At 48.5% G+C, this 128,944-nt stretch overlaps 1 long non-coding RNA gene and 1 other non-coding gene across 2 annotated transcripts; one reads left to right on the top strand and one right to left on the bottom strand.

The window, feature by feature from the left end:
- Positions 1 to 16,858: 16,858 nt before the first annotated feature.
- Positions 16,859 to 120,385, bottom strand: LOC133759953 (uncharacterized). The gene is made up of 5 exons (XR_009865941.1): positions 120,126 to 120,385; positions 119,680 to 119,956; positions 90,728 to 90,834; positions 33,710 to 33,912; positions 16,859 to 18,512 (listed from the first exon to the last, which is right to left on the bottom strand). It is a non-coding gene; the product is annotated as an uncharacterized LOC133759953 (long non-coding RNA).
- A 1,183-nt stretch (positions 120,386 to 121,568) lies between these two features.
- Positions 121,569 to 121,653, top strand: TRNAR-UCU (transfer RNA arginine (anticodon UCU)). The gene is given in 2 exon segments: positions 121,569 to 121,605; positions 121,618 to 121,653. It is a non-coding gene; the product is annotated as a tRNA-Arg (tRNA).
- Positions 121,654 to 128,944: the final 7,291 nt, after the last annotated feature.

Consider the following 128,944-nt stretch of genomic DNA (forward strand, 5'->3'; position numbering starts at 1 on the left):
CTCTTTCTCTTGCCTTCCTTATCTCTGTAACTCAGCCTCCCAAATAAACAAAATAAATCCCTAAAACAAGAAAGAAAAAAAAAAAAAAAGACGAAGGAAGTGAAAGTGCTGTTTATGGCTGTGACCTGCGCCTGTAAAGTGGGCAGGCCTATTTTAAAAGTGAGGAAGAGTAGGTGCAGGAGAGATGAACTAAGTTGCCCAAGATCTCTCAGGTGGTTGAGGGTGGGAGAGGGATTCTCAGGAGATGTGCCTGGTTCTCAAGTGGCCAAATCCGCCACTTCCCCAGCCTGCCGCCTTACAGAGCCGTGGCTCTCACTACCTTGAAGACTTCAGGCCGGCCCCGTGGCTTAACAGGCTAATCCTCCGCCTTGTGGCGCCGGCACACTGGGTTCTAGTCCCGGTTGGGGCGCCGGATTCTATCCCGGTTGCCCCTCTTCCAGGTCAGCTCTCTGCTATGACCCGAGAAGGCAGTGGAGGATGGCCCAAGTCCTTGGGCCCTGCACCCCATGGGAGACCAGGAGAAGCACCTGGCTCCTGCCTTCGGATCAGCGAGATGCAGCGGCCATTGGAGGGTGAACCAACGGCAAAAAGGAAGACTGGCGGCTCTTGAGTATTACGAATCATTATCTCCTCCTCTCCCAGGCTGCATGAGACAAAAGCTGCAGACTTGGCCTTGACTATGCACTTTTCGATTTCTATCAGAACAAGTCACATACCCTACTGCACCTGGGTGGCGATCAGTCAACTTACAACTATTTGTGGTGACAGGGAGAAGGATGGCATCTGTCAATCTTGCCAAGTTTTCTTTGGGCCAAGAGTATCAGTGTCTTCTCCAGCAGGATGACAACTGTCACCTCGGGGGAGAGCCTGCAGCTGTGGGGTGCTGAGAGCCCAGGCAGGCCAGCAGCAGCGTGAGGGCCAGGAGGTAAGGCCACTATGGTTTCACATGGAGTCAAGAGCCAGCTCTCTCATGTTCTGAAACACTGTAAAAAACACTGGCTATTTAAATGCTCCTTTGGTGGTGACAATGATTCTAAAAATAAATATTTTCTAATTTTGCACTACGAGTATTTATTACCTATTCAAAAATAAGTGAATTTCTTAAAATCTGCATATTCTTACCCCCAAAGTCTGTTCAGCATACAGTTGATTGTGATAACAATGGCCTGAAGTCAGTGGAACTGTGGGTATTAGCATCTACTGTGCCTCCTCTTTTGTTCTTAAGACAAATTTATCCTGCTCAAAACCTCCAGAAGCTCAACTATCTACAGAATAGATTCAAACTCATTAGCTTGGCCTTCAAGATCAGGGGTCATATAACTCTGGTCCACCCTATTATAGGGTTCCCCAAAAGCAGATAAGAATTTTGGTGCAACCAGCACAAGATCACTTGAGAGGGGTGATCCCCAGAACATGGTCAGGGAGTGGGAAGCATGAGACAGGAAGAAGAGGAATACCAACAAAGGGTGCCTGGTGAACTTGATCCCTCTGAGAGGCTATGTAGAACATGCCTTAGAATTATCTAAGGGCAAGGAAGCTGAGGGATTTACCATCAGCTCCCTTCCTCTTCGGTTGCAGGCTGATCTTAGTGCATTAACTCCTCTGCCTTTACAGACGTCTCATGTAAGGGCTGAGCATGCTCTGAAGACAAGAGACAAGAGAGCACACTCAAGCCAGAGGATATAGGTGTCTGAGCTGGAAATCTGTCGATGGGCTGGAGAGATCCCCAAATAGCCACAATACTTCACAGATCTTTCCATCAAGCTCTTCCCATCTTTCTCTACTCCATGAACATGGCTGGACTTTTGATGAGTAGACTGCAAGGTGGAGGAGCTCTTGGCTGGAGCTCAAGAGGCCTTGCAGTACCTGCTCCTGTACTCTTAGAGCTATGCTGCCACCATGTGAATAAGCCCAGGCAAGGCTTCTGAGGGATGAGACACTATGTGGAGCAGAGATGGGTCATCCCAGCTGAGCACCCTTAGATCCGTGGGCCTCCAACCAACTTGCCAACTGACCACAGACACATGAATGAGAATATAGCCCAGATCAGAAGGACAACTGAGCTGAGCCTGTGGTCATAAACTCAATAAGTTGTTGTGATGTTTTGCTGTGTAGCAAAAGCTAACTGATACGGCCTTCAAGGGAACTGTGCACCAAAGCCGCAGGTAAGCTCTGCAGTAGGCCAAGGGGTAACAGCAGCATTTACTGCACCAGCGGCATTGATTGCTGCATATCAAACACTGAAAATTTAGTGGATTTAAACCACAAACACTTGTTACATCATAGCATTCCCGACAGCCAGAATTTGGAGGGTCTAGAGGGGTAGTTCAGAATCAGAGTCTGTTATAAGGTTATAGTCAAGACATTGGCTGATAGGGCTGGTGTTATGGTGTTATTGGCTGCTGCCTGTGCCAATGGCCTCCCCATATCCGAGTGCTGTCTCGAGTCCCCGCTGCTCCACCTCTGGTCAGCTCCCTGCTAATGTGCCTGTGAAGCAGAGAATGCTGGCTCAAGTACTTGAGTCCCTGCCACCCATGTGGGAGATCTGGGTGGAGCTCCTGGCTCCTGGTTTCAGCCTGGCCCAACCCTAGCTGTTACAATCTTTCAAATAAATACTGGAAAAAAAAAAAGAAACTACAATTGGGTATGGAACTCAGGTATTCTGATGTGAAACATGGGCATCCAGACCAACATCAACTGCTAGGCCACATGCCCACCCCAGGAATATGTTTACATTTGGGATTTGTCTCTTTTTAAAACCTAGAAAGTGGGAAAGGTTAAGTGGAAGTCTTTAGATACTTGGAAAAATCAGAGAAATGAGAAAATAAGTTACAAATTAAGACCAAACCCTACATAGATGCCCCATCTCCCTAAAAGTTCTTCCAAATGGAACTCCCCTCCCACCTTGCCCCTCAATCTGTTTAAGACATGAGGAGCAGAGGTCCTTCTGCAAGGAGGATGGAGCTCACGGAAGGGTGGAGCAGATGGTGTGGGCAGAATGGGGGACACGGGAGAGTGGCAGGTGGCATCCAAGGGACGCCCAGTGACCTCCTCCTCCTGGTGTCCCCCCTTGCGTAGCTTCCCCCGGCATGTTTCAGTGGTTAGTCAGTGCCTCCTGTTGTGAGCAATCTGGTGGAACAGTCCATGTGATAAAGAACCAAAGCCTCTGGGGGCGGTGCTTAGCACAGTGGCCGTAGTAACCACTCAGGACACCCACATGCCATCTGGGAGGGCCTGGCTGGCTTCCAAGCCACTCTGCTTCTCTGCTTCCTCTCTACCTTCCTGTTAGTGCAAACGCTGGGGAGCAGCAGATGGTGGTTCAAATACTTCAGCCTCTGGCATCCACATGAGAGAATAGATAGAGTTCCGGGCTCCTGGCTTTGGCTTGACCCAGCCCTGGCTATTTTGGACATCTGGGGAGCAAACCAGCAGATGGAAAATCTTCCTGTCTCTCTACCTTTCAAATAAGATGAAAATAAATACATTAATTTAAAAAAAAAAAAAAAAAAGAACTGAGGCCTCAAGCCCACAACCAGTGAGGAACTGAAGACTTGCTAAGAGCTGTGTGAGTTGAATCGTCACATGACTGCCGCCTCAGCCAACATCTTTTTTTTTTTTTTTAAGATTTATTTCATTTATCTGAAAGAGTATATATAGAGGGATATAGAGGGAGAGACACAGAGAGAGGTTTTTCTATCCATTGGTTTATTCTCTGAATGGCTGCAATAGCTGGAGCTGGGCCAGGCTGAAGCCAGGAGCCTAGAACTCCATCTGGGTCTCCCACATGGATGGCAGGGGCCCAAGCACTTGGGTCACCCACTGCTGCCTTTCCAGGTGCATCAGCAGGGAGCTGGATCGGAAGTGGAACAGCCGGCACTCTGTTATAAGACGCGGGCATCCCAAGTTTTGGCTTAACCCCCTGGGCCTCACCTGCCCCTCCCTTCCTGTCCTCCCTCCCCCTTAGCTCCTGACTCCAGCTTCCTGCTAATATCCACCCTGGGAGGCAGCAGTGATGGCTCAAGTAGTTGGGTCTCTGCTTCCCACATGGGAGACTTGGATTGTGTTCCAGGTTCCTGGCTGTTGTAAACATTCGGGGAGTGAATCAGTGGGCGGGAGCTCTCTATTAGTCCCTATATATCTGTCTTGTAAGTAAAGAAGTATAAACATATTCCTGTATACTTATAGCAGATGGCGAATTTCACCTGGAGGATAAGATGTTTCACAAGGGACACGTTTGTCATCTGAGTCTGGTAAAATCACTTGGATTTGAGCAGGGAGCAAGTGGGAAGATGGAAACAGTTTTCGGGCCTTGTTACCTAGGACCAGATACTCCCGAGGGAGAACAGAGCTTGTGTGTGCCCAAGATGAGAGGAGAACCTGTCCAGTGCACCGAACTGAGAGAGTCAGTGCACTGCGTGTGCAGAGGCCACGGGGTGAGGCGTGGTGCTGGGAAGGAACATAACAGCACGACAGAGCAAGGGCACGGATTCCAGGGTCAGGGTCAAATCCGGACCCTGCTACACCCTGGCTGGGGCCTCAGGCAAGCTCCTTCGCGCCTCTGGATCTCACTTCTGTAAAATGGAGAGGAGAGCTACCTGAGGGGTGTCTGTCACGAACCCGAAGTGAAATGACGCAGGCAAAATCCTGGCAGACGCTTGATCACAGGTAAACGCTCAGAAGACGGTGCTTCTGGTCTGATAATAAACACCCTCCCATCCGAATGGCGTCAGCCAAGGAGATGCCGACAGCTCCCTGGCTTCCCTCACTCCTTTCTCACCTTGTAACACTGCTGAGGGGTGAGAGGGAAGCCTCCAAATAAACATCACCTTCCTGCTCTCCAGTTCTCAGGGTACCCCGAGTTCCCCCAGCGCTAGAAGGTGCAGCGGGGACGCCCCGGGCAGCAAGCAGCCGGTGTTCCATGCTGTGTGAAGCTCCTCTCCCCACCACTGTTTGCTTTGCCCAGGAAATGCAGTTGCTTTCAACTTGGAGGTGCAGGCGTGTGCTTAGCTGGGTCAGCTGAGCACTGGCGACAAATGCTGGACTGCAGTGGGAAGCACTGGGACTTTCAGGTGGGTGGCCAGCACCCACGATGTTCACATCTGACGGCTAGTCCTGAGGGGCAGAGGCTCTCAGAGAACTGTGTCCCCAATGCTTGCACAGGGTGAGCGTTTGATGATGATGTGCTTAAAGTTGACTTGTTTTTTAGAAAGCTTTTATTTAATAAATATAAATTTCATAGGTACAACATTTGGAATATAGCAGTTCTTCCCCCCACACCTGCCCTCCCACCCCTAAACTATCCCACCTCCTCCTCCCTCTCCCATCCCATTCTTCATTAAGATTCATTTTTAATTATCTTTATATACAGAAGATCAACTCTGTACTAAGTAAAGATTTCAACAATTTGTACCCACACACCCACACAGACACATAAGGTATAAAGTACTGTTTGAAGACAAGTTTTTTTTTTTTTTTTTTTTAATTTGACAGGCAGAGTTAGACAGTGAGAGAGACAGAAAGGTGTTCCTTCCATTGGCCACTACGGCCGGCACTGCACCGATCCGAAGCCAGGAGCCAGGTGCTTCTTCCTGGTCTCCCACATGGGTACAAGGGCCCAAGGACTTGGGCCATCCTCCACTGTCCTCCCAGGCCACAGCAGAGCGCTGGACTGGAAGAGGAACAGCCGGGACTAGAACCACGTGCCCATATGGGATGCCGGCACTGCAGGCAGAGGATTAACCAAGTGAGCCACAGTGCCGGACCCTGAAGACAAGTTTTACCATTAATTCTCACAGTACAACTCATTAAGGACAGAGATCCTACATGGGGAGTAAGTGCACAGTGACTCCTGTTGTTGATTTAACAACTGACACTCTTATTTATGATGTTAGTGATCACCCGAGGCTCTTGTCATGAGCTGCCAAGGCTATGGAAGCTTTCAGAGTCCACAAACTCCGTCAGTATTTAGACAAGGCCATATGCAAAGTGGGAGTTCTCTCCTCCCTTCAGAGAAAAGTACGTCTCGAAGTTGACTTTTATGATTTTCCTGGTTGTCGTTAGTGTTGTGGAGGAAACCCTTGGATCTTCCTTATAAGCATCCTATCAAGGAAGGCGCAGTGAGTAGTGATGCTCTCAAAGAAACGAGGTGGCGGCTGCAGCTGTCCTAGCCTCCACCCCCCGGCAAGGCCTCTCCTTCTCCCACCTGATTCTCCTCTGAGCTCCCCCAAGGTTCCAGGCTGCTCAGGGCTGCCTGGGCCAGAACTCTGAGGATGTGCAACTCCCCCCGGTCCACCCCCGCCGTCGACACTGAGGCTCTGATGGAGGCTTCCTTTGGAGACTTTGAATAGTGTGTTGGACACAGTGAAGGTGAGCTGAGGTTGTGAGCTGTGTAGAGACAAAGAACACAGCCTCTGGAGACCCAGTGTCATCTTCCCCTTGCTGTGTGTACCTGGGCACTAATCCCAGGGCTGGAGTCTGGACAGGGAGATTTCTGCTCTTGCAGGGCTCCTGGTGCAGTGGCCTGCAGTGGGGGCTCAGCAGACGTGGGCCCTGTCTACCCTGGATGGTGGTGCCTTCACACAGCCAGTCACCTCCCGGACCCCAGTCAGGGCATATGCTGGGGGAGCCGCACCTGCCTTCCGCCACCTCCACAAGCCCAGACCGTCACACTCCTACTTGCCTTTGGTTTGTTTTTCTTGCTGAAAGAACTCAGAATCACTTTTGTGAGCAAATGGACAGGCACAACAGAAAGGTGGACAAGCTGACGGACATTCTGAGAGCCAAAGGAGCTCCCCCGCCTCCCCACCTCTGCCACACACACTCGCACTGGTTCCAGAGGCCTGGTCTTGGCCTTCCTTTCATCTTTTTTTGCTTAGGATGAGAAGAAGAGAATGAAGAAATGAACTGGAACCCTCAGGGCTCAGTGCCGCTCCCTGTGCTCCGTGGTGTCCACCTGTCGTGCCATTCACCTGTTGTGGGTGACTAGAGGGGGCCCCTGGGGACAGGGTCCTGGTGAGCTGGACGGAGTCCGAGCCAGCCCCGCGAGAGCTGCTGGCTGAGGCGATGCTGGCCCCTGGGAGCAGTACTCGGACAGCTGCCACTGGCAGTGGCTGGCTTGGCTGCGCTGGGCACCTTGGGAGTTCAGGGCTGCCTGAGACTGGAAAAGCTGAATTGGCATTTAGGTGGGGCAGGAAGGAAGGGTAGGGAAGGCTCACTGAAGTCAGCAGTACGAGATATGGAGACAGTTACTCAGTTCCTGCCGTGCCCTGCAGACTGGAGCCTGGAACCAGGGGCTCAGAACCCTCTGGAACAAACAGCTCAAGCAGGGAGGGATCAACTATACTGTTCAACCACAGTAGTGGTTCAGCCATTTGGCTGCCTTTGCCTAGAAAATCCAAGTCCACTTACCCAGCATCCTTTAAGACTTAACTCAAGTGTCCCTCCCCTAGTGAGATGGTTAGCTTCCAGTGTCCACAGGCTTCAGGAAAACCTAGAAACCTGGCAAAGCATTATTTTGGGTGTGTCCCTAAGACAGTTTCCAGAGATCAGCACGGGAGTGTGAGTGGGCCAGGTGGGGAAGATCCACCTCCGTGTGGCAGGTACCATCCAACCCCCGGGGGCCAGAGAGAAGAGAAACAGAGGAAGGCGGATGTGTCCGACTCTGGGAGCTGGGATGTGCTCTTGCTCCCCTGCTTGCACACCAGACATCCAGGCCTGCTGCTCTTCAGACTCAGGACTTACCCTGGGTTCCCAGGCTCGGGACTAAGAATTGCCACTGGCTTGGATGACTCTCAGGCCTTCCAACTTGGACTAATCCATGGTACCAGCACTCCGGGGCCTCTAGCTTGCCCGTGTCTTGTTGTGGGACTTCTCAGACTCCATAATTGCATGAGCCAATTCCCCGAAAAAATCCCCTTTCATATTCTACTATCTGTTATCCTGTTGGTTCTCTCTTTCTGGACTCCTGACTGATATACCAAGGAAGCCCTCCCTACCGCATGCAGGAATCTCTCCTCTATTAGAGCGCCCAGGACCTTGCATTGTTGTTCTCCTGTTAATGTCTTTGAGCTTTTCTCAGGGCCCAGGGGCCCAGAGACCTTGGGAACACAGTAAATGTTTGCTGACCTGGGTAGGGTGGAGAATGCTAAGGCAAGGAGGAGACCCTCACTCAGCAGGCCCATTCTTCCAGCAGCCCCCGCTTGGGAACCGAGTGCATCTCTCACAGGTTCCCAGGGGAGGTGCTGTGAGCCTTGGAGTACTGCTACCCCAGATCCCGAGGGGCTGTGTGGTTAAGTAGGTGGGAGGGAGCCTCCAGAGCAAGGACTCCTAGGGTTCAGATCCTGTCTCCACCACCTGCTCTGTGCAGGTCCGAAGACAACAAAGGCCTGCCCGAGGCCCAGAGGAGTCGCCCCTGCCTGAGCACTAGGCTGGCCATCTGTCCTGCAGCAAGCACTCTGTAGTGTCAGTTGTTAGCACAATTTGCCTGGTCCCGTCCCCAAATCACAGAAGTAAGACCCCACACTGTCTCAGGGACTGTCCTGAAGGCTGTGCTGGGGATCAGCTACCCCTCCAGTGCCCCATGGCTCAGCCTAGTTCTGGGGGCAAGGGGCAGCCACGGACAGAGGCTAAGGAAAGACCAGTGGACCGGGGTGGTGTGGCGGTGACCTGGGCCCCATGTGCTTGATGCACTCACTCCTCCCCCAAGCTGCAAGCACCAGCCTGCCTGGGTCCCAGGCTTGCCTTTCTGTTTTTGGCTTCCTGGCCTTAACTGCTGCCCCCTGGGATGGGCTATTTTAGGTAGCAGTCAAAATAAAACTGAGATTAACCCAGGATTCTTGGCAGTCAAACAATACCATAATTATGTGCTTTTTAACTTCAGAAATTAGGCAGCCTGCCGTGGGGTGCTCTGAGGATAAAAAGGCCTCCCTTGAGCGCTGTGTCACCTTGGCACACCCTTAGCCACGGGCAGTGGCTCTGACACCACTCCTTCTCCTCTAGGGAGTCCTATAATCGGAACAACAATGCAACCTGTTCCCACGCCAGATGCCAGCAGCTGGCAAGGGTGACTTATCACTCTCCATGGCATCAATCTCCCGCAGAAGTCCTGGGGCCGGGCGCTGGGGGGCCGTGAAGGAACAGAGGGGGCTTGTGTTCCAGGCTGGACTTTCAGGGCAGGAAGTCACCCGGAGGAATACTTTCGAGCTTTGATGGCCGCCAAGGGGCACAGACCATAGAGTGGAGCAAACAGGCCCCTTCCTCTTTACTGGGAGCCTGAGGGGGAGGGGAGGGAATTAGTCACACACAAGAGCAACAGGATTAGGCTCTGGAGAGTAATCCCCTCCCCCATTCCTTAGAGAAGGGGGGAAGAATGAGAGATTCAAATAGATGGGGGGTTGTGATGATGTCAAGAAGGGTCACCGCCTGGAGAACAAAGCAGCAGCCGTTATTGGAGGCCCTGGGCTGATCTCTGAGCTCCCGGGGCAAGGCCTCACAATGCCTGGAAGAGAGAAAGGACCCACGAGAGCCCAGCTCTAGGGAGGATGCAAGGGTGTAGCTGGGAAAACACAGCTTTTCCCCAACACCCACTGTGCCCTGGGAACAAGGTGCTTCTGGAAATCTGCGGTCCTGGCAGGAGTGTGGAGCCTAGCCAGGCAGGTGTCCTTGCCGGGAGATTTGAAATTTAAAAGAAAAAACCCACCCCCAGTGCCCTTTGGCGGAGCCGCCCTGTTGGCACGGAGGCGAGCAGATATCTTGGGCAGCAATGGCCTTCTGCATTCCTGAGACAGGCCGGCTGCGCGTAGGCCTCGGGGGAGTGATGGGCAGGGATGGTCCCACGGCTGCGCTCCCCGCCAGGATGGTGTTGGCTGTGTGCCCCTCACTCACTCCTGTCTGCCCTTCACCCTTTACCCCTGAGCGAGGCCCAGCCTTTGCCCAGCCCCCCAGGGAGGGTCTCCTGGAAAGACTGCCTATCTCTAAGGATGAATTCCAACTTCCTCTTGGTTTCAAGTCGATTTTTTTTTTCTCAAAAGCCTGACATGTCTTTCTCCACCACAGGAACTTCAAGAACAAGTCGTGGGAGGGAGTTCTTGGGCACTGGAGGCCCTCAGAGACACGACCCTCATATCAGAAATAGGTCCTCGAGTTTGGTTTCGGAGGCAGGCAGAGGAACAAGAGGCTGTGATGACCGCTGAAGGGGGCCTGGGGTTTTAGCCAGGTGGTACTGCAAGGCAGGGCCCCTGGCTGCTCTGCTGGGTAAAGGCTGCTGGGCTTTTGTGCCAGACTGGCTGCCCTGATCCTATTTTTCCATCCTGGGTGGTCTCTAATTGGAAGGCGACTTTGCATTCCGGTGTGAAAAAGAAGCCACTTAGCCCCCTCTCTCTGGGGACTTCATGGCAGGGCCTTTGTGCCTCTAGACCTGGAAGAAATGAAGGCCTCTCTGCCCAGGGCAGGAGCTTTGGATGAGAACAGAGTGGCAATAAAGCGATCAGTGAGAGCTGGCAACTACTGCAGCTGGGCCTGGGCTGGTGCTTGGAGAGCTCAGCCTGAGCAAAAACAGGGGAGGCCTACGGAGTGAAGCAGAGGTCCCAGGAGTTACGACACTGGCTGCTGGGGCCGGGGCTCCATACCCAGCCTCCAGGGCCTGGGACATTTGTGGAGAGGGCGACCATCATAATGGTCCCCAGGGCTGTGTCCAGTGCCTTCCAGGACTGCTCCTTCTTGCATGGCTCTATCTTCAGGCCAATCTAGAGCTGAGAACCCTTGCTTGTTGGACTGTCCCATAACTACCAAGAGACAGAGACAGAGCCCATCCCCAGCCCTGCCTCCATCCCACTTGAACACATCAGCAGTGCCTGCAGAGTTCAGAAACCTTTTTTCTAGTACACATTTTCTAGTTCACATTTTTATAGTACAAGGGACTGCATCAAATGATGATGTTGCAGAAAACATCTGCTTCCGGCTAGCACAGCCAGGTGGTGTGTGCAGCAACCTTGGCTCCCCTCCTGCCACCCGGCCTGGGTGTCAGAGGACTCTCTCCTCTGAAAGGTACTTGCTAGTGAGTCTTCTTCTTTTATTTATTTATTTATTTTTTTGGACAGGCAGAGTTAGACAGTGAGAGAGAGAGAGAGAGAGACAGAGAGAAAGGTCTTCCTTCCACTGGTTCACCCCCCAAATGGCCACTATGGCAGGCGCGCTGCACCGATCCGAAACCAAGAGCCAGGTGCTTCCGGATCCTGGTCTTCCATGCGGGTGCAGGGCCCAAGCACTTGGGCCATCCTCTACTGCCCTCCCGGGCCACAGCAGAGAGCTGGCCTGGAAGAGGGGCAACCGGGATAGAATCTACGCCCTGACTGGGACTAGGACCCGGGGTGCCGGTGCCGCAGGCGGAGGATTAGCCAAGTGAGCAGCGGCGCGGGCAGTGAGTCTTCTGAAAGGTGGGCCCCTTCTCTGGAGTGGGCCATGGAGAGGGAGGTGGTAGGGAGCATGGCAGAGGGTGATGGAATGGCCCCTCCCGTCCTGCACCTTGCAGTCTTCTCCTGCCCCTGGCCTGGCACCTGTACCTTAATAGGAGGGGCTGGGTGGCATCCTCCAGGGTTTCTCCTCTATTTTACCCACCTGCAGTGAAATCAGCTCTCAGAGATACTGGCTGATGTTAGCCCAGTGTCATTAGCTGATACTCCCGAGAAACAACCGACCGAAGGGGACAGTGAAAGCAACAAGTGAGGGCGAGGCTCTGAGCGTACTGTTTCCGCGCCACCGCTCAGAGACCCAGTCCTCCTTAACCGGCTCTGCCTTTCCCATTCCATCCCGGAGCACTCACTGCCTGCGATCACACTGCTCCCTCCTTCACCACTGTTTGTTGTTTGCATCCCACTCAGTCATGCTCCACTGGGACAGGGACCTTTGCTTTTCTGTTCAGTGACATGTGTCAAGCACACAGACTATTTCCTGGCATTGAAAGGCACCTAAGAGATGCATTCAGGAGCAGGTGTTTGGCCTATTGGTTAAGATGCGAGTTAGGATAACCTCATTCCACATCAGAGTACCTGGGTTTGATCCCCAGCTCTGGCTCCCAATTGCGCAGACTCTGGGAAGCAGGAGTGATGGCTCAAGGGCTTGGGTCCCTGCCTCACACGTCGGAGACCCAGACTGAGTTCCAGGCTCCCGGCTTTGTCCTCCAACCCATCCATTGCAGGTATTTGGGAGTGAACCAGAAGATGGTAGCGTTCTCTCGCTCGCTCTGTTTCTCTGCCTGTCAGATATATAACATTTTAAAAACTTGGAAAAAAATGTGTATTGAATGGATGGATTTAGAATGGGACGAGGAGGCACTGTGGTATGTGAAATATTACAAGAGGAGCCGTCCACAAGCAAGCCTGGGTCGGGCCTGGGATGATGTTAAAACGCCCCAGCCTGCCTTGTATTTCCTTTGCCGTGAGGCTGAGCACTGGCCACATATTTACCCGACTCTTGCGTTTCTTTCTGTGCAGAATGCCTGTTTATATTTCCTCTCCAGTTTTTCTCTTGAGTTGTTTGCATTTTTCTTTGTGGTGCATAGGAGTCCTTTATGCGTTCTGGAAGCCAGTCCTTATTGATCTACGCGTGGCTCCCAGTGTGGACTTGTCTTTACATTTTCTTCATGGCATATCAGTAGTTCAACTTATTAATTTTTCACATTTAAACCATTCATCCATTAAGAATGGATATTTGGGAACGGGCTAAGTAGGGATCCACTTTTTTTCCTTATTAATCACCACCACTTATTTACTAGTTCTGCCTTTTTTTTTTTTTTTTTTGACAGGCAGAGTTAGACAGTGAGAGAGAGAGAGACAGAGAGAGAAAGGTCTTCTTTCCGTTGGTTCACCCCTCAAATGGCCACCACAGCCAGCGCTCTGCGCCGGTCCAAAGCCAGGAGCCGGGTGCTTTCTCCTGGTCTCCCATGCAGGTGCAGGGCCCAAGCACTTGGGCCATCCTCCACTGCACTCCCGAGCCACAGCAGAGAGCTGGACTGGAAGAGGATCAACCAGGACAGAACCAGGGCCTTGGGTGCTGCGGCTCAATAGGCTAATCCTCCACCTTGTGGCGCTGGCACACCGGGTTCTAGAACCGGCGCCCCAACTGGGACTAGAACCTGGAGTGCCGGTGCCGCAGGCGGAGGATTAGCATAGTGAGCTGCGGCGCTGGCCTTTTTTTTTTTTTTTTTTTTTATACTCTGCCTTTTCTTAAAGACCTGCAGCTTTATCTGTCATTCATCTCTGTCTTATATCAACATTCCATACATTGCAGGCTTGTTTCTGGGAACCCCGTTCTGTCCCATTCACTAATTTTTTCCATCCCTGCATCAATATATTTTCTCTTTATTATCACTTTACAATAAGTTGATGATATCTGGCAGGGAAATCTCTTTGTTCAGAGGTTCCTGGCTGCTCTTAATACTTTGTATTCTATTTAAGCTCTAGAATTATCTTGCCAAGTACCTCAAAAAACGTCTGTTGGGATTGTGATTGGAATTGCATGGACTCAATTGTGCTGATCAACAAGTTTAAGAATTGTTATCTTTTTGGTATTGAATTTTCCTGTCTGTGAACACAGATTGCTTCTTGGCTTTTTCCGTCTTCTCTAAGCATCTTTCAATAAAGTCAGACTTTTTTCCACATGGGTTCCGTCGTCTGGATTATGTCTTCTGACTGATGACATCCTGCAGTTATGACTGACAGTCTTTTCTCTTTCACAGGGTGCATAGGGTATTGGTGCATCAAATCAGTGATGGCATCTTAGAGTCCATGAAATACATTACTTCTGCTGCTTTGCAAATTGTATCAATTAAAAAAACCACTAAATTTCTGTCTAGATGGTGACTAGAAACATAATTGATTTTAAAATAATTTATTTATTTGAGAAGGAGGAAGAGAGAGTGCTTCCATTTACTGGTTCACTCCCCAAATGCTTACAATGCCTCCCAGCCCCACGCACTGCCAGGGCTGATGCCAGGAGCTAGGAACCCAATCTAGGCCTCCCACGTGGGTGGCAGGAGCTCAGTTCCTTTCCTTGAACCATCACTGTGACTCCCAGAGTCTGGATTAGCAGCAAGCTGGAGTCAGGAGCTGGACCTGGGACTTGAACCCAGGTACTCCAATGGAGGATGCTGGCACCTTCGTCGCTAGACTACAGTGCCCACTCCCTTCATTTGATTTTATATCCAACAACCTTGCACAACTCCTATTTTTCTGATAAATTTTAAGGTTTGTTCTTTTTAATGTCTCTTCAACATGGTGACATTGTTTGACCTTTAGTCATGAGCCTATATTGGCTTGTTCTTGATCCCTGGAAATCCTATGGCCCGAAAGTGGGGATGCTTTCCTTCAGAGATGGCTTGCACCTGCTTCTGTATAGACCTAGGAAGATGCCACCAATCTGGGACCACTTGAGCCTGTTCAAAGGTCTCTGGGTTCAATGTGGCAGCCTCGCCTTGCTATCAGCCCAAGGTTTATTCGCCTAGCCTGGCTCTTACCCTCAGGCTAACTTTTGCTCTTTGTTATTTACCAGTTCTTGTTTCAGCTTCTGGATTTGGGGAAGAAAAGGCCGAGAGAGAACTTAGGAGATTCACCATACCTCTCGTAAGCCCAGCAATATGTTGAAAATTCATGCTTTACTCAAGAATTTGAGATCCAGTGGTTTGCTGAGTCCCTCCTCAAATCTCACCCTTCACTCATAGGGCAAGAACACTGTAATCCAGCTACCTACCCATAACTCAAAAAATTATTACCACAAAACTAATAAACCAGTTTTCTGTTCAAAATATGTAATAAACAAAAAAGTGCTAACAAGAAAATTCAAATCACCTATAGGTCCCATCCCTTCCCTGAGATATAATCCCTTTAATTTTCTGGTGTATATTGTGGGTTGAAGAGAGCCCCGCCCCCTCCGGCCCAAGAAACATCCACATGGAACCTTTATGACTTCATTTGGAAAAAGGGTTTTTGCAATGCAATTAAGTGGCGGATCTCAAGATGAGATCTTCCCGGATTGGGACGGGCCCTAAATCTGCTGAGAAATCCTGACAAGAGAAGGGAAGGGGCAACAGGCAGACACATGGGAGAAAGTCCCGTGAAGACCAAGGCAGAGGTTGGAATGCCGTTCACCACAAACCAAGGGATGCCTGGAGCCGCAGGGTGCTGGCGTGCCAGGAAGGATTCTCCTCGGGAGCCCTCAGGGGGAGCGAGACCCTGCTGACCTTTTAATTTGGAGCTTCTGTTCTCCAGAATTGTGAGAGAATAAAATTCCATTGCTTCAGCCACTCCGGGATCATCTGTCACAGCAGCCTAGGAAACCACCATGAGCGTGTATCGGGGATGGGTCAAGTTCTCCAGGAAGGTTCAGAGGTTTTCCTGCAGGTGGTGTCTGGGGCTGTTCTCGGGCACAGCACTTGGAAAGCTGAGAGAGAGGTGGCCCTGGGCAGGGGGAGGTGAACTGTGATGTGCCCCTCCTGCCCAGGGGACCTGTAGCTGGAACGGCCTTCAGAGTGGACAAGGAGCCAGGCACTGACACCGGTGTGCCAGCCAGTCCCAGCAGGGGTGGGGCAGCTGCTGCCAGTGGGCGGCAACTCCTGGGGTGGTCTGGGCTGTGAGCCTCAGCAGGCACCCTCCCAGCATCTGGGGGAATGCGGGCCTACATCCTGAAAGGGGAACTGGGCTGCACCAGCGCGCCCTCACAATCCCTTTCAGCCACCCCTAAGCTCCTCTCCAACACACATCTTCTGGTTCGGTCCTTCGTTTCTGACACACTCAAACTTTATGTTTATATGTTAACATAGTAGAGCCTGTAAAGCACACATCTGTTGTCAAACGATCACTGAATGGTATGCATTAAACTCTGTAGAAGCAGCTCAATTTAAGAAAGTAGAACTATTCCATATGACTAAATTATCATGTGATTTTTTTTTTTTCCAGGAAACAGAGAGCTCTTTCAAAAATACCTCTCTCAGTTCCTCCAGATGTCTCTTCTGACACTGGTTTGTTTTGAACACTTGCTGGTCTCTGCCTGCCTGGGGAGCTTTTCTCCTTGGTGCTCCTGGCCCCGCCTGCCAGACAGCAGCTCACTCCTGCTCCTCCCTCACTCCCACAGAGAGGCCCATGCTGACTGCTTGGCTCCCCTGCCAGCACCTTGAACTTTCTGAATTTTGCTCACTGCACTTGTAATTGCTGCTCCACTGTCTCGGCACCGGGCCGGCTGTGGGTGTTGAACTGCATGTATTCCTGCCCGGTGGGCTGAGTCTTGTTTGCTGCTCTACGCCTTCAGCAGCCAGCAGAGTCTTGTGCATTTTAAACACTTGCTAAACATTGCTGAATGACTCAAATTTTACACAGTGGCTACAGTTTTACATACAACTGTCCTGCAGTCTGCATGTCCATATTGCTCCTCCTAACACCAGGGAACTGAAAACCCCCAGGGTGAGCGCCGAGAGATATTCTACTTAGAGTCTGTGACACCAGCCCCACCCCACCCCCCAAATCCCCATGTCCAGCAACAGTGGGCTACTAATAAATACTGGAGGAAATTCCTACATTGCTTTGAAAACATCTCTGGGGGACCAGTGCTGTGGTGCTGGGGTTGGGCCACTGCCTGCATTGCCAGCATCCCATATGGCTGTTCCACTTCCAATCCTACTCCCTGCTAATGCGCCTGGGTCAGCAGCAGCAGATGGCCCAAGAGTAGGGCCCAGCCCTGGCTGTCACTGAGTGAACCAGTGGATGAAAGATCTCTCTCCCTCTTTCTCTATCTTTCTCTCTCTCTCCCCCAATTGCCCACCCTCTGTAAATCTTTCTTTCAAATAAAATGTAAAAGTCTTTTTTAAGGCAGTGTTTATTTTATTTTATTTTTTAATTTATTTGACAGGCAGAGTTAGACAGTGAGAGAGAGAGAGAGAGAGACAGAGAGAGAGAGAGACAGAGACAGAGAGAAATGTCATCTTTCTGTTGGTTCACCCCCCAAATAACTGCCATGTCCAGAACTGCGCCGATCCGAAGCCAGGAGCCAGGTGCTTCTCCTGGTCTCCCATGTGGGTGCAGGGGCCCAAGCACTTGGGCCATACTCCACTGTCTTCCCGGGCCACAGCAGAGAGCTGGACTGGAAGAGGAGCAGCCGGGACTAGAACTGGCGCCCATATGGGAGGCTGGTGCCACAGGTGGAGGATTAACCAAGTGAGCAACGGTGCCGGCCCCAAAAGTCTTAAAACATCTCTGGGATCTCCTCTGACAGAAGATTCCAAATAGTACACACAGACACTCCCTCCTCCAGGAGGTGGAGGTTAACTGCTCTCCCCACTTCCCTTGGGTGAGGCCTGCTTCCAAAGAGTGCAGGATGGAAAGGGAAACAGTAAGGCAGTGGTGGAGGACCCTGGCAAACATGACTTGGCCAGGTGACCCAGGTGATGTAATGTCAGGGATGTCACACTGATGGCTGTGACTAGAGAGATACTGTGCCTCTGTAACTTCCCTCCCCCAATCTCACAACCTTCATCCAACTACCAGGAAAGCAACGTACCTGGCCACTACTGATGATGTGGCACAGCAGGTTCAGCTGCCACCTGCAACATCAGCAGCCCTTATCGCAGCACCAAGTCAAATCCTGGCTGCTCTGCTTCCCATCCAGCTGCCTCCTAATGCACCTGGGAAAGCAGCAGGAGATGGCCATGTGGACCCCTGCCACCCATGTGGGAGACCCAGATGGAGTTCCTGGCCTGGCTCAGCCCCGATCATTGTGGCCATCTGGAGAGTAAACCAGCAAATGGAAGATCTCTCTCTCTGTCTCACCCTCTCTATATGTTGTTCTGCCTTTCAAATAAATAAATCTTTTTTTTTTTTTAAAAGACAAAACTATCTGGCAAGGTCATCAAGACAAGGAGAGTCAGGAACTGTCGGGAACAGGCCGGAGGGGGCTGAGCACACAGGGTCACATGGTCTCCTGGGTTCTTAGTCGTGATGTTGACCATAGGGAAACTGGGTGAGAGGTATATGGGAGTTCAGCGCTATCCTCACCACTTTCCTGTTAACCTACAACCTGTTCAGTTTTTAGAAATCTAGAGGAAGCACAACACAGGTCTCTACCAGGGGAAAGTACGGGGCCAGTGCAGTCTGCTGATCGCCTATCTGATGGCAGAGATGTGGAGGGAAGGGGGTTGGAAAGGAAGGAGGTGTGGGCCCAGGGCCTCGGCTATAAAAACCCGTTCCAAATGGGATGAAATGCCAAGGGGAAGGCTTTGCCCTACACACAGAGATAGTAGATGTGAAAACCAAATGAACCGCGTCAGGTGCCATGGGAATCCGAGCAGCTTCTCTCCCTTCGGCACAGTGCACAGCCGACAGAGTCCAGAAGGAGGCTCGAGCACCGCACTGCACACCTTCTCTGGCTCGGGCCCAGCATCCGCTGTCCACCGCCTCCTCTCAGACGTCCTGGCAGGGGTGGAGTGCCGGTCCTCCCAGGCCTTGCGAGGCCTGTTCCTTGCCCATCCCCACCTGCAGAGAAGGAAGGCAGTGAGGCTGTGACACCGGATCTTGTGCAAACAGAGGCCCCTGGGGCGAAGCTTAGAAGTGGGCCTGGCAGGCAAAGCCGGGAACCGAGACTCAGAGACGTTGATTTCCTGCCAGCGTCTGCGGAGAGAGAGGCTCACAGGACCAGTGTCACCATGGGGAGCCAAAGTCAATGGGACCCGCATACAGGACGGTGTCCCCAGGGAAAGCCCACTCCTAGGCAACCCTCTCAGTGCCAGAGGACGCTCTGAAAGCCAACAGTCACCTGGATGGGAAAAGTGGCACCAAGAGGCAGAGACTGAAAGCGATTTGAAAAGGAAACTCTAGTTTGGAAGAGCTGAGCTTTTATGACTTCAGTAGTTGCTGTGGTCGCCCTGGGAGCCCTTAGTGTCCTGAGGGGACCACGCCCACTCCCAAGCTCCTCAGAGTCCAGGTGACAGTGGGGAAGACAGAGGTCTCCTCCACTCCCTACCCTTGTCTGACTCCTGGGCAGCAAACCCCTGAGAGAGACTGGGCCCTGCGACACGGTGCCCCTCCACTGTCCTCCCTCGCTTGCAGTGGGGACCGGATCCAGACAGCACCAGCTGAATGTGAACTAGAACCACAGAGGGAGAAGTGCCTGTGCTGCGGCCAAAACCCTCTGCTAGTGGAGTTAGCATGAGAGGTCCCGGCAAAGCAGCAACAGAAAACACAAAACTGGTACCCAGGTGGCGCTTCACCAGGTCGGGATCAGAAAGGTGTGTGAGACTGTGGATCCTAACCCAACACTCGTTCCAGGCCGATTTTCAAAGTCCTCGAGGAATAAGCACACTGAAAACTCCAAATACTCATTCTCTAACCCATCCCCTGCCTTGAGCAGTGGTGGCCTCTCCCCAGGTCCTAGCCTGGTCTGCAGATTTGTCTCCTATTCAGTCCCCCTGAGAACAAGTTCCCTGGACAGACAGACACACCAAACCAAGAAATACCCTGGTTCTTGGAGGTTTTATGGAGCCCCCTGCCCCCAACATCCCTGACAGCAGACAGCACAGAGGAGATGGGTTAGGAACAAAATGCCAGGTCGGCGCCACGGCTCACTAGGCTAATCTTCCACCTGCAGCGCCGGCACCCAGGTTCTAGTCCCGGTCGGGGCGCCGGATTCTGTCCCGGTTGCCCCTCTTCCAGGCCAGCTCTCTGCTGTGGTCCGGGAAGGCAGTGGAGGATGGCCCAAGTGCTTGGGCCCTGCACCCGCATGGGAGACCAGGAGAAGCACCTGGCTCCTGGCTTCGGATCAGCGCAGTGTGCCGGCTGCAGCGGCTATTGCGGGGGAAGGGTGAACCAATGGCAAAAGGAAGACCTTTCTCTCTATCTCTCTCACTGTCCACTCTGCCTGTTTAAAAAAAAAAAAAAAAAAAAAAGAACAAAATGCCAGATGGTAGCAAGAACAGGAGGTCAGTTTTCGGAGGTGAGCTGGTCTGGGGACTGAGCACAGATTAGGGAGATTCGACTCACTGGGCCCCACTGGGACCTTCCTAGGGCTCAACTGGGGCAGCAGCCTTACAGTGGGGATGAGGATTGATAAACCTGACAGTGGGGCTGGTGCTGTGCTGCAGTAGATTAAGCTACCACCTGTGGCACCAGCGCCCCATACGGGCAATGGTTCGTGTCTCAGCTGCTCCTCTTCTGATCCAGCTTCCTACTAGTAAAGCATCAGAAGATGGCTTAAGTCCTTGGGTCCCTGCACCTGTGTAGGAGACCCAGAAGAAGCTCCTGGCTCCTGGCTTCAGCCTGGCCCATCCCTGGCTGTTGTGGCCATCTGGGGAGTGAGTGAACCGGCAGATGGGAGATTTCTCACTGTTTCTCCCTCTCTCTGTCTGTAACTCTGCCTTTCAAATAAATAAATAAATAAATCTTTAAAAAAAAACCTCACCATTTAAAAAAATGTTCATTTATTTTTATTTGAAAGGCAAAGAATGGAAAGAGTGACAGAGACAGACAGAGATCTTACATCTGTTGGTTTCTTCCCTAAATGCCCACAATAGCTGGGGTTGTGCCAGGCTGAAGCCAGGAGCCCACAACTCAATCTAGGTCTTCCACGTGGGTGGCAGGGACTCAAGTACTCGAACCATCACCTACTGCCTCCCAGGATGGGCATTATCTGGAAGCTGGAATTGGGAGTGGCATTGGGACTAGAATCCACCCCAATATGACATGTGGGCATCCCGAGCAGGGTCTTGTGATCCCAAGCAGGGTGTCCCAAGTGTAGGCCCTGCCCCTATACCTCACCTTTCTTGCAAGGAGCTCTGAGTACCTTGGATGACAGGTTCAGGGTAAACACAAGCTAGTACCCTTTTCTCCATCCACAGATATCAGAGCAGCTTGGTGGTATGTGCGGGCAGGGCCCATGCCTGTGTGTACATATGCATGTGTGTGTAAGTGTGTGTGTACTCTCATGGGCATGACCGTGTGTGTATGCACACATGTATATATTTACCTTTTCCAGATCTTCCCATTTGCTCAGAGTCCTTATAGTTTAAATATTACTCAAACACCTTTTTGATATTTAAGTACTAAGCCACTTGAGCACAGTGACAAGCTCATTTGAAAAGCAGAACCTAAAACTAAAATCTAACCCCTAAAGTGTAGAAACTTGCAGTTTTGCTCCTGAAAATTTGGTCTTATCTCTTTTCTGCAGGAGATTTGCAACTGGGTCTGTATTGGAGGAGACAGTGCCAAGATGCTGAGGCGAAAGGGCGGGCTGTTTCTCAGCAGGCAGACAGGATGCAGATAGTAAAAATAATACACATTTGGGGTGGGCATCTGGTAGAGTGGGTTAAGCCATGTCTTGGGGTGCCTGCATCTCACATCCCGATCTGAGTCATGGTATCTCCGCTTCTGATCCAACTTCCTGCTGCAGCATCCTGAGAAGTGACAGACAGCCCAAGAAGTGGCAGGCAATCCCTGCCATCCATGTGGAAGACTCGGATGGAATGTGGGTTCCTGGCTTCAGCCCAGCCCAGCCCGGCTTTGGCTGTTGCAGGCATTTGGGAAGTGAACTGGAAGATGGATAATCTGTCTGTCTTTGTCACTTTGCCTTCCAAGTATATGAAAATGAACAAACTTAACTATATTATATATAATAATATGTAATTATTATATATGTACAAATAATATATTATATTATATTATATTATATTATATTATATTATATTATAACTGCATGTCACCATCAGGGAGAATTCACAATGACTTACATACCTCACCTAATTGTTATTTCTAACACTTCAGAGGTAGGGAAGAGGTGGGTAAAGGGCACCCATTTCTGAGAAGAGAAAGCTTGAGGCTCAGAAGGTGCTCTTTATATTCTTAGCGTGTGTGCTTTAGAATGGAGTCCAAGAAAGGATTAATCATGTGCATTTGTGTTAAGAATGATTAATTTTTAAATCTTCTTTGACACTAATCTAAAAGAATAAATGTTTTGTATTTTCTTTTCTTTTTTTTTTTTTTTTGACAGGCAGAGTGGACAGTAGAGGGAGACAGAGAGAAAGGTCTTCCTTTTTGCTGTTGGTTCACCCTCCAATGGCCGCCGCGGTAGGCGCGCTGCGGCTGGCGCACCGCGCTGTTCTGATGGCAGGAGCCAGGTGCTTCTCCTGGTCTCCCATGGGGTGCAGGGCCCAAGCACTTGGGCCATCCTCCACTGCACTCCCTGGCCACAGCAGAGAGCTGGCCTGGAAGAGGGCCAACCGGGACAGGATCGGTGCCCCGACCGGGACTAGAACCCCGTGTGCCGGCGCCGCAAGGCGGAGGATTAGCCTACTGAGCCACGGCGCTGGCCTGTATTTTCTTTTTTTTAAAAAAGATTTTATTTATTTATTTGAGAGGTAGAGTTACAGACAGAGAAAGGGAAAGACATAAAGGTCTTCCATCCACTGGTTCACTCCTCAAACGGCCACAACTGTCAGAGCTGGGCCAATCCAAAGCCAGGAGCCAGGAGCTTCTTCTGGATTTCCTATGTGGGTGCACAGACCAAAGCACTTGGGCCATCTTCTGCTGCTTTCTCAGGCCATAAGCAGAGAGCTGGATAGGAAGAGGAACAGTTAGGACATGAACCAATGTCCGTGTGGGATGCCAGTGCTGCAGGCAGAAGCTTAGCTTACTATGCCACAGTGCTGGCCCAAGAATAAAAATTTTATAACATGGGCCTGACCACATGCAACTAAGTACTGCCATGAAGTTCAAGGCACAGGCTTGTGTTTATGTTTATAATCATGTCAACCAAGAGGGGGCTACATTTATGTAACGTGCAATGTTTCCCAAATTGTATTGCATGGAATATATTTTTAGGATACAATGGGTTCTCCAGTTTGGGAAACATTGTTTGATAGCTCACATCATTCCTGTAGGCCCTGTCTCATGATGTGCTTGAACTTTAGGAACAAGCCAGAGAGAAATGGAGGGACTACAACAGGGGGGCTCCTGGAGTCAGGGAGGCCAGGAGAGGGGAGCCTATGGGAGTGTGATCTGCCATGAAGAGGTCAGACTGAGGGGTGGTGCATCAGGGCAGTGGCCATGCTTGTGGACAGGCAGTGGTAGCATCACAGCTTTGCATGCACTACTCAGGGACAAGACATCAAATGCCCACACTGTGACGTCCCAGGTTGGGTAGGGTCCCACAAAATAGGCGATGCTAGCTATAGTTTCAGCAGAAGTTGGAGCAAATCAGGAAACCAAGGCTGGGATCCAGAGCTAATACTGGGCCAATCAGGAGGGGCTGCAGCATAGAGGGCACACAGGGGATGCCCATTCCAGCATCCCAACACCAGGCTAACGGTAGCACAGGGGCAGTCTGCAGGGAACACTTTCCCCATGGCTCACCCAGTCACCCTTCAGTTATCACACATTGCAAAGGTCAGTCCCTCTGGGAAGGGCTCCCTGACCCCAGACTAGCATAACTTCTCACGCCACCTGCACTGCCCTTTGTGATCCTTCTCCCACTGGTGATGAGCTGCTCAAGGTTTGTTTCCCCAATTGCACTGTAAGCTCCCTGAGGGCAGGGATGGTGCCTGTCTTGTTCACTGATGAGATCCCTACCACTCGCTGTGCTAGGCACCTAGTAGGGCTCAGTAAGTATTTGCTGATGCGGGCTGGTGCTGTTGTGCAAGGGGTTAAGGCCCCAATCCCATATGGGTGCTGGTTTGAGTCCTAGCTGCTCCCTGCTAATGTGCCTGGGAAAGCAGCAGAGGATAGCCCAAGTCCTCGGGCCCCTGCACCCACATGGGAGACCCGGAAGAAGCTCCTGGCTCCTGGCCTCGGATCAGCTCATGTCTGGCCGTTGTGGCCACCTGGGGAGTGAATCAGTGGATGGAAGACTCTCTCTCTCTCTCTTGCTGCCTTTGCTTCTCTGTAAATTTGCCTTTCAAATAAATAAATAAATATTAAAAAAAAAAAAAAAGCAAAGTTCCATGGTCTGAGCCACCAAACAAATCCCCAGTATTTGCTTCTAGGAGCCAACTCCCTTATCAGAGTCAAGCCAGACACATCCATTCAAAGCACAGCGTTTGGCAGCCTTCCTATGGATTCTGTAGGCAGAACGGAGGAAGAACATTCTTTGCACCAGAATTATGGGCTGCGTCTATGAGTGGGTGGTGAGCTCTAGTTCCTAAATAAAGCATGTGGAATGCAAAACAAGCCAGCCAGGATACTGGCTGCACACTGACCACAGCAATGAAACTTGGAGAAAGAGGGAAGAAAGAAGTGCTAACTTAATAGTATCATTATTGAATTAAATCAGAAAAAATTTGCTAAGTTGAATTAAAAAATAATAGATCGAACACTGCATTTTCAACATGAAGAGTGGTGATAAGAAGTTCAATTATATAACAATGGCAGTATTATTCTAAGCCACACAGAAAGGTAGATGCCCTGAGGCAGTTAATGTTTGTAGACAGAAATATGTGTGATTGCCCTGCATCACCTGATAGAGTGAGCAAAGACCACAAAGCAATGGCACTGGACGAGGAGTAACTAATGGGGCCTCACAGAGGCCAGAAAGATTTCACAGTGATGATGGCTTCTCCACTGGATCTTGAAGGACGAAAAAAATTTTTCCAGCATAAAAGGAGGAAACAAAATTCCGGGAAGAGGAGGCAAAATGAACAAAGCTATAAAAAGAAAAAAATAATGAGGGCTAACTTTTGTTGAGTGCTTCCTATGTGCCAGGTTCTGTCCCAAGCACTTCACAGTTAGTAATTCTCCGATAACAGTCTTATGGAAAGAATGTAGTCTACTTTATGGTGGAAAAACCTGAGGCACTGGAAGATGAAGTAATTGTCCAGTCAGCCTCCAGAGCCCCAATCCTTAACCACCTTACCACGACCCATGGCAGGTGCAGGAGGGGAGGGGCGGAAAGAGAAAGGAGGAGTCCAGTTGGTTGGATACAGGCTTCTTGGTGGGGGTTGGAGAATGATGAGACTGAAAATAGAATTGGGCCAGATGGTGAGGTTCTACTATGCCATGTCAGGACTTTGGATCTCAATCTGTAGTTCTTTCTCACAGGATGGCCTACGGACTATCTTCAGTAGAACCATCTTGAGCTTGTTAAAATGCAGATTCCTGGACTTCACCCCTGGCCTCCTGAACCAGAAGCTCTTGAGTGGTGCTCTGTCATCTGAATTTTAGTGAGTTCTCCAGGAGATCTTTCTGCACACTCAAGCTTGAGAACCACCAGCGTAGGGCATATAGACATTAGATTGCTGGTTCCAGTTCTGGCTGCTCCACCACCAATTCAGTTCCCTGCTGATATACCTACAGAGGCATCGGATAATGGCCCAAGTGTTTGGGTACCTGCCACCCATGTGGGACACCAGGACGAAGTTCTTGGCTCTTGGCTTCAGTCTGGTCTAACCCTGGCTGTTGCACTCATTTGGAGAGTGACTCAGGAAATGGAAGATTCTCTCTCTCTCTCTCTCTCTGTCTGATGCTCTACTTTTCAAATAAATAAATAAATAATTTTTTAAACAAAAAATAAATTTTTGAGCAACAAATGAGCTGGAGAAGTGAAAGTCTGTAAACAGTCGTTCAAGAGCTTCTTTTTCTATCCAGTAACAGTGAGAGCTGGAGTAGAGAAACAACATTCATACTGGACTGAATTCAAGTCTCCCCGGAACCTCACAATGAGGTCTTATTTGGAAACAGGGTTTTTACAGATGTAATTAGTTAAGATGAGGTCATGTTGGATCCAAGGGGGCCCAAAGTCCAACAACTGATGTCTTTGTAAGAGACAGGAAAGGGAATATTCAAGGAGAGACATCCAGGGAAGAAGCTGTATGATGATGGAGGCAGAGACTGGAGTGACACAGCCACAAGCCAAGGAGTGCCAAAGACTGCCCACACCCACCAGAGGCCAGGGGAGAGCTGGGGAGTTTTCCCCTCAGAGCCTTCAGAAGGAAACAACCAACCAACCCTGCTGACATCTTCATGTGAGACTTTGGGCCTCCTGGACTGTGAGAATCAAGTTCTGTTTTAGCCATGCAGTTTGTGGTCACTTGCTATGGCAGCCCTAGGAAATTAATAACAAGGTATTGAAAGGAATTTCAATAGCAAAATTATAAGGACTTAGGGATCAGTTTGGAAAAAGGAGCAATTAATTATTCAAGAGTTTTGGCTTGGGTGGCCAATGATAAAGTTCTGCAGTACCAGGACGTGGATTTGGTTTGAGAAGACCGGAGTGTAATCCGAGCTTTGGTGCCTACCAGTAATAAGAGTGGCCCACAGTTTTCTCATCTGGAGAGTAATGACAATATTATCTACCTCATAGTATTTTATTAGGATTCAATTATATGCTCACAGAAATGTGTACATTTGTGACACTTAACATGTTTCACAGTCATTTCCAAAGAGGGAAATTAAATACGAAATTAAATGGCAGAGGAGAACTTGCCTTATAAGCATCCCCAAGCCACAGCCTTAACCTACCCTGCTGGCAGTGCTCAGCCCTCCGCCTGCCGCTGCTCTCAGTGCAAGGGATGAGCTGAGCTGGGAAGGAATGCACTGAGCTGGCCTCAGGTCAGGGATGAGTCTCCACCTGGCACCGGCATCTTCCACGGCGGTTACCAGCATCTCCAACAGCGTGTCTGTGAAGTTCGTCACCAGAGGGCTGGGCAGGGCAGGGAGCCTCAGCAGCCAAGTCCAGGACAGCCTGCTGCCAAGACGGTGGTGGAAAAAGCACTGTCTGGGAGCATTTGCAGTTATGGAGAAGCCAGCCCTAAGTCACATGAGCCAGAGGGGTGGGAGGCACCAAGGTAGGACAAGGAATACCAGAGGAAGCACAGAATGTCCAGTTACAAGGGCTGGCATTGTGGCATAGCGGGTTAAGCCACCACCTGCAGCACTGGCATCCCACATGAGTGTTTGTTAGAGTCCTGGCTGTGCCACTTCCCATCCAGCTCCCTGCTAATGGCCTGGGAAAGCAGCAGAAGATGGCTCAAGTGCTTGGGCCCCTGCCACTCACATGGGAAACCTGGATGAACCTCTTAGTTCTTGGCTGTGGCCTGGCTTAGCCCTGGCCATTGTGGTCATCTGTGGAATGAACCAGCAGATGGAAGAGCTCTCCATCTCTCCATCTCTCCCTCTGTCTCTGTAATTCTGACTTTCAAATAAACAAATAAATCTTAAGAAAAAAAGAATGTCCACTTACATTTGGATTTCAGATAAATAAGAAGTCATATTTTAGTGTAAGTGAGGCCCATGCAATGTTTAGACAAAAAAAATTATCCCCCATTTATCTGAAATTCAGATTGAACTGGTGTCCTGTGTTTTGGTTTGCTAAATCTGGCAGCCTTAATTAAGACCCTTCAGGTCAATAGAGGTTAACCGTGGATCTGGGGCCAGAGAACGGAAGGCCATGGATGGCCACAGGAGCAGCAAGAGGGTCAAGTCTTTGCCCCAGCGCGGAAGCCGTTTCCCCGACCCCATTAGGCACTAGGGGGGCCCGGAGCTGGAGCTGCCTCTAACCTCCCAGAATTCCAACCTCGTCTTATCTGACAAATGCCAAATGTCTTTCTTCCTCTGTGCTGCACATGCTAATTTCCCAGATTCTGGTCCCCAGGGTTTCCTGCTATCCGACTGGGAGATGAGCTTCCTGGCCCCTGGGAACTGATCTGGTCTGATGAACATGGTCACGTGGCAGCTGTCACATCCCTGTGTGACCCCTGCTTGAGAAAGGACATTTCAGAACCACAAAATGAGCCCAGGAGAAGGGAAACCCAACTATGCCACCCACGAAGGGAGAAAATCAGACTGAACAAGTGTTTAGAAACAGTTGAGTGCCAATCAATGAAATGCCTAGATGTTTATATTTCCTGAATTTAAGGTCCTCTATGTTTTTGTAAATCCAGTAATGACTGATTAGAATCTCACTGCTTTAATTTTTTTTTTTTTTTTGACAGGCAGAGTGGACAGTGAGAGAGAGAGACAGAGAGAAGGGTCTTCCTTTGCCGTTGGTTCACCCTCCAATGGCCGCTGTGGCCGGCGCACCGCGCTGATCCAAAGCCAGGAGCCAGGTGCTTCTCCTGGTCTCCCATGCGGGTGCTGGGCCCAAGGACTTGGGCCATCCTCCACTGCACTCCCGGGCCACAGCAGAGAGCTGGACTGGAAGAGGGGCAACCGGGACAGAATCCGGCGCCCCGACTAGGACTAGAACCTGGTGTGCCGGTGCCGCAGGCGGAGGATTAGCCTATTGAGCTGTGGCGCCGGCCTCAATGCTTTAATTTTTTAATGCAGTACTATAATGTATTATAATAAAAAGTGACTAAAAATATATACTATGTAATCCTGTCCCAATTAACCTTGCCTTTAGAAAGTTAACATCTTAGAACCCAAAGTAGGGCCAGCTTCATGAGTGTGTGACCTTTGCAGGGCTCTGAGCTCAAGAAGGGACCTGTTGGGGCTGGCGCTATGGCGCAGTGGGTTAATCCTCGGCCTGCAGCACTGGCATCCCATATGGGCACCAGTTCTAGTCCCAGCTGCTTCTCTTCCAATCCAGCTCTCTGCTGTGGCCTAGGAAAGCAGCAGAGGATGGCCCAAGTTGTTTGGGCCCCTGTACCCGCATCATAGACCCAGAAGAAGCTCCTGGCTCCTGGCTTCGGATTGGCGCAGCTCTGGCCATTGCAGCCATTTGGGGAATGAACCAGTGGAAGGAAGACCTTTCTCTCTGTCTCTCCCTCTCACTGTCTATAACTCTACATCTCAAATAAATAATAAATAAAATATTGAAAAAAAAAAGAAAAGAAGGGGCCTGTGCTTCATTTCATGCTCTGTCTCTGCCACCTTGCAAATCTTAGTAACTTTCAAACAAGGGGTCCAAGCATCCATTGTATACTGGACCCTGTAAATTATGTACTAAATTCCACCCAAGGAGAATGAAATATTTCTGAAAAGTGAGGATAGCACACAGAAGAAGAAAAGAGCTTCTGAAATGCTAGCCTTGAAAATCTTTAATTTAGGGGGCAGTGCTATGGCATAGCAAGTTAAGAGGCAGTCTGCAGTGTTGGCATCCCTTATGGGCACCAGTTCGAGTCCCAGCCGCACCACTTCCAATCCAATCTCTGTTATGGCCTGGGAAAAGCAGTAGAAAATCGCCCAAGTCCTTGGGCCCCTGTACCCACATGGGAGATGTGGAAGAGGCTCCTGCCTCCTGATTTTGGTTTGGTCCAGCCCTGGCCTTTGTGGCCATTTGGGCAGTGAACCAGTGGATGGAAGATCTCTCTGTGTGTGTGTGTGTCTCTCTCTCTCTGTAACTCTTCCTTTAAAGTAAATAAATAAATCCTTAAAAAATAAAATCCTCAGTTTATGATATAGTGGCACAAAATCACAAATGGAAGGCATTTTCACCTGGGGAAGAGTGTCAAGTCAAATTGGACAGGTACGTCTCCCCTGGAAGGCTGCCCATCATGACAGCGAAAGCTGACAGCAACCACCTGCTGTGGCATGTCAGGCAAGGCCAGTCAGTCAGCATGTCCACAGAATGTTCTTTCCCACAGTCACAGCGTCAACATCACAAATCCGAGGGGTATGCTGCAGGGACGCTGCCTTCCGGCCTCGGCGAGGAGCTGGGCCACCGTGTGAATCTCATGGAGAGTGGCCTCGAGTCCTGAGCCAGCATATTCCCACCCCCACTTCCCTCCAGCCTGCCAGAGCTGGCCCTTGCCCAGAGATGTCCTGGGCCAGTGAGCCACAGGGGTCTGGGGCTGCCAACAAGGTGTAGGGGGCCACAAAAGCGAAGGGGTCCTTGGGCTTGTCTGCTCACTCAGGGTTCTTTTCCTTCTTTCACCTTCCTGCCTCAGCCCGCACTCCCACCCCTGAAACTCTGATGCATCTGGATTCCCACAGGATCAGTCACTCAGTGGAGCAGGGGTCAGAGAGGGGACGGCCTTTCCCATCCTTTTTGTTCTAGTCCAGTGGCCCGGGCCTAATATCTTTGCTATCTTAGGTGATAGGCATTAGGGACCGGCTGCCAAGCCAGACGCCAAGTAGGAAATTCAGTAGGGCGAGCTTTTTGTTTATTTCTAATAGGAAGTCAGGAATTACCCGAGAGCGCTGGCTGTGTTTCCAGCTGACAGCCTTGCGTCCGGCCCTTGGATGAAAGTGCTCCCGCTGGCTTCCACGTCCTCCGCCACTGGCTTTATTGATAACAGCTGCAGATGAGCAGCGTCAGCGCTCGGCCTGCCGCCTGCTGTCTCTGCCCTAGAGTCCTTGCCTGGTTGACGCCAAGCGACCAGTTCCCCAGTCTGCCAGGTAGCTGCAGGGAATATGCTCACTGGAGGCAGAGATGTAATTCAAGAGGAAGTCCTTGGAGGAAGTTCTAACCACTGTCAGCCAGTAGTGGGGTTAGTAGTTGGGCCCCCCAAATCCCAGTGACAGCAGTGGCAGCAGGGCCCAGATGAGTTCTTGGGGAGAAGACGCTGAGCAATAGTAGCCAAGACTATTGCTAATGCTTGCTGCCTGCCCAAAAACGTGGCAGTGTGGCACGAAGATCGTGGACTCAGATCAGACTGCCTGGAGGTGAGGGCTCGCTCTGACACTTGTTGACCCTGTGAACGTGGGCAAGTTAGATAACCTCTCTGTTCCTGGGTTGTCCCAACAGTACAGTGGGGATACGGGAAGTGCCCACTGCACAAGATGGTTGTGGGTATTCATACTGCACTTAACAGTAATGCCTGACACACAGCAAGTGTTCAATAACTGGCTGCCATCATTTTATTTCTTTATTTAATCCTCATGATGACACGATCCCTAAGGAATACATACTGACAGTTAAAAAGCTGCCTTGAAAGAGATTAAATGACTTGTCCAAGTAATCCATATGAAAAGTGACAAAGACCCGATTTAAATCTGAGTCTGCCCACCTACTCCACACCACGAACTCAAACAGGTGCTCATGGGATGCCGACATCACAGGCTGCAGTTTAACCTGCCACACCACAGCACCAGCCCCTGTGTCTAGCATCTCTAACCAGCGTTCCCAACACCGACCCAGGATGACCTTTTGAGTTTCCTCCGTGCCCTGGAGCAGAAGGGAAGCTTGCTGGTGCAGGGAGACAGAGCAAAGTCAACTCCTTGAAAGAACGATTTGCTACCCAGAAGACTCAGGAGGGGAAATAAATAATTAAGGTGAGGGGTATTGTGTTTGCTGGATTATGCCTTCTGCTACAATCCAATAAGCTCTGAAAACTGAAACTTTAGCAAGCATAGTTGCACCAGGAAGCTACCGAAACCTCGTCACTCCTAGGGTTAGGAAGAGGGCAGAAGGCTATGCTGCAGGGGTGGGCAAGCTTTTGTCTGCTGAGGCCATGTGGATATTTATAACCTCATCCTCAGGCCACACAACATTATCACCTTCAAAATGAGCCTGCTATATATTTATTGAATTTTGAGTCCCACCTGCCGTTGCCTTCACAGGGCCAAACCACAAACATGATTTTGTGGGCCTCCTACAGCCGGTGGTCAGCGGGCTGGATGGTCCCCATGCTGCATGGTTTAAAGCAAGAGGCACTCTGGATGGCTGTGGCTGACAAGGTGCTAATGGTTTCTAATGATCCCCCAAATCCCAGTTAAGTGTTCCTCACACAGCTGGGATTAAAACCGCCACTCCCAGGAGACCCTGATAAGTGTCTCTTCATCTGCCTGGTTCCATCTCTCTAATTGGCTTGGGCACCTGGGTCAGCTAAAAATGGAATTTACTCCTATTAGAAGTAGTTTTCTACCTACACAGATTCCATATTTGTCGTCTACTTATGGTGAAAGAAGCACGTCCCCAAGCTGAATTAGTGTGAGAATAACATCCCCGGTACTCAAAGCCTCGTGTGTTTAAAAACAGACAAGACCGTCCCCACTTCCTGTGGAGGTACACTGCTTTACAGATGGAACCAGGGAGCTTTTTTGGTAAACCTACCATTTAGAAAACAAACAACAAAATCCACACACAACTATTTCAGCAATGCTACCACATAGAAAAGAAATCCTCTCGCAAAAATGCCACCATATAAGAAGGCGACTGAAAATAAAAGCACTTGTTGAAATGCCACCTCCCCCACAGCCAGTAGGATTGGGAAGAAAATGCACATTCCACTCAGCTCCACAAACCTTTTGTCAGATGAGACTTCAGCATTAAAAAATACAACATATTATATGAAATCATATGTATTGAGTCACTGTCAGATTCCTTTAGCTAAGATTAATAAAAAATTATTTGATCAGAGTAGTGATTAAGATTCCCACCTCTCACTTCCGAGTACCTGGGCTTGTTTCTCGGCTCCGGCTCCTGACTCCAGCTTCCTGCTAATGCAGACCTCAGGAGGCAATAGTGACAGTCTGAGTAACTGGGTCCCTGCCACCCATGTGGGAGACCTGGATTGTGTTCGTTTCTCTGGCTTTGGCCTTAGCTCACCCCAATCATTGTGGGTATTTGGTGGGTGAACTACTAAATGGGAGATCCGTGTGTGTGTGTATGTGTGTGTGAGACTCTGCCTCCCAAATTTTCAAAAATTATTTGATCAGTTTTTGGTATCAGAAAAAAAAACTAAATATGGTGCTAAATTAAAAATTATTGGGGCTGGCGCCAGCACCACCAACACCCCATTTGAGTGCCAGTTCTAGTCCCAGCTGCCCCTCTTCCTATTGCTCCACTTACTCCACTTCTCATCCAGCTCTCTGCTCTGGCCTGGGAAAGCATGGACCAAGTTCTTTGGCCCCTGCATCTGCATGGAAGACTCAGAGAAGCTCCTGGCTCCCGGCTTCTGATCGGCCCAGCTCTGGCCATTGGGGCCATTTGGTGAATGAACCAGGAGATAGAAGGTTTCTCTGTCTCTCCCTCATGCTCTCTCTCTGTAACCCTATCTTTCAAAAAATAAATAAATCTTTTTTAAAAATTTATTTATTTTATCCCATGACTTCACTGGGTCAGGAGTTTGGTTCTGACTTATGAGGCCTGGGCTGTGGTCGTTCGAGGCTTAGCTGGGACCTCAGGGTCTGCTTCCAAGGTGGCCTGCTCACCGGGCTGAAGAGTTTGTGCTGGCTGTTGGTTGCAGGCTCCACAGGGGCCTCTTCACGGACTGCATGAGTATCCTTAAGGTTTGGGGCTGTCTTCTTCCAGAGTGACTCAAGACACTGAGGTGAAACCCACAATGCCATTTGTCTCTAGTCTCTAGCCTCTAGCCTCTCCTCCGGTATTCTATCTTGGTCACACAAGCCAGCTGCAATTCAGGGTGGGAGGAGACTACACAAGGGCATGGATAACAGGTGGCAAGAATCACTAGGGGCCACCCTGGAGATGGGGGTGCCACAGGTGACTCTAACACAAATCTGTTCTGGGAAGCCTTTTGCGATATCCCAGTCTGTGCAAAATATCCCTTTCTTATTTTCTTAGAAGACCCAGCTCCATTCATCACCCCACCGAAGGCTGCAGCTCCCAGTTGTACACTCATAGAGACTTAAACTCAAATAGCACCAGCTTAAACTCAAATAGCAATGCCCTATTCCCATTCCAAATACCTCTTGAAACACTTTACTAACATGACTTGTTTGTGAATCTCCGCTGTGAGCTCTTTGAGGACAGGGACCATTTTCTACTTTTCAAATACCCCTAGTGCCCGACATGAAGTTTGTAGTGTAGACATGCTCGAGTATGCTGGTTGAAGTGTTTGACTTACCTTGGGTGAATCATTTTCAGTCTCTGGACTTCAGTCTTCTTGGTTGCATTGCACTGGGTGAGCGTTTAAGCCACTTGCTACCTTAGCATGTGAAGAGCCTTTCTTCCTAGTGAAACATGATCATGTGTCCTGTCAGCCCATCACCACTTCCCAGCAGCATCTCCGTTTGGGTTTGGGATGCATGGAGTCCACCAGCTATTGCACTGTGGAAGCAGAGACAGCTTAGGTAGACCCTCAAAAGGCAATGGGGAAATAAATTCACAGGTTCAGTTTTTGTGCTGAGCCCAGTTCAAGAACACCAACCATCTATGTTATGGGAAGGGCAAAGAGGGATGATAATTAAATTTAAGGAGCCCTCTTTGCTCTGTGAGTTGATTTAGTTATTACTTGCCCATTCCCAAACCTTTCTGGCTCCCCACTACCCACAGCACAAAACTCAACTTCCCTAGTCTGCATCAGGGGCTACAAAACACATTGCCCTTCATGCAGTTCTTGCTCCAGGCAATGTGCACGCTAGCTGGGTGCTGTACACGAGTGCGTTTTCCTTAGCCGTGGTAATTCTCTACCCTGGTGTGGTCCCTATCAGGCAAAGGCTAGACCAGGACTCTCCAAAGCTCCCTCAAAAATGAGTGTACGTTCAGTTTGGAAGTTGTGTTCCCAAGAGACATTTGAGGTTAAAATGACCGACATGCATCAAAAGTTGCACTAGATAACTTTCCTTCGAATATTTCATCCTGTAGAGAATGGGCAATAGACTTTCTCAGAGTTTTATCTGATGTACCACAACCTGTGTGAGAGAAAATTGAGCATCGGGGAAAAAGGATCTGACAGTGACCCTTCCAGATCAGTGGGCCAGTAATCCATGCAGAGGCTGGCAGTCTTATAAATAGCCCCAGCTTCTACTACGTCTCACACATCACAGCTTTCAGCCTCTGCACGGTACCTTCGTAAACATGAATTCATTTAAACCTACTCAATAAGCCCTTTTCACCATTAGAACACAACCCTTATGGGGGAGAGGGCTGGTGTGACTTTTCCGTGCTGTACACTTGTCTAATGCAGCTCCAAACAGGTGGTGTTTGCCCAGGTTAACTCCTTTGTTTGGAAAATGTTCTGGGGACTCTGATGAGAGCACTCAATCAGCCAGGAAGGACAGACAAGTCCATTCTCATCAAGTTACTCTTAAGTACACTGACCTCATTGTTTGCCTGTAATGTGAATAGATATTTATTTAATGTGTCTCTTTGTGCAAGGATCATAAATTTGGTCTGTGTGCCTGTCATCCCTCTGTCAATATTACCGTTGTCTGTTTCTGTCAAAGGCGAGTTAAGGCTTAATGATGCCAACAGTACAAGATCATGTAAAAGGGAGCTGGAAAGGGCTTGCGAATGTGGAGTGGGAAGTGGCAGCAAGTGCAGGAAAGATCCACGGGGCCAACCGAGCCATGCTCCAGTAGCCTGGCGCCAGCGGCAGCAGGCTGGGCACACCAACAGTCCCACACTGTACACTAGGACTACCCAGGGCCTTCGCATCTCTGATCTCACTTCACCCTCACAAGGACCCTGGAAGGTAGGCATTATTGTCCCCACTTTACAGATTAGAAAAGCCAAGTCTCCAAGACTAAGGGTCTACATCATGCTGGAACGTGGGGGCAAAATCACTTATTCCCAATGGAGATGGACTGCTGGGTCTGCCCCAGGTAAAGATGAGGTTGGCCAACTGTCCTAAGCAGGCCAGTGTCCTCCTGAGGACAATATTCTACCAGGACAAACATCTAGACAGCAGCCAGCCTTGGGGTGGGGGTGGGGGGCGTGTTGGGAAGACCACAGTGCCTCTCCAGTAGAAACACTCCGTGTTAGCAGCAAATGAGTGCAAGAGGAACCTGGGACCTCCCTTGGCTCTCTCAAATCATAGCTCCCCTGCGAACCACGGTGAAGTGGCCGGTCCTTCTGCACACTCAGGAGCCAGTGTTCTGCTCTGAGGCAGAGGTAAGCTGGGTTTGAAAAGAAAGTGAGAAGTGCGAGCCCTGTGGCTTCTCTCTGAGTGCTCACTCTCTCCTCTTTGTCTCAGGCACAACCTGCAAAGCCTGCATCTCCCCCCACCACCCCCACCCCATACAGTACTGTTGATCATAAAGGAAACAGAACCTGAGGCCAGCAGAAATCCCTGTCCTGACTTCCCCGGCTTGGCGATCTCAGGCCTCCCTCCCTCACTGACTTGATTTACTGCCACCATTAAAGGGGCTGCTCAGGCAAACGCATGCCTTCCCCACAAGGAAATCCCCTTAGGAAAGCAAGCTGCCGTGCTGTCTGAAAGAAGAAAGCACCCGATGACTGGAAGAGATTGGCGCAAACTGCAGTTTCTCTTTCCCCTTCCAGGCCTTCTCTAATTGTACCTTGAGCTGGGCCTACACCCGGTGGCATGCCTTTTTAACTTGACTACCTCCAGGGAACCATGGCTAGAAATCAGGTGTGCACCTGCCTGCCTTCCCCAGGGGGCACACCCTTGTCGGATGGCTGCGGTCTCAGGGGTGGGTCAGAGGCCCTGACTGACAGCAACTCTGTTTCCCACAAACAGAGAGAACTTTTCCAAAAGGCTGCCAGGAGAAGTCCCGCAGGTGGAGCCCACCATCGGGGGCAGAGCAGATTCTCCCAGTAACCTGCTTTTCAGATGGAGATTGAGGAGGAAGAACAGAGGAGGTGGTGCTGCCTGCTGGGCTTTGCAGAAAGGCGCTGGCAGTGAGACCCAGCTCTGCCTGCCTCCGAGGAGTTAGGTGAATTGACGACAGATGATTTCATCCTTCAGCAAATGAGCAGAACCGTCGCCAACGGCGTCTGAGGGGCGGCGCGGGGTGGCCCACTGCTCAGCTGCTGTCAATTGCTTTGTCACAGGCTCTTCTGGTCACTCAGATATTACCAAGTGCCTGCTTCTTGGACTAAAACACTTTATGCAAATTACAAGAGGGTGATCAGCGTACATTTGCCTCTCACCCACGCACCAGTGCTTTCCTCCTAAATCAGCCCCTTCCAGGGCTGCTGCTGTGGCCTAAGGGGTAAAGGCGCAGCCTGCAGGGGCGGCATCCCATATGGGCAACAGTTCAAGTCTCAACTGCTCCCCTTCCAATCCAGCTCCCTGCTAATGCTTCTGGGAAAGGAGTAGAGGATGATCCAAGTCCTTGGGCCTCTGTACCCGAGTGGGAGACCCGGAAGAAGCTCCTGGCTCCTGGCTTTGGATCGGCCTGGCTCTGGCCATTGCAGCCATTTGGGGAGTGAACCCACAAATAGAAGACCTCTCTCTCTCTCTGCCTCTCCTTCTCTCTTTGTGTAACTCTCTCAAATAAATAAATCTTAAAAAGAAAAATCAGCCCCTTCCATCCCCAGCACAATGAAACATTTCCTGGTTTCTTCTCTCTTGCTACTTCATGGGCAGGAAAAAGTGTCCTGGATTCACCTCTCATCTCTTCCAGCTGTTTGGAAGTGTGTGTGTGTGTGTGTATGTTGGTTTCTCCACCTGAAAAGTGAGCCTCTTAAATTTTACTCCTAGGCATGTTTCTAAGGAATTATGGTCAACTGGGAACTGCTCAGAAGACAGAAGCATTTGTCACTCCCGCACGGTGTTTGTGTGACTAAAGGTTGGCTGGAGGTCTTGGGAATGGTAGAAGGCTGGACCAAAAATGCAACAGACGTCTTATGCTTTCCTTGTGCTCTATCTGGGCAAAGGCAGCTGGCTTGAGGTCACTCGCAGGTTTGTAATCACTTAGGGTGAGAGGATACGGAGAGCATCCACAGGAACCTGGGCTGGTTCCCTTCCTGTCTGGGATGCACCAGGCTGAGATGCTCCAAGGTTGTGCTCAAGTCTCCAACTCCCAACCCACACACTCCCCAAGGCCCCTGCCAGGTGTCTGGTGGTGAACATTTGCAAACACTGGAGGTAACATTGAGACTTTCTATGTTCTTAATCCCTAAAGAAGAAGAGCTTCATGGGTAGTTTAGAAATGCAAAAAGAACACTAATACCTTTTGCTGAACAGAGCAACTTTCTCAGAGCAGCAGAAAGGGAGAGGCCATTACTAAATCTCCCCCCGCCCCCTGCCTGTGGGCATCCTTGGGGAACACAGGGCTGGCCCAGCACGTACACCTACAAACAGACTCAAGGCGCTCCAGGCTCCAAAACCCAAATCCACACCCTTCCTCTCTGTGCCACTCCTTAGTTTCGACTTTCTCTGTCTTTGTCTTTTCCTTCCCAAACTCCTTCCAAGAGCAGTCTTCACTTTCTCCACTAACACAACTTCCACAGACTCCTGAGGCCCCTGGAGTCTGGCTGTCACCCCACTTGCCGCTGAAAATGGTCTCCCCCAGCCACTGTCAGATGCGATGGCTGCTGGTTCTGCTCAAAGCTGCGTCTTCCAAGGTCTCTGCCGCCCACCCCCTTCCACTGGCTGGAAACTCCTATGAGCTCCAGTTCTTTTTTTTGGTATTTTTTTAACTTTTATTTAATGAATATAAATTTCCAAAGTACAGCTTATGGATTACAACGGCTCCCCCCCCGCCCCGCCATAACTTCCCTCCCACCTGCAACCCTCCCCTTTCCCACTCCCTCTCCCCTTCCATTCACATCAAGATTCATTTTCAATTCTCTTTATATTCAGAAGATCAATTTAGTATATATTAAGTAAAGATTTCAACAGTTTGCACCCACACAGAAACACAAAGTGAAACATACTGTTTGAGTACTAGTTATAGCATTAAATCAAAATGTACAGTACATTAAGGACAGAGATCCTACATGAGGAGCAAGTGCACAGTGACTCCTGTTGTTGACCCAACAAATTGACACTCTAGTTTATGGCGCCAGTAACCACCCTAGGCTCCCGTCATGAGTTGACAAGGCTATGGAAGCCTTCCGAGTTCGCCGACTCTGATCATATTTAGACCAGAGCTCCAGTTCTGCTATCTCAGTTTCCTTCACTGACTCCCATCTGTCCCTTCAACATCAGTTCTTCCCAGGATTCAGGTTTTGGTCTTCTTTCCTATCTTCCTTCTTCCTGTCTTTAGCTTTGTCATCCTTTATGGCTAACAAGCCCCTGAGCACAGCATCCCTCTGTTGGAGAATTTTCCATCACGAGTGTTCAGGTGGGAGCAGAGACGGCCTAGAGACCTGCTCTCCCAGCTTCCTCTGCAGCAAGAGTGCACACATGCAACCCTGGTCCTGACAAGCAGATGCACCTGAAACCCATCTTTGATTGGCAGGCCAGGCTCAATAAGGCCTGCACTGGTGGGCTCCATTCTGATCCTAATGTGCACAGCATGGGGCCTACCCTCTGCTTTCCACAAAGTTTTATCTTTCTTCTATTTAAATTTTTTAAAAAAGATTTATTTATTTGAAAGTCAGAGTTAGCAGAGAAAGAGGGAAGTCTTCTATCTGCTAATTCATTCCCCAGTTGGCCACAATGGCCGGAGCTGCACCAATCCAAAGCCAGGAGCTTACTCTGGGTCTCTCTTAAAGGTGCAGGGGCCCAAGGACTGGCGGCCATATGGGATGCCAGCGCTGCAGGCGGTGGCTTTACCTGCTATGCCACAGCGCCAGCCCCTCCACATTTTATTTATTTATTTATTTATTTATTTATTTATTGACAGGCAGAGTGGACAGTGAGAGAGAGAGAGAGAGACAGAGAGAAAGGTCTTCCTTTTTCCATTGGTTCACCCCACAATGGCTGCTCCGGCAGCGTGCTGCAGCCAGCACACTACGCTGATCTGAAGGCAGGAGCCAGGAGCTTCTCCTGGTCTCCCATGCAGGTGCAGGGCCCAAGCACTTGGGCCATCCTCCACTGCACTCCCGGGCCATAGCAGAGAGCTGGCCTGGAAGAGGAGCAACTGGGACAGAGTCTGGCACCCCAACCGGGACTAGAACCCGGGGTGCTGGCACCGTGAGCCGCAGCACCAGCCCTCTACATTTTAAAAAAAAGGAATTTATTTATTTTTTCACCTACTTAAAAGGCAGAGAGAGAAAGCTGAAGCCAAGAGCCCAGAACTCCATCCAGGTCTCCTACATGGGGAGCAGGGGCCTAAGCACTTGAGTCAGCATCTGCTGCCTCCCAGGTTGCATTAGCAGGAAGACGCATTGGTAGTGGAGGTGCCAGGATGTGAACTGGCACTCTAACAGGGATTCAGGAGTTCCAAGCAGCAGCTTAATCTACTGTACCACAACACCTGCTCCATGCCCCACTTCCTCCCACCCCTGAGGAACAGCATCACAGCATCAAGTTTGAGTTCTTTGACATCATCGTCACCCTGTGTAGCTGACCAACCCTCCTAAAGAACAGTAGATTTTGTCTCTTCCTGTGAGTCCCAGCACGGCTATATTAGTTTATGGCCTCGTTAGTACCCAACTGCACTATCAAAGCCACCGCCTTATGGGTTTTCCTGTCTCCTACCTCTTCCCTTCAATACAATTTGCTCTGCTGCCAGAGTGGTCTTTCCCCAGTATAAATTAGACCTTGCCATTCCCCTGTTTAAAACCTCTCTACACTGCTTTCCGTGTATATCGGAGTCCTGTAGCATGATTTCGGGCTCCATCTCCCCGCACTGCCCCGTGTATGCCATGCTCCAGCCACACCTAACTGGTTGAGTTTCCTGCATAAGGCACATATAAATGCAGAGGCCTTTGCTCACTGTGATCCTGGAGATGGCTGCCTGCCCAAGCCTCAGGCCCGTGCCAGCAGTCAGGACTCTTTAACAGCTCTGGTCCTGGTGGTTCACCCGAAGGTCTGAAGGCCCTCACCTCAGAGAATGGAAATGCCTGATCCCCTGAGTCCCATGTCCAATGTCCCTGAAGTAAGTAGAACCCTAAGTGCTTCCTTCCCATATTCCCTTCCTAGCATGCTCGTTTAGTTAACAACGGTTTATTGACTGCCTGCTCAGTGTTAGGTGCTGAGCTAGGGGCTGGGATTGAGCAGTAGACAGTCATGGCCTGGTTCCATGGAGCTCAGAGCCAGCTGAGTGCTCTCTGTTTGGGGCTGGCCTGCATGCCTGGGCTTCTGCACTGTCATTTGAATTCTGCTCCAGTTCCCAGCTCCTCCCTTCCTTCACTGGCACGCACCCACCTCGTTTACTTTCCACTCACAGAAGGCTGCATCCTCAATGCTGTATCCTTTCCTCCACCTGCTTTGATCTCCCTAATCGCCAACTCTGCCATCCACCCAATGCCAGGAACCACTTCCTCTTAGAAGCTCTTTTTGCTGTGCCTCACTCCATCCTTCAGATCAGAGACATTTATTTTTTTAAAAAGATTTATTTATTTAAAAGCAAGTGACAGGGTCAGTGCTGTGGCATAGTGGGTTAATCCACTGCCTGCAGTACCAGCATCTCATATGGGTGCCAGTTTGAGACCTGGCTGGTCCACTTCCAATCTAGCTCTCTGCTGTGGCATGGGAAAGCAGTAGAAGATGGCAAAAGTCCTTGGGCCTCTACACCCACATGGGAGACCAGGAAGAAGCCCCTGGCTCCTGGCTTTGGATCAGCAAAGCTCTGGCCATCGCGATCATTTGGGGAGTGAACCAGTGGATGAAAGACACCCCCTCCCATCCTCTCCCTCTTCTTTTCTCTCAGTGTAACTCTGACTTTCAAATAAATAAATCTTTAAAAAAAAAAAGCAAAAAAAAAAAAAAAAGCAAGTGACAGAGAGAAAGAGAGAAATCTTCTAATCTTCTATCACTGGTTCATTCCCCAAAATCCCTACAAAAACCAGGGCTGGGCCATGCCAAAGTCAGGAGCCAGGATCTCCATTTGGGTCTTCAATATGGTGGCAGGGACCCCAGTACTTGGGATATCACCTGTTGCCTCCTGTGTACATTAGCAGGAAGCTGGATCAGAAGCTGAGGCAAGACTTGATCCCAGGCACTCCAATATGGGATGCACGCATCCCAAGCACTGGCTTAACCCACTGGACCACAACACCCAACCTACCTTGACTCTTGTTTGTTTGTTTGTTTCTCTATTTATTTGAAAGACTACTTTCTATAGTTTGCTATTTATTTACTTGAGAGGAAGAGAGAGAAAGAAAGTACTCCCATCTTCTGTCTCACTCCCCAAATGCCTCAAGTTGGAAGCCAAGAACTTAATCCAGGTCTCCCACATAGATGGCAGGGACCCAGTCACTTGTGTTATCACTAGTGCCTCCCAAGATACAGTAGCAGGAAGTTGGAAATAGGAGTGGAGCCAGGTATGAATCCCAGGCACTCCAATGTGCGACGTATGCATCTTAACCAATGTCTCAACTACTGGGTCAATGTCCACTCTCACCTTGATCATAAATGTCACTCCAAGCTGGAATTGAATTGGCCACATTCACTGATCTGTGGTTATAACTTCTGGTTCTTCATTAGAAGGGTGCAGCACCTTTGATCCCTACCCCTCTCAGCCTCCCATCCATATACCATGGTTCTTCCTCTCTTCACAGGGTCACTGCACGGCCTGCTATTTGTGATAATTTTTTCTTCCCATGTAACTTCCATGCCTGGCAAACGTCTGCTCTTCCTTCACACTGTGCAAAGGTCACTTCCTGTAGATGACCCTGCACTACCCCCACATTCTCACACATGCTCTTTGAGACATGCTCACATCTTTATTATCACTTGTCCAATTCCACTGTAATTCTGTCTTCCACAGTTGACTAGAAGTGCCACAGGGCTAGTTCTGTGTCTTAAAACACTAATGTGGGATTGCATTAAGATGACAGAATAGGGAAGGAGCTTGCTGCTCTAGTCTAGGAGAAAATAGTTTAAAAAAAAATGAAAAGAGTGAAGTCTCAGGGAAGAGTTAGGGAGAAAACAGCAGAGGAAACTCTACGCAAATTGGAAGGACACAGTGGACCTACATGGAGGGCGAGGACATGCACAACTCAAGACCCCAACAGCCGAGAGCCTCTGCACCAGCGTTGGAGAGTGAGGTGAGAACAGACTGTAGCAGCCCAAGCCACAGGCAAAAAACAAACAAACAAACAAAACAAACAAACAAACAAAACTGCATGAAGAGCCTAGAGAGAATCTGGCTTGGAGCCCTGTAGGGCATAGTGTACCTGCCAAACTAGAGGGAAAAAAAGGGAGGGGGCAAATTTTCTCTCCCTCCAAATACCCCGCAACAGCATCTTGTAATAAGCTGATAGACAGAAGGTGCCATTTTGGACACATGTAACACCTGAGCCAGCTTATGTCCCCACTCAGCAACCAGCCAAGCAGAGAACAAACAGGGGGTTGGGTGCTCATGACTATGAGTGGCTTGTGTGCTGGGACTGTGAAAACACTGAGGCTGTGTGGGAGGACATTGGGCAGTCCCTGTGGTAGGCTCCACATGCTCAGGGCTCCCTGGTACCTGGTGAGAGACATTGCTGGGGAATCTGAGCTTACACTGAGGATTGCACAGATCCTTTGTGTGATCCTTGTGGCAGAGCAGACAAATAATATACTCACTGGGGCTGGTGCCCAGGACTGGGCTGCTTCACGGAAAAGAGCTCAGCTGAGTCTATGCCAACAGACAGGAACAAACCTCCCCTCTGATTAAAAAAAAAAAAAAAAAAAAGAGAGAGATTTACCACACCAAACCTGGGTGTGTCACCTCAGACGTGCCCTTCACCCTGGGCACTGAACAGAGCTCCTTGGCCACACCCACCACACACCTCTATCCCAGAAGCAGACACTCCACTAATCCATTCAGATATAGTCCAAACATAAAAGATGCCACATCAAAAAACAAATAAACCAATGAGTATCTCCACAAATGCCGTATAACAAATGTACCAATTCAAGGAACAAGAATAAGGAAGACAATGTGACACCCCCCAAAAGAACACTTCAATACTAGATTATGAAGATGATGAGATTGAAGAAATGGCAGAAATGGAATTCAAACAATTGATCATAGGATTACTTACAAGTAATCAGAAGGAAATACATGAACTAATGAAATCCATACATGACATGAAAGAAAATTTCTCCCACAAAATTGAGATCTTAAAGAGAAATCAAAATGAAATCTTGGAAATGAATAATTGAATAGAACAAATAAAAAAGGCAGTGGAAAGTCTTAACAACAGAATTGGTGAAGCAGAAGAAAGAATATCTGACTCAGGAGACAAAGCACAGGAAATTATACAGTGAGACCAAACACAAGAAGAAGAAATTAGAAAACTAAAAAACACTGTTGGTAATCTGCTGGATATTATCAAACAATATAACATATTGGTTCTAGGAGCTCCTGAAGGTGTGGTAAGAGAGAAGGGATTAGAAAGCCTTTTAAGTGAAATAATAACAGAAACCTCCCCTAATTTGGAGAAAGAAAGGGATATCCAAGTACAGAAAGCACATAGAATTCCTAATAGACATGGCTAGAAAAGATCTTCACCATGACATATTGTAATCAAACTCTCCACAGTAAAATGTAAAGAAAAGATTCTAAAATGTGCATGAGAGAAACACCAGATTACTTTCAGAGGATGCCGAATTAGACTCACAATGTACTTCTCAACAGCAACCCTGTAGGCTAGGAGAGAGTGGGAAAATACATTGCAAGTCTTAAAAGAAAACAACTGTCAACCCAGAATACTATGCCCTGCAAAGCTCTCATTTATGAATGAAGGTGAAGTAAAGACCTTCCATGACAAACAGTAATTGAAAGAATTTGTCACCACCCACCCAGCCTTGCAAATGATTCTTAAGGATGTGCCACACACAGAAACAGAAACATGGCATCATTACCAAAAGAGGTAAAAAGTGGCAAAAACAAACAAACAAACAAACAAACCAAAAATGTCCTATATGAAGGGTCTCTGTGAGAGAGACCCCAGTGGAAAGAGGTGGCCATCAAAGGAAGATGTACTTTTCTCTGAATGGAGGAGAGAACTTCTACTTTGTTTATGGCCTTGTCTAAATACTGATGGAGTTTGTGGATTCAAAAAGCTTCCCTTGAGTGATCACTGATGTCATAAATAAGAGTGTTGATCATTAAATTAACAAGAGGAATCACTGTGCATATACTTCCCATACAGGACTTCTATCCTCAATGAGTTATATTATGAGAATTAACTGTAAAACTTGTTCTCAAACAGTTTTGTGTGTGTGTATGTGAGTGTGTGCAAATTGTTGAAATCTTTATTTAGTGTAGAGTTGGTCATCTGTGTATAAAGTAAACTGAAAATTAATTTTTTTAATTTGAAAGAATTAGAGAGAGGTAGAGCCAGAGAGAGAGAGAGAGAGAGAAAGCCTTCCATTCTGCTGGTTCACTCCCCAAATGACCACAACAGCCAGAGCTGAGCTGATCTGAAGCCAGGAGCCAAGAGCTTCTTCTGGGTCTCCCACGGGGGTGCAGGGGCCCAAGGACTTGGGCCATCTTCTACTGCTTTCCCAGGCTACAGCAGAGAGCTGGATAGAAAGAGAAGCAGCCAGGACTCAAACTAGCACCCATATGGGATGCCGGCACTGCAGGCTGGTGCTTTAATCTGCTGTGCCACAGCGCCGGACCCAAAAATGAATCTTAATTGTGGATGGGACTGGGAATGGGAGAGGGAGGAAGAGATTGGGTGGGAGTGAGGGTGGGAGGTTGGGTATGGCAGGAAGAGTCACTTTATTCCTAAAGTACTTATTAAATTTGTACTCATTAAATAAAAGGTTTCTTTGGGGAAAAAAAAATTATTGTATCCCTTGTACCTAGCCCCATGTATGACATACCATAGAATATAATACGAATATAAATACAGCCAATGAAAGGAGAAAATCCAAATCTTACAGTGAACCCATATCCCTAAAATTAGATCTCCTTCCCATTTCTATTAATGGCATGTTAAGTATTTGTGCAAGGAATGGGATGAATGAATGGCAATGCTATTCTGGTGTTAGATTCTAAACCCAATTCCATTTCACTTCTTCCTTCTACTCAGTGGAGTGCTGATGCAAGTTTAACGACTGGCTCTCTGGGAGGAAAGCCCTATGTTGTAGTGTTTGCCAGCTTGCATGGTGTAAATGCTCTCTCAATGGCTGATTCCAGGCTGCTGACATGACATCATGGAGTTGGAGCTGGGGTCAGATGCGCACAATGGACTCTGAGAACCTACAGGAACCAGTTGCTATGCACCTGTGCCTTCACCCTTCACATTTAATTAGTTCCAAGTACAGCTAATGGTCCCCTAGAGCTCCTCCGCATCAACTCTTCTTCACTTTATGGCTGACTATGTCTGGCCTTCCTTCATGTTTTGTCATAGTATTAGTTTACTGTGGCCATTGTAATAGATCGCCACAAATCCGGTGGCCCTAAAACAACACACACTTATTCTCTTCCATTTTGGAGGACAGATGTCTAAAACTAGTCTCACTGGCCCAGAATCACTGTGTTACAGGGCTGTGCTCCCTTGACTCAGGGGCTCTGCAGGAGACTCTGTCCCCTCACTTCTTCCAGGCTCTGGGCACTGCTGGAATTCCTTGTTTTGTGGATGCCTCAATCCAAGCTCTACCTGATGCTCACACTGCCTGCTCCTCTTCTGTCTGTGTCAAATCTCTCTGCTTTATTAAGGAACTTGTGACTGCATATAGGGCCTACCCAGATAGCTTGGGACGATCTCCCCATCTGAGGATCCTGAACATAATCACTTGTCGAAGACCCCTGCCTTTCTTTTTTTCTTTTTTTTTTTCTTTTTCTTTTTTTTTTTTTTTTTTTTGACAGGCAGAGTGGACAGTGAGAGAGAGAGACAGAGAGAAAGGTCTTCCTTTTTGCCGTTGGTTCACCCTCCAATGGCCGCCGCGGTAGCGCGCTGCGGCCGGTGCACCGTGCTGATCCGAAGGCAGGAGCCAGGTGCTTCTCCTGGTCTCCCATGGGGTGCAGGGCCCAAGCACTTGGGCCATCCTCCACTGCACTCCCTGGCCACAGCAGAGAGCTGGCCTGGAAGAGGGGCAACCGGGACAGAATCCGGCGCCCCGACCGGGACTAGAACCCGGTGTGCGGGCACCGCAAGGCGGAGGATTAGCCTGTTGAGCCGCGGCGCCGGCCTCTTTTTTTCTTATAAGGTAATATTGATAGGTTCCAGGGATCTTCAAGAGCTATTATTAGGTCTTCTAATACATTATGATTTTTAAAAAGTGCCTAGAGGAATGGGCATTTATGCTAGCAGTTAAAATGCCAGCATTGTACATTCAAGTACCTGAACTTGGTTTCCAGCTTTGTCTTCTGACTCAGGCTTCCTGCTAATGCAGAGCCTGGGAGGTGGCTGCTGATGTGGCTCAAGTAATTGGGGTCCTACCACCCATGTGGTAGTCCTAGATTGCATTCTTGGCTCATGACTTTGGCCACAGCCTAGCCCTGGCCATTGTGGGCATTTTGGAATAAACCAGTCAATGGGAGCTGTCTCTCTCTCTCTGCCCCTCAAATAAACCAACAAACATTTAAAACAACAGAAAAAAAAAAAAGGCCTAAATTTTTTTCATTAGTGTTGCCCATAAATGCCAAGTGAGCCCAGACTGGAGAGCAAACCACCTTTTGCTCTTACCAGTGTGCCCAGTGCTTTCCCTACTGCCTTCCTCAGCTGTGACTGGCCTGCACCAGTTTGTTTGGTTTAGCTCTGATGACCTCTCAGCCATTAATAATTCTAACTTCCTGATGACAATCTTTTGACTCATAGTAAAGAATAGGCTTGTTTTCCAAAGCAGCTAAACATGGAGTTACTTTAAAGGTTAAATAACCAACTCGATATGAAATTGAAAGTTTGCTGTGCTCTAAGCTGGTGTAAGTTGGAGGTGGGTAGGGGTGGATGACCCAGCCCTAATTGGAGTGAAACAGAGGATAGGAGTCTCCCCACTTTGTCTCTTAAATAAATAAAAATCTCTTTAAAATATAAATCCTGAATAAAGTAAAAGGAAACAAACTTCATTAATGCAATCTTCAGAGTGTACATTTCAACAGATGGAAGGCCTGTTGTGGTATAGTGAGTTCTACTGCTTGAAACACTGGCATCCCACATCAGAAAGCCAGTTTGAATCCCAACTGCTCCACTTCCAATCTAGCTTCCTGCTAACGCACCTGGGAAGGCAGCAGATGATGGCTCAAGTGCTTGGGCTCCTGCCACCCATGTGGGAGACCAGGATGGAATTCCTGGATCCTGGCTTCAGGCTGGCCCAAGGCTGCTGTTGCAGCCATTTGAAGAGTAAACCAGCAGATAGAAGATATCTCTCTCTCTTTCCCCCAGCCCTCTGTCACTATGCCTTTCAAATAAATAAATCTTTTTAAATGTTTTTCTTTTAAAAATTATTTTTCATCTACTTGAAAGACAGCACAACAGAGACAGAGAGAGAACAATCTTCCACCTGCTGCTCCACTCCTCAAATGCCAGGCTGAAGCCAAGAGCACAGAACTCCATCTGGATCTCTCATATGGGTTGCAAGGGTTCAAGTGCTTCAGCAATTACCTGCTGCCTTCCAGGATGTATTAGCAGGAAGTGGAATTAGAAGCACAGTATCTTGAACATGAACCCAGGCACTCTGATATGGGATGCAGGCATAGCAAGCAGTGGCTAAACACCCTGCACTATAATGTCACCTCAAAATTTCTAAAATCAGATCCTTTGAAAGTTATTTGGAAGCTATATTCATACGTTATGAGTTGGTCTCACTTTAAGAGAACCCAATTTTTAGAAATCGAAATTAACAAAATTAAAACAGGAAGTAAATTTTCACGCAAGTCTTTTACTAGGAAATTCCTCATTCTCACATCACTGCAAAATCCATTTAAAACAGACTTAATGTATAAATGTTTAATTCTCACTCACCAAATCAGGAACACAAATACGTAAAGCAAATTGCACCTGCACAAACTTGGGCACTTTATATTCTTAAAAACCTTCATTCTCAGCAGTTACTTGCTCAGTCAATAATTGGCTTAAAGGTGATAATGATTTGGCCTTTCCTGCTTTGGCTGAAATATCTCAGCCCAAAGTTATGTGATAAGTGAGGTTTCTTTATCTTAATATGAGGGACTTAATATGAGTATTGGTCTCAGTTGAAGAAATCTGTACTTCAACTGAGCAAAGATTTTTCTTTCAACTCGCCTTTGATATTTGGCACTGGACCAAGGAATCTAAACTTAGCTGCCTTCAGAATCCAGGTGTGACTAGGTGGAAGCAATTCAGTTTGCCTCAGGAAGTCACAGAAGTTGTTGAAACAGTCAATGGCCCTCTAGTCAAACTGCTTCCTGCACAAAGCCAGCATTCAGGACTGCCTCCTCTGCAAGGAATAGGAAACCGCTGCATTTCAGAGCTGACAGGGACCAGCAAGGGCACTGCACAGAAATTCTCCTCTTGTAGCTCAGAGCAATGAGGGACCGGCCTTTCTGGGCCTGTTTCCACATCCACAAAATGAGGTCACCTGACCTGTTCTGCCTCCCTCTCAGGGTTTGGTGGAGACTAAGTGAACGGGCTTAGGAAGACAGCAAGCTCTCTGCAAACATAAGGCATTTTTATTTCCTATAGTCACTATGGTGAGATTCAAACGTATCTACAAATGTCCTTAACACTCCTCACATCCAGAGATGTCCTCCCTTTCAACATAGGCAGCCAACCTTAGACTCAACTTGTAACCAATACAATGCAGCAATTTTTTTTCTTTTACCAAAAAAGGTGTATTTATTTATTTGAAATACAGAGCAACAGAGAGACAGAGACAGAGATCTTCCATCTACTGGTTTACTCCCCAAATAGCTGCAACCATCGTGGCTGGACCAAGCTGATGCCAGAAGCCAGGAACTCCATCCTGGTCTCTCTCCCATGTGGGTGGTAGAAGTCCAAGTACGTGGTCCATTCTCCACTGCCTTCCCAGATTCAATAGCAGGAAGCTGGATCAGAAGCAGAGCAGCCAGGACTGGAATTGGTGCTCTGAAACAGGATGCCAGCATCCCACGTGGTGACTTAGCTTGCTGTGCCATAATGTTGGCCCCTGCAGCAAACTTCTGAGGTCAGGTAAGAAAAGAGATTCCGCTTTTCCTGGTTCTCATGGGGCACTCACTCTGGGAAAAGCCAAGGCACCAGCTTAGAAGTACAACTGCCCTGAGACAGCCATATGGTAGAGAAGCTGCACGGAGAACCCTCGGATTGGAATCCTGACCTACTAGTCCCTCCCAGGCCAGGCACCAGGCATGTGAGTGAATGAGCCTTCAGATGACGTTAGGTTTATCTGCCTTTGAACCTTCCCAGCAGATGCTCCAGACATCATGGAAGAAAGAGGAGGCATCCTGGCTGTGCTGTTTCTGAATTCCTGACCCACAGAATCTGTGAGCAAAGTAACGAACTGATGACAATTTTGTTGTAGCAATTATCATGCATTTGCTGTGACCCTGAGAACCCGCCATATTCACAAGTTCTTTTAAAAAATAAATAAAATAAAATTTTGTGTCATTAACTTTGTGCTATTTGTGACGCAACAAAGGTAATTAGAAGACTCACACTAAGCAATGACTCTCACAGCACCCACAGGAAGAGCACAGTCCCTTCTTACTTCATCCTGACCAGAACCCCATGAGGAAGTCACTGACACTGAAGAGTTTGGGGGTCGTCACTTATCCACATTCCACGGGAGTAAGTGGCAGGGCCAGGCCTAGAACCTGGGACCGTCCTGGCTGCAGAGCCCACCCCTAAGCTGCAGCTGACTCTTTCCAAGCAGTGGGTGATGCCCAGGTCTTCAACACACATCTTTCCCTTATGCTCTCAGTCTGTTTCTTCCTGCACCTCTCTTTTCCCATTTGCTACCTATAATTCTTTTCTTTTTTAAAAACTATTTATTTTATTTGGGGAGGCAGAGAGCTCCCATCTGCTGGTTCACTCTCCAAATGTCCTCAACAGCTGGAGCTGCATCAGCCTGAATCTGGAGGCCAGGAACTCAATCTGGTCTCCCATGTGGGTGGTAAGGATTCAGGTTCTTGAACATTAACCTGCTGCCTCTCAGCACGTGGATTAGCAGGCATCTGAATCAAGAGCAGAACCAGGACTCAAACGCAGGTGTCCGAAGCAGCATCTTAACAGCTATGCCAAACACCGACCTCTACAACTGCCTTCTTTCACAAGAGGTGGAGTGAAACCTATGCATTTTCTGATCTGGTCAACTTGTGCCTGCTCCAAAGCTGGCCTGGCATCACCCGGGGTTTTCAGACCCTGGCAGTCATTCTGCCACCCCTGGGACTGAAGCAGCTGTGCAGCCACACTTCAGAGGCCGTGCTTTGCCTCATAGTCCTTGGCCAAGGCCAACAGCCCTAGTTTTTTCTTAGAGCTACAGGTCATAAATATCAAATAATTGACACAGCAACTCATTGCCACATTCTAATCTGCAGATATATTAGGTGACCCTTCACTCCTGGCCCCCAGAGCCATTAGCACACTAGTGACAAATTATCTAGAAGATTCCCCACGTGCTGGTGCTCTCAGCCAGCCCTTATGAAATGCCAGCCTCCAGATCGCTCCTGTGCAAGGGCATATGGCTCAGTCTGCCCTGGAAAGCCCCTCCTAGTTTGGAAGGGAAAAATCCATGCCAGTTTTGGCCTTGATATGATGGATCCCTCAAATGTACAGGTCCACCCCACACGCTGGCTATCTACATGTGCCTTTGAATGTCTTTAGGCCAGTGCTCAGAATACACCTCTTTGCCGGCTGTGTACCTACAGATCTGCTTTGGCTTTTCACATTTATTCTCTGAGGAGAACCACCTGCACACTCAGTTCATCCAGCTTTCACCAAGCCAGAACCTCAGACACATCTTGTTGGCAAGGGACCACCCACTTCACAAGCAGGCAGAAACAAAGTTGGTCACTAACTCCTCCACTTAAAACCGTCACTAGCACAGAGCGTCAAAGGGGCTGGCTCACCCTCTCATCCTTTGTCATGTGACTGCAGTGCTCCTGAAAGGGCTGTGACAAACCAACCAGTCCCTCCAGGCTTGGCATGGCCTTGGAGTTCATATTTATGGGAGCTGGGAGGTTTCCCCTTACTGAGCTACAGCTGTTTATTCGCATAGTGCTTTAAACACGGAACATTCTCATGTTCATCAGTTGGGTTACGTTCAACTTTAAGACCCTTTGAAGTAGCTTCCCGAGGGTGAGGAGAAAAGATGGCAGCTACGTCTTCAATGCTGACATCTAATGTTGGATGGCTCCCAGAAGGTTATATTCTGGTAGTGGAGTCTCATCAACCTCTTTCTCCTTGGTCTGTCTCCTTGGCTTTGTCTAGGGAGGCAGCCCTCCTGCTGAATTTCCACTGCTCTAGGTACAGAGACACTCCCCTACACAGACACACACACACACACACCCCTGTAGGACTAGTCCATATGCTTCTATGTGGAGCCTTAATAAGGAGACCGAAGCAGTGACAGCCAAGAGTCCATGGGTTTTTCTTCCTGCTACTAGGCTAAACAATTTGGGCTCTTTTGTATGTAGACTTAGGGTCCTTTACTGTGACTTAAATCTGAGGAAATACTGCAGAAAAGAATAGGTTTAAAAATGCTTCTACGAGGCCGGCGCCATGGCTTAATAGGCTAATCCTCCACCTTGCGGTGCCGGCACACCGGGTTCTAGTCCCGGTTGGGGCGCCGGATTCTATCCCGGTTGCTCCTCTTCCAGGCCAGCTCTCTGCTGTGGCCCGGGAAGGCAGTGGAGGATGGCCCAAGTGCTTGGGCCCTGCACCTGCATGGGAGACCAAGAGAAGCACCTAGCTCCTGGCTTCAGATCAGCGCGATGTGCAGGCTGCAGTGGCCACTGGAGGGTGAACCAATGGCAAAAAGGAAAACCTTTCTCTCTCTCTCTCTCTCTCTCTCACTATCCACTCTGCCTGTCAAAAAAAAAAAATGCTTCTACAACTTCACTGCCTCTCCTCCAACACACATACACATACACAAACACACACATACATACACACACACACACTCTGAAGTCTACACACCTATATTAGGCATTGATTATGACTAAGATGTTCCACCCAGGGAGTTGCCTTTGGCAGGTTAGAATGTGGTGGTCAGACTGTAACATGGGTCACCGCACTGCTCATTGTCATTTAAAGCCACAGACTTTACACCCATCAGTGAAAGTATTTCTCAATCAAAGTGCTTATTGAACTTAAAACTGAGAGGCCATTTAAAGGGTGACTGTTGCACTCCCACAATCAAAGAAATGAATCTTTTGGCTTTGTTAACGCTGAGTCTTGGCTCAAGGTTTGCAGGCCCCATGGAATTCTGCCCTGTACTTGCAAACATTTGGAGAACAACTGCTTAGTCAGCCTTCCGGGAACAACACGCCTGCACTCTGCTGTGTTCCTCAGCTTTGCTCTTGTCGACACAGGGATCACTGAGATCTAACTCTAAATCTCGGGCCGCCTTTGTCCCTTGACAAGATGCAGTGCAATGAGATAACAAATGATGACATTGTGGCCATTGGCGCAGATGTCTTCCATTTCTGTAGCACTTAATCTTTCTGTAGCGCTTGGATGATATCATTGGACTCACAGGACACATCTGAGGTGAAAATGAGCCAGACTTTCTTCTTATCACCATTACACAAAGAACCAGAGGTTTATATAAAAAGATAGAGGGGAAGTGTGTGATATATATAACAATACAGGGCAAGTGTGTGTGTGTATGTATGCAGGCAGAAGGGAAGAGACATTTAATCATTAAAATTATCTAAGATAACGTGTGATGACAGGGACTTTTTTTTTTTATCATTTTATTTCTTTTCATGTTCCATTTCAGGTTATTGGAAGTCACGCTGACTTCAGGGTCTCAAACCAAACAGGGTGGAAATCCCCGTAGGCAGGAGCCAGTTTGCCGCTGAAGTTCACCTGCCTTCTGTCAAGTAAGAGAAGGGAGAGTGTGTCCCCTGTTATATGGACTGTGTGGCTTTTCCATAAACAGCTTCTGACAATTTCATTGAACTGTCAACAGAAGAGACAAAATGCTCAAAGCTGACCACCAGGACTTTAAAGCTATATATAACCTGACAGGACCCAAGGAAGCTGCTTTTTTAATTGCAGGGATTGGTACAGAATGGTTTGTGTTTCCCCTTGTGTGTCAGTGCCCACAGTGAGTTTTCCCCTCTTCTAGAAAAGAATGGCTGGTCCAGGATCACCCCAGAGCTGTTCTTGGGGTGCTCGTTCTTTTTTTTTTTTTTTTTTTGACAGGCAGAGTGGATAGTGAGAGAGAGACGGAGAGAAAGGTCTTCCTTTTTGCCGTTGGTTCACCCTCCAATGGCCGCTGCGGCCGGCGCATCACGCTGATCCGAAGCCAGGAGCCAGGTGCTTATCCTGGTCTCCCATGCAGGTGCAGGGCCCAAGCACTTGGACCATCCTCCACTGCCTTCCCGGGTCATAGCAAGAGCTGGCCTGGAAGAGGGGCAACCGGGACTAGAACCCGGTGTGCCGGCACCGCAAGGCAGAGGATTAGCCTGTTAAGCCACGGCGCCGGCCGGGGTGCTCATTCTTAACCCTCTCCCAAAAGCACTGCCTGTGACAAACACTACCAGTAATCAACCTCACCACTCCCAAGTCGTCCAGAGTCCCCCTCCACGCAAGGGGCTAGAGGAGCCCGTGGCTAACAGGGAGAGCCCACTGCCCACCCTGTGTTATACAAGCTGCTGAGACTGTGCACTTCAATTTTCCTGCTCCCTGGAATCTCTTGTGGTTGGGGGAAAAGGTGACAAGGTAAGTGCCGATTTTCCAAATACAACTAAAATTGTTATATATACATTTTTAAAAAATATTTTTAAACAAAAGCACTAACAGAAGCTGAAGGCCTCTGTTAGTTCCTAAGAGGTAACATATCTTTTGGACAGGAAGTGTGTCTGAGTGCCTTGTCCCTCCTCCATAAGGTCCACTCCAGGGAATGCCCAGGTACGGCCTCTGGAAAGGATTGGCATGATTTTCAGCACCAACGGCACTCAGAGCATGGCTTTGCCAACTAGTCCCTGACATCCCTATGGCTGCTGTGTTAAGTGCTATGTGAAGGTTAGACCCAAATGTGGGGGTGCCTGGTTTTCCAAAATCTACACTCTGGGCTTCAAGGGATGCCTGGAGAGTTGTGATGCTGAGCTATACTTGCCTCCTGGAGACTGGGCTGGGTGGGGAGGGCCTGCAGGCTTGTCCTATGACCAGCTGAGGTCACAGCTCAGTCCTGGATAGGAAAGTCACTGTGGATTGGGCTCTGTTCTGGGTCTTTCGGGTGGGTGAGGATGTTTTGGCCCTTGGGCTCCTTGAGAAGGAGACTTATGTGAAAGTGGCCTACTGGGGCATGCTCTTGGGAACAACATCTGAAAGGAAAACAAGAAGGTGTCCCAGACAGTTGAGCAGTGTTCTAGGGACCTCAGCCAATCCACAGAGACCTCTGGAGCCAAGCCTGTCCTTCAGAGATGTCCCTCATGGCGGGAGGGACAAGACCATCATGCCTCTGCGTTGTCCAGTCTAGGGTGCAGCTGTCCTTGGGGGATGAAATTTTGGGGCGGGCAGCTCCCTTAGGCGGAGGGCACTTCCTAGAGGAGGACCCTCAGCAGCAGCACTCCACGAGTGTGAGGAGAATGGGTGCCTGGGTTCTGAAAGGAGACGTGGGCAGCTCTGCCCCACATCCGTCCCTGTCAGAGACCAGAGAAAGAGGAGCACAGGGCTGTGGCCTCCAGGCCCTGATGCTCCAGGTCACACTGGCCTGACGTGTCAGAAGACAGGCCAGGGGAGGACAAGAGGTTTCCAGGCACTGCACTAGTGGCTGGAAGAGAAGCAACATTGACCAGGAGCTGTAGAGCAGACCTGGCATGAGGAGGTGCACTGGATGCTGTCTTGAGGATGGGACCCCAAGGACCTGCTGTAAGCTGGAAAGGAGAACCCAGACCAGGCAAAGAATATGTGTGGGAAACACCCCTCAGTAGAAGCCAGTTCCAGCCTTGTCCAAATCTAAGACACCTCCACTAGATTCCCAACGGTGACTGTAGTCTCACTCTGCTTTGGGCTTCCTCGCAGGTGTCATTCTTCAAATATGGCAGGTTGGTGGGGAGTCCAAGAGGAGGATTTTTTTTTTTTTATTTTTTTAACTTTTATTTAGTAAATATAAATTTCCAAAGTACAGCTTATGGATTACAATGGCTTTTTCCCCCCCCATAACTTCCCTCCCACTCACAACCCTCCCATCTCCTGCTCCCTCTCCCATCCCATTCACATCAAGATTCATTTTTGATTATCTTTATATACAGAAGATAAATTTAGTATCTATTAAGTAAAGATTTCATCAGTTTGCACCCACACAGAACATAAAGTGTAAAATACTGTTTCAGTACTAGTTATAGCATTAATTCACATTGAACAACACATTAAGGACAGAGATCCTACATGATGAGTAAGTACACAGTGACTCCTGTTGTTAACAATTTGACACTCTTGTTTATGCCATCAGTAATCTCCCTAGGTTCTTGTCATGAGTTGCCAAGGCTATGGAAGCCTTTTGAGTTCGCCGACTTCAATCTTATTTCGACAAGATCATAGTCAAAGTGGAAGTTCTCTCCTCCCTTCAGAGAAAGGTACCTCCTTCTTTGATGGCCTGTTCTTTCTACTGGGATCTCACTCGCAGAGATCTTTCATTTAGGTCTTTTTTTTTTTTTTTTTTTTGCCAGAGTGTCTTGGCTTTCCATGCCAAGAGGAGAATTTCTAAGAAACACCCTTGGGAGCTGGGAAATGCTGAGCAAAGCCAGGGACAATGTCTTACCACCACCAAGTCCCACTTTGGCTCTCTGCCGTCTGTCTATCCCCTGGGCAACAGGGCCACACGTTTCTATCTTCCCATGTCATTTGGAAAGAAGGGTGGTGGCTGAGGAGAGGCTGTTAGAGAATGGAATGGGAGACAAGTCTCACTCTCTACACTGCCCACCCTTCTCAGAGTGGTCAGCTGCAGGCAGGTAAACTGAGGAAGAGTCCAGCTGTGTGTGGCCCAGCCCAGGGCATTCGTAACTCCTACAGACCTTCTAGATCCCATTACTCCTCTCCCCAACACTATTATGCAGAATTAACCATAATCCTAGTCCAGCATCATCCCCCAAACTAGCTTCTCACACACAGGCTGATGCAAGCCATAGCCTGCGGCACAGTTAGCCGTCCCGAGTAACAGGGTTTAAAGTGTGACCAAGGGTGAAAGATTACCCCACTGCTCTGAAAAGGCCTTTGCCATCAACAAAGAACCACTATGATAACAGGATGGCGCCAAAAGCTAAGCACAGTATAGATAGAAAAGATCTCTCTTCCACTACCCTTTATGAAAAAGCTCTCTTAACCCTCCCACGTTCAGCACGTTCCCCTTGCGACACCGGCCAGGGGCAATGTGACTCCACCATCAGCTGGGCACCCAGGAGGGATGGGAGCTGTTCGTGGCTGGAAGGCTAAGTGCTGGGCCATGCCAGAGGTGACACATGGATGTGTCACCAGAGAAGCAACAAAGGAAAACTGGACTGCCTCAGGATCTGCATGAGTACTTTGTGGTTTTCTAAGTCCATTGTATTTTCTTCATTTTTCACTTCAGTTTCATCAATCAAACAGAGAAATAACCAACTGGCAAATATTTATTGCAAACCCACTCGGTGTCAAGCACCAAACCAAATGATTCAGGGGAGGCAGGAAAATGCCTGTCCTCAAGTTATTTGGAGGGCGAAGATGAACACGCACGAGAAAGGGGAGATGATAATGCAAGATCGGCAGTCAAGAATGCACCAGCAAAGCACACAGTAGGTACCGCTGAGATCCACGGTTGAAATGATCAGCGAGTGGGTCGGCAGACCTGGGGAGGCTTCTTGGAGGAAGGGGAATGTGAACTGGATGTGGAAGCAGGGATAGAATTTAGATAGGAAAGAAGAGGGTATTCCAGGTAGAGGGACCTGACACAGGGCCTGGCATATAGTAGGCCATACATAAATGTATGGTAAATGAATGAATGCAGGTGCCACAACAATACAGATTTTTTTTGGAGTTCCCAGACTGGTGAGTCAGAGAGGTCAGCTAGGGGAGAAAGTGTGTGGGTGTGGGGTTACAAAGGGAGATTAGAATCAGAGGAAGTCCTGAATTAGGTATCAAGGTATTTGACTTTGATCTTTTCTGATTCTCAGTGGGGCTCAACCTCCCTTGGGGCTGGCAGGAAGGAGGAGGGGAGGAAGGGTAGCAAGCAAGGCTGAGGAGACAAGGTGGGGATAAGGAGTAGGGGAGAGGAAGGCAGCTGACCAAAGGAGTGGTTGGAGGCTCAGCAATAATCTGGTTGATAAGGTGAGGAAGGCCTGACTTGGGACAACAGCCATGAGAAACAGGGTGGATGTCTTCTATGCATGAAACATCCTGGCAGGTGCTTTACTCACTCCAGTGGAAATGGAAAGGAAGGGCTGGATTTGAGGAATTATGGAGACCATTGAGGAGGATCATATTTGAATGCTGTTGTAGTTGCATTAGATTTAGTCCCAAACAACATAAACTCACTCAAATTAGCGCTAGTAAAAAATGGGATGCATTAATTATGCAGCTGGGACACAGCTGGTGGCAAGAGCCTGTCCTCTAGAGCAAGCCCAGATGAGGGTGACAGGGATCATGGAGCCTCCAGTCTCTGGAACACTCTATGAGATAGGGATTTCCACGTATTTCTGCTGACCGCAGTGTTGTGAGTCAACTCAGGCTCTTACCAAGCTGGACCCAGACAGCACAACGAGCCTAGAACTGCTCAGAGAGGAGGCTGACCACCACCCTGGGCTCCTGGGTGCTGAAGCTGCAACCTCTGCTCTGAGACGAACACCTAACCCCTCAGTGGATGCCATGCTGTCACCTGAGTCCTGCTGAATCCATCCACAGGCTGACCCTCTACCCACATCTGTCTTTGCCATGTAGGCAACAGCCTTGAAGACAGAGGCACGCACGACCCCGAGGGATTCCAGCCTTGCGGTCACCGTCTGCCCTTAGCCCCCCAACTGGTGCAGCCGCAGCAAAGCTCTGAGCTCAGAACTACCAGGCAAGTGCTGACGCAGTCCTCTAATTCCCTTTCACCAGTGATGGAACATCGCCAGGCCCCTTCCTGTGGATCCAGCTGAATTCGAAAGAACTTCAGTTACAGAGTTCAAGTTCTTGCCTCTCTTGCCTACATGTCTGTGCCCCAGTCCACTGGTGACATAGATAGCAGTCTCCCTGCCATCCCTTTTCTTCTCTGGTTTCTGCTTAGTGATATGCTACCCAAGAAGCCACCTGTGGGTTCCATACTTGTGTGCAGGCTGCCAGGGCTCCCTCAAAAACAGCAGCAACCACACCCAGGGCGCAGGCGCCATGCAACTGGAGCAAGTTCTGGGAGGCGTGGTCTTCTCCACTGTGCCACACTTTATCCCCAAACCAGCAGTCCCCATGAAAACAACCCTGTAAGAATAACAATACATAAACAAACAAACAATAACAACAGGCCGGGCGCCGTGGCTCAACAGGCTAATCCTCCACCTTGCGGCACCGGCACACCGGGTTCTAGTCCTGGTCGGAGTGCCGGATTCTTCCCGGTTGCCCCTCTTCCAGGCCAGCTCTCTGCTGTGGCCAGGGAGTGCAGTGGAGGATGGCCCAAGTGCTTGGGCCCTGCACCCCATGGGAGACCAGGAGAAGCACCTGGCTCCTGCCTTCGGAACAGCGCGGTGCGCCGGCCGCAGTGCACCAGCCGCGGCGGCCATTGGAGGGTGAACCAACAGCAAAGAAAGACCTTTCTCTCTGTCTCTCTCTCTCCCTGTCCACTCTGCCTGTCAAAAAAGTAAAAAAAAAAAAAAAAAACCAAAGAGGAAAACAGCCCTTTAAACTTCTTTGCCATAGGACTTAAAACATCACATGGAGCCAGCCTGAGGACAGGTGGATTTCATCCCCTCATCATCCTTCGGTTCCTTCTTCTGATAACAAGAGACTGTTCCACCTCTCTTTCCAAAAAACAAAGCCATCAGCTCATGCTAAGAGACCCCTGGGAGGGTCACTGTCCTCAGCTCTGCTCTGTGCACCATCCACACACACAGCAGATGAAACCGCCACACAAGGCTTCTGACACAGCGAACAGCAGACTGGGGCCAGCGGTCCTGCACCATGCTGCCGAGAGCCTGCAAGCACCCAGCAGGAGTGGGAGTGGTCCCAGGGGAAAGACATGTGCTGGCGGTGGCATCCAGGGGAGACTCTGAGCAGGACACGGGCAGCTGAGGCCACAGATGGGCTGGCTGTGGTATGGACTTCTGCTCCTTGATTGACATGGCACCCATCACCCCTTGTATACCATCACTGTCAGGAACTTGCAGGTACACTCATACCAACATGCTCTGAAACACCCTGTCTTCACCCCTTATGCTCCCCCTCCCTCTTCTCTGCTGAGATGCCCCCTGAAGACCCAGCATGGGCCCTGCCTCATTTGCAAAGCCTCCCATGATCACATCCCCCATCGTAATCTTTCCTTGGTCTCCCCTTGTCCTGCATCACAGTCCATGACTCTCCTCGTCCTCCCTATCCCACCTCCATGTCCTCCCACTCCATCCCAGCTCAGCCTCCCACTGTCTCTGTCTCTTTACTGCTCCTTTCCTTTCTCCATGCCTTCTGTCTTGCTGCCTTCAATCCCTCCCCCATGCCACAGTGTCCATTCCAAAAGACAAATACAGCTGTGCCACTTTCCTGTGTAAACTCTTCAATGATGGCTAACACTGCATGCCATGATCTAAGTGCTTTACACCTCAGACTTACAGTAACCCTATGAAGCAGGCATCATTCCCCCTATAAACGAGGAAACGGAGGCTCAGGTAGGTTAAGTAACCTGCACCAGTCACACAACTAGTAAGTGGCAGAGCCAGAATTTACACTCAAGCCTCCTGGCTTCATGTTCAGGCAATGCACTGCAAGTCTCCTGCTTCTTGCCTCTCACGGCTCTCCTCTGTAGGCAAGGCCCCTCCTTTTCAGGCTCTTGCCCACCTTTCTCTCTGGACTCATCCATTTTCACTCATGCACATGCAATCTTGACTCCCTAGTGCTGTGCTCCTAACTGGTTAACCACAGGCTCTCTGGAAAATAAAGGCTGGATGCGCAACATCTGCCAGTCTCTCCTGGCTGCCTTGAAGCTGTGAACAGACATGATGCAGCCCATGCTTGCCTCACCGCCAGGAGACGGAATTCTCAGTGGCGCTGGCCCTGCTATCCTGCTCCTCTCTCCTCGGTGCTCAAGGGCATTCACCCCCTGCCACTCATCCTGGCTTTTACAGCTGCTCTCAGTCCTCCAGGCTGTGGAAACTAGTCAGAGTCCTTCTTCTCTTCAATTTTTGTTTCCAGCTCTTCTGGGAGCTCTGACTATACCCCCCATTCAGCATCTCTGTGGCCTAAGTGAAAGAGGTCCTCGGCCGGCGCCGTGGCTCAACAGGCTAATCCTCCGCCTTGCGGCGCCGGCACACCGGGTTCTAGTCCCGGTCGGGGCACCGATCCTGTCCCGGTTGCCCCTCTTCCAGGCCAGCTCTCTGCTGTGGCCCGGGAGTGCAGTGGAGGATGGCCCAAGTGTTTGGGCTCTGCACCCCATGGGAGACCAGGAGAAGCACCTGGCTCCTGCCATTGGAACAGCGCAGTGCGCCGGCCGCAGCACGCTACCGCGGCGGCCATTGGAGGGTGAACCAACGGCAAAAGGAAGACCTTTCTCTCTGTCTCTCTCTCACTGTCCACTCTGCCTGTCAAAAAAAAAAAAAAAAAAAAAAAAGAAAGAGGTCCCCTTCAGGCTGGGTCACAGGTGTTCTTTAGCCCTGTTTAACCCAAATGCTCATCCACAGTCCACAGGAAGGTGTCCACCCACCCATAGCACACCTGTGGGCCTGCACCTCCCAGTCAAGCAGATACTCACTCTCATTTTAAAAGAGATTGAATTAGTTGAAGGCAGAGTGACAAAGAGAAGGAGGAAGAGACAGAGAACGAGATAGGGAGAGCAAGCTTCCAACTTTTGGTTCATTCCTGAAATGCCCACAATGGCTGGGGCTGAGCCAGGCCAGATCCAGGAGCTAGGAACTCAATATGAGTGGCAGGGACTCAAGGACTTGAACGACTGTCTAGCAATCTCTTACTCTTACACCAGGAAGCCCTCATGATTGGGTTGTCCCCCAAGTCAGAGGATAGAGAATCTCCCTAACACTGGGCTTGGGCTGGAATGGACATCCTGGTGACTATTGCTAGCACAAGCAGCTAGTGCCTGGGCACAGTTTAGTAGCCAGGACCTGGTAGCTCCCTCCCAATTCCTAATGAAAGAGCAGGTTGTTTACCCAAGGCAACTGCTTACTCTGCCTTCAGGAATCCCTAGTGCAATGTGCAATAACCACTCTCCCTGGGTGTGACTGGAGGGTGACACTTACTTGTTAACTGAATATCCAATTTGGTGTCACCACACAAGCCATATACACCATGAAGGAGTGGCTAGTTTCCACAATGCACATTAATACTTCCTACTGAGACCACAACTCACCTCTGTCGTGGTCATTCTGAATGTCATGGTACCTGGGGGACTATCTCTGTGATCATCGGTCATCAGCTTTTCCCTCTTAAACCACTCTGTTGAGGTTTGACTGATAGGTAGAAAGTCTAACCTATTGAATGTAAACAACCCCATGAGTTTGAAGATATGCCCCCATGAAAACATCACCACCATCCATGGCCATTACTACTGTTATCTTTATTTTGTGTGCGTGGTAAGAACACTTAACATAAGATCTACCTTCTTAGAAAGTGGTGAGTGGGGGGTGTTGTTGTGGCTCAGTGGGTTAAGCTGCCAGTTGTGAGAGCAGCATCCTATATCATAGTGCAGGGTGTAGGTTTGAGTCCTGGCTGCTCTGCTTTCTACCTTTCTAATTATTAGCTCCTTGCTAACGCACCTAGGAAGGTAGTGGTGGATGGCCCAAGTGCTTGGGTCCCTGCCACCAACAAGGGAGACCCAATGTTCTAGGCTCCTAGCTTCGGCCCAGCCCAGCCCAGGCCTTTGTGGCCATTTGGGAAGTGAACCAGCAAGTGGAAGATTGTTTTCTCTCTGTCCTTCTCTCTGTTACTCTGTATTTCAAATAAATAAATATTTAAATTTTTTTTAAAGAGAGAGAGAGAGGAAGTGTTGAGTGGACAATACAGTGTTGTTAACTGTAGACACTAAGTGAGATAGTGGATGTCTAGAACTCATCTGAAACTTTATACTCTTTGGCTATCAGCTCCCCACTTACCCAGGCCCTTAGCAACCAACATCCTTCTCTCTGCATCTGTGCTTTGACCACTTAACATCTTTAAAAGCAATGCCAGTTCAGAGAGAAGACTAGAGCAGAATGACAGTTACTACAGGGAGGTTCCGTCTTCACGACTGAGCCATCGGGCAGCAGACTAATCTAGAACCATGTGAGCCAGCAAGTTAAAGTACTTTGGGGAAGTAAAGGTTTGGGACAGTGTATTAGTGGACAGTAAATGTGTGTGTGTGTGTGCGCACGCGTGTATAGCAGTGGGGGCCACCACCCTGGGCAGCCTCAGAGATGGTGCTGACAATGACTGTGCTGCCAATGCCCTCCCTCCAGGCTGAGAGGCGAGAGCGCCCAGAAGGGGGCAGCTGGGACTCTCTGAAGGTGCACATGCCCAGAGGAATCTTTGTGACAGCAGGAATTGGGGCTCCCCTGCCACCTGTCCTACGGCTCTCTGTCCGGAGCCAGTGCCGGATGCCTGGCCACACTTGGCTCCAGATTCTGCATCCTCTTTGCAGGCTCCTTCAGATTATTTAGCTGACTCCATTTTGATAGTATCAGCCCTAATCTTGCCATGATAAACCAATTGTGCTGGATCTTTTTAAGTCTATCAGTTGGGGATTTCTAAGGAATTTAGTTCAGATCTGATTGACTGGGGCCAACTCACTAAGCTCCCAAGAAATGGAATGTGTTTTAAGTTTCAAGACTTTGAAACAAAGACACTTAGACAAAGATGGCCTAGATTAAAAAAAAGAAATCCATGGTACAACAAAGGCTGTTTTGTAGAGACTATTAGAAACAAAAAGTTTCGTACAGAATTTATATAGCCACAAGGTTAGGGAGGGAGGCAGGTTACTCATTCTAGATGGCCTTTAACCAGCCAGCATGTTACTGCTTTTGAAGCAGTCAACTAATTTTGTATCTGGTACAAGACTATCAAGATTCACCTTAAACCCAAGTCATTCAAAATAGTGGCTACCCAGGCGGCTGGAGACTGGGCAGAAGCAGGATCAGGCTGAGAGAAAGCTGCTGCTGTGTAAGAATTTATACTTTTGGATTTTAAACCATATGAATGTATCACATCTTTAAAACATTAAATGAAAAAAATCCACATAAAGTTTTTTTTAATCTACTTTGCTATTTTAAAAAATAAATATAACAGTCAATACAACATTTCAATCAGGCAGAGCTTCTGAAATTAGCCAGATGTTATCAGAATGTGCATTTCTAGGTCTGGAAAACATCATGCATCAGAGAGCTTTGAGCCCCCTGGTTTGTGCTCTGTCTTAGTCTAGGCCTCATACAGCACAGGGACATAGTGGGGCTGGTGCCCCTCAGGCTTGGTGGAGGTGTACTTGGTGCTGGGACTAGGGAGTGAGTAAGCAGCTGTACTGTTGGAGTTCATGATCACGGCAGTGACCAGTGGCCCTATTTGCAGAGAGCAGCTCTGCTGGAGAAGCTAAGTATCATGGAGGGAGGACAGCCAGTACCCCGTCCAAAAACCCAAGTGTGTGTGTGTGTGAGAGAGAGAGAGACAGAGACAGAGACAGAGACAGAGACTGAGAGCACACAACAGCCATAAAAATGGGTGTGCAGGGGCCAGTGCTGTGGCACAGCAAGTTAAGCCACTGCTTAAAGGTTGATCTCCCATATCGGAGTGCCGCAAATCCCAGCTGCTCTGTTTCTGATTCAGCTTCCTGTTAATGAGCCTGTGAAGGGAGTGGAAGATGGCCCACGTGCTTGGGCCCCTGCCACCCATGTGGGAGGTCCGGATGGAGTTCCTAGATTGCCCCAGCCCTTGCTGTTACAGCCATTTGAGGAGTAAACCAGCAGATGTAATCTTCCTCCCCACCCCCCCTTCAAGTAATTAAATACAAACAGGTATGCAGGTAGAAGGAAAAAGACAGGGGACTCCATTGCAAAAGATGAGACAGGTGAAGAGAGAAAATTGTACGCTGGTGAGTTTGAGTTGAAAGTGGGGGTGGAAACCTGTACAATCCATGTGGACAAATCAGAGAGGCACTGGCTGCTCAAAGCTGAGTTGCAAAACCATCTGTGGGAGAATTCTGGGAACAGCACCATCACCCAGCCAGTCAAAGAGGGGGATGTGTGGAGCTTTGGTAAGACAGGAAAGTTAAAACCAGAGCCCAGAGTGTGATGTGGTTGCCCAGAGAGAGAGAATGCCTAAATAAAGTAAGAAGGAACTGTGTAAAGGACAAAAGTTGAATTAAAGAGATAGCAATGATGAGAGATTTGATTTCAGCCCTGTAGTCATTGTGGGGCCCCTGTGTGGAAGTAGAGATGGGGCAGCCTGGCCGGAAGAAAGGCTGGAAGGGATACTCCTGGCCCCTCGTTATGTGAGGCTAGGGTGTCTGGCACTCTCTAGTACAAATACGGCCCTGTAGGGGAGAGACAGAGGTGCCCCTCCAGCCACGAAATCCCTCCTCTGGTCCCCAGCAGACATTGATTCTGCAAAAGGTTGCTCAAGGGGACTGAACAGTCACAGATGAAAGCAGTCCCTTTTAGCTCAAAGGCCATCTCTCCCACCCTGCTCAAGGATGGCAGGCTGCAAGACCTGAAATCTGAGGATTGCCACACCGGTCTCCAGGGGCCTTTGAATGATGGCTGGAAAAGGCCCTGCAGCATCCAGGGTTCTGTGGGGTAAGGTCAGAGCACACACTTCCAAGACAAGCAAAGGGAGCCAGCTCTATAATTTGCTTCCCCAGGGGAGGAGACAGAATGAACAGCAGACCGTATAACTTCCCGAACAGCACAGCTGGCAAGCACACCCACACCGTTAGGCTGCAACTCCCCAAACTAATTAAAAGGCAGAGCAATGAGAACGTCTGCATTGCTGCCTAAGTATCTCTTGGGGAAAATATATTTATGGTATTGCAAACCCAGGGCTCCCTCTTCATTTCCAAGAGCCAAGTCGGACACAAGTGATTACAGTTTAGGACTAAAGATGTGTGTAGGGATGTGTGAGTGTGTGTGGGACTCATGGGTGGATGGATAAGAACACAGGCAGAGAGAATCACCCTGTAGTGGAAACAGTCCAAGCAGGCTGCAGGTTCCCCTTAAGGACAGAACAATAGGCAAAATGCTCAATCGCACCCAGAGACAATTAGTATTGGCCAGTAGGAGGGGAAAAACAAAAATAAAAACAAACACCACCCTCCAACCTACAAAAAGAATAGTTAGCGTTTCAGTGCTTAGGAAGGTTTATTGAGTTTAACCCTTATAGGAGCCAGAAGAACAGGCCAAATCCTTACCAAGAGAGGTTTTTTTTTTTTTTTTTTTCTGCTTTGTGAACCTATGAAAAGGAGAACTCTCTCGAATTCTCTCCTTGTAAACACATTGTCAGGTTCGGAGAATCCCTCTGCTGCAGGAAGCCTGGCACACTTTCCTGTGTACCCTGGGAGGTCCCAGAGGGAGCCCCATGGGCACGCTGCACTCCGGAGTCCTGCCCACCTTCTGGACCACTGAGAGAGGTACTTGATGAGGGTGTTGGAGTGCAGCTGAACTACAGGACGCCAGATAAAACCTCTGACACTAAGAAAGCTGACAAAGGCAGCCTCACCCCTTCCCCAGGGAGGGTCCTGTTGGAGACTGGATGAATGCTGTCCTGGACAGTGAAGGATTGCACTGTTCAGCCTTATAAGAAAGAAAGGAGAAAGGCTTTTGAGCAAGATATTGGGGGAGGGAGGGTGGTTCAACAACCCCTTGGCCCAGACTCCACTGGAAATCAATCCCGAGTCCTCGTCCATGAAGCTTCTAAGTTGAGAGGCGCTGCATGTGGTAGTTAAGTCTCCGCTTACGATGCACTCATCCAGATCCCATATCAAAGTGCCTGGTTCAAATCCCAGCTCCTATGATCCAAATCTAGTTTCCTGTTGAAGTACATCCTAGGAGGTAGCAGGTGATGGCCCAAATACTTGGGTCCCTGCCATCCATGTGGGAGACCCAGATGGAGTTCTGGGCTCCTGACTTTGCCCTAGAACAGCTCTGCTATTGTGGGTATTTAGGGAGTGAAATAGTAAATGAAAGGTCTCCTTCTCTCTTTCTGCCTCATATCTCTCCCCTCCCCCATCTCCACCCCTCCTGCCTTTCAAATGAAAATAAATAAAAATTAAAGAAAGAAAGAGTTTATGTTGAAACAGCATGAGCACCCTTTGAGGCATCTAATGCAGGAGCTGTGGCCTTGACAGGAGAGAGCAATCGCAGGGACAGCAGTAGAGAATGGCTCTGATCCTGACCCAGGAAAACTTGGATGGTTGCTAAAAAAATAGTGTGAGGCCCCTGAGACTCTGCCCCTGGAAGCTGCGTTGTGCCTTCAAGGTCTTGGGGTTCCATTGGCTCTTCTAGGAAGAAACTCAGAGTCAACAATATTTTTTGCTGCTACTATGCTGTCCCTTGTAATGGTGTTCTGCAGCCAGGTGTCAGGAGAAGGAGGCATCGCATATATGGGGTGGCCTTTAACCTTGCTGCATCCATGTGAATCTATGGGGGTAGGATTTACCCATCCCCACAGATAAAGAAACTGATGACTCTAAAGGTTATCAACAAGTCATCCACAACCCAATTGGTGGCAGGACTTTCCACAGTGAGGGAGTTATGGAGCAGAGAGCAAGGACATGGGGCTGTGGGGTGCAGCCCTCTCCCCACCCCGTTTTCTAGGGTATTAACCAGATCCTAGTAACAAATTGTGTTTCAGGACCACAGACAGCAGCATAGGAGCACCACTGGGGAGCGTAGAACCCCATTTAGTTCTGCACCAGCACAGTTCTCTCTATATGCTCCCACCAGCCCAGGTCCGGGATGGAAGCTCTGAGGAACCTGCAGGCTGTGCAGAGAGGAGTCTGGGAACCCCTGCGCTCAGGGACACCTTTAGTACTGGGAGGAGAAATCAATTCCCTCATTTCCCAGTCCAGCCTTCATCCAGTGCTGATGATACCAACTAATGTTTATTAAGCACTTACTGTTCCTGTGTACTGTGCTCTCATTTTAGCCTTACAACAAGCTTAGGAGTAGGGGTTGGTGTTATGGCATAGTGGGTTAAGCTGCCTTCTGCAACACTGGTATCCCATATGAGCACCAGTTAGAGTCCCACCCGGCTGCTCCGCCTCTGATCCAGCTCCCTGCTAATGGCCTGGGAAAGCAACAGAAGAGGATCCAAGTAATTGGGCTCCTGCCACCCACATGGGAGACCCAGATGGAGCTCCTGGCTCCAAGCTTCAACCTGGCCCAGCTCTGACCACTGTGGCCATTTGAGGAATGAACCAGTGGATAAAAGATATCTCTCTCTCTCTCTCTCTCTCTCTCTCTCTCTCTCTGCATAACTCTTTCAAATAAATAGTAACTTTAAAAAAAGTTTATAAGGTTAATGCTACTACTAGATCCATTTAATTGATCAAGGAACAGAAAGATAGACACAGGCAAACTAGCTCCAGAGCCTATCCCCATAGCAAACCTGCCATGGTTGCCCCTTGAATTTTACATGTGGAATGAAGGCAAAATGGGAAGGAACGTGAAATTTTCTGGAATAACTTGGCACATGAGGTGATAAGGGACCTGGAAAAGTCGGCTGTTTTAATGCCTAGGAATCAAGAATTTGGTTTTCTGTGGGGATTCTACCTCTTATTACCTATAAAAACCAAACCAGGCTTTATAACTTCTTGTGTCCCTCTTTCCTTTTTCAATGCAACAATTTTTTAAAAGATTTATTTATTTATTTGAAGGTCAGAGTTACAGAGAGGCAGAGGCAGAGGGAGAGAGAGAGAGAAAGTCTTCCATCTGCTGGTTCACTCATCAAATGGCTGTAATGGCCAGAGTGGAGCCAATCCAAAGGCAGGAGCCAGGAGCTTCTCCCAGGTCTCACACGCAGGTATAGGGGCCCAAGGACTTGGGCCATCTTCCACTGCTTTGGCAGGCCATAACAGAGGGCTGTATTGGAAGTGGAGCAGCCGGGATGAATCGGTGCCCATATGGGATGCCAGCACTACAGGTGGCAGCTTTATTGGCTGTGCCACAGTGCCAGCCCCTCAATGCAACAATTAAATGGATTACACATCATGAGTAGATTTGGAATAGGTAAAATACCCTGGTGCAGCTAAGGAATAGAAGTCAGAAATAAGAATGCCTGTTCAGTTTTCTAAATTGTCTAGTTGTAGCCTAGATAAAAGAGTCACAGACTTTTAGGGGCTGGCATTGTGGCACAGCAATGCCAGCATCCCATAAGAACCCCAGTACCAGCTCTTCCACTTCTGATCCAGCTCCCTATAAGTGCCTGGGAAAGCAGTGGAAGATGGTGCAAGTGTTTGGGCCCCTGCCACCCACAAAGGAGACCCAGATGGAGTTCTAAGCTCCTGGGTTCAGGCTGGCCCAGCCCTGGTCATCGTGGCCATTAGAGAAGTGAACAAGTGGACGGATGATACCTCCCTCTCTCTTTCTCTCTCTGTCACTTTGCCTTTCAAATAAATAAATAAATCTTAAAAAAAAAAAAAGATGGGGCCAGAGCTGTAGCACAGCAGGTTAAGCTGCTGTCCACAGCGCTGGCTGGTATCCTATATAAGTGCTGGTTTGAGTCTCAGCTGCTCCACTTCTGATCCAGCTCCCTGTTAATGCACCTGTAAAAGCAATGGAAGATGGCCAAATACTCGGGCTCCTGAACCCATATAGGAGACCCAGAAGAAGTTCCTGGCTCCTGGTTTTGGACTGGCCTAACCCTGGCCATTACGGCCATTTGGGGAATGAACCAGCAGATGGAAGATCTCTCTCTCTCTCTATCTCACCTCTCTCTCTGTAGCTGTGCTTTTCAAATAAATAAATCTTTAAAAGAAAGGAATAAAGAAAAAAGGAAGAGAGAGTGAGTGACAGGCTTTTAGAGCTGTCAGGGACAGATAGTCATAACCATGTTCTACAGGAACTTAAACATTATCTAGGGGAACTCTTCACTCAACACAAACATCCCTCCATCCACATCCCTAAGGTGATGCTGGGAACTTTTGGGCCAGAGAACTCTTCGGGTTGCTGGGAGGCCTTCCCTTCTGTGCAGCGTACAGTTCCTCCATTGACATACACAAACAGAGCACACCACAGTGCTCTCCAACGTTGCTGCTTCTGGTGCACACCGCCCATCCCCTGCCAGCTGAGGTCTACTCCTGCCTGCTGCTGAGGCTACAGCAATCCGTGTCCCACCTCCCCATAACAGCCCAGGCAGGAAGGTGCGTTATTATGCTTCTCCTAGTGCTCTCTCTTCCAGGCCACACTGTCCCAGCATCTCTAGCATTTGTCCTTCAACTTTATTTCCATAGCCCTCACCACCCTTCTCACTTCTTCCCCAGGTATTTATGGAGTGCCTACCAGGAAGCAGCAGATGCAAGAACACACAGAAATGCCACCAACTCCACCTTGAGGCACTCGTTGTTTGGGACTGGGGCAGGGTGGGGGCAGCCTCAAGCAATTGCAATGCGGTGTGGAAAATGCCATGAGAGGAGCAAGCTGAGTGGCTCTTAAAGCCCAGAGGGCAGAGAAAGAACCACTTCTGGGAACTGCCAGTGGCCTGGAACTGTCAGAGTCAGGGCTGTGGGTCGATGGAGGACAAGTGATAGGCTGTGGAGGTCAGCAGGGACGGGCAATGGGGAACAATTCAAGGCTTTTACCCAGACAACAACACAATCAAATGTGCATTTTTAGAAAAATCTGAATGCAAGTTGGAGACAGAATTAGAGGCAGATATCGAGACTGGAAGCAGGAGATACCACGGCCAGACCAGGGGAGAGCAAAGCAGAACTTGAACCTCCCCTACCCCAGAAGCCAAGCTGCTGTCAGTACCGGTGATGGCGAGCTTCACAGGCAGCCACAGTTCACTCTTGCTTCCCATCCAGCTCAGGGGCAACCAGACTTTCTGCAGGAATAGTCTTGTTAGTGCCTTCCCAGCACTGGTACCTGCAGCCAAGTAATTTAAATGCAAGCGCGTTCATTTCAGCTCCTCCTCTGAGGCCATTGAGATCTCTGTGGTCTTGATCCAGCCCCTTTGTGTTTACTTAAGAGGAAATGTGGAAAGATTGGCTGAAGGGCATGTGTTGGTTATCAGTGGTGGAACAGATACCCAACCCAGGTTTTTGTTTCCTAAACTCGGCACCCTGGTCTTCTGCCTCTCCAGGAAACTGATCTGTTTAGAGGAGCTGGAATCGAAGATTGCCTAGAAGATTGACAGTCTAGGCGGAAGAACTGGTTTTAGCTTATAGACCCCAGAGGCGGGGAAGGAAGATCCTTTAGCCCTTTCTAATATTTCCTCCTGTTGAATAAAAGGATCGCTGAATTTGAATTGAAAATCCACAGAGATGGTATTACAGGCACCTGAAGGTCACAGTTGTTCCAATCCAATGTGAGGACCTGACAGCGTCAGGAGGCTTGAAAACGTTTCATGGGTGAAAAATGCAATGTACAAGCTAATGAATGCCTAACAAAAGTCTCTCTATGGAGCTGAGCTAGTTCAGAGTGTAAAAGCTGTTCAGAGAGCCCAGGGAGAAGATGGGGAACGGGACGCCCAGGCAGGGGTAGGGGTCGAGCACCAATAGGAAGCTCTCCCGGAGAATCAGGATCTTTCTCTGCTGGGACCTAATCCACTTGGTCTCTGGTTAGAACTTCATAGAATTTCACTCCATAGCCTCGTGAAACCTGGTGGCCTTCACTGAAATCTCTGGCCAGCTTTCGCCATGGTCCTGGGAATCAGCCATGAACTGTGTCTATAGCCGGGTCTCAGCTTGACCAGCATATGCTAGGTCAGCCCAGTCCCCCATGCAGCACTCTCGTTGCCATTATCTCCTCGTTCTCCCTGATGTTGATATGGGTGTGTGTGTTTGAACAGGACAGCTCTGTTTTCCTAACCAGGCTCTCTTGCACCTCCTCTGTTGGACTCAGGACCGCCCACATCTCAGAACCCCCCGGCCTGTCACCTCATTCTCACTTAATCCACATCTCAAGTTCCCCTAGTGCAAACTGTTTCAGCAGCCTCTATGGTTAAGCCAAATGCCGTCATCAAAACACCAGCGTTGTCAGATGAGCAAGAGGTTTATCAGTCCCTTCAAAATAAGCATAGGCTTGTCTTCTAGAAACTGCTGATTGGCCCAGTTTCACACAGGGTGTTAACAGCAATAAGCAGCAACTCCAAAATATACTCTTCAGGCAGACACCATGTAAATAAACCCCCACCCACTTTTCAAACAGACACACAAACATTTTACAAAAGAGGAGAAACACACAAAATTGAGTGCATTTTGCTCTGAGCCCTGAAAGTTACTGTCCACACAGGAAAGAAGCCCACAGAGCCTGGATCGAGACAGATGGCTGAGTCCCAGGCCCTCTTCCTGCCGTAGGACATCCCTACTTGCTAGGAGATGGCTTGAATTAAAGCCATACTTTTATTTTTTTATTTTTATTTTTAAAGATTTATTTAGTTACTTGAAAGTCAGAGTTACACAGAGAAAGGAGAGGCAGAGAGAGAAAGAGAGGTCTTCCATTCACTGGTTCACTCCCCAATTGGCCGCAACAACCAGAGCTGTGCCAATCCAAAGCTAGGAGCCAGGAGCTTCTTCCAGGTCTCCCATGTGGGTGCAGGGGCCCAAGGGCTTGGGCCATCTTCCACTGCTTTCCCAGGCCATAGCAGAGAGCTGGATTGGAAGAAGAGCAGCTGGGACTCGAACTGGCGCCCATATGGGATTCCGGCACTGCAGGTGGCGGCTTTACCTGCTATGCCACAGCACTGGCCCCCAAAGCCATACTTAAAAGAGCCTTTTATGTAGCTCTCTATCTGCTTTCTTATCCATCTTTTTTTCTTTTTTTTTTTTTAAGGTTGATTTACTTATTTATTTGAAAGACAGAGTTACAGAGAGACAGAGACAGAGAGAGTGAGAGAGAAAGGTCTTCCATCTGCTGATTCACTCCCCAGATGGCCACAACGGCTGAGCTGGGCCAATCCGAAGCCACGAGCTTATGCCGGGTCTCCCACGTTGGGGCAGGGGCCCAAGAATTTGGGCCATCTCCTACTGTTTTCCCAAGCCATAGCAGAGAGCTGGATCAGGAGAGAAGCAGTCGGGACTAGAACCGGCACCCATATGGCATGTCGGCACTGTAGGCGGTGGCTTTATCCACTATACCACAGCACTGGCCCTTCTCACCCATCTTTGGTGACACCTGAAAAGCCTGGTTGGAGTGAACTGTATTTGTATGCATCCAATGCTCTCAAATCACCTCTCTTCCTTGCCAGGAAATCCCCAAATCTGGCAGAGATGTCGCATGTAAAGCCCCACAGAGCAAGAGAGAAAAGCCAGGCTGACACGGAGGACTTCCAGAGGATTAAGCACACACCATACTGTTATTAATATTTTTTTAAAGAATAAACTTAAATGAAACCTTACTCTGGTTACCCACTTTGGGAGAAGACACTAAGCCTTCCGAGGCATTGCTGCAAATTAGCACTTTACAAACACTGCCAATGGAGCAATTGCTATAACCAGGTAACAGTTCTCAGCCCCAGAAACTTCCATAGCCCATGAACTTACCAAAAGAGGGTGGAAGGGTGAGTGTCTCGGTAGCACTCCTAGCTGGGGTGTCACACCAGCGGCAGTCAGGTGCGCCACTGGCCTTCCGGCCAGAGCTGCTGTCTGCTTTCAGCTCTGCCGCTCACTACTTCCTTCTGGGCACCCAGCCCCTCCCTGCCCAGTGCTTGCTTGTGGCTGGTGGGTCACAGGGTGATGCTGGCAGGTTGAGGGGGTTTGCTGTGTGATGGTGCCACAGGGCACTTCCTGTCTACCACTGGAAGAATGAAGGAGGAGTTTTCTTGGAAAATGCAGACTGGGAAAAAAAAAAACAAAAAACTGTTCTATGCACATGAAGTGGAAGATGGCCTGAGTCCTTGGGCCCCTGCACCCATGTGGGAGACCTGGCAGAAGCTCCTGGCTCCTGGCTTCAGATCAGCGCAGCTCCGGCCAGTGGGGACCATCTGGGGAGTAAACCAGTGGAAGAAAGACCTCTCTCTCTCTCTGCCTCTGCTCTCTGTAATTCTGCTTTTCAAATAAATAAGTAAATCTTAAAAAAAAAAAAAAAAAAAAAAAAAAAGTCCTTCTATCTTCTCTATTTCCTGTAAATTGGTAGGTAAATCTAGGCTTGGTCTTATTTGGGTCTAATTCTTTGGCTATAATACTTAACAGGTGCTGTCTTGTATTTCTGTCAGGAAATATAAGAACATAATATCCTGTGTCACCCTAGCTGTCCTTGAAGTTTAGTATGGGTTGAACTAAGTCCCCTGAAAAAGATATGTTGAACTCCATCAGTCCCACCCGCTGGGCCTGTGAATGTGACCTTATTTGGAAATAGGTGGGCCCTAATCCAGTCCTAAGAAGCTCAGGAGAAGACTAGCTGCTAGCAAGGTGGGTGGGTTTCTTGGTGGAGAAGTGTTGGGTGGCTGGGCGCTGTCCAGTTCCGTCCAGTTAGCACAAGAACACAGGGCACAACGGCCATTGCTTACTGAGTGCCTACAGTGTGGCAGGCACTTGGCGCCGTGGCTCAACAGGCTAATCTTCTGCCTTGCGGCGCCGGCACACTGGGTTCTAGTCCCGGTTGGGGTACCGGATTCTGTCCCAGTTGCCCCTCTTCCAGGCCAGCTCTCTGCTGTGGCCCGGGAGTGCAGTGGAGGATGGCCCAAGTGCTTGGGCCCTGCACCCCATGGGAGACCAGGAGAAGCACCTGGCTCTCCTGCCTTCGGATCAGCACGGTGTGCCGGCAGCAGCGCACCGGCGGCGGCAGCCATTGGAGGGTAAACCAACGGCAAAGGAAGACCTTTCTCTCTGTCTCTCTCTGTCTCTCTCTCTCTCTCTCACTGTCCACTCTCCTGTCAAAAATAAAAAAAAGAATTGCATGTACAAGACATTGAGAGACTCCTCAGTGTGGAATTTTAGCGAACTCACTTTGACATAGCAGGCATGGTGAAGAGAGAGGACCCAGAGGCCAAGTAAACAGAAGCATCTGAACAACAATTTTGGTTGGGATGAACTCCCTGAGGGCCATCTGTACGTCCAGAGGCACCTATGTCTTTGCTAACCAATCAGCCGGGAATCGAACAGTCATCCATGTGGAATGCTGGTGTCACAGACGGAACTTTAACCCCTAGGCCACAACACCAGCGCCAAAGGTTATTTTTAAAAGGAGAGAATGAACAAAGTGTCAGGGGAGCTAGGACAATGGGGGGACTATGCCCTCTGGGTCCCCACAGGGGTGGGACAATGAGCAACCTCCACTGGAGAAGGTGACAAAGGAAGATGGCATTCATTTGTTCCCAAGTATTTATTGAGTTCTGCTCTAGGCCAGTACTGGGAATTAGGGTAGAGAACAAAGGGAAGCTCTGGACTTCATGGAGCAGAGATTCTGGTGGCAATGATGATCAATAACTAATAAACAACTACAGAGCGAGCAAGGTGGATGTGGTGGGATGATGAAAGAGAAGGCAGAAGAGGGCAGTGAGTGAGGAGGAGGCTGGTGAGAGGACCTGGAGGAAGAAAGTGAGCCACACAGACACCTAGAGGAAGGGTGGCATAAGTCATCAGAAACCTAAAATTTTTTTTTAGAGATTTTATTTACTTATTTGAGAGATAGAACCAAGGACAGAGAGGGGGAGAGACAGAGAGAAAGGTCTTCCATCCGCTGGTTCACTCCCCAAATGGTCGCAACAGCCAGAGATGGGCAGATCTGAACCAGGAGCCAGGAGCTTCATCTGGGTTTCCCACGTGGGTGCTGGGCCCCAAGCACTTGGGCCATCTTCCACTGCTTTCCCAGGTGCATTAGCAGAGAGCTGGATCCAAGGAGGAGCAGCTGGGACATGAACCTGTACCCATATGGGATGCCAGTGCTGCAGGTGAAGGCTTAGCCTACTATGCCAGAGCACCAGCCCCCCTTCAGTGCTTTTAAGTAACTGCTTAGTATGTAAGTTGTCTAGGCAAGGGGGGCCCAAACTTACCAATGCGTGCCCTCCTGGGCAGCATTCTGCTAAAACATTCTACGTGAAGGAAATGGCTTGTGGCAGCTGCAATATCCACTTGCAGCCCTTAAAGTGCCATCAGGCTTCTCACGTTCCCCTCCTCCCCTTCCTCCTCTGCACGGAGCAGCCTTGCCCAGGCATTTCATTCACAACTTGGGGCCAGCTAATCCTTGACGACTCAGGTGGCTGCTGCCCTTGGCCTCCGCTGCAATGTAAACCCCCGAGACACGTCTCCTCACTGGCAACCCCGCAGTGCATGTCACCCCGGTCCTTTCCACTGACCTCCCCCCAAAACTCCTGCATGTCCCTCCCCCCCATCCCCAGCATGTCCTTCACCCCCTGAAAGGGAAAGGATTCCGCAGACCTCACCTTGTGCCCCTTGCTCCTTCCCAGGGCTCCTCTGCCATCTTCCTTCATCACCTTCTCCAGGGGAGGCTGCTAACTGTCCCACACCTGTGGGGACCCAGAGGGCCCCTCTCTCCTAGCTTCCCTGACACTTTATTCAGCCCCTTCTTTTAAATGACTTTTGGGGGCTTTTGCTGTTGTATAACATGTAAAGCTGTCACCTGCAACACAGGTATGCCATGTGGGCAACAGTTCGAGTCCTGGCTGCTTTACTTCCCATCCAGCTCCCTGCTAATGGCCTGGGAAAGCAGCAGAACATGCCCCCAAATATTTGGGCCCCTACATCCGTGTGGGAGACCTGGATGAAGCTCCCAGTTCCTGGCTTTGGCCTGGCCTGGCTCTAGCCATTACAGGACATTTGGAGAGTGAACCAGTGGATGAAAGACCTCTCTCTGCCTCTGCCTGCCCCTCTCTATAACTGCTTTTCAAATATATATATTTTTAAAAAACACTGATAACTATAAAAATTACCTTTTTTGGCTGATGTTATGACTTAGGGGGTAAGCTGCTGTCTGTGACACCAGCATCCCATATGGATACCCATTTGATTCCCAGCTGCTATACTTCCAATCCAGCTCCCTGCTTATGGTTTGGGAAAGCAGCAGAACATGCCCCAAGGATTTGGGCCCCTGCACCCATCTGGGAGACCTGGATGAAGCTCCTGGCTTCTGCCTGGCACAGCCCTGGCCGTTGCTGCCATTTGGGAAGTGAAAAAAGATTTTCTCTCTCTCCCTGTAACTTTGTCTTTCAAACAAACAAATAAATCTTTAAGTAAATAAGTAAAAACGACTTTTGATTCTCATGCCATATTTTCCTCTTCTTCCCTCTGCTTTCCCTTTTCAGTGACCCCCCACCAAATCTTGGCCTCCCATGATAATACTGACACGTGGCTCATAGTGTTCTTTCTACTAACCCTGACCATCACCTTGGGGAATGTCAACATCTGGCTAATGATTCTCCCAAAACCCTGGCCTTGCAATTCCTTGGCTTCAAACTCAATGACCTTCATCTCTGTCTACTCCAGCCACTCAAAACAATGTAGTGGCTCAAAACTCAAGCACAGAAATTGGAAAAGAAAATTGCAGCAGTGAACAGAAAGCAAAGAGGAGACACAAACAAGGTGGAGGAGCCAGGATTTTTTCTACAGACAGGGTTGGGAAACTCAAAGTTCCTGTGGGTAGGTTCAATATGCTTTGTGTGATTTCAGTTTGTTTAAAACTTACTTGGTCTGATCAGAAATTAGGGCATTCTGGTTAATAAATCATTTTGCTTAGGGGTAGGCATTTAAACCGGCAGTTAAAATGCTGTTTGGGATGCCTACATCTCATATTGGAGTGCCTGGGTTCAAGTCTTGACTCTGCTTCCAACTCCAACTTCCTGCTAATGCACACTCTGCGAGGTGGCAGGTGATGATTTAAATCTCCCCATGAGAGACCCAGATTTGAGTTCTGAATTCCTGGTCTTTGGGGAGTAAACCAGAAGATGGTAAAGATCTTTATCTGTCTCTGTCTGTTTCTCTGTCTCTCTGCTTTTCAAATACAGTGAAAATAAATAAAAATTGAAAAAGAAAACCAAGCCACCATAACAAACATTACTACATATACAAAGAACACAACACATCCAAATCTCATTGAATACCATTTAAGCATTATCTGTTGAATGATAGCATCCCTTGCATTTACAGAGCACTTTCTCTTGTCTCATTTCATTCTAATCTCAAAAACAGACTTGTCCTGATTCTACAGTATCTCAGCCTCACTGTTGAGAAATCTAGACATCAGTGCACTGTCTGGCCTGACAGGAGTACCCTGAGATGCCACGGTGGGGCCAGCAGGAGGAGAAATGTGGCCAGCACACACAGAGCATCTCCGAGTGGAAGAGACAACCAGTTCTACAAGGTCCAGCTGACAAAAGTAGTTGCCCCTGTTGGATCTAAGCCAGGAGCTAGCAAATTTTCTTAAAGAGGCAGAAAGACAATACAAAAGAAGTGAGTATGACTACGTTCCAATAAAACTCTACTGATAGGCATTGAGATTTGAATTTCAGATCATTTCAAATATTATGAAATGTCACTCTTCTGATTGTCTTTCAACCATTTACTAATGTAAAAAACACTCCTAGCTTATAGCCAAACAGCTAGGGAACTGGATTTGACACAAAGGCCAAAATTTGCCAACTCCTGGTCTGTGCCAACACACCCATAAGGGAATTTGGGAACTGGCATTCTATTCACAGACAAATACTGACGACACAGCTGCCATTTGAATACGGACTCTGTGCTACAGACTGCATTATCATTTATTATTATTCAACCTTCATACAGCCATGCTGTAGCAGATTATTTCATCTTCACCAGCTGCAATTTATAGATGGGGGAAGCAGGATCTGGAAGCATGATCTGCCTGGGATCTCACAACCAGTGGCTACATGGCTACAATGAGCCCGTGCTGACTCTCCAGCACACGCACACATTTCTGGGTCTTTCACGCTGCCTCTCTACCCTCCTATCTCTTCCTGCTGTTTGACTGTTTGGACTGTTACGTCCACCTTCTCTGTGTTCTTTTCAAGATTTAGCTTCTTTTTTTAAAAAAGATTTGTTTTATTTATTTGAAAGGCAGAGTTAGAGAGAGAGAGAGATTTTCCATCCACCGGTTCACTCCCCAAATGGCCAAAACAGTTGGTCGGGGCTGGGCCAGGCCTAAGCCAGCAGCCATCCGCTGCTTTCCCAGGTGTACAGGCAGGGAGCTGGGACTCAAATTGGTGCCCATATAGGACTGCAGGTGTCACAGGCAGTGGCCCTACCCACTATACCACAATGCTGGCCTCAAGATTTATCTTCTTCTTGGCCTGGCAGTTGTTCAGGAAAGGCACTGGACACTTATCTCTTCAACTTTATCCAAATATATGGGGTTGGGTCATGGAGGCTTTAGCCAGGAGAAGGTGCCTTTCTTGGGGCAGATAGGAGTTGTTGGAATCAAAAGGTGAGTTTCCCCCACAGCCCTTGCAAAATGCCAAGCATCAAAACTAGTGAAACCAAGATCAATGTGAAGTCTAAAGGGTGGGAGGAGCATCCAGAAGGGAGGAGATTCCAAAAGTCAGGACAGGGCCGGCGCTGTGGAACAATGGGTTAAAGCCATAGTCTGCAGCGCCGGTATCCCCTATGGGTGCTGGTTCGAGTCCCGGCTGCTTCTCTTCCTATCTAGCTCTCTGCTATGGCCTGGGAAAGCAGCAGAATATGGCCCAAGTCCTTGGGCCCCTGCACCCACGTGGGTGACCTGAGAGACGCTCCTGGCTCCTGGCTTTGGATTGGTGCAGCTCTGGCCATTGCAGCCATTTGGGGAGTAAACCAGCAGAATGGAAGACTTACTTTCTCTCTCTCTCTCCTCCCCCTCTCTTTCTCTCTCTCTCTCTCTTCTTTATGTCTTTCAAATTAATAAAATAATTCTTTTTTTTTTAAAATTTTTTGACAGGCAGAGTAGACAGTGAGAGAGAGAGAGACAGAGAGAAAGGTTTTCCTTTTGCCATTGGTTCACCCTCCAATGGCCGCCGCGGCCGGTGAGCTGTGGCCGGCGCACCGCGCTGTTCCGAAGGCAGGAGCCAGGTGCTTCTCCTGGTCTCCGATGCGGGTGCAGGGCCCAAGCACTTGGGCCATCCTCCACTGCACTCCCAGGCCATAGCATAGAGCTGGCCTGGAAGAGGGGCAACCGGGATAGAATCCGGTGCCCTAACTGGGACTAGAACCCGGTGTGCCGGTGCTGCTAGGCGGAGGATTAGCCTGTTGAGTCATGGTGCCGGCCCAATAAAATAATTCTTTAAAAAACACACATACACAAAAGTCAGGACACAGGCACAGCTGGAATTGAAGGAAAGGGAAGCAAGTTAAGTCTCACTGGTCTCCCTGGATGGGTCAGAGAGCTCCGAGGTTTCCTTTAATTGTGGATGGCTTTTAGGGGCACTGGGCAGGTGGCCATGACTTGAGGGCACACAGAGCAGATAGGTTCGTCTTGGGGTTCCTTTCTTGTGCACAACAGTGTTCCTGGGTACCACCTGAATCTTCAACTCCACCTTATTCTTTTATTTATTTACTTGTTTGAGAATTAGAGTTACAGATTGAGAGAGGAAGAGACAGAAAAAAGGATCTTTCATCCCCTGGTTCACTCCCCAAATGGTTGCAATTGGCTGGGGCTGATCGGAAGCCAGGAGCCAGGAGCTTCTCTCAGCTCTCCCATGCAGGTGCAGAGACCCAAGCACTTGGGCCATCCTCCACTGCTTTCCCAGGCCATAGCAGAGAGCTGGATCTGAAAAGGAGCAGCTGGGACACAAATTGGTGCCCATATGGGATGCTGACAATGCAAGTGGAGGCTTAGCCTACTATGCCATAGCACTGGCTCCCACCTCATTTTTTTTTTCTTCCCCACATCATTCTTGATATCAACCCTAAAGGAGAATACAGAATAAACCATCCAAGTTATATAGAAAGTTGGAACTCACTCCTGGCAAGGCTGTGTCAAGGGGATGCTTTCAGCAGTACTGACACTGAGTCAGGCACTGCCAGTCCCCATTCAGCCGTCCTGGGTAGAGGGGGCTGCAGAAGTCATGAGATGAATACAATCCCAGCAGAGCAAATGGAGGACATCATGAAACCAAGTCTGAAGCCCTGGATAAACAACCATGTGAATAATTACAAGAAAATACTACACAGTTCTGGGGCCAGTGCTGTTGCACAGCAGGTTAAACTCCAGCCTGCAGCACCAGCATCCCATATGGGCACAGGTTCAAATCCTAGCTGCTCCAACTTCCAATCCAGCTCCCTGCTAATGCGCCTTGGAAATCAGCGGAGGATGGCCCAAGTCCTTGGGCTCCTGCACTCACGTGGTAGACCTGGAAGAAGCTCCTGGCTCCTGGCTTTGGATTGGCTCAGCTCTGGCTGTTGTGGCCATTTGTCTCTGTAACTCTTTCAAATCAATAAAATAAATGTTTAAAAATAAATACTATACAGTCCTGATCATAGTGTCTCCCCTGCCAGGTAAGTTTACTACACAGTTCTAAAAATGAATGTACTTCTCTCAATAATGTAAATGACTCAGAAATGGTGAGGGAACAGATTTGTAGAAGAATGTGTTCAGTATGAATGTCTCTATAAAGTTTATTGCATACAAAATTAAGTAGATGTTATCTAGAGGTACATACACAGGGGGTGTGGTCAATTGTGATGCCCTAAAATGGTGGCAACAATACTTCTGGTCTCATCTCTCTTCAAGAACCTTACCACTCTCCCAAGGCACTGGAGTCAATATCCCCTCCCTTGACTCCAGGTGAGACCTTGTGACTGCTCCAACTAACAGAGAGTATGGGACATTATGAGGTCTCTAAGTTTACCCCCACGAAGGGTGAAACAACTTCTGCTTGGTTTGTTCTCTTAGAATGCTCATCCCTGGACCTCACTCATCCTATGGTCAGGAATCCCAAGTTATATGCAGGGGCCTATGTGGAAAAGAATCAGGTCCCCAGTGCCTCAATCCAGCAGCAACTGGCGCCATCGAGAGTGTCGCTGTGGAAGCTGAGTGCTGCACTGACGATTTTTCCCTACAGAACTCTGAGCAAACCACAGATCTGTGAGAAGAAGAAAAAAGACTGCCTTTGTTTTACATGCTGAGTTTTTTCTTTTTTTCCAAAGACTTATTTATTTATTTGAAAAGTAGTGTTAAAGAGGGAGAAGGAGAGACAGAGAAAGAGAGATCTATCCTCTGGTTCAATCCCCAAATGGATGCAATGACTTGGGTTGGGCCAGGCCAAAGCCAGGAACCTGAAAATCCATCTCAGTCTCCCACATGGGTGCAGGGTCCCAAAGACTTGGGCCATCCTCTGCTGCTTTCTCAGGCCCATTAACAGGAAGCTGTATCAGAAGTGGAGCATCTGGGACTTGAACTGGTTCTCCTATGGGATGCTGGCAGTTTAATGATGCCAGCTCTTACACCCTAAGTTTTGAAGTGGTACAAAAACAGAGATCCAGAATATATGGTACAAACCCCACTGAGCAGCAAGGCAATAATAAACATAAAGTTTAAGATCATGGTTACTAATTAGGGGATGGGAAATAGGGTCACATGGGGAACTGCCTGCTATAGAACGTTCTAGACTGGTGGTAGCACCTACTCTGACAGTTAAGAGGTATGAAGCCACAAACCTTTCCCACTTCTAAGTAGCAGCTGTGCTGAGGGTGAGCAGCTCTTTCAGCATCAAAGAGCTGAAGAGAAACCCAAGCCCCAGAGGGAAGACAGTGTTCTGATGAGACAGAGCTGCTCTGTCAGGCCCAACCTGCCTGCCGCCCTTTCCGTGCAGGCCCGCGCTTTTCTGAAGGGCTAGAGGAAGACTGGCAGTAAACGTTCTCCTTAGGCAATGCTCTTTGGGTTGTTTAATCAACACTTACAGTTATCTGTTGACATTTTGGAAACAAAACCAAAAACTCTTGAAAGGACAAAGTGAGCTTTGTGCCTCTGAGCCGTTAGGGATATTCAGAACTGGTTGGGAACAGTGGAGAGAACACTGGGCACTTATCTCCCAGAGACAAAGTCTTTGTGTGCAGGCTTGGCTGTCTGTGAGACCATGGTGTTGGGAAACTTGGACGCTGATGCTCCCTGTAGGAGCTCCCCTACTCCTGTTGAAAATTTCAATTTGTGTGGAGCGAGCACGGATCAAGCAGTGAAGATGACACATTTGAGGCGTTAAGAAAACTGTGCTCCATCCTGGGGCTTCCCAAAAGGGCCAGCCTGGGGGGGCTCGTGTTGGAATTGAGCAGTTGGATCATTCTGGAAGCTGGGATCACATCATTTATTTCTGTTCCTCAAATCAGTAAAGGGCTGAAGGTGTCCTTCAGACAAGAAATAAGAGACTCGATGGTCTTCCCTAAAGACAGAGCAGATTGAAAGAGAAAGAAACGGGGCCAGCACTGTGGTTCGGTGGGATAAGCTGTGACTTGACACTGGCATCCCGTATCAGAGTGCCACTTTGAGTCCCAGCAACTCCATACTTCTGATCCAGCTTCCGGCTAATGTGCCCAGGAGTCAGCGAATGATGGCTCAAGTAGTTGAGTTCTACCACCCATGTGAGAGATCCAGATGGAGTTCTGGGCTCCTGGCTTCAGCCTGACCTAGCCCTGGCTGTTGTGGGCATTTGGGGAGTGAACCAGATGGAAGATCTCTCTTTCTCTCCTCCCCCCATTTTCTCTCTTTCTCCCCCCCCCCACCCCCATCCCTGTCACTCTGCCTTTCAAGTAAAATAAATAAATATTATTTTAAAAAAATGGATAGAACTGGTATCTGGCAGAGGCTGGGAAGTGAAAGAGTAGAAGAGGGAGAGAGAAGGGGGAGAATGCCAACTTGTTACCGTACAAAGTGTGAAGTAAAGAAACACCTCCTACAGTTAATAGAACAGGAAATGGGAGCTAAACTGTGTTCTTTGAAGTAGGAGACCAGTGGAAGGCCTAAGGATAGTGGCCTGACTATATTTAGAAGACTGAGGGGAGGAGGCAGGAGTGGGACAGAAGTGAGCTGACTCCTCTGCCATCATAGGAAGCCAATAAAAGCACTGAAGTTGTTAAGTTAATAAATAGCATCTATCTTATTAAGAAATACACAGGGCCAGCGCTGTGGCGCAGTGGGTTAAAGCCCCGGCCTACAGTGCCGGCATCCCATATGGGCACCAGTTCAAGTCCTGGCTGCTCTACCTCTAATCCAGCTCTCTGCCGTGGCCTGGGAAAGCAGTAGAAGATGGCCCAAGACCTTGGGCCTCTGCACCCACATGGGAGACGCAGAGGAAGCTCCTGGCTCCTGGCCTCAAATCGGCACAGCTCCGGCATTGCGGCCAATTGGGGAGTGAAACAGCAGATGGAAGACCTCTCTCTTTCTTTCTGCCTCTCTTTCTCTCTGTGTGTAACTCTTGACTTTCAAAATAAATAAATAAATCTTAAAAAAACAAATAAAATCTTTTAAAACATGTATACATCTTTCACATTAATTTATTTCTTACTCTTCTAATAAATAACTTTTGAAGATGAGTCCCTTCAGTTTCTCCTGAGGCACAAGAAGCTATCTTATAGGGTGAATACCCAAGGTGGTTATGCCTGACTAGAGATGCCCATCCCTCTCCATGCCCATCTACCTCTCAAAGACCCAGATGGGCAACTGGAGCAAGTGCACCCACTCAGATCCAGAGTTAGGAACCCTAGGACTCCTGCATGACTTCAAGAGTATTTATACCTCCCTATGGCATCAGCCTTCTCCATGCCAGTGCCAGCAGTCAACAGTCCTCCTGGATCCTCCACAATGTCCAGGACCCTGTCCAACCCTCAGACTAGCTGAGCTCCATTCGGGCTCCTATGTGTGCTCAGGTTGGGTTGCTTAGGGAGTTACTCAACATGTTCAAACACGAAAGTCTCTGGTCATCCAAAACAATCCATTATGACAAAGGAAAAACAGTGGGCATTTCACTACAATATACTCCAAATCAGGATAAAGATACATAGAACAGAGCAGAACATTAGAGTTGGAATTCACTTACGTATATTTAGTTCATCTATTCACTTCATAGACAAGAAACCAAGACACAGAGAGGTGAAGTCACTTGCCCAAGGCCAAAACCCAAATCTGATTCTTTTGTCTATACCAGAATTTTGTAAGGAAGATGAGGGATTGGCATTTGGCATAGCAGTTAAGATACTGCTTGAGGCACTGGTGTGCTGCTTCCTGGAGTGCCTAGGTCTGAGTCTTAGCTCTGCTTCAGAATCCAGCTTCCTGGAGGCAGTAAGGGATGGCTCAAGTACTCTAGTACTTGGGTTCCTGCCATCCACATGGGAGATCTGAACTGAGTTCTGGGCTTCTGACTTTGGCCTGACTGAGCCCTGACTGTTGAGGGTGTTTGGGGGAGTGAACCAACAGAACCAATTAGAACCAATCTCTCTCTTTCTCTCTCTCTCTCTCTCTTTTCTATGTCCACATCTGCCTTTCAGATAAAATAAAAATAAAACTTTATTTTAAAAAAGGAAGATAACTAGCATGTCTAAGGTTTTTTAGGTTATAGGTAAATAACAGAATCCCAATTTTAAGGCAAAAAAATTACTGGGATCCCAAGGCAGGAAGAGTGGTTCCTGAGGGGCCAGGCTTGCCTCTCCTTCTAGAGCTGACTAGAAGCCCTGGCTCTCGGCATCCAAACTCAGAAATGGGGGCAGAGAGAGGACTGGGGCCAGCATACACCTAAGCATGGAGGGGTGAATGATACAGCAGGGAAGAAAGGAGGGGAAGGATGCAGCGAAATTCCAACTTGCTCGCCAGGCCTTCGGGGCTACGAATAATGCCCGGGGCTCAGTAGCACTGCCCTCATTTTTCAAGCAAAGGGTGGCTAAGACTGCTAAGTAGGAGAGCTGGAGATGTGTGAAAATAGCAACTCTCCCTCCTCTTGGCTGAGGACCCTTTCTTTTCCTTTATGCTTCTCCTCTGCTGTGGGATTGATCCTCTTGGCTATGGGCTGGGACAGATCCCACTGATCTCCCATTTGCCTTCAAGTGATACAGATGCTTGCTACTCACATGTCTGCAGGCCTGTGGGCTTCTTCCATCCGTAATCCTGGCTCTCTGGGTCCACAGGCAACACTGAGAAGTGACTCACTCCCCTGTCTCAATGGCTCCATCCATTTCCTGTCATTTGGTCTCCATTCAGGAGTGCACCAAATCCAGTGTGTCCTGGTCCCCAAGAGCTGATCGCCAACTTTTTGAAATTTTGCATTTGATTGACAACATTGTTAGGTTGAAATCAGCCATTATGGGCAAATTTTTAGCACGGAAGTTGACAGATGCTACAAATCAGGCTCCCCTCAACTCCCAGCCTGTTGTTAAAACATTTATCAGCACATCATTGTCTCCATCTGTCCACTCCCTGTCTGCAAGATTTTTAAAGATGTTTATATGAAAGTTTATACTTAATTTTCAGTAATAAATATTCTTTAACTGTATTTATTATTATTATTTTTAAATTTTTACTTATTTGAAAGGCAGAGCAGCAGCAAGGGGGGTGGGGGTGAGGAGAAAGGTCTTCCACTTGCTGATTCACTCCCCAAATGCCCATAGCAGCCAGGGTTGGGCCAGGTTGAAACCAGGACACTGGAATTCCATCTGAGTCTCTCATATGGGTGGCAGGGACCCAAGTACTTGAGCCATCATCTTGTGCCTCCCAGAGAGCACAGCAGGAAGCTGGATCAGAAGCAGAACAGGGACTGAACACATCCAATGTGGGATGTGGGTATCTTTTTTTTGGACAGAGAGAGAGACAGAGAGAAAGGTCTTCCTTTTTCTGTTGGTTCACCCCCATTGGCCGCTGCGGCTGGCGCACTGTGGCCAGTGCACTGTGGCCAGCACACCACGGCCAGTGCACCGCGCTGATCCGAAGGCAGGAGCCAGGTGCGTCTCCTGGTCTCCCATGGGGTGCAGGGCCCAAGCACTTGGGCCATCCTCCACTGCACTCCTGGGCCAAAGCAGAGAGCTGGCCTGGAAGAGGGGCAACTGGGACAGAATCCGGCGCCCTGACGGGGACTAGAACCCAGTGTGCCAGGGCCGCAGGTGGAGGATTAGCCTATTGAGCCGCGGCGCCAGTGGGATGTGGGTATCTTAACCACTGAGCCAAATATATTTAACAGGGGCCATCATTGTAATGCAGCAGATTAAGCCACCACTTGTGATGTCAGCATCCCATTCACAGTGCTGGTTCAAGTCCCTGCTACTCGGCTTCCAATCCAGCTTCCTGCTAATGTGCCTGGAAAGGAAGCAGAAGATGACCTAAGTGCTTGGAGCCCCTTCCACCCATGAGAGACCAGGATGAAGTTCCTGGCTCCTGATTTCAGCCTGGCCCAGACCTGGCTATAGTGGCCATTTGGAGAGTGAACCAGTAATAGATGATCTCTCTCACTTTCCCTCCCTCCCTCCCTCCCTCCCTCCGTCCCTTTCCCTCTCTGTTGCTTTGTCTTTCAAATAAATAAATCTTTATATATATTTAATAGATTTTTAAATTTTTTACCTTCATTTACTTTTTTTTGAAAGACAGAGCACAGAGACAGAGAAAGATCTTTTATCTTCTAGTTCACTCCTCAAATGGCCACTAGAGAGGTCTGGGCCAGGCCAAAGTCAGGAGCCTGGAATTCCATCATGGCCACCCACATGGGTGGCAGGGGTCCAAATAAATGAGCCTTCATCTGCTGCCTCCACGGATGTACATTAGTAGGAAGCTGGATCAGAAGTAATATAGCCAGAACTCAAATCAGGCACTGTGATAAGAATACAGGCATCCCAAGCAGCACCTTGTGGTTTTTTTGTTTGTTTGTTTGTTTTGTTTTTTGTTTTTATTTTGACAGGCAGAGTGGACAGTGAGAGAGAGAGACAGAGAGAAAGGTCTTCCTTTGCCATTGGTTCACCCTCCAATGGCCGCCGTGGCCCGTGCACTGCAGCGGGCGCACCACGCTGATCCAAAGGCAGAAGCCAGGTGCTTCTCCTGGTCTCCCATGGGGTGCAGGACCCAAGCACTTGGGCCATCCTCCACTGCACTCCCTGGCCACAGCAGAGAGCTGGCCTAGAAGAGGGGCAACCAGGACAGAATCCGGCGCCCCAACCGGGTCTAGAACCTGGTGTGCGGGCACCGCAAGGTGGAGGATTAGCCTGTTGAGCCACGGTGCCGGCCAGCACCTTGTGTTTTTAAAAGATTTACTTATTTATTTGAAAGGCAGAGTTATAGAAAGAGAGAGGGGAAGAGACAGAGAGACATCTTGACCATCTGCTGGTTCATTCCCCATATGGCTGCAATAGCCGAAGCTGGGCCAAGCTGAAGCCAGGACCTGGAACTCTATCTAGGTTTCTCATATGGGTGGTAGAGGCCCAAGTATTTGGGCCATCTTCTCCTGCTTTCCTAGGCACATTAGTAAGGAGCTGGATTGGAAGTAGAGCAGTAGGACTCCAACTGGTGCTCCTATGTGATGCCAGCATTGCAGGCAGCAGGTTAATTTGTTGTGTGTCAGTGCTACCTCCTGCCCCCGCCCCCAACAAGCAGCAACTTAAGTCACTGCACCAAACTCTTGGTTGATTTTTTAAAATATAGATATAAAAGTAAGCTTTACCTCAAGTTCGGTGGTAATTTGAGGTGTAAAGTCTAAAGAACATGAATTGTTCGTGTGACTTGGCTCCCTCTAAGTTATAACACTTAAACTCGTTGCTTTGAATGCACACTGCCATCCGCTTTCCCTAAGCCCTTATCTCTGCTGGGGCTCCTATCTGGTTTTCCTGCCTCCAGCCTCCCCCTCCCTCAATACACCCTTCCTATCTCTATCAGGTCAATCTTTGGAAAGCCCTGACTTTGGTCACGTCTCCATCTGGGGCCCTGCACCAAGCTGCCAAATAGTTTTACCCCGGACCTGGTTCCCCGGCCTCCCAGCTGGTTTTCTATCTTTCAGTTACCCAGGAAGCCCCAATGATGAACTTGTAAGACTTTCCTCCTGGTCTTAGATATATGCGATTTCCTTTCCCCATCCCCTCTGACAATCAGTTTAAGCGGCATTTCACCCATGACACCGTCTGTCCCTTGGAACTCTCAGGATTCTGTGGCTGTGGCTCCTGGGTGTTCATCACAATCGTGACACCTCCAGGTAGACAACTGTCTACCACACCATTGCAACTGAGTGGTCCAGACCAGGGGTACCAGTTAATTGGTTAGAAATGTAAATTTTCAGGGCTGACACTGTGGCGTAGCCAGTAAAGCTGCTGCCTGCAGTGCTGGCATCCCACATGGGCCACGGTTCAAGTCCCAGCTGTTTCACTTCTGAACCAGCTCCCTCCTAATGTGCCTGGGAAAGCAGTGGAAGATGGTCTAAGTGCTTGGACCCTTAGGCCCATGTGGGAGACCTGGAACAAGCTCTTGACTCCTGGCTTTGGCCTGGCCCAGTCCTGATTGCTGTGGTCATCTCGGGGAGTGAACCAATAGGCGGAAGATCTGTCTTTGTCTCTCTCTCTCTAACTCTGCCTTTCAAATAAATAAATAAATCTTAAAAATAAAAAAAATTGTAAATTCTTGATGATTCCCCCACCTCAGGCCGGAATGCATCAGAATTCTGGGGTGGGTAGATGGGAGAGGTGGCTTCTAGATGATTCTACGTCATACTGGTCCTCTCTGCACCATTCCGTATGCTTGTCCTACTCCACGATCTCTATGGTGGCTCCTCATGGCAGTCTTCTTCCTGTTCACATTTACTTCCCTCGCTCTCATTCAGACTGCAGCAGCCTCCCCCTGTGAAGGGACTGCCTCAGCAAAGCTGTCGGAATGATTGCACCCACCCCAAATCACACTCCTTTTCTGTATTTTGCACACTGCCCATGTGTCCAGCCCCTGGGGCTCCCTTCTGCACTCAGCCAGATCCACTGCTCCTCCATCTCCTGAGTCAGATCAGATACCAGGTAAGCATCACGCACAGCTGTTCTGGCTGGCCCGGGGCAAAGGTCAGGGCTCAGAGTGCTGAAGCCTCACTTTACCAAGAAGGGCACCCCTACCCCAGTTGAAAGAACAAAATGTCATCCCAAAAGGCTCAGAGGATAGCATTTTCAGGGGGGCTCTCAGAACTGCAATTTGAGGAATGTAGATTCCAGTCGAATCCAGAATGTGTCCTATTAGGGAGAAGTTTAGAGGGGCCTTTTTCTTTTTCTTTTTGAAAGAGTTACACACACAGAGAGAGAGAGGTCTTCCATCCACTCGTTCACTCCTCAAATGGCCGCAACAGCCAGAGCTGGGCTGATCTGAAGCCAGAAATCAGGAGCTTCCTCTGGGTTCCCGATGTGGGTACAGGGGCCCAAGCACCTGGATCATCTTCTACTGCTTTTCCAGGCCATAGCAAAGAGCTGGATAGAAAGTGGAGCTGCCAGGACTTGAACCAGTGCCCATGTGGGATGCCAGCACTGCAGGCAGTGGCTTTAACCGCTACACTGCAGCACGAGCCCAAAGAGGGGCCTTTTAAGGGTAAAAAAAAAAAAGGATGTATAAGTGAATTACATAGGTTGTTTGTCAAGAATTACAACTGGAAGATAAGTTTACTTCTATAGCTCATTGGTCCAGGGTAAACCAGCTTAGACCATACCACTGTTGTAGGAAATCCCCAGGATGTTCCTCCTCAGAGAATAGCAAGTTCAGAGAGTGGTCACCACTGCACAGGACAGAGTCAGGGTCACACAACACAGTCAGTGCTATGGGTCTCACATATACATATACCCTTTTCCCAGATTCACAAACTGCTTATGTTTGGCTCCACTTACTTCATGGTCTTGAGTTTTGAGCTCCTGGTTTTCACTTGACTCAGCTTCAGCTGTTTCGGGCATCTGGGGAGTGAACCAGTGGGTGGGAGATTTTTCTCTGTCTCTGTCTTGCAAATAAAATGAAAATAAATAATAAAAGACTTTTAAAAAGCAAGCTGGGAACATCGCATGTCTCTTTACCTCTTATGTCTGAGACCAAGGACATTCTCTTAGGTAAATACAGTACAATTTTCAACTTTCGGAAACTCAGCATGATATTGTTATCTAAATAGTAGTCTAAATTCAAATTACAGTACTGGTCCCAATAACGTCCTTTACATCTTTTGCTTTTTTCTCAGCCCAGGTTCCAACCAAAGGCCATCCTTTTGTTTCATTTGGCTGTCTTGTTTTCTCAGTCTCCTTTAACCTGTTATAGTTAGCTCCTTAGTCTGTCTTTGATTTCTTGGACCTTGATATTTTTGAAGGGTGCCAATCAGTTGTTTAATGGACTGTTCCTGAATTTAAGTTTATCTTGTGTTTCGGGGTTTGAGTTAGGTAAATGTTTTTGACAGGAAGATCACAGCGATGATGTTGTATCCTTCTTGGCCAATCTTATCTCTGAGCCCATGACCACATTCTGTCTGCAATATTGGTAATGTGAGCTTTGATCTTTGTAGAGGCAGGAAACAGCTTCTTTGTGAAGGCTGCCCTCTGCTGGCTACTTTCCAACATTGCAGTTGTTATGCCTTTGGGATGCTGTTGGGCTTGACAAAGAGCCAGAGGCCCTGGAGTGATCTTAGGAAAATTATTCATCCTTTTTGAACCTCAATTTCCTCATTTGTAGAATGTGGATGATAGTCCCTGCCTGGCTTCCCTCTCAGGGTGGTTGAGGGGAAAGTTCTTACAAAGGTGCCTTTCAGGACTCACATCCAATATTTGCAAAATTTCCAATGCATATGTGGCTGCCACAGTAGAGCTGCCTTCTTGCCTGAGGTGTCCATGAACAAGCAGGCTCCTGAGTCACGGCTGTGAAGGAACCCAGGGCAGCCTCAGGGAGCAGGAAGTCTAGCCTGCAGAGTTTCTGTCCTGTGGGTCCATATGTGTGTCCCAGCTGGTCTTCACCCCAGCCCTTACACCCTACATCCAGGGGAGTTATGGCCACACAGCTGCTCCCAGGCTGGTGACACTCCTGGGGACAGAGTGCAGCCCTTACATATGAGCAGAACAGGTGCAGATGACTTCTGACACCTACCAAACCCTGGGTGAACCTGTCCTCTTCACAGGTTTGGCCAAGGGGCTTTTCCCTACACTAACCTGGAGATTCTATTTTCAGATGGAGTGCAAACCTGACCTGACCCTGACCTTGGGTTTCTGTTCACATTTCTTCGTGTCCTTCTCAGAAGCTTCAGTACCCACACATTTCTTCCTCCCTCCTTGCGTGTCTTCTTCCCTGCTTCTAACAAATGTATTTTGAGTACCAACTATATGCCAGGCCCTGCATTGGTGTCGCTTGGAAAGCAATGATGCAAAACCTGCCTCAAAGAACTGATATGTGGGTATTTCCAAAAGCTCATGGAAAATAAAATTAAAAGATGAGTTTATTTTGGTGCAAAGTATGTTTGAAATCTGCATATATGAATCTTCAAAAAGCTCACGGAAAACAATTATTATGGAAAAACTATGCATGGATTTCAAAATTATTTGCACCAAAGTAAACTTGCCTTTTCATTCCATTTTTCATGTGTTTTTTGAAGTGTCCTCATAGTTTGCTGAGTGAGGGAAACAAGGAGGGCGAATGGGGTCCTCGTGCCCTCGGAGGCGGGCGTGTCCTGTCCCACAGCGCCTCTCAGCCACTCTCGCTACCTCCCAGGGAGCCAGGGAGCCCAATGCCTCCCCATTATGCCTTACATTGATGTCGTGTTCTCCCTGGACACCGGGCTACGTGGAGAAGTTCAGAGAAGGAGAACTATGAGAAGTAGATCAAGAAAGAGAGGAGAGAAATATTTCTCAATGTGAGTCAAAGTTTTACTTTCTTCTCTTACTCAGATTTACTCTTCAGAACAGAAGTATCTGTGGTAGTGAACTTGAGCTTCTCTCTGACGGGTCTTCTTATTTGGGGGATCTTGGGACTCTTGAGACTTGGTGAGGCCACACCACTGTGGACCTGTGAGCATGTTGAGCTCACACACAGCTCACACAGGAGTCTTGCACATAGCAGATGATCGGCACACGGTGAATTATGAAGCAAACCTCACCTCGTAAAGCTGGCACTGAAGAGCAGGCTGTGAGGGTCAGGCTTTGCAGGGTGGAAGCAGCCGCTGGCCCAGCTTCCCCATCAAATGAGGGAGGAACATCACTTCTCTCCCACGAGTCAGAGTCTATTGCCTGGTTCTTTCTGCCTTATAGGCTGCTTCTGAGGGGAAAATGAAGGGAGACACAGGACAGGGCTGCATGCCATTTGTGTGGAGATGCCCTCTGCACCAACAGATGTCTGGACCAGAAGCTATGACTGAGGGAGGACAGTGTGGTAGAGCAGCTGAAGCTGCCACTTGGGATGCCCACATTCCATACTGGAGTGCTGGTTCAAGTCCTGGTCACTCCAATTCCCACCCAGCTCCCTGCTGGGGCACCTGGGAAGCAGCATTAAGTTCAACTCCTTGAGTTCCTGCCACCCATGTAGGAGACCCAGATGGAGTTAGCTCCTGGCTTCCTCCTGGCTCAGCCCTGGCTGTTGTGGCCATTCGGGGAATGAACCAGCAAACAGAAAATCTCTTTCTCTTTCTCTCTTTCTGTCACTTTGTCTTTCAAATAAATAAATAAATAAATCTCTAAAAAGAAACTATGAAGGAGGACTCACTTTCTAATGTAATTTCACAGTGGTTGCCAGGAGCAACCACGCTTGTCTCCAACTGGTTAAGAGACAGAACAAAGTGCTCCTTATGCAGCAAAGATCAAGGCTTGTGTGGGCTTTGCCTTGACCCCATTCATACCTTCCCTGCTTCCTCATCCACTCTGAGAATGCTCTATGCGAAGGGTGCTGGGGAAGAACATGAAGGAGGCTCACAAACACATCAAAGCACGTGCATAATCAGGTAATCCTGCTGTGCCAAGGCTGACTGCTATTTATGAAAGTAAACTAGAAAGTGCCATAAGAATCAGAACCATGTTGTCTCGTTCACCAATGTGCAACAGAGCATAGTACCATATCTGCCAAACGGGAGGTGCACTGTGTAAACCAGGTGAAGTGGGAGCCCACCATGACTTAATTTGTTCTACCATTATTGTATAACTTTTGTTCAGGAACCAACAGAATAAAGCTTTATGTTTTCTCATGCCCATATCCTCTAAGCAGTGCTTGGAAATTATGCTGAAATTCCTAGCCTTGCTTCCATTGGCAAGTCACAAAATCCTTTAGAAATTGTTTAAACAAGCAAGTGATGGTAATATGGAAGGCATTTCAACTATTGCCCACCAAGTTCTTGATTGACAATGTCAAAACAACCATCATAGCTAGAGCTAAGATATTCGGGAATGCAACAAAAATGAAGACAGAACAAAACAGAATCCTCTAAACTATGTCATCTATAATTACAAAAAAACAGGTGCTAACTTGTAATTCGCTGAAGTACCGAAACTGCCTTTAGGGGCAGGTGAGCAAACAGTATATCTGAAACTAAGAAGAAAAACAAAACAAAATAAAATAAAGCTATCATAATAGAACTCGCTTGTCTGTCCTGAGACCAGGAGGGCAATACCTTCCTGGATTGTTCCACAACATTTACTTCTCAACCATCTGTTTCCCTGCCCGCCTCCTCCCTATCTCCTTCCTGTGGAAGCAACGCTGTTCTGGGAACAGGAATCCCTGCTGCTGCTGTATGTTATCTTTTCAACTTCCTGTCATGCTTCTGCAGGCACCTGACTTAGCCTTATATATGTGACAGGCGCTTGCATGCATGAGAGGAGAAACGAGTGGCAGGAGCATCACAGCCGGGCCTGAAAGGAGTCACCCCTGAGTGGCAGTATCTGGGGGGACATTGAGGTCTGGCATTGCTCCTTGGTTCTGGGAGCTGAAATCCCAGCATTCCTGGCAGGTCTCTCCCACAGCTTTTGAAAGCTACCATTTATGGAGCACTGTGCTAAGTGCTTCATATGTAGTATTAAATGACCTCATTAATTTAACGTCAGAGCCACTCATGAGATGATTTTCACTTTCCTTTTACAGATGAGGGAATGAGTCTCAGAAGGATAGGGTGGCTTGGCCTTTCTGTACCTCAGAAGTGGCAGGGGTGGAACTTGAGGCCAGGTGGCCCCTCCAGCCTGTAGCCTTCTCTACTGTGCCTGTCAGCCTTCCCTGGGGGCCTCCTGACTTTGCTGGCAGCATTCCTGTCTTTACTGCTCTTCCATCTCCCCCTTATCTATTGCTGGCTCACTTCCCAGGTCAAGGCAGACACCTGTCTAAAAACCACATATTGCACTCTTCAGCTTGGCTTTCAAAGCCCTCCACAGTTTGACCCCACTGCACTCCTCAGCCCACCCTCCGCAGCCCCAAGCCCAGACGCCTTTCTACAGCCAGTCTGCTCTCGATCCTGCAGGCCCTGTGCAGTGCCCCTGCAGCACCCTGCCTCCTGGCACTCCCTGCCCAAGGAGTTCTCCCCAACTCGGCTACTTGGGTCTGTGCCCACCACATTCACCTGCTCTGCCCTCCTGGCTCTACTTGGCCCAGGGAAGCTTCCTTGCCTCCCTGAAGTTCCTCAGTCCACCTGGCCTCCGTGACTGCTCCCTCCTTTCGGGTAAAGCTTTGGTTCTCTGGCCCTGGTCTGGCTGTTAACCACGAGCCACTTTATGACACCCTTAACACCACTGACTTTGCTACTTAATGCTTTCCACAGTTGTACTATAAGCTCCTTGCGTGTCGATTGGCTCTTTTTATGCTTTGTGATATTTCCCTTAACACTTAGCTCAGTGCTTTGCACACAAAAGGGTTCAGAAATATCTGCTGGTTCTATTTGATGATATTCATGCCAGGTTGATGTCAGCACCCTCAGCCAGGACCAGACTCAAATACAAGTGTCAAGGTGCTGACAGGCCTTGGACAGGGCCTTCAGTACCTGCCACCTGCCTCTCGGGACCTCCCTGACCTTCCAAAAGCACAATACCTTGATCTATGCCTGGTACACAAGACCGTCAACTAAAGCTGACCCTCGACTTGTGTCATGCTGTGCACCTGAGCTAACAGTCCATGGTCATGGCAGTGTGTGTCTCCAGAGCTGAATTATCTGAGCTTGCATCCCAGTTCTGACACTTTTCACCTGTGATCTGAGCAAGCTACGTAATCACTCAGGGCCTCAGTTTCTTCCCCTGTAAAGTGGGGGCAATAGGACCTTCAATCACTCATCAACTACTCATTGAGAGCTGGACATTTATTCTATCATGTATATTTGCTCTGTTAGGTATTGTTCTGGGTGCCGGCATAAAAAAGTTCTCACAACCAGGGAGCATACATCGTGGTGGAGAGACATGGACAAATAATGAAGTAAACACACAGAATGTGAAGGAGTGCTAAGTGCTATGCAGGATAATAAAGTGGGTGGATGAAGAATCAAAGATTTTTAATTAATTAATTAATTAATTGGAAAGGCAAGCTGAGAGAGAGAGAAAGAGAGAGAGAGAACCATCTTCCATCTGTTGGTTCACTCCCCAAATGACCACAACAACTAGGGTCAAGCCAAAGCCAGGAGCCAGGAACTCTATTCTGGCCTCACACATCAGTGGCAGGGGCACAAGCACTTGGGTCATTTTCTGCTGCCTTTCCAGGTGTATTAGCAAGAAACTGGATTGGAAGTGGAGCAGCCGGGACTTCAACTGCTACTCTGATATGGGATGCTGGCATTGTAAGCAGCACTTAACCCACTGCATCCCAACATTAGCCCCCTGAAGGGTTTCTTCCTTTTCTCTCTCACTCTCTCACTCTCGCTCTCATTCTTGCAAACTGTAGTGATTTTAAATAACATGGTAATGATACAGGCAGGTAGCTAGCCAGGAGGTCACCAGCTCTTCCCTACTCCACTCAGCACCCCTCTCCTTTGTGCTGCAGAAACAGCTATTTCTACAAAATTGTCACCTGCAGTGCATGCTGGCTGAAATAACCTAACATGTCCCTGAGTGACCCATAATTAATTATAATAGAATTACCATGACTGACATTCCTACTCCATTTATGCACCTGAAGCCATGACATTTCCGAGACTTCTGAAAAATGCAAGATGCCCCAAACACTGCCCTTTATGAATAATTCACATAACCAAGCCAAACGGCCCTTATGAGTATTCAACTCCTCTAGACCATATAAAGGGATAACTCCAAACCTCACTGGACACAGCTCATGCTTGAGAGTGCTCACAGTACTCCCTCTTGAGAATGTACTTCTGCTTTGTGATAATAAACCTTAATCCTCTGTTGATCTCTATCTTTATCTCACTTTAAATTATTTATTTTTTTTTTTTAAATTTTTTGCCAGGCAGAGTTAGACAATGTGAGAGAGAGACAGAGGGAGAGTTATAGACAGTGAGAGAGAGACAGAGAGAAAGGTCTTCCTTCCATTGGTTCACTCCCCAAATGGCCGCTACGGTCGACGCTGCTCCAATCCAAAGCCAGGAGCCGGGTATTTTCTCCTGGTCTCCCATGCGGGTGCAGGGCCCAAGCACTTGGGCCATCCTCCGCTGCCCTCCTGGGCCACAGCAGAGAGCTGGACTGGAAGAGGAGCAACAGAATCTAGTGCCCCAACCTGGACTAGAACCCGGGGTGCTGGCGCCACAGGCAGAGATTAGCTAAATGAGCCATGGTGCCGGCCTAAATTATTTCTTAATCGGAGACAAGAACCTGGATGCAGTCAGCCAACAACATCTTTGGCGAGCCAGCCAGGAGGTGAAAACCCACCCCAAAATTGGCTGGTGAGTCTTTCTCCTAACTCTTGCCTCCTTTGTACTTGAAAGTCTTGGTTTTTTTCTGTCTTTTTCCCCTTCTGTTCTGACCCACTACAGACTAACTCTTCTTAACCCAACTATGTCTACTTCCTCTAATAACTGTTGGAGGTGGGAAAGCCAAGAACCAGCACTGTGCAGATCAGATACCACTGGTCCTTTGTGAAGAAGGTATTTAAGAGTGGTTGTGACTTACTTCCAGGTTGTATAATGACCAGAGGTGTTCTCCTTATTTCTACTGCCATCTGGCTATGGACATTCCACATTGCTTGACCTCTCACTTAATGCCTTCTAAAACTCCAGCCTTTTTGCTCCTTAGGGATGTGATGAGTCCTCCCCATCTCTTACAAGCCCCAATTATCTTTCATTTTCAACTAACCCACTGCCTCCACCCTACAACCTGATCTGTTCCCCTCTACTCGAGAACAGTCTGGCTGGGATCACAGCAGGACCTGCTACCATCCAGGTATAGGTAAATTTTGTCCTTTTGAAGAGAGGCGGATAGCCAGTGTTGTGGCACAAGAAGTTTAGCAGCTGCCTTCGACCCTGGCATCCCATAACAGAGCTCTGGTTTGAGTACCAGATGCCTCATTTCCAATCCAACTCCCTGATGATGTGGTGGAGAAAGCAGCAGCAGAAGGCCCAAGTACTTGGGCCCCTGACACCCAAAAAGGAGACCTGGATGCAGTTCCAGGTTCCTGGTTTCAGCCTGGTCCAATCCTGGCTGTTATGAATATTTGGGAAGTGAGTTAGAGGATTAAAGATTGATTTCTCTCTCTCTCTCTCTCTCTCTCTCTCTCTCTCACACACACACACACACACACACCTTTCAAATAAATAGTCATTTTCTTTAAAAGGGAATACAGTATGTGTCCCCTTTTTCAGAGACTGACTTAAATCAATGTAAACTAGCTAGGGAAGCTTTCAGAATACCTTACCAAATTTACTGAGGACCGTTAGGCCCTAACTCTAATCTCTAGTTCAAACTCTACAGCAAGTACAAGGGAGGGATTCTAGAGATTAGAGAACACCAATGGCTAATAGCAGGATGCCTTACTAAATACCAGGTTCTTGTTTTAGATTCACCGGAAGTAACTCTCAAAGTTACTCTCTAAGTACTCGTCTGCCATCTGAAAATACTGAAAACCTGGCCATAGACCATGGAGCAGGTGTACTCTGGGAGAGCGGATCTACAGGATGAGCCTCTGGAAAACCTGGATACTGAATGGTTCACTGATGGCCACAGCTTCACAAAGGAAGTTATTAGAAAGGCAAAACATGCCATGGTAGAGCTTATCCTCATTGTAGAGGCCCGGACATTACCACCTCACACCTCAGCTCAAACGGCCAAACTTAAGACCTTGGTTAGAGCATTGAAACAAGGGAAAAGGGCTGGCACTGTGGTGCTGCAAGTTAAACCACAGCTTGTGATGCCAGCATCCCATCTTGGAGTGCCAGTTCAAGTCCTGGCAGCTCTGCTTCTGATCCAGCTTCCTGTTAGTATGCCTGGGAAAGGCAGCAGATGATCATCCAAGTCCTTGGGTCTCTGCCACTTAAGTGGGAGATCTGCATGGATTTCCTGGATCAGGGTTTCAGCATGGCCCTGCACTGGCTATTGTGGCCATTTGGGAAATGAACCAATGGATGGAAGAACTCTCTTTCTTTCCCTGTCACTGTCTTTCAAATAAATTAATTAAAAAAAAAATAAAACAACCTGGGGAAAGGTCAAAGAGTCAATATCTATACAGACTCCAAATATCCATACAGACTTACTTGCATTGCACTCACATTTGGCAACTTGGAGAGAAAGAGGCCTAATGACTGCAAAAACAAGCTCTCCCATTAAACATGGCCAAGACTTTGGCCTCTCTTTTGGACAGTTTAGGAGCGTCTGGAGGCAGCTGCTATTCACTGCAGGGAATATGAAGGGGAACAGACATATCATCAGAGGAAATGCACTGGAAGACCAGGCAACAAAGAAGGCTACCATGCAGGAGGTTCTGGAAATAGCTCTAATACATCAACCTCTAGGGACAGAAGTACCAACTGTCTCATGCTTGATATGAAATGGATCCAGCAATGAGGTTACACTAAAGATCCCAATAGACGTAGATTTTAGACCATAAAATCATGTTCCCAGGGGCTGGCGCTGTGGCGCAGCGGGTTAACACCCTAGCCTGAAGCACCAGCATCCCATATGGGCGCCAGTTCTAATCCCGGCTGCTCCACTTCTGATGCAGCTTTCTGCTGTGACCTGGGAAAGCAGCAGAAGATGGCCCAAGTCCTTGGGCCCCTACATCTGTGTGGGAAACCGGAAGAAGCTCCTGGCTCCTGGCTTCAGATCAGCACAGCTCCAGTCGTTGCGGCCAACTGGGGAGTGAACCATTGGATGGAAGACCTCTCTTTCCCTCTCTCTGCCTCTCCTTTCTCCGTGAGTAACTCTGACTTTCAAATAAATAAAAATAAATCTTTTAAAAAATTTTTAAAAATCATGTTCCCAATGGCCTCTCAGTGGAAGACTGTCAAAGAAATGCATGACTCCACCTGGGAGAAAGATCCTAATTCAGATACTCTCTTTTATCTTTGGAAGAAAAGAACTGCATATTATTATAAAGAAAATGACTTGATCTTATACCCCTTTGTCTAAAAAATAACCTAGAAGCTGGCACTGTGGCATGGTGGGGGGCTAGGCCTCCTCCTGCAGTGCCAGCATCCATATGGGCATTGGTTCATGTCCCAGCTATCCTTCTTCTGATCCAGCTCTCTGCTATGCCTTGGGAAAGCAGCAGAAGATGGCCCAAGTGCTTGGGCCCCTGCACCCATGGGGAAGACCCAGAGGAGGATCCTGGCTCCTGGCTTTGGATTGGCCCAGCTCTGGTCATTGCAGGCATTTGGAGAGTGAACTAGCAGATGGAAGACCTTTTTCTCTGTCTCTCCCTGTAACTCTACCTCTCAAATAAACAAATAAACGTTTTAAGAAAAATGAGCCTAGGGGCCAGCACCATGGTGCAGTAAGTTAATCCTCTACCTGCAGTGCTAGCATCCCATATGGGCTCCAGTTCTAGTCTGGGCTGCTTCTCTTCTGATCCAGCTCTCTGCTGTGGCCTGAGAAAGCAGTGGAAGATAGCCCAAGTTCTTGGGGCCCTGCACCTGTGTGGGAGACCCAGAAAAGGTTCATGGCTCCTGGCTTCAGATTGGCTCAGCTCTGGCCATTGCAGCCATTTGGGGAGTGAACCAGCGATTGGAAGACCTTTCTCTCTGTCTCGCCCTCTCACTGTAACTCTACCTCTCAAATAAATAAATAAAATATTAAAAAAAAAAAAAAAAGAACCCTGGCCTCCACACCAAGCACCTCCCTTACTCACTCCTATACAAAGCAAAGGAACCTATACTAGTGAGAATTAGCAGACTTCACTAACATGGCCTCAGAAAATAGTCACAAATATTTGTTAGTCTTCATTGATATTTTCTCTGGATAGGTAGAAGTCTTTCCAACCTGACCAGAAAAGACAAAAGTATCCAAAATCTTAGTAAAATAACTTTACATTTTGGGGTCCTAAGTCTCCTCCACAGTAACAGTGGCCCCTCCTTTGTTTCTAGTAACTCAGCAGATAACCACCACTCCAGGGATTTCCCACCATTTCCATGCCTTTTGGAGGCACTCTATCATTATTTTCAAAAAACTCTGGCCAAGCTATTCCAAGGGACTTCAGAATCCTGGGTCAAGCTATTGTCCATTCCCCCACCCCCCATAGGATGAGGATGGCACCCAAGGCTACCTTACAGTTTAGCCCTTTAGATATTTATATGGGAGGCTCTTCTTCACTTCTAATATCCTCTTTGATTCAGATACTCAAGCGCAGTGGGTTAACACTCTCGCCTGAAATGCCAGCATCCCATATGGGCGCCAGTTCTAGTCCTGGCTGTTCCTCTTCCTATCTAGCTCTCTGCTATGGCCTGAGATAGCAGTAGAAGATGGCCCAAGTCCTTGGGCCCCTGCACTCACGTGGGAGACCTGGAAGATCAAATAAAGCAGTATAGCAGACTAGGCCAAGCACAGAAGGCTCTGATAGAATATGGCAACAAGATTCTCCTGGCATCAGATTCTAAAAATCATTAACAACCAATCACCACAGGAGATCTAGTTTTATTAAAAATCTGGAGAGAGGAACTCCCTGCCCACACTGCCCTGAAAAATTACAGCCTGAGTGCAAATTACCCTATCAGGTATACTTAGCACTCCTGCTGCAGTTAAATTACAGGGAATTTCTAACTGGGTACATCTGTCAAGAATTAAACCTCTATACCTTGAGTCTTCACAGACACACCAAAAAGATAACTCTGCCTACTCTTGTGAGCCAACTGATGAACCCAAGGTTATCTTCAAAAGGCTAAAAGATAACTAAAATTTTTTGCTTTGCAATAAACTTCTCCCTAAAGAGACAGCCACTAAGGCTGCTGCACTTCCCAGCTGACATGTTTTTCCTACTCTTTCTATCTTTCACAGGGAGCTGCCAGATGGAGGAAAACTCCATGGTAACCTTTTCCAACATAGTAGTAAAAGGGGAAAAAAATCTTATTAAATGTCATTAAATTGCTTTAAGAAACCTGTCTGCCACCTTAGGTGATAGCCCAGACCACAGGCCAGGCCCGAGAGCAACTACAAGATTCTTTATATTCCTTATCTAATGCGGCCATGGATAACTACTAGTCCTAGATTACTCACTGGCAGAATAGAGAGGAGCATATGCAGTGATTAATAAAACCTGTGGCACTCACATGACCAACAGTGAGCTCATGGAAGAGGACATCAAAAGGACTTTTAAAAAAAAATTTTACTTTTTTGGAAAGACAGTGTGATGAAGGGTGAGAGGAGACAGAGGAAGAGATGTCTCCCATCTATTGGTTCACTCCCCAAAGGCCCACAATGGCTGAGGCTGGGCTGGGCTGAAGTCAGCATCCTACATGGATGTCAGGAGCCCAAATACTTGGGCCATCACCTGCTGCTTCCCAGGGGCATTATTAGGAAGCCGGATCAGAAGTATGGAGTAGATGGATTTGAATCAGGCACTCTGATATGGGATGCAGGCATCCGAGTGGTAGCTTAACTGGCCATGCTACTCATCCATACCACCAAAAGGATTCAAGATCAAGCCAAGTGGCTCCATGGTTTTGATAAGGGAAATCCCTTCGCATCTACCATCTGGGAAACAGCAAAAACTGTCCTCCCTTCTCTAATATGGTTCTTATTCTTTCTCCTTTTTAGCCCATGGATACTCACCCTAATAGTCAATTTATGTCTTCCAGAAACCAACAGTTTCACATAAAGATGATCATCAGGGATTCCAGCCATTACTAATGATTGATGACAAACCTCCATCTCCTCAATGGAAGCTCTAGATCAGTTAGCAAGGGTTTCTGGTGCCCTGGCTAGGCAGGAATGCTCTCCTTACACAGTGTTAAGAGTGTCAAAGATAGACCTTTCTCTCTTGACTTCCCATAAAGATTAAGGATGAAAACCTCAGAGGTGGGGGAAGGAGATGATGTAGGTAGATAGCTAGCAGGAAGAGAGCTGAGGTCATCAGTCCCTCTCTACAACTCCATCAACTCCACCCAAACCCTCCAACATTCTGCACTGCAGAAAACTGCTACTTCCACAAAACCCCACCCAGCACCAGCATCAGCTGAAAATACCCAACATGGGACGGGCGCTGCGGAGTGGAAGGTTAAGCCTCCACCTGCAGTGCTGGCATCCAATATGGGCATCAGTTTGAGTCCTAGTTGCTCCACTTCCGATCCATAATGTGCCTGGGAAAGCACCGAAAAATGGCCCAAGTCCTTGGGCCCCTGCACCCACATGGGAGATACTGAAGAAGCTCCTGGCTCCTGGCTTTGACATGGCCCAACCCTGGCCATTGCAGGCCATTTGGAGAGAGAACCAGCAGATGGAAGACTTCTCTCTCTCTCTCTCTTTTTATTTTTTTAAAATTTTTTTGACAGGCAGAGTGGACAGAGAGAGAGAAAGACAGAGAGAAAGGTCTTCCTTTGCCGTTGGTTCACCCTCCAATGGCCACCGCGGCTGGTGCGCTGCGGCCGGCGCAACGCGCTGATCCGAAGGCAGGAGAGCCAGGTGCTTCTCCTGGTCTCCCATGGGGTGCAGGGCCCAAGTACTTGGGCCATCCTCCACTGCACTCCCGGGCCACAGCAGAGAGCTGGCCTGGAAGAGGGGCAACTGGGACAGAATCCGGTACCCCAACCGGGACTAGAACCCGGTGTGCCGGCGCCAGTAGGTGGAGGATTAGCCTATTGAGCCGCGGCGCCGGCCTCTCTCTCTCTTGTCTCTCCACTCCCCCCCCCCCCAATTCTGTAACTCTGCCTTTCAAATAAATAAACAAATTAAAAAAAAAAAAAAAGAGCCAACTTAAGGGGCTGACACTGTGGTAGAGTGGGTTAAGCTACCACCTGCAGTGCTGGCATCCCATATGGGCACTGGTTCAAATCCCAGCTGATCTACTTCCGATCCAGCTTCCTAATAATGTGCTTGGGAAGGCAGCAGAGGATAGCCCAAGTGCTTGGGCCCCTGCATCCAAATAGGAGACCTGGAAGAAGCTCCTGGCTTCAGCCTGGCCCATTCTTGGTTATTGCAGGCCATTTGGGGAGTGAACCAGCAGATGGAAGACCTCTCTCTTTGTCTCTCCCTCTCTCTATATAATTCTGCCTTTCAAGTAAATAAAAAAATAAATCTTTAAAAAGAGTATAAAAAGAATTCACCTCAAATCCAGAACATCACAAACACAGTTGAAGATGATAGTTTGAGTGAAGCAGCAAATGGAAGTCCTCTCTCTCTCTGTCTCTCCTTCTCTCTCTCTGTCTCTGTAACTCTGCCTCTCAAATAAATAAAAAGCAATCTTTTTTTAAAAAGTATTTTTAAAAAGTCAACTCAAAATCCAGAACATACACAAACACAGTTAAAGGTGATAGTTGTACCTAGAGACCTTAATTTTGGCAGAAATCAGTTTTAAAAAAAACCTAAAGAATGCCCATTTTTGTACAATCTCAACCCTTCTGACACTAACTGTGTGGAAATTCTCCAATCCACCTTGCAGACCCAACTACAATTTAACTCAGTTCTGGAACTAATTACCTGGAATTAGTGCAAACACCACTGATTGAAGGCTCAGCCCACAGACTGCTGCCCTTTTAGAGGCTAACCACAAGTCTGAGGTCTCTTGAACTCCTGACCAGGCAGCCATAAATTGAAGGTTCCCACAATTCCCTTCTCCAGGATCAATAATTTGCTATAATGGCTCTTGGAACTCAAGGAAACACTTTGCTTACTAGCACCAATTTATTATAGAGATACAACACAGGAACGGCCAAATGGAAGCGATGCATAGGGCAAGGTGTGTGGGATAAGGTGTGGCAAGTGAAATGTGTTCACCAATACAGAAGCTCTTTGAATCACACTGTTTAGGGTTTTCATGGAGGTTCCATTATAGAGGCAGGATTGATTGACTCAGTGTCCACTGGGGCTTGAGCTCAATCTTTGACCCCTCCCCTCTCCCCAAAGGTCAGGGGATAGAGCTGTAAGTTCTGACCCACTAATCATGCAGTTGGTTCCTCTGGTAACCAGATCCCATCCTGAAGTTATCATCTTCTCCAATCATTCAAGAGTCACCTCATTTACAAAAAAGATACTTCTATCATTCCCAAGATTCCAAGGGTCTTAAATGTCTTGTATCAGGAGCTCGGTACTAAGACCAAATGTCTTTTACCAAAAATGCTCCCATTACTTCAAAATTACAAGAATTTTAGGAACTGCACAGAAACTAAACTGTGTATTTCTTATTATGCCTTAAGTATCTAGGAGCCCAACTGAGCCTTCAAACCATGTCTTGGGGGCTTTCCTCCAACACCAAGGGGCAAGGGTTGGGCACATCTGCCATCCTTCCTTTTTTTTTTTAAGATTTATTTATTTTATTTGAAAGTCAGAGTTACACACAGAGAAAGGAGAGGCAGAGAGAAAAAGAGAGAGGTCTTCCATCCAATGGTCCACTCCCTAGATGGCTGCAACGGCCGGAGCTGCGCTGATTCGATGCCAGGAGCCAGGAGCTTCTTCCAGGGATTTGGGCCATCTTGTACTGCTTTCCCAGGCCATAGCAGAGAGCCGGATCGGAAGAGGAGTATCTGGGACTCGAACCGGCACCCATATGGGATGTCGGCGCTTCGGGCCAGGGCTTTAACCCACTGCACCACAGCACCAGCCCCTGCCATCTTTCCTTGAGCCTCCTCCAGAGTCCTTTGAAGCTCAGAAATGAGAGGCCAGGGATCTCCTTCTAGGGCCAGGAGCAGAACCTCCTCTGATCTCCTCATCCAGGAGACAACTGATAAGGGCAGGGCCCTCGGAGAGTTCAGTGCAATCACAGGAAGCGCCTTTACTCTCTTCTTAGAAACAGCCCTGGGATGTTCGCAGCATTCAGAGGTGGTGGCAGAGAAGGCTTCAAAAATGTTTGCACTGTACAGCAAGGTGTCTACATGGAAGACCATGGCCCACAAGACTATAGGGACCTACCTTTCTTTTTTTTTAATTATTTTTACTTTATTATTAAAGATTCATTTATTACTGACGCCATAAACAAGAGTGTCAGATTGTTAAATCAACAACAGGAGTCACTGTGTACTTTCGTCTCATGTGGGATCTGTCCCTAATGTGTTGTCCAATGTGAAGTAATGCTATAACTAGTACTAAAACAGTATTTTTACACTTTGTGTTTCTGTGTGGGTGCAAACTGATGAAATCCTTACTCAGTATATACTGAATCGATCTTCTGTATATAAAGATAATTGAAAATGAAAAAAAAAAAACGGTGTTAAATTGGAAATTGCATAGAAAATTAATCAATTTTTAAAAAATATCATGTAGGATCTCTGTCCTTAATGTGCTGTACATTGTTATTTAATGCTCTAACTAGTACTCCAACAGTATGTTTCACTTTGTGTTGCTATGTGGGGGCAAACTGTTGAAATCTTTACTTAATATATACTAAACTGATCTTCTGTATATAAAGAGAATTGAAAATGAATCTTGATGTAAATGGAAGGGGAGAGGGAGCGGGAAAGGGGAGGGTTGAGGGTGGGAGGGAAGTTATGGGGGGGGGAAGCCATTGTAATCCATAAGCTGTACTTTGGAAATTTATATTCATTAAATAAAAGTTAAAAAAAAAAAAAGATTCATTTGAGAGGGAGGGAGGGAGGGAGGGAGGGAGGAAGAGCAAGCGAGCAAGCGAGCGAGCGAGTGGTCTTCCATCCACTGGTTCACTCTCCAGATGGCTGCAACAGCCAGAGCTGAAAGAGAAAGAGAGAGAGAAAGAGAGATGGTTCACTCTCCAGTTGGCTGCAATGGCCAGAGCTGCGCCAGGCCAAAGCCAGGAGCCAGGAGCTTCTTCTGGGTCTCCTATGTAGGTGCAGGGACCCAAGGACAGGCCATTCTCTGCTGCATTCCCAGGAGCATTAGTAGGGAGCTGGATTGGAAGAGAAGCAGCAGGGACTCAAACTGGTACCATATGGGATGCCGGCACTGCAGGTAGCAGCTTTACCCATATGCCACAGTGCTGATGCCAGGCCTACCTTTCAAAAAGCAGATATTGGTTGATGAAATGTTAGAATCATTTGAAAAGTGATCAAATATGTTGGAATAACATTGTGGCACTAGGCTGCTCCATTTGTGTGTATCAACAGATGCCTTTCCATAAGAATGCTAATAATTATCAGTAAATGATGAGAATTAGTAATTACTGAGCACATCTGATACTAAGGATTTTACATGCTTTATAATTCTCACAACAACTCTATGAGGTAGGTAATATTATTAGACCTCATCAAGTCAGTAACTTGATCAAGCCTGCTAGAGAGAAGGCATATGTTCCACTGGTTCCTGATTATGATGCTCTGGATGTCGCCAACAAAATATGGACCATGTAAACGGAGTTCAGCTGGCTAATTCTATTTTTTTAAAGATTTATTTTATTTGTTTGAAAGACAGAGTTACAGAGAGAGGTAGAGTCAGAGAGAGAGGTCTTCCATCTGCTGGTTCACTCCCCAGATGGCCACAAGGGCCAAAGCTGCGCCGATCTGAAGCCAGGAGCCAGGAGCTTCTTCTGGGTCTTCCATGCAGATGCAGGGGTCCAAGGTCTTGGGCCATCTTCTACTGCTTTTCCAGGCCATAGCAGAGAGCTGGATTGGAAGAGGAGCAGCTGGACTAGAACTGGCACCCAAATGGGATGCCAGCGGCACCTCAGGCCAGGGTTTTAACCCACTGAGCCATAGCGCCGTCCCCGCCTAATTCTAAATATATGTTTCTTCATCACACACACAAAAAAAGTGGTCTGAGAGAACAAGGCAGCAAGAGTCAGTACAGGCACAGTAGAGGCAGAGACATTGAGGCATTAGAGAACAAAGAGTTTAGATCATTGCAACACTTCGATATGGTCTGAGAAAGGCAGTTGGGTGTTGTTGATAAAGATAAGGCTGGATGAGCAGGCCAGGACCTGATTGTGCAGGGCCTTTGATGTTTTGATAGAGGGTTTGATTTTTTTTCCTGAAAGTGAGAGGAAGTGATTTGTAAGATACCTGTGGTTACCTACCACCAACCAGTCACTACTCCATACTGACTCCTTGATGAGCAGATACTCTTTTGATCAGGAAATCTCCTTTCCACAGCACCGTATGTATCTCAGAGTCATCCATGGAAATCCTACTACTTTGTCAGTATTTAGGAAAAGGCATCAGCTTGAATCTGGCCCATAAGTCACAGAAACAATTTACTAGGAGCCCTGGGAAAGGTCTCCTTCCTGTTTGCAGACACACAGGGGAAAAAGCGTGCCTCTCCTTCTGACGGGTAGTGTAGGGGTCTAGATGCTGCAACCATCATGCAATTCCAGAAGGGTCCATCATGGAAGAAATGATGGAGGAGAATGAAAGGAAGAATTTGATGGCTCCTGGTCATCAAATCGCTGACTTAGTCTCCTGGAAGCCTTACTTGCTGGGTGAGGTGTTAACTGTCTACGGCTATTCTGGCTGAGCCAGCGCTTTCTATCACTTGGGAGTCAAAAACATCCCAACCAACTTATCATCAAAACTTTTTAAGCAGAGAATCACGTCTTGGCACAAACATGTTCTAAAGATTCCTCCAAGAGTGTAAGAAGGTGAATTGGGGGAAGAGGCTGGTAGAATTGGGGGAAGAGGCGTGTAGTTAGGAGGCAGACGTCTCTCCTCATGGAGAGTCCACCCTCTGAAACTTTCCTTCCCCTTCCATTCCCGATGGGACTGCTGACTAATGTGGAAATGGTGAGAGCAAAGAAAAATGCATAAAAGTGTTGCACAAGTCAAATTAGTGTTGACATACAAAAGCACTGGTTGTCTTTCTGTTGTGCATTATTGACATCAGAGCTCAGAAGACCTGGTCCTGAACAGCTTCAGTCTGGTTGGGAAGCAAAATACTAGCAAGCAAACAAACAAGGAACCTACTTAACTCACACAAAAAGTATCTTATTGTTTACCAGCCTATTACCCCTCACTAGAATGTAAATTAGAACTAATTCAAGAGATCAGGGAGTTTGTTTTATTTGTTCTGCTCCTAGCAGACACTCAACAAATGTTTGAGGGCAGGGATTTGGTGCTGCAGTTAAGACATGAACTTGGGATGCCTGCATTCAGTACTGGAGTGCTTGGGTTCAAGTCTCAACTCCACTTCTGATTCCAGTTTCCTGCTGATGAATAACCTGGGAGGCAGCAAGTCATGTCAAAAGTACTTAGGGAGCCGGCGCCGCAGCTCACTAGGCTAATCCTCTGCCTTGTGGCGCCGGCACACCGGGTTCTAGTCCTGGTCAGGGCGCCGAATTCTGTCCTGGTTGCCCCTCTTCCAGGCCAGCTCTCTGCTGTGGCCCAGGAGTGCAGTGGAGGATGGCCCAGGTGCTTGGGCCCTGCACCCCATGGGAGACCAGGAGAAGCACCTGGCTCCTGCCTTCGGATCAGCGCGGTGTGCTGGCCGCAGCGCGCCAGCCGCGGCAGCCATTGGAGGGTGAACCAACGGCAAAAGGAAGACCTTTCTCTCTCTCTCTCTCTGTCCACTCTGCCTGTCAAAAAAAAAAAAAAAAAGAAAAAAGAAAGTACTTGGGGTCAGCGCCATGGCTCACTAGGCTAATCCTCCACCTGTGGCGCAGGCACCTCAGGTTCTAGTTCTGATTGGGGCACTGGTTCTGTCCCAGTTGCTCCTCTTCCAGTCCAGCTCTCTGCTGTGGCCCGGGAAGGCAGCGGAGGATGGCTCAAGTCCTTGGGCCCCGCACCCACATGGGAGACCAGGAGGAAGCACCTGGCTCCTGGCTTTGGATGGCGCAGCGCACCAGCCGTAGCGGCCATTTGGTGGGTGAACCAACAGAAGGAAGACCTTTCTCTCTCTCTCTCTCTCTGTCTAACTCTGCCTGTCAAAAAAAAAAGAAAGAAAGAAAGAAAGAAAGAAAGAAAGAAAGAAAGAAAGAAAGAAAGAAAGAAAGAAAAGAAAGTACTTGGGTCCCTGCCACCCACATGGGAGATCCAGATGGAGTTCCCAGCTGTTGGCTTAGGTCTGTCCAGGCCTGGCTGTTGCTGGTGTTTTGAGGAGTAAACCAGTAGATGAAATATCTCTCTGTCTCTGCTTTTTCTCTGCCTTTTAAATAAAGAAAAAGAATGAAAGAAAAATTTAAAACAAAACAAAACAAAAAAAAAAACAATGTTCATTGACAGAACAAATAAGCCTTGGGCCATCACGCTGGTCTGGCCCATAGGACCTTGCCAGCCCTACACTCTGTCTACATCTTGCTTAAAGTGCCCCTGTATACACCTTGTGAACTGGTCCTATCAGCATGGTTGGGCCTCCCAAGGAACATAATATGATGGCAGAGACCACTCCCAATTTCCAAAGCTGCTGCCTTCTCTAAACACTGTCTGGCAACTGTACCTGCAGGTCAGGGGCTGGGAGCAAGAGCTTATGTACAGCTTACATACGGCCAACTCCTTTCTGCGTGGGATAAACCATCCGCGAGAGCTGGGCCAGGCGGGATGTGCCCAACAAGGAGGCCAAGGGTCGGTGTAACCTGCAGGCCTCAGACAATGACTCTGGAACACTGGCCAGGACCTGGCAGCTCTGCTTGCCCAGAGGCCTCCTTCCGCTTAGATGCACCTCTCTCTCCCTTTGAGCTCCCACCTCCTCCTGGCACAGGTCCTCTTTCCCTCCTACTCTGTTTCCTGGCTCTATTCCTCCAGGCTTCCTGTCACACTAACCTCTTTGTCTCTTCTCCCTGGTCCTCAAATGGCATTTTTTTTCATGCCCTCTGTAAGCCCAAAGCTGCTTGCCAAGCCCCTTCCTCCTCCTCATTTCCTTGGTCTCCTCAAAAACTGCACTGAATCTAGATTTAAACAAGTTTCCTTCTGGGCATTTTGTTCCGTGAGCCTGGGTGGCTTGGGGGCAATCTGTCTCTCTGGGAGAAACAAGCCGTCCTGGGAATGATTCTGCGCGGGAGGCAGCTTTGTCGGGCTTGGCTGGGAGCCTTGCCCCCAAGTTTGTGCGTGAGCCCTCCAGCAATCCATCAAAACTCACAAGTTCTTACTGACACTTCTCAGGGTGTTAGTCAGCTCTGGAATGGATTCTCTGGGCGACATGAGCCTGCTATTATCTTCATACCCAAGGTCAAGTTAGGGAAGCAGCACATATAAAACCTCATTCAACAATAAAAGATTAAATATTTGAGTGCCATACTTATATCTGCCATTCAACCTCAGGGCTATAGTCTCCTTTCCAGGGCTATTACCGCCAATGTCCACCTTAGCTGGTAGCTCCCCCAGCACAGCTGTCAGCCTGAAAGGCACTCACCACGGGCACCCTGGCCTGGAGAACCCATTCTATTCCACTTCAGCTAGCTTTTAGGAGCTATGAAGCAGCAGCCACCACGGCATAGTCTCCCTCCTACCTACATGGGGGCTATGCCTTTTGCAGGCTTTAGCTCCGTTGGGTAGAGGAAAGCATCCAGGTATGTAAGAGTTAAAGTCTCTTCAGAGAGCAACCACAGGTCACCACACCAGAAGACAGTCAAGTTTCTTCCGCGGTAAGGGACAAGGTATATTTCCTACCTTTCTGTAGCCTCTGCCTACCCCTTGCCAAGATGATGCAAGATGCCCTTTTGCCCTCCCCTGAGCTCAGCCTCTCACCCTCCTTGCCCAGAGCCAATCCTTCGGAGTCAGCACTCACAGTCTGGCACCGGCTGCCAGCCCCCAGGCCATAGAAGGAGAGGGGAGGGCAGCATTTAAAGGCATGCAGTAGGGGAGAGGCTTGTTTGCCTTTTCTTCGCCTTGTTTCTGTTCTGACTCAGTGAACCTGGCTCCTCTACATCTGTGCCTCCTTCAGGATCCAACCAGAGCCCATTTTTGCCCGTGCTGGCTCACAGGCCAGCCCCCATTTGCTTCTCTGATCACAGTGCCAACCCACAGGGACCATTTCTGGTCTGGGGCTGGATTTTCATCTTTCAACATGGAGAGTGAGAGGGAAATTCTCTCTCCAACTTTTCATGCATCAAATGAGCTCAGCAAATGAGAGAAGTCTTCAAAACGCTTATAGAAAATGTGCATTACTGCTGAATTCCATTTTCTGCCTACTTTTTTTTTTTTTTTTTTTTTTGAGCATCCTTGTTAGGAATTGAATTTGGTGAGGAAGGAAGGAAGGAGTAGGGGAGGAGGAGAGAAGAATTTTGATCTGTAGAATACCCTGTTGCCTTAAGGACTCCAGAGTTGAAGATTCTGGGAGCTCTTAGGGAAAGTGTCCAGGGCAGGGAAGGGTGGGTGAGGAGAGTGGAGCAGAAGAGAAGTTCTCCTGCCAGCCCTGGGTGCAGGCCCCATATCTGCCCACTGAGTTTCTCCCTAGGCCCCTGAAGCCTCCAGAATGCCTGCTCCTTTCCTGTATTCATACTGCTATTCTGCCTGGCCCGTTCTTTCCTCTTCCCTGCTCCTCCTTCAAGATCAGGTAGGAATTTCTCCCGAGAGCTCTTGCCCCCTTCCCTGTCCCTCCCAGCGATCAGGGTCCCTTTCTGTGGGGCTGTCTCCCAGCCTCTGCTCACATTCCTGGTGGAGAACCTGACAGGGTATGTTGGCCCATAAGTCTGTGCTTTTCACAGCTTCACTTGCTCTTTGTTTTCTGAGGACCAACTGTATGCCAGGCATCGATCCAGTGGTGATCAAGAGACCCAGCTCCTCAGTGCTGCCAGGTGGTGTGTAGTCAGGTGAGGGAGGGAAAGACTTCAGAAGGAGTTACAAGATGGTGGCTGACAGGAGAAAGAAAGTCAAGTTCTAGGGGGATAAACTAGAGGGCGGCTGTACTTCAGTTTGGAGCTGAGCCAGTTGGGGAAGATCTCCCTGAGGAAGGAATGCTTAAGCTGAGACCTAAAGAATGCAGAACTCATGGCCAGGGAGAGAGGTAGCAGTGTGTTCACATATGTGTGCATGTGTGCTTATGTGTGTACATGCACATGTGCATATGGGGTGGAGTCAGGGGATCCTTGTTCAGGCTGAGCATGGACATGTCCAGAACCTCTCCAGGGAAAGGGGCTGGAGGAACTAAGATAGAGCAATGGAGGGAAATCAGGCTGGAAAGTCAAATAGGAAGAAACAGGAAGTCCCTGGTCAATCCCAGGGGCATGGTCAGAAAGGGAGAGATTGTGACTTTTCTGCATTCTATTACTACAGTCTTGTGGAATGCTAAGTCCATGCAGGTGCCTAAGAAGGGCTTGTTAAACAAAGAAATGAAAACACTTTGAGAAACAATTTAAACACGACATGGGGGCTCCTCTCTGGACCAGCTGGGCCACCATGTGGACCACTTCAGGCTTTCACTGGGAGTCACGGAAGCGTCCATCTGTCTGGCCCAGCACAGGTTTGTAATGAGGCACATATGGCATGATGTAAGTTGGTCAGATTTAGCAAGACAAGTGTGCCACTCATCCCAATCAGGCCTCTCTAGAGCCAGTGAGGGGAATCTAATGACATCTGCCAGGCTGGGACTTCACACGGCAGGAGAACCTGGCAGATAGAGACCCAGCCGGCGGCTTTCCTGATGCCACTCATCGACAGAGGCTCTCTCTGATATTTCCTGTGGCCTTGCGGACCTTGGAGGATCAAAGCCTTTTACAGCCAGGGAGGACCCTAGGGATTACCTGGTCAGCCCTTAATTTTGCAGATGAGGACCCTGGTGTCCAGAGAGGCTAAAGGACTAAGTCACTGACAAGACCAGGCCAGGCTTCTAGGTCCCCTGGTTCTATATCCAGGCCTCTTGTAAACCCATCGGAAGGGGAGAAAGGAGTGAAGCGGAGAAGCCTAGAAGGGAGAGAGAGGAAGAAGCTGAGGAAGGACAAAGTGAGGTGGGGGGAAAGGAGAAGGGAGGAGAGATAGAAGCCTAAAAGGAGAGAAAGAGGGAGTGGGGGAGAGAAGACGAAAGCTACATTGGGACAGAAAAGTAAAGAGATCTCCAAAGCCAAGGGTGACTAGGAAATTTAATGAGTTATTGCAGACAGACCCTGAGCCAAAACCACTCAGCTTAGCTGCTCTGACCTGCAGAAACAGTGAGATAAATTTTTATTGTTTTAAGCTTCTAAAGCCTAGGTCAATTTATGAATGCAGCAATAAAACACTACTATAGATACCTTACTGTCATATCAGTGTATGTTAGCAGCTCCATTAATCCTTATGACAACCCTGTGAAGTACAAATTATTTTTTCTACCTTAGGGGTGTGAAAATAGGTTTGGAGAAGTTAAGTAATTTCTCATACGACTGTCTCCAAAGCCCACCAAACCCACCTAGCACCATCCTGCCAGGTCTCTCTAAGGCATTCTCCTCCTCTTCTTCCCACCAACCTCCAGAGATAAGCCAGGCTATACCACTGACAGTTGGATCATTTTAGTGATGAGATTATAAGTTGTCAAGTAAATGATATTTTGAAAACTAGAAAACTACTAATTAGGGCTGACGCTGCAGCGTAGCGGGTAAAACTGCCACCAGCAGTGCCAGCATCCCATATGGACACCAGTTCGAGTCCTGGCTACTCCACTTCTAATACAGCTCTCTGCTATGGCCTGGGAAAGCAGTAGAAGATGGCCCAAATTCTTGGGCCCCTGAACCCGCATGGGAGACCTGGAAGAAGCTCCTGGCTCCTGGCTTCGAATGGGTGCAGCTCCGGCCGTTGCAGCCAATTGGGGAGTGAACCAGCAGATGGAAGACCTCTATCTCTGCCTCTTCACTCTCTGTGTAACTCTGACTTTCAAACAGATAAATTTTTTAAAAAAATTTTGTGATATTGTGATACCCAGGAGCAAGGCTCAGACACCTCCACCCCTGTACACTTGCCAAAAGGACTCATCCTACCAAGTATCAAGAACTTGGAAAGAAGAGATGTAGGTCTGGGAGTGTGGAATCCAAGAATCACTCCCCCAAACTGGGCCACTGGAAGCAGGAATTAGGACACTGAATATCAACCTCGACTTCTACAAAATCATTCAGGCAACATTTGTGGAGCACCCACTATTCACAGGGCAACACGCTAAGTCTTAGAGGGAATTACAAAAGAACCAAAAAGCAAGGATGTTTTAGCTTTCACAGAGCTTCTGGTCTAACGTGGAAGATGAGCAAGGCACACTGTCAAGCAGCTTCCTTATTGTCTACAAGAATCATGCATTTATACAATCAACATCCAAAGGGGCTCGCCACCAGCTTCGCCACCAGCTAGCACAGTGGTAGGGACTGAGGTTACAAGGGTGAAGGAGAAGAAGACTTGGTTCCCTGCCCTGAGATGCTTAGGGTCTCAGGGAAGACACAGACAATGATAGAGCTTTGAAAGTGCTTCAGAACCCAGAAGGTATCTGGGAACAAGGGCAACATCTATCTTCTCACCACAGTGTCCTTGGAGGCTGCAGAGGGCCTGGCTAATCTCAGTGTGCTCTTTCATTTGTGCAGGCACAAAGCCTCTCCAGCCTTGAAGAGTCTGGCCATCTGGCAGACAGGGCACTGTGCCATCTAGAGTACAGTCCTACACCTTTCCCGAGCCCTGCGAGGCTGAAAGCCTGGCCAGCAGGCCCAGGCCACCTCAGAGAGGACATCCCTGCGTCTAACTCAGCTCTCCTCCACAACTAAACCCCTCTTCTGATACCACCTCTTCCCCAGCCCTTCCCTTGGTGGGTGGGATCATGCACCCTAATCCTCAGCTGGGATTCTTGTCCCCTTGTAAATAGGCAGATGGCACAGAGCCGGGGTGCTGATGGAGTCCTGACTTTGTCACCAGTGCCCTGAACCCCCTGACCCTCTCTACCAGCAAGTGCTACAACCAGGGCCTTGTAGACAGTGCACACCGGACTCCTCAGCCTGTACCATTTTCCCCACCTTGCCCTATCTTTTCTCTCCCATCTCCTGAGTCTACTTACTGAAGTCCTCCCTGGGTTTCCTGGCATGCAAGTTGCCCTGGGTTAAAACAGTCCATTTCCAGGGCAGCCTCCTTTCCTAATTCCCTCTCTCTAGATGTACTCACAACCTTTCTCTCCCCTGAAGTCCCAGATCATAGCACCTGTATCTCACTTGGACATTTTTACTTTGCACCACAGTAGCTCATGGACTTATTATCCTGTTCATTAGGCTGTAAGCCAAACACGTGTCTTTTTTATCTTTGTATGTCCCCAAGGTCATTACTGGGACAACTATACCTTCAAAAACTATTTGCTGAGTAGGTGAAGAAAACATAGGAAAAACTCCAAGTACAAATTAAATGGGGGTATAGTAATCTCCCTGACTCTCTGGCCCCATTCCACTCAGCTTACACAATCACTTCTGATATTAATCATTCTGAAGCAAAGCTTTTCTCATGCCAAAAGAAATCAATAGCTTCCACTGCCTGCTGCATTAAATCCGCACTTCTCAACTTGAATCAAGTCTGCTTTCACCCCTTTTGCCACATCTGGCCTGAATCCTACTTGCTTAGCCCCATTTTCTGGTACTCCCTCTCTTTCGTTCCAGCTCTGCCATTAGCACCCATTAGACCCTTTTCTTGTGTCTGTGTCTAAATTTCTTCATCCTGTAAAGTTTTCTTTTCCTATTCTCATCTTGCCACCTAGTATAGCTTGCTCTTGGTCTAGCTCAAAATCAGTGTTAAAATATTTTAGGATGGGAAATGCCATCATCTAAACCTTGTGAACAGATTTTGTATAGCATGAAGTAGGTTTTCATAAGGCCTGGAGGGGTGACCTGCACCCTTGTTTGAGGGAACCATGTGGCTGGACAAATGAAAACAACAGCCCATCCAAGGTTCTTGTGGGGAGACCTATGGGGAAGCTTGCAGCTGAAGGTGGACATTTTGAGGCCGTTGCTGTGGTATAGTAGGTTAAGCCTCTGCTGGTGGCGCTGGCATTCCAGATAGGTGGTGGTTAGTGTCCTGGCTGCTCCTCTGCCCATCCACTCTCTGCTTATGGCCTGGGAAGGCAGTGGAAGATGGCCAAGGGCTTAGGCCCCTGCAACAGTGTGGGAGACCCGGAAGAAGCACCTGGCCCCTGACTTCAGATCAGCCCAACCCTAGCCATTGCGGCCATTTGGAGAATGAACCAGTGGATGGAAGACCTTTCTCTCTGTCTCTCCATCTGTCTCTGTAATTCTTTCTCTCAAATAAATAAACCTTAAAAAAAAAAAATAGTGAGGCCAGCACTGTGGCATAGCAGGTAAAGCTATCACCTGCAATGCCAGCATCCCATATGGGCGCCAGTTCTAGTCCCGGCTGTTCCACTTCAGATCCAGCTCTCTGCTATGGCCTGAGAAAGCAGTAGAGGATGGCCTATATGCTTGGGCCCCTACACCCACGTGGGAGACTCCAAAGAAGCTCCTGACTCCTGGCTTCAGATTGGCCTAGCTCTGGCTTTTGTGGCCACTTGGGGAGTGAACCAGCAGACAGAAGACCTCTCTTTCTTTCTGCCTCTGCCTCTCTGTACCTTTTCCTTTCAAATAAATTTTTTTTTAAAAAAAGTGGACATTTCAGGCTGAGAAACAAAGTGTTCTCTTTCATAACAGTTGAGTAGGAGTAGGGTAGAGAGGTAGAAAACATATTTGAGTTGCAACAAATTTAGCTGATGCTGTATCTGAACTTGAGTTTGTTCCTGCAGGATGTGAGATTTCTTTATTGAGAGTTGCTGACTGATAATAAAAGCAAACGTTACACACTTACTATAGTCCAAGGCGAAACCCAAATCCTTGCAAAGATCAAATTCTATGATCCTCATAACAATTTTATGATTTTTCAGATGAGGGAAAGATGGCTTGGAGAAGTTAAGAATCATTCCCGGCAAATAAGAGGCAGAGCCAAGATTTGAGCACCAGAAATCTGACTCCATATCCTCTGAACCTCCACCACCAGGGTTTTCATATGCTTTGTAAATATTTCATCCTTTCTCAATTTCTTTTTTGGGTTATGCTTTAAATTAGTATGGCATTGTATGCTTATTATTTGAAGGTAGAAAACTCAAAACCGTTTTACTGCTATGGATGTCCAATCACATCCTGCCAACTTTGCATATGCTATCTTGCATTATTCGCTTAAGCTTCATACACACAGGTCATATTTCCCCCAGGGAATTTGGAGGGTTCATGAAAGCAGGAATTGTTTTCAACTTCCACTCTATCTTCCACAGTAAACCCAACTGTATTGTTCCTAAATACGAATTGACTTTGATTAAACTGGTACTACAATGACATTACCCTCTGAAGTAAAGCAAAGCTAGTGAAAATATATAGAAATACCCGTGCAGCAGATTTCTAGGACTTTCAGGGGAGGCTGAAAATGGCTGCTGCTCACTGCAAATAGAAAAACATACCAACTAAAAAGTAATCCTGCTGTAAAAACTTGAAACCTGTAACTGCAGACCCCCAAGGCATATATGGGATTTGAATTTTAAAAAACATCAAGACGAAGCTGTGTTTAATTTAGGGCTTTGCTGTCTAGGGAACTCAAATGCCGCTGGGCAGAATGTCCCGCTCAGAGGTGATTATAACCCATGCTTTGGCTCCCTCTGTTGGCAGTTTGCTTTTTCACTTGCAGGAATTCTTGGGTCAAGTTGTGCTCGCGCTGTTGTTTATAAACTCTGAGGTTTATAAAGAGGGAAAACTGGCTCCTTCTCCCCAGATGGCATCTAGACAAACATTTACATTCCTTTTTCTGCTAAGATGGGTCTCTAAAGCCAGGCTCACTCTAAACTGCTATTGTTAGAGAACCACCACACACTCAGCACTCATCTGGCTGTGATTGTTCCCAGCCTTCTGACGGTGGGGCATGCACAGTACCTCCTGATTGCTCACAGGGTGCTTCCCACAGGTCTGATTTCCCCAAACTCGCTGCTAACCCTGAATCTTGGAAGTTTTCTACGACACAGAAAGAGGTCACAATCAGTGGAGTGAATCAAATATCTAAAATTCTGTGTTTGATTCACTAAGTGGAACTGAGCACATGTACATCCTTCCTTCCCAGAACTTGGATAGATGAGTCGGAATTGCTGTTTAGCCGTATCTATGACTCCTCATCATTCGAGATTTGGCTCTAACACCCCCAGGCAGAATTCCTTTATGGTTTTCCCACGGGGACGCTGAGCATCTCTTCCCCCTTTGGGCTGCGAGAAACTCCAATGATCAGTGGATCAGTGCCTGGTACATTGCAGCATTCAGTCAAGATTTGTTTAAATAGTGCTAAACACGATTTTAAGCCACCTTCTACTTTAAGGCCTAATTTCGTCCATTGTGAGAATTCTTCCTGCGTGCAATGCAAAGACATTTGCTTTATATCATGAGAGGGGGCATAACAACATTCCACATAAAATGCTTGCTTCCAAGGAACCTTGCTTATGTGCGGGTGGAAAGAAACAGGCCTGGTATCAATCGGGGCCCTTTCACTTACTGTTAGTGGAGGCAGTTCACCATTAGGGTCTGCACGCTGTCGCTGCCTGCGCCAAGAATGTACGGCTCTGATCAACTCTGTACTTGGGCCATTTCTCAAGGGGTTGTGTTCGTAGCGTGCAGTCTTGAGGGATGAGGTAATGTCTCTGCGTGGAACAAAGAACAGGCTTGCTACCGCTGCTCACTCTCAAGTCGTGGATCTCCTAAGCTCCGCGTTCCTCTCCTGAAGGCAACCTATTTTATGTGCGAACAAGCCTGGGGGCCCACATGCTTCTTTCCTGTAAGAATCGGGGTTCAGGTAATCAACACAAACCTGCCGGTGCTCTGGTTACCACTTTCGTTACAACAGGCTCTCGTCTCTGACCCAAGAGTGTAGTGCGTTCTGTCAGCATTCCCGAAACTGCGGAAGCTAACACTCTCAGACCTTTCACAGGTCGCCACACTCACCAGCTGGGTGCCCCTTCACGGCTGATTGAACTCTTCCAGCTGCAAAGTTTCCCTTCTTTAAGAAGGGGACGATAGTACCCGCGCCAGCGCGGCTGCGGGATTGTTAAACAAGAATGCAAAGATCCCAACCACGCCAGGCTCTTCCCGGGAACACCGACAGCGACTATTTCACTCTGAGGCCTGGTGACTCCGGGCTGGGAGGAAAACCAGGGGGTGGGCTGAGGCTGGCCCGCTTCGCCGCACAAGCGGGCGGCCTTGCAGCCTGAGGAGCGCGCCCCGCGGCGGCTCGGCGACGGCCGTGCGGGCGGCCGGCAGGGCAGCGCGCTGATTGGAGCGGCGAGCCAGCCTCGGCGGCGGCTGCGTAGCAACCACCCAGCTTTCACGTACATCGTCTCTTTCGAGTGGCTTCGGGGTCCCGCTTCTGGGGACTCGGGGGCCACTGGAAACCCGCTGCCCGCCCCCCACCCCTCGGGGTCGAGCCGGCCGCGCCCTCCTCAGGAGCAGCACCAGGAAGCCCCGCGGCGGCGGCGCTCGGGCGCGCGCCCTCGACCTCACGCGCCGGCACGCGCATGCTCGCAGCGCCCCCACGCGCGCCGTCCCGCTCCTGGCTGCCGCCCACGCAGCCGCGTGCCCCGGGCGCGCGGAGCGGGGCGGCTGCGCGGCGCCCGTGCAGGTAGCCCCTGGCGCTCGCACAGGCTGGTGGAGGATGCGGCGGCCCTGGGGGCGCGTCGCCCCCCTCAGTCCACCAGAGCCCGGATACCTCAGAAATTCGGCTCTGGGTCTGTGGGGAGCGAAATGCAACCCAAACCCCCCCCTTTTTTTTTTCCTTTTTTTTTCCGAACCCCCGCGTAAATAAACACGCATAAGCACGCACACAGGCGTCGCCGCGGCCCGCGCTCGCAGGGGCAGGTCCGGGCCGCCGGCCGCGAGGGAAGAGCCGGGGCCGGAGAAGGGGCTCTGTCAGCCGCTGGGCATCGGCCACTCAAAGGTGCGACGTAAGTGCCCGGCGCCACCGGCCCGGCTTAACGGCGCAACGGCCGGCCGGCTCGGGCCTGCGTCTCCGGGGCCAGGCCGGTCGGGGACTGCGGCCGGAGAGACCCGGCGGCGGGCGGGGGCGCTCGGGGCAGGAAGGGAGCCGGGGAGGAAAGGGCGCGGCCGAGGTTCGCACGGCGAGGCAGGGGCGGGTCGGAGACGGCCTTCGGCTGCTCTCCGAGCGACCGGCCGGTAGCGGCAGGCTGCGGCGGGCTCCGCTCTCGGGGCTCGCTGGTCCCCGGGAGAAGCCAGCGGCGCCCGCGGGCCGCGTTGGAGGCGGCCGCGCCGGCTGGCAGCCCCTTGTGCGCAGCGGCCGGCCCCGGCGACACAGAAGGCTGCGGGGGTGGTGGGAAGGGCGCGAGGCCGTCGCCTCTGGCTTAATATGGCAGATGCGCGGAGACTCCAACAGGTGGCTCCGTGGCGCAATGGATAGCGCATTGGACTTCTAGAGGCTGAAGGCATTCAAAGGTTCCGGGTTCGAGTCCCGGCGGAGTCGAGGATTTTTCTTTTTTCCTCCCCAGAATTTCCTTTCTACCTCCGTCATGGCTCGCCTGCCTTTCTTTTTCTTAAGCAGCTTCACCCGCCCTCACCGCTCCCTGCTCTCTCCCCGCTCCGTTCGGCTTTTCTCGGCTCGCGGGCTCCCGCTCCCCCTGGGGCTCGGCGGCCGCAGTGGCTGAGGCGGCGCCGATCCGGGTCCTGAGAAGAGCGTCCCCAGATGGCGGTGGGGAGCAAAAGGAGGCGACGGCGACGGGAGGCCCGGGGCTCGGGGGGCGCTGCGCGTGCCGGCTCACCGGCCGCTCACACCCGGGCTGCAAAGCGAGCGCGGCCCGGCGGCGCTGCAGGTTGCCGGGCGCCAGGCCGGGACTCTCGGTTCAGTCCGGCTGAGGTGGGGCCCGGGAAGCGGTGTTTCTGACCAGACCTCCCGATTCCGGTGCCGGGAGGTGCCAGGCCCACCCCGCCTGTGGGCGCTCGGCGGCACCTCTCGTGACAACAGCCAGCCTTACACAGGGTTGAAGGGTTCCACGTCGCTAAACGCGAACAGATTAAAAAAAAAAAAAAAATGAATGGAATTGCAGTGAGCAAAAACAGGTAATGCGTACAAAAGAAAAAAATCCAGAATTATCACAAAAGGTAGGGGGAGAAACAAATATCCATGTGTTTCCTCTATCCTGGCCTTGCAGTTCGCCCCACAGGCCATGTGATCATGAGTTTTTGGAAATATTTTCAGATTCATGCACGTTAGCGTTTTTATGTTTATTGCCTCTGTCAATGTTGATACATGTAATAATGTATTTAAAATGCCATGCCATACTTGCTTGTTTCATTTATTAACACACGCAGAACTGCTTTGTGCTGTTGAACATGTGTAGCATAATCATTTCACAGTTCCTGAGGCTTGGACATTTGAGTGTCTGGTATTTTCCTATCGTCTACAGTGCTTCAGCGTCCTTGTTTATATTGAGTTGTATGTAAGTGTGAGTGTATCTGTAGGAGGAATTCCAGGAAGTTGAATTGCTGGTTTCCGCATTGATAGATACTGGCAGGTTGCCATGACAGTCTCCATTTCCCCCTCCCCAGCACCATGGGAGACGGCTTGTTTTTCCACAACCCCCATGCCATCAGACAGGTGAAAAATGATTTCAAGCTGAAGTGTTAATTCATGTGTTTTGTTATGAGTGAAGCTGAACATCTCAAAATAGAACAATTTGTGTTTCTTTTTCTCTGATTTATCTGACCTTGAGTTGTGCTCATATTTTTCTATTGTCATTAGTAATTTTTAGTTTGAAGGAGCTTTTTACATATTAAGGAAAGTAGCCCTTTGTGATATGTGTTACAATTATTCTTTTTTATTTTGTTCATGGTATTTTGTTTTTCTTACAGATATTTATAGATTTGGATTTAACAGTCTTTTCTGGCTCCCAGGTTTGGGGTCTTACATACTCAGATTATTAAAGGCCTTTTCTTTCTTTTAACAGCTTTATTTTTCAGTATTCATCTGGACTGTTATTTCTGTGTAAAAAGTGTAGTGAGAATTTTGTCTCAGAATCATGGTTGATAAACACCCATCCTTTTATACACTAATTTGAAATATTACTTTTATCATTTTCTGAATTCGCATATGCATTTAGGTTCTCATTCTAGGTTCTCTAGTCAATTGATCTGTCTTAATTTGGATTCTTCAGAACAGTGCTGTTTTAAAAATCACTTATTTTTTAGAAATTTTCCTCACCTATTTTGAGTTACTATTTTTTCCATTTAATGATACTATCACTTATTTGACATTTGCTGTATACCAACTACTAGGCTAATTGCTCTATGCATTTTAGTACATTTGATCCACTTGACATCCCATACCAGGTGGATATTATTATCCCCTTTGATTGACAAAGCATCTGGACTTCAGAGAGGTTAAGTAACTTGTCCAAGGATACACAGCTAAAAAGCGGTGAGCCTGATGGGAACTCAGGAAGGCTGGGTCTGTGGGTAAAATCTCAATTCTGTATTATCTTTTCATGTGACCTTTAGTTGCAGCTAGTCTGGCTCTGATATTAGAAGCCATTTTTGTTACAGTTGTAACCATAGGTTAATATAGTGAGAACTGAACCACTTAAAGATGCCAGGTTCAGTGGAGGATGGCCCAAGTCCTTGGGCCCTGCACCCACATGGGAGACCAGGAGAAGCACCTGGCTCCTGGCTTCGGATCAGCGAGATGCGCTGGCCACAGTGGCCATTGGAGGGTGAACCAACGGCAAAAAGGAAGACCTTTCTCTCTGTCTCTCTCTCTCGCTATCCACTCTGCCTGTCAAAAAAAAAAAAAGATGCCAGGTTCCCCATTTAAGAATAGCAGGGAGAAAAAAGAACAGGTATGCCTTTTTACATATTCAGTCCTCCTATATGCTCTTTAGAAATATGTTTAGTTTCTTCATATAGATCTTTATTTTTAAACTTTATTTCTAGATTATCTTTTTGTTGAAATCTTTATATTTTCTAACTGGTGTTGTTTGTATATAAGAAAGCTTTTGATATTTAAAATAATTTTATATAGTCTTTTTCCTTAATTATCTTACTATTTAAAATAGTTTTTCAGTTCAAAACCATGATGAGATACACTGCACTAAGCACACTATACTATACACCCCACCAGAAGGGCTGTAATGAAAAAGAAACTAGAAATGTTGGCAAAGATTGAAACCTTCACACATTGCCAGTGGGGGTATAAAATGGTATGGCCTCTTTGAAAATGGTTTTGGCAGTTATTCAAAAAGTTAAACATTAAAATCATGATATGACCTAGAAATTCTACTCTTCATGTACATGCAAGAGAATTGAAAACATGTCCACACAAAAACGTATACAGGTGTGATCACAGCAGTATTAGTTTTGATAGTCAAAAAGTAGAAACAACCCAAATGTCCATCAGCTGAAGAATGAATAAACAGGATCTGGTATATCTATTTGATGGACTATTATTCATGTTGAAACACAAGTAAGCCTTGAAAACATGCAATTGAAAGAAGCCAGTCACGAAGGACCATACATTCTATAAATCCTTTTATGGGAAATGTCTGTCCACAGTAGGCAAATCTATAGAGACGGAAAGTAAATTAGTGGCTGCAAGCCATTTGGGGTGGGGAAATGGGAAGTAACTGCTAATGGGTGTGAGGTTTCTTTTTGTGTAATGAAAATATCAGGCAAATAGTGGTAATACGTGCACAACTCTGAATATGCAAAAATATATGGAAGTATGCACTGTTTTTAGGAGTGAAGTATCTTAATTTTAAAAAAGATTTTTAAAATTTATTTGGAAGTCAGAGTTACATACAGACAGATCTTCCATCTGTTGGTTCATTCCTCCAGGTGGCCACAGTGGTCAGGGCTGAGCCAGGCCGAAGCCAGAAACTCCATCTGGGTCCCACATGGGTGGCAGGGGCCCATGCATTTGGGACATCTGCTGCTGCTTTTCCCAGATCATTAGCAGGGAGCTGGATGGAAAGTGGAGCAGCTGGGAAATGAACTGGCACCCATATAGGATGCTTGTGTTGCAAGATGGTATTTTTACCCACTATGCCACAATAATGTCCCCATCTCAATTTTTTTTAAAGGAAAAATTGCAGTTGACTAAGTTGTGTATTTTGGAACTATCCACAAATTATGATTTTGCTTTCTCTTTTCTTGTTTTAAGATTTATTTGAAGGCAGAGTGATGGAGAGAGGGAGAAAGAGATCTTCCATCTGCTTTGCTAGGTGGAAGCCAGGAGCCTGGAACTCCATCTGGGTCTCCCAGGTGGGTGGAAGGGGCCCAAGTTCTCCGGCCACTTTTCACTGCTTTCCCAGGCACAGTAGCAGGGACCTGGTTCGGAAGCAGAGCAGCAAGTACTTAGAACTGTCACAGGTGGCAGCACTGTGTATATATATATATATATATATGTTCAGCATTGCATATCCAATTACCAACCATGCATCTTCCCCAGGATGTACCAGAGACCTCAAGTGCAACACATGCAAATCTGAACTCATTTCCCCCCTAACTAACTTGTCTCTTCCAATGATTTATTTCAGCAACCACCCTTATTAGAAATGGCGGCTCTGCCATTCTGAGTGTTCCTCTATAATAGTCCTTCAAGTCGATCAATTTGGCTTCTCTTGAAGCATGGTCAAGTTGTATGCTTTTCCTTCTCCCCAAACCATCTCCCTTGTTCCAAACCTCATCATCTTCTTACCTTAATGGCTCTAAATGCCCCTGAGCTGCTCTCTTGGCGCTCAGTCTTGGGTTGTTCTAGTCTATGATCCACACTGTAACTCAGTAACTACAGAACCAAAGAATGTTGGAAGGAAAGAGTTAAAGGAAGATATGTAGGGAGAGGGAAGAAAAAGAAGGTCTGGGGCCCAGGAGACAGATCTAAGTTTGGAATTTAAAATTCATTATCCTGGAGATGGCACTGGAAGCTATAGACATGGAGATCATGCTGGCAGAGTGTGGAGATGAGGCTTGAGGACAGATGCCCAGAGCACAGACACTGGAAAGACAGGCAAAGAGTGAGTCCTTCTGGGAGGTAGGAGGAGAAGCAGCTAAGGTCTTTTCCACAAGAACAGTGGAGCAGGTTTCCTCCAGGGGAGAAGGCGGGCACGAAGAAAAGGGAGACAGCTAACATTTTCCTGAACACCTGCTCTAAGCCAGTAATTCTATTTAATCCTTGTCATTTACTTATCTCTCAGGTCCTAACAAGTATCCCCATTTTACAGAAGAGAAAGTTAAGATGCAAAAATGTTCATGGGAGTCACAGGAGAGGGGTTAGCCTAGGAATGGGGGGAATGCCTGCATTTCTGAGCCAAGGGGGAAGTGGGAGGAGGTAAAAACATGAAGATGGAGAAAAAGGTGTTCGTGTTCGAGGACTCATTTTCTTTATGTTCTTTTTCACAGCTCCACTACATATACCCAGGGAAGTACTGACAGAGTGGGAGCTGCCCGAGAGGTGGTGATGCTCCCATCTTACTGCTGCCAGAGGCCAGTACACTTTTAAAAGACCAGAGTGGGAGCAGTTTCACTCTACTTCCTCTTGACCTGGAGCATTCTACATCCATCAGCAAGTTTTTTATAATCTTACCCACATTCAATTAAATATACATTTGGGGTACTGGTTTTGTAATGAATCATGCCAGAAGGAAATATAGATGAGTAAGGCAGTACATCTTTCAAAAAGTTTGGCCTAGCGAGCAGTAGGAAGCCAGGGATTGATAATTCCATTGTTTAGGATCGGTGTAAGCTGTGACAGGAAACCCAAAATGACAGTGGCTTTGATAGGTTTACTTCTCTTTCATAAGCAGCTACTTATTTGGTCATGAGACCCAAGTGCCTTCTTATTCTTTCATACTCAAAACATGGCTTCCACCTCCTGTTCTAAGGTAGTTGTTCTGGTATTAGGTTGATTTACCAACCTTTGGGAGGAGATAAAGGGGCAGGGCAGGGTCCCACTCAATCTCACCTCTTTGAAGGATTTTTCCCCCCAAGGTGATCACATTCTCAGGTAAAAATCCTGTGTCCTGGGTCCATAGAGGAAAGGGGGAAAGTTTTGGCAGTCTCTTTGCTAATAATGCTGAAACAAAACATTACAGTCACTGGTTCTGTGACTATAGACAGGGCATATCACTAGAGAATTTAATCAAGGAATTGTTGCACTGGTGAAGGAAATGCTGAAAGTATAGGCAACCCAGAGGTTGTAGCAGAGGGAACCTCTACCGAGTGCCAGATGGACAGTGTCAGCAGAACCTGAGAGTCTGGACCATGCAGGGGAGGGCCATGGCAGAGCTGTCAGCCAACCCAAGGCAGAGAGAAATGCCCTGGGTTTTCCCCTCCTCATGCCCTTCAGGCATGGGAAGCCAGTCAAAGCGAATCCAGGGAACATGGCTTCTTACAGAGAGCAGTGAGAAAAATGGTAATGGGCAGCACAAAGTGAAGTTTTGGGCATGAGTAGAGGAGCAGTGAACCATGGTGGCTTCATTTTATGGAGGGCCTTGAATGTCAGCTCTTTAATGTAGGGGCTTCTCCATTTTCATTATGTAGAATTGGGCCACAGAAAATAAAAATTGGTATGGCATCATTAAAACTATTTGGAGGGGTGGGTGTTCCCTGCAGTGGTTAAGATGCCATTTGGGACACCTACATCTCATGTAGTAGTGCCTGGGTTTGAGTCCTGGCTCTGCTTCTGATTCCAGCTAAATGCCACTGCACACCTTGGGAGACAGCAGTGATGGCTCAAGTACTTGAATCCTGCCACACACGTGAGACCTGGATTGGGCCAACCCTAGCTGTTGCAGGCATTTGGAGAGTATAAGTGGCAGATGGAAAATCGCTGTCTACCTTCCAGATAAATGTTTTTAAATTAAAAACATTTTATTACTTCCCAATGGGGAGGATAAAGGAAGATAGGGAAATAGTACCCTCCTGCTGAGTAGTTTGCTGTGTGCCAGGCACAGTGGCAGCCCTTATTTATCTCAGAAAGGTGATGTGTCTGGTTCTGATGTTAAATTTGAGATGACTTCATGATCCTCAGATGGGTATTTCACAGTTAGTTGGAAATGTGGATCTTCAGCAGTGGAAGTTGGGGTAGAAATATAAGAATGATGGCCGGCGCCATGGCTTAACAGGCTAATCCTCTGCCTTGCGGCGCCGGCACACCGGGTTCTAGTCCTGGTCGGGGCACTGGATTCTGTCCCGGTTGCCCCTCTTCCAGGCCAGCTCTCTGCTATGGCCCAGGAAGGCAGTGGAGGATGGCCCAAGCACTGCACCCGCATGGGAGACCAGGAGAAGCACCTGGCTCCTGGCTTCGGATCACCGCGATGTGCCGGCTGCAGCAGCCATTGGAGGGTGAACCAACGGCAAAAAGGAAGACCTTTCTGTCTGTCTCTCTCACTATCCACTCTGCCTGTCAAAAAAAAAAAAAAAAAAAAAGAATAGAAAAAGAGGGCAGGCACTATTGGAAACCAACGATTATAGTGGTGGTCAGAATAAAAAAATGAAGGAATTAAAGAGCAGATAGAATCAGAAAAATCCATCACCCTGTGGAAGTGAGAATTTCGGGGTTTAAGAAAGGAAAGCATGGTGGGGGGGAGTTGATGTGTGTGTACAATATACAAATTTGTATATGAATATTTAATGAGTATTTATGCACACATCCTTATGAAAAAAATAGGTCCTACTGATACTACACTAAGACTTTTTTTTTTTTTAAGATTTATTTATCTGAAGAGGTAGAGACAGAGGTCTTCCATCCGCTGGTTCACTCCCCA

Source organism: Lepus europaeus, chromosome 5 (assembly GCF_033115175.1).
Source record: "Lepus europaeus isolate LE1 chromosome 5, mLepTim1.pri, whole genome shotgun sequence".
In the NCBI taxonomy this organism is placed as follows: domain Eukaryota; kingdom Metazoa; phylum Chordata; class Mammalia; order Lagomorpha; family Leporidae; genus Lepus; species Lepus europaeus.